This window comes from Acomys russatus, chromosome 4 (genome assembly GCF_903995435.1).
Source record: "Acomys russatus chromosome 4, mAcoRus1.1, whole genome shotgun sequence".
Taxonomy (NCBI): domain Eukaryota; kingdom Metazoa; phylum Chordata; class Mammalia; order Rodentia; family Muridae; genus Acomys; species Acomys russatus.
This window is the reverse complement of record NC_067140.1, coordinates 53,287,341-53,431,519: the sequence shown is the minus strand read 5'-3', so window position 1 is coordinate 53,431,519 and position 144,179 is coordinate 53,287,341. Positions and strand designations below refer to the sequence as shown.

Here is a 144,179-nt window from a genome sequence, read left to right as displayed (position 1 = left end):
GTATGCGAGGGAGCAAAGTGCCAATCAGCAGTGTGTGTGTGTGTGTGTGTGTGTGTGTGAGAGAGAGAGAGAGAGAGAGAGAGAGAGAGAGAGAGAGACATTAAACATCGAACTTCAAAGTAGTGGGAGCAAATCTACTCAAGTAGTCCTCTCCTGTGTTTGTGGTTTTGTTCCTAAATATTTAACCCTTAATCTATTTTACTACTAAATTTTCATTTTCTAATACCGTGATGAATGGGAAACTGCTGGAGTTTCACCCACCAAGAACAAAATAATTTGCATGAGCCTTACATTAATGTTTATATTCTCAGAAAAATTTTGAGGCCCAGGTTCATCAACTTGTTTTAGATTAGGGACAATGGTGCTTTTTAAAAATAAAATAATTAAATAAAACTGATTAAGGAAATAATTAAATAAATCAGAGAGGTAGCAAAATGGAGTGTCCCACCAACTCCAAAGACCTGAGTTTGATCCCTGGAGTCCACATAGTAGGAGAGAATCAACTCCTGAAAGCTGTCCTCTGACCCCAGCGAGTGCCCTGGCACATGTGTGCAACACACACACACACACACACACACACACACACACACACCACAAACAAACACATACACACACACAAATAACAAGGTTTTTAAAAATAAAAAAAAGGTAGAATTAGAAAAAACCAAAGGCCCCATCAGTTCCAAAATGCCATGTGTTCTATCTTCCAGGCAACCAGTGTCTCAAAGCTAGTGTGCCTTTGGTGGGATATCTGCAAGCATATCCGTGTAGGTATACCTTTCATGGAGGGCACTATGAGGTCCATCAAAGGGCCCGAGAGGCTGCTGTGGGTGGATGACAGTCAAGGTCAGCAGCAGGCTCCCACCCCCCATCTCTAACCCAACCCAGGCATATTAGACTTCTGAGTGTGAGTTTACTTGCAGGCAAACATTGCTGCTAAAATATATGAACGCGAGGATCTAGAAGGGGCGGAAAAATTATCTCTTCGCATTGCTCATTTTGGAGGTTATCAGCAGTTATTTTCCTATTTTGTCTGTATTTTCCAAATTTCTAGCAATGAGAAAGTATCGCTTGTGTAATTAAAGCACTTACAGAGTTACATCAGAATAAGAAAAAAAATAGGCTTTGCTTACTCCTCTAAAAACACAAAGTGCTGAGAAGGCATTCTGCCGGGATCCGGGCATTTTACATGCGAGCTGCAGTTTTCAAACAGTAACACAGCTGTTTTGTGTCTTAGCCGGAAGCTGTGAAAAAGGGGAAAGAGTTTCAAAGTGGGAATTGGGAAAGAGACTAAGAAAAGTAGCTGCTATTTCCAGGCTGCAGTCTCCCTGGCAACGCTGTTCTCAGAAGCTATGCCTTCCTCCCAGGACCTAATGGGATGGATGAGTGGAGGGGGCTCAAGAGCAGTAGAGAACAGGGGAGCGTTGAGACAGGCAGAAGCAGTCAGAGAAGTGCAGATGCCCTGCTGCAGACAGGGCTGCCTCACAGCCAGCATCACAAAGTGGTCCATATGGACCTGCAGACCTGCAGGAAGATAGGACCACAGAGTGTCTGTGCAAAGAGTAAGAAGGAGACTCCTGCAATCTAAGCAGGCCCAAGGTCTCAGGGACTGGACCATAGCTGAGGAAGAAAAAAATAAAACTCTACAAAACTATTAAATGTGAGTAAAGAATCTAAATTAATTATTAAACTAATATTAATAATATTAAGAGAATAGAAACTTGGTCCAACTATTATGTTTAGAGACGGGTCCTTTGGGACTGAGTGGGTTTATATAGGATCTAAGGGTGGAGTCTCAAGACTGAATCTTCATGGCTTTGTAAGAAGGAGGTGCCATGGCTACTTTAGGACACAGGGTAGAGTCATTTGGGAAGAAGGACTCTTAATTTAGAAGATCCCTTCATAAGACTTACCTGTAAGCTTATCTGGGGTGCGTTTTCTACCTAGCGATCAACATAGGAGAGTCTAGCCCACTGTGGGTGGCCATAAAAGAAAGCATATAAGATCATATAAGAAAGCAGGCTGAGCAAGCCGTGGAGATCAAGGCTGTAAACAGCACTCCTCCATGGCCTCTGCCTCAGCTCCTGCCTCCAGGCTCCTACCCTGAGTCCCTGCCCTGACTCCTTTCAAGGATGGCCTGTAATATTGAAGTGGAAGTGACACGCACCCCATGTTGCTTTTTGTCATGCTATTTTATCAGAGCAATAAAAGACCCTAACTAAGGCAAGAGGATGGAGACCAGTCAAAGACAGAGAGGCACACGTCTATTTATAAGGACACCGCACACTCACCAAGACCTTCAGCTGAGCCTGGACCAAGTGCTTTGGACTTCCATCCTCCACAACGGTGAACTAAATGAACATCTTTTTCTTTTAAGGTCTCCCCCTTCCTTAGTTGCTTGATTATAGTAAGGAATAGCTAAATAATAGCGAGGGATTAAAAAATATCTCTAAATAAGATGCTCCCAGGAACCACCACAAAAACCATCAGAGAAATAATACCAGCATCACTTAAGGAGAGTTGCACCAAATAAGGGAAGTCATCACACACATTCCTGCATAGATCACTACGAAGAGTCCTCTAAAAACTTCCTTGCCCGCCCACTTCCTGCATCCCTTTGGCCAGGGTCATGGCTGGCTGGAACTAGAAAAGATCATACTGAATAAGGTAAACCAGACCCAGAAAGACAAACATGGTCCATCTCATCTGGAGTTCCTAGCTCCAAATTTTGAGGTGTGAGTACCTACTCTGGAGAAACTACAGAAACCAGGAGAGTAAAAAGGGGCCATGGCACAGATGAGGGGAATAGGGATTTATAGGGGGAAACATGTGAGGTCCCTGAACTGAGGAGGAGGAAGGAGATAAATACAGAAGTAGGGAGGGTGGTAAAATAATAGTAACAATGTCTGAAAAACTCATAAGCAATCATATTTTTATCTACCTTCTTAAAATTACATTTAAGGCGTATAAGTCTGTGTATACAAATACATATATAGTCTAAATGAAAATTTCCCAGCTGGGCTGACAATGATTCTCATAAGATCCATAGACTATCTAACAGTGTCCTAACACCTGGCAGGAGATGATCCCTCTAGATTTTGTTGGTTGGGGCTGTTCAAGAGACTACTAAATCATAGCCAGTAGCCAGCAATGGCCAGTAAGCTGTTGCTATTGCTTTCCAGAGGTTGAAGGGAAGCCCCTGTGGATGAAGACACCATGTGCTTTGCACACAGGACTTGAAGGACATGAGCTGGATATGACCTGAAAGCCTCCTCCCTGGGAACTAGATTCCTGGTATCAGAAGATGCTGTGAAAGCTTCAAAGGGACGAAAGGGACTAATAGTTATACTCAGCTGTGACATGTATGCATCACGTCAATGGCCACCATGACATGAGAACCCTAAGGGTGCAATAAAGCACGCATGCCTTGGCAGTGACCAATAACTTTCTAGTTGGACTTAAGGCCCACTTGACAAGAGAGAAACCATGCCTTGGACTAGAAACACTGCCAACTGCCCAAGGCTAGGGAGCCATACATGGATCTTGAAGGAGAACCTACAAGTGTCAGTTTCCCGCGCTAGCGTAATTCCTAACTACATCCTAAACATTTGTCCTTATATGTACAGATAAGTATAGGCCGCACTCCACATCAAAGACGTGTCTCCTTGAAACAGACAGAGACCATTACAGAAAGCCACAGCTGATGAAAATTGTGTGGTAACCAGCTCCAACTCAAACAAGTACCACACAACTCCTGCACATAAGGTTCGAGGACTGCCCGGGAAGCAAATGTGGGAAGACCGTAAGATCCAGAGGAACAGGAAGTTTGCTGTGAGCGTAGATCTCCTAGAAATGTCAGAGAAGCCACACTCCTGACATTTCATCACCATGGCTACCTAAATAAGACCTCAACAAAGGTAACAACAATATACAAGCTAACTTGGGGGTGGGGGGAAGGAATCTCACAGTGCCTCAACCCTAGTCAAAGAACCACAAGCAACTAAAGAATGCTGGGAGTGAGAGAAAGTATCTTCCGCAAGACAGAGCCTCTGAATTGGTTATCCAATGCCAAGTGACCAGCTCTGAAGTCATGTACGTACAAGTGACTTTATATAGTCTGAGCAGGTTTTATTTAACATGTATATACAAGTACCTTTATATGGACTGAGGGGGTTGTATATAACAATTAATGGAAACAGAGGCCATGAACTTGAAAAGGAGAAGTGGGGTTGGGTGTGTGTGTGGGGGGAGGAATACATGGGAAGGTTTGGGGGGAGGAAAGAGAAGGGAGAAATACTGTAATTATGACCTAAAAAAAACAAAAGAGAGAAGTTTTTAAAAGAGAGGTTGATTTACGTCTATGCTTTGAAATGTTTTGTCTGTATGTGAGTTTATTTATAAATAAAAACACTGGAAGGATTTTTTGGCCACTACCACCTCTTTAAAAACAAGCACAAAAGTGGTCTCTATTTTTGTAATTGTTTTAATTACCACAGTCCATCCTTTCCTTCCACCATATGGGTTTATTGGGGAGGAAAGTGAACTTGGACTCTCAGGTATGGCAGCAGGCAAACTTCCCTTTGGAGCCATCTCACCAGCCCACTCTGTATATTTGAAGATCCCAAGTTTGTGCTGTGTATCTCGACTTCAGTTTTTACCACATTCGCTCTGTGCTTGACACGAATAGGCACTTGGTAATGTTTCCTGAGTAAATACCAAGTTACTGGTTTCTTTAGAACTTTTGTGTTTATTTAGGTTTTCTGCTGTCTTTTCTCCCCTGAGTTTCTTTTGTTGTTTTGGTTTGGTTTTTCACATTAGTGACTGGGCTCAGGCACTCCCTCTTACAAGGCAAGGATTCGACCACTGAACTTTATCCCAGCTCATTTTTACATTTATTTTTAGGCACGGTTTCACTAAGTTGCCCAGGCTGGCTTTGAATTTGAGATCTCTCTGGCTCTACTCATGAGTGGCTGGGATGTGTCGGGCCAGCTCCAACAGGTCTGGCTTCCCATGCTTCTTTCATTCAATGATCTTGTTTCTTCATTTCAGACACATTTGTATTTGTTTTTACCAAATTTTTTAAATTGTTTCTTTTGATTGCTTGCTTGCTTGATTGATTGATACATACAGGGTTTTTTCTGTGTAGCCCTGGTGGTCCTGGAACTCACTCTGTAGACCAGGCTAGTCTTGAACTCAGAGATCCACCTGCCTCTGCCTCCCAAGTGCTAGAATTAAAGGTGTGCACCATCACTGGCCAGAGAGTTGTTTCTTTCTTACATCTTAGAATCACACTATTTTTATTCTGGTTCTTTCTTGTTTGTTAATTCATTGAGAATTTCACACATTGTATTTTAATCATATTCACCCCACTCCTGTGCCCAAATTTCTCCCAGATCCTCCCACATTTCCTACCCACAAAACTTGGTGTTCTTGTTGTTTTTGTTTTTGTTTTGTTTTGTTTGGGGCCTTTGGTTTTCTTGTTCTATTCGTTGAATCCAACTAGTGCTACCTATACACGCATGGCCAAGGCCATACTCTTAAAGAAAACTAACTTTCCCTTTCCTGGCCCCTACTGATTACCAAGAGTTCCTCAGCTAGTGGAAAGACATAGACCACCTGCATAGTCTATGCTTTGATTCTGTCTGGTTTGAACTTGCACAGGTCTTGTGCATGCTGTCATAACCATTTTGTGTTTATACGTGCAACTATTGTATCCTGAAAGCATTGTTTTGTTGTCATCCACTGGTTCAGATCCTTGAGCCTTGAGAAAAAAGCTGTGTTATGGACATCCCCTTGGGGGTTGAACATTCCATGGTCTCTTTCAGTTTCCCTGTCTCTATCCTTGCTTTTGTTTGTTTATTGGTGTGTGAGTGTGGGGAGGGTTGGTTGGTTGGTTGGTTGGTTGGTTGGTTTGGTGAAACAGGGCATCACTTTGTAGGCCTGGCTGGCCTGGAACTTCTATGTAGACCATTCGGGCCTCAAACTCACAAAGATCCAATCCACCTGCCTCTGCTTCTAGAGTGAGTGTTGGGAGTAAAGATACGGATCACCTGGAACAGGTTTATTCTAGTTCCTAAACCCTGTTCTTAACTCTTGGTGCCTGGTCTTGAAAACGTTGGGTTCTCCCTCCTTTCCAACCCCCAACTCCCCTATCCGCCACCACCCTACCCCACCCCGCCTATTTTCTTGGCTGTACCTTAGCCTCACATTTCACCTTGCTTTATCCTAGACTGAAGTGAACTCCACACAGACTCTGAGTTAGGGAAATCATGCTTTGTCCTTGGCCCCAGTCCAAGCACGGTGCACGGAACCACCTCCACAGGTCTACACTTGATTTCGGTAGCTGGCTCCCAGTTTGCAGCAGGATCTCATGTAGCTGCAGTGTGCTGAAATGAAAAAGAATCTTTCCCTACCCCACTTCACGGCTTTTGGATGCTCAAACAGACGGAGTTCATAACGTGCAACAACGCGAGGTGCCGCCAAAGCTTCCCGAAGGCATTCACCACAGCTCCTTGCTTGTGGGAATCAAACCTCCCAGGAGGAAATTCAGCCCGCCCTCACTTCCTGCCCAGTTGTTTCTCGAAAGTGTTCTATTTTGCTGAGCACAGGAAAAGGGTACAGATGAGAAATGGGGGCCACGCTGGCTGCTTGCACACAAAGCTCCAACCCAGCGGAGTCCGCTCCAAAGATGACCCATGGGTCTTTGGGGCACAGGCCTTCCATTTCTGAATCACAGGCTGAGGACCCTCTTTGTTCCTGCACAGAAGAGATGACCGATTTTGTTTTCAAATTTAGTCAGTGTTTTAGGCTTTACGATTATAAAATTCTTCCAGATGCTGGCTCCGGATGGGCCAGTGTCCAGCCAATGCTTTTTTAATGATACTTTTCAAAACATAGGCTCCGTTTATCAGCCTGAAAAATACACATTTTCCCCCCAGACACCTTTACTATTGCTTATTGTGTTCCTACCCCAGTGATATATCTTTGCTTTTTCTCCATTTGCTAGAGTTTGTTTGTCTTTTAACAACTACAAATTTTGCATTCTCAAAAAGCTGTTGAAACCCGACTCAGTGCTGTATTGACATGCTAGCCTTTTGCTTACTAATATTTTGTCTATGTCTTCTTTGTCTTTTTACAAGAGGACTTAGCCTACAATGGCCTTTTCTGTAATATCTTTTTCTGGCCTCAGCATGGAGACCCTGCTGGCCTCTCAAGACAATTGAAAAGCCTTGTATTCATCATCTGCTAAGGCTCACTGTTATGTTGCTCTTGGATGATTGGGTTTCTCTTTCTCTTTATTAAATGTTTGCTATATTTAATTGGGCCAATAACAGTGGCCTTCTCTTTTCTCTTAAATGAAGGCTGCAGCTTCTTTGTAGATAGAGAATTTTCCCTAACTCTTCTTAGATCCAGAGTTGATAAATTATGGGTTTGGTGAGGGAAAGGGTGGGCTAAGGGGTTGTTCATGCATCCCATCTGAATTTTTTAAATTAGTTGTCAGGGGGGAAAGGTATAATATCTTCTTGCCTTTTAAACTTAGTTGTCCCCATTTCTCTACTTATTGCAATTGGCACCTATCCTTTTCCTCTTGTTCATCTTGCTAAGGAACTGTCTTTTTTTTTTTTTAAGTTATGTTGCTTATTTTTTACATGTATTTGCTTATAGTCATAGTATTTTCATCTATCAAAGAATCTCATTCTTATATAAATCTATCCCTTTCTTCTTGAATTTATTTTCTTTGAATGTTTCTCCCGCTCAAATCCAAAAAATATTTATCTCTGTTTTCTTTTAGTGCCTCCCATTTGTTTTTCATTGTTAATAGATTTACATTTCCAAAATAAAATGGTATGCATGTATTTAAAAGAAAATACACCAGACAATTCAGAAAAGTATTGAGATGTAAAATTCTCCACTCACCCACTTTCCCCTTTTCTTCTCAGTAATCCTAGAATCAGATCCTTTGCTGAAGTTCCTAAATTTATTTTTGTGTGGACTAGCATGTCTCTGAATGTCTGCTACATAAAATATATTTTACCATCCCTTGGGACATATGGTTCTAAACCTTATACATGCATCCACATGTTACTCATTAGACAGTCGGTTGCAAGCATGATTTTGTTCTTCTACGTTAGATCTTATCAGACCAGAACATACCTCTAAGTCACTGCGAGGTTCATAAACACAGATGCTGTTGCCCTCATTCTGCCCTCAGATTTCCTAACCCAGGGGGTCAGCAGAGGGGCAGCTCTGAGAATTTGCCCTGGTGACAACAACTCCCTTACTTGTTGCTGGTCCTTGACCACAGTTTGAGGATCATAGTCACAGATGATTACTTCGAAGTCTCAAAGTGATGTCTCATTCCTGCGTGTTTAACAAAGAGAAGTAGAAGTGAGGCCATCCGCTGATGTGTCATGAAGACACAGGAACTCCCTTCACTCTGTAGCCTTGCCAGCTCCCTCCCAGCACTGACACCACTTTCAAACATCACCGTAGCAGAGTATTCTTCATATATCTTCTGATAGGGCAACCTTGATGTATAATTAAGTGGTGATATTTTAGTGGGAAGCTATGAATTTGGGGCATTATTATCTGCAGCCACATGGCCACATTTCACAGGCCCGGCAGTTCCTCGTGTTTGCAGGGAAGCAGGTGTGGAGAATTATTCTTTGTGAAGTTTGAGCCTGTGGGCTAGGGATGTTACTCAGCGATGAAGCAAGAACCAGCTCCAGGTTGGATCTCCAGTGTCACAAGGTTAACAAAACAAACCAAACAAACAAGCAAACAAACAAAAACACAAGAGGAACAAACTGCAGGCTTTATCCAGCATCCCTGCTGCCAGAAACAGCATCAGTCCTGCAGGTCCCCACGTCATCACCCTAAGACTCGGAAGACAGGAAGTGCAGGGCGTGGGCCTAGGGACTATTTTAAAAAGCTATCCAGAGTAATCTTGATGTCCCTTTGCATCGTGAAAACAGAGTCAGCAGATTACTGCTCTTATGGGAATATCCCAACACAGGGAATGGTCGGGGGAAAAAAAAAAAAAAGAAGGAAGAAAGAAAGAAATTGAAATGAGGGTCTGTTCACCATTATGAACTCTAACACATAAGCAGCTCCTGGGTAGCTAGCTCTCTTAGAGGTACTTCTCATGATATAATGAGGGGTTTTGGCTTTGTTTTTTGTTTGTTTGTTTGTTTTTTAAGGAGAGATGGGGAGTTGCCTGGGAAGTTACAGCACTTGATACATAAGGCAAGAGGCCTGGTATTTGGATCTCCAGAAAGTAAGCACTGGGTGGGGGTGGGAACTGCCTGTAATCCCATCCTTTTCGGTGAGCTCTGAGTTTGGTTGAGAGAGTCAGCCTCCAAGAATAAGGTGGAAGAGCTATGGAGGAAGATTCCAGATACCAGCGCCGAGCCTCCTCACACGTGAACACATGTGTGCACCTACATGCATGCAAACGCAATCACCCACCCACCATACAGCACGTTCACATCAAAACACAAAAAGGGAAAAAGAGCAACAGTAAAACTTAGAGGAGACAACTCAGTGAGAAAAGTGGTGAGATTTGAACCCGCATCTGACCGTAGAACCTCTGAGCCCACCTGTGCGGGGGAGTGATGACAGGGGTAGAGCGATTGGTGTCGGGGTGATGATGTTCCAACTGACAGGGGAGCCGGAAGAGTTAAGTCTGTGGTAAACGTGTGATAAGAAGACCCAGCCTGAATAACTAACACTCAAATGGTGTTGTTAAGCGTGAGAAGGCCACCTCGGCTCCTGAGAAAGCCACATTCCTCAGAGAACTGTTCGTTCAGTCAGTCATCCCTTGAGTCACCTTTACAAAAAAAAAAAAAAAAAATTGAGTCTGATTCTGGAACAGAAAGGCATGTGGCGTCTCCGAAAGCCCAAAACTAACATTGCCGAGATCTTCCTTCTGATTTTTAAATCCATGTGTGTGCTTCTTGGAAAATTTAATCCACATGCTTTAAGATCATTTATACTTAACCCATCAAACTGCAGTTTGATGGAGCCATTTAATGTGTAAGAAGCCTGATGTGATTTTAAAACAAAACAAAAAAAGCACACGCTCCAGTTTCTACGGCTGGAAGTTGTATTTGTCCACAAGACTCAAACGTAGAACCTGAAAGCAGGACCCACGTGGGTCCTAACCTACACGCTTGTGAAAAGCGACGAGGGTTTGAAGTCTGGACAAATAAATTCTCTCATTTCCCAGAAAAGTCAGCTCACAGCTGTGGGAAGCAAGCCCACCACGCCGCAGATCCCGCCTCCTCCACAGACAGCCTTCTCTGCCTTGTGAAGGGACATGAGATATATTCCAGATCTTTCTGGTTTGTGTTTTAATTCAAAGAGAGCTCTGCCCACTTTTCTCAGGGTAAAATTCTAGAAGCCCAACATAATGATTCACTCTAGAGAAATCTACAGAGCATCCGACTCCCAACTGTGTCAGCCTCAGTCCTGGAAAAGCTCTCCGGAGACAGCACCGGGGCTCTGCCAATCACCGGGAGCCTCTTCAGGGACTGTTGAATACCAGGGCCTTGGGAGGATGCACGTAACTTGTGCCCAATCAGGGAAAGAGAACTTAGGTTTCAGTCTTGCGTGGATTATTTATTTGTGAGTTCTAGTCACCCTCCGCCGCCCCCGATATTTCAGGCTGCTTTTACTTGCCACAGTTGATTCCCCCTCCCAAAAGAAAGTAGCGAGATGGCTCAGTAGGTAGAGGCACTTGCTTCCAAACTTTTGACAACCTAAGTTTAATTTCTGGAACCCAAATGGTAGGAGGAGAGAAGCGACTCGCACAGGTTGTCCTCTGACCTCCACTGGTTCACCCACCCACCCACATGCACAATAAATAGAGGTAATTAAATACAAGCGGTGTGAGAAGCCTTCAATGAGTTGGCACGATGGTGATCTAACAGTTCCACGTCTGGACATACACTGTAAAGAGCAGAAAGCTGGGCCTCAAAAAGACATTCGTACACCAGCATCCAAAACCACTTTACTCACAGTAGCCAGGAGACGGGAGCAACCCACATGCCTGTTAATAAGATAAAGTCATAGATGTGGTGTTCACACACAGTGTGATGTGTGGGCAACAGTGTAAGGCTGAGCGGGAGGAGCTAGTCACAAAAGGATAAATGCTGGGTGGCTCCTTTTACGTAGCCCATCTAGAGGCATCAGCTTCATAAAGACAAAAAGTAGGCTGATGGTCACTGACGTGTGCGACAGGGGAGCCGGGAGTCACTGTGTAATGGGTACGAAATCAGCTCGCATAGTAAAAACTGTTCTGGAGACGGTGGAGGAGTAATGCTTGTCCAGCACTTTAACATTAAAAATAGTTAAAACGTAGAGAAAAAATAAGGAAGATGATACATTGCATGTAACTGTATTTTACAATTAAAAAAAATAACAAAAGAAATAAAAGGAGTAAGCCAAATTCAAGTGGGCTAAATGCAGGTAGGATTAAGTCACTTTGAAAATTAGTATCCAGGATGGGGAGACAGCTCAGCAGCTAACAGTACTGGTTGCTCTTCCAGGGGACCTAGGATTGGTTCCTAACACCCAAATGGTGGCTTACAAGCACCCTGACTCTAGTTTCAGGGGATTGGACATCTTCTTCTGGCCTCTTCAGGCACTGTATGTATGCACATGGTGCACAGACAGACAGGTGAAACACTCATATACATAAAATAAAAACAATTTTAAAAAGAGAACATTAGCAGCCTACTTAGAAAATGTATTTTTGTTTCATCTTATATTCTGGGAAAGTCTTGAGAGGGTAAGATCTCTAAGTTGTCCATGGGCTTTTATTGCATATTCATTGTTATGTCCTTAGCTGCCATGACATTGCAGAATTGGTAAAGTGTTCTGGAAAGGTGTGTAAGAAGTAACCAGTTATCTAGTTCATATTACACACACACACACACACACACACACACACACACACACACACACACACACCAAAGCTTAAAGGATTGAAGGAAGAAAGCTGGAGGAAGGGGACCTGACTCACTCTCTTACTTTACTGTTCCACCAAGAGCCTCCAACACAGCGAGGATTAAAAAAAAAAATCCCTTAAATCAAAGAATTGAGGGTAAGTTTTTACTTTGTGTGATTTATAACAATGAATGGTAATCGATCTTTGATCCTTTGGGCTTGGGTGTCAACCTTCATCTAGAATGAGGCAAAGATGTGACTGGCTCTTGTCAAAATGGGAACGTCATACATGTGGCTGGTAGAGAGAGCATCCAGTCATCCCAGAACAGAGTACAGGGGAAGAAGAACCACCATTCAAAGCTGAAGTGGCGGATACTCAAATAAAAAATGGTAACAGAAAAAGGTGGAGGAAGGAAGTAGCAAGCATGTGTGAAGGAAGCCAAGAACTGCTGAAGAGGAGGGGAGCATGCGAGGAAAGTGTAGGGAGACGTTGTTTTTGTTTTAAGACTTTTTTTTTAATAGGTGCAAATGTGTGCATTGTATGTGGTCATGAGTGCAGGTGTCCAAGGCGACCAGAAGAGGGGTCAGATCCCACGGAGCTGGGGTTAGAGGCAATTATGAGCTGTCCAATAGGGTTCCTGGGACTGAGCTCTGTCCTCTGGATGGCCACTACAAGCCACTGCTCCAGTTTACAGAAGTTCCTGTTGTTGTTGCTGCTGCTCTTTTGTTTTGTTTTTTTATCAGAAACTAAATGTGAGAGGAAAATTGTGCAAAATTGCTGTACTTACCTTGTCTATGTGTTTGGAGCACTAAGGCAAAAAGCAGAGCTGGACTGCAAGGCTGACCAGGGGAAAGCTGGGGAGCAGAGAACTTGGCTGTCCACAGTGGGTGGGGGGGAGGGCAGAGGAGGGGGGAGGCCCATGGGAGCAAGGTGGGGTGGAGGCCCAGGGGATGACTGCAGGGATTCCTGAGTCCTTGCCTGTCACCCACACAGAGAGCATCTAGACTCTCCCACAGTGAGATCCACGCTGCATACCATACCCAGAGAGAGGTAAACCACATTTTTCATTTGATTCTCAGCCACAGGCTGACCAAACAGGAAGCTTGTCCTAATGTCTCCAGAATTCCAACTGTTTGTGGAAGGTGGAAGACTTGCCAATGCTCAGTGAGTCAGCCGCTGTTAGCCAGAGGGGAGAGCTGGGGTGACCACTGTGTACAATATGTTGTTTTGAAAGTGGGGATTTCTTCTACCAAATTTGAGCTTGGGAACATAGTGTGCTTCATATAAATCAGAAAGTAAATAAATGATTTCAAGGCATTCCTCTCCCACATGACCAATTCAAAAACCAAAGCCATCAAACCCAAGTACTGAATGCATTCAATGAGCACTCATTTATTCCGACCTTAAAAATATAATACGCATGAAACTATTTTAGAACTTTTTTCTTCCTAAAAATGGAACTCACTGAAGTCGAGACACACTGGCCACAACCATTTAGTTTTCATCGAGTGTGGATTTTCGAATTGCACCAAAAGGGCCCCAGAAAAAAAAAAAATATCTTTTTGGTAGAAGAAGCAAGGCATGGCCGTTTGATGTAAAGCTGGGAAGTCAGGTCAGCTCTATCTAAAATAATTTTTAATAGTTTAGCATAAGTTAATGTACCAGAAAAAGCTGCCTTTGTGTTTTCTTTCTGTTTGCAATGCTGGGGACGGAGCCTAGGGCCTTGTACATGCTAGGGAAGGACTCTACCATGAAGGACATTCTCAAACGAAGTGTCTTTTTTCAACTTGAGAACTGAATGTCCATGGTTTCTTGCTTGCTGTTCTTATATTTATTTGTAGTTGATATTATTAGTTGGATTATTATCTGATTCGTTGTCTTCTGACGCCTACATTTTCTCCTTCCATAGTAATACATCATCATTTTTAACTGACCTTTTCTAGTTGCATGAGTTAGAGATATTTCTCACTCTCCTTTCCAGCTGAGCGGTGTATCTGACTACTTCTGGCAAATGCAAAGGGGAAACGGTATATGAAACTTTTAAGCGTACTTTCAAAAAGAGGAGACAGGCCGGGTGTGACGCCTTTAATCCTAGCACTTGGGTAGCAGAGGTAGTTGGTCCAGGATCTCCGAGATCAAGGCCAGCTTGGTCTACAGAGTGAGTTCTGGGACAGCCTGGGCTACACAGAGATAGCTAGTCTCAAAATAAATAAATAACGTCAAGGAAGAAATGATAACTTTCTAGAATTCAATGAAGATGATTGCCCAATATACCCACACTTATGGGACATAATGAAAGCAGTGCTAAGAGAAAAATTTATAGCACTAAGTGCCTTCATTAAAAAATTAGTGAGATCTCCTACTCATGACTTAACTGCATACCTGAAAGCCCAAGGGGGGGGGGGGCGGAAAGCAAGCCCAGGGCCAGAGGGTTTGAGTGCAGAATTCTATCAGACTTTCAAAGAACTAATACCAATACTCTTCAAGTTATTCCACAAAATAGAAACAGATGGAACACTGCCAAATTCATTTTAACGAGGCAACAGTCAGCCTGATACCTAAACCACACAAAGACTCAACCAAGAAAGAAAATTTCAGACCAATCTCCCTTATGAACATTGATGCAAAAATATTCAATGAAATACTTGCAAACTAGATCCAGAGCACATCAAATACATCATCCACCATGGTCAATTAGGCTTCATCCCAGGGATGCAGGGTAGTTCAATATATGAAAATCCATCACTGTAATCCACAATATTAAAAAAATGAAAGAAAAGAACCCCACAATCATCTCAGTAGATGCTGAAAAAAAGCCTTTGAAAAAATCCAACACCCTTCATAATAACACCCTTCATAATTACACCCTTCATAATAAAAGTCTTGGAGAAATCAGGTATGCAAGGCACATACCTAAACAAAATAAAGGCAATATACAGCAAGCCAGCATCCAACAACAAAATACATGGAGAGTGATTTAAAAGCAATTCCACTAAAATCAGGGACAGGATGAGGCTGTCCACACTCCATATCTACTCTATAGTACTTGAAGTTCTAACCAGAGCAATAAGATAACTAAAGGAGTTCAGGGGAATACAAATTGGAAAGGAAGAGGTCAAAGTATCACTATTCCCAGATGATATGATAGTATACATAAGTGACCCCAAAAAATCTACCAGGGAACTCCTACAGTCTTTAAACACTTTCAGCAAAGTGGCTGGATACAAGATTAACTAAAAAAAAAATCAGTAGCTCTCCTTTATACTAATGATATATGGACTGAGAAAGAAATTAGGGAAACAACATCCTTCACAATAGCCACAAATAATATAAAATATCTTGGTGGAACTCTAACCAGGAAAGTGAAATACCTGTGTGACAAGAACTTCAAATGTCTGAAGAAAGAAACTGAGGAAAATACGAGAAGATTGAAAGATGTCCCATGCTCGTGGGTCAGGAGGATTAACTTAGTAAAAATCCCATCTTATAAAAAGCAATCTCCAGAGTCAGTGCAATTCCCATCAAAATCCCAGCACGATTATTTACAGATGCTGAAAGAACAATACTCAACTTCATATGGAAAAACAAAAATGCAGGATAGCTAAAACAATCCTTTACAATAAAAGAACGTCTGGAAGTATCTCCATCCCTGATTTCAAGCTGTATTACAGGACAATAGTAATAAAAACTGCATGATACTGGCATAAAAACAGATAGGTTAATCAATGGAATTGGAGAATCAGAAGTAAATCCACATACCTGTAAACACTTGACTTTTGGCAAAGAAGCCAAAACTATATAATGAAGAAAGATAGCATCTTCAACAAATAGTGGTGGTCTAACTAGATGTCTACATGTAGAATAATGCAAATAGTTCCATATCTATCACCCTACGAAAAAACTTAAGTGTAAGTGGATCAAAGACCTCAACATAAAACTGGATACACTAAGTCTCATAGAAGAGAAAGTGGGGAATAGCTTTGAACTCATTGGCACAGAGAGACAATTTCCTGAGCACAACAACAACAGCCCAGGCACTAAGATAAACAATTAATAAGTGGGACCTCCTAAAACTGAAAAGCTTCTGTAAGGCAAAGGACACTCCCAAAAGGACAAAATGGCAACATACATAATGGGAGGTGATTTCCATCAACTCTACATCTGACAAAGGGCTGATATTCAAAATATATAAAGAACTCAAGAAACTAAACACCAACAGACCAAATAACCCAATTTAAAAATGGGGTACAGATCTGAACAGAGAATTCTCAAGAGAGGGATCCCTAAAGGCTGAGAAACATTTATGGAAATGTTCAACATCATTAGTCATTAGGGAAATGCAAATCAAAATGACTCTGAGATTCTATCCTACCCGCATCAAAAAGCCCATGTGACAGTTCATGCTGGTGAGGATGTGGAGCAAGGGGAACATGCCTCCATTCTGGTGGGAGTGCAAACTTGTACAACCATTTTGGAAATCAATTTGGCAGTTTCTCAGAAAATTGGGAATAGATCTACTTTAAGACCCAGCTATACCACTCCTCAAGATGCTCCACCATATCACAAGGACACTTGCTCATATCAGATTTATGCATAATAGTCAGAATCTGGAAACAACCTAGATGTCCCTCAACCAAAGAATGGATAAAGAAAACATGGTACATTTACACAACAGAGTATTACTCAGCTGTTAAACACGTAACATCATGGCATTTGCCGACAAATGGACGGAACTAGAAAATATCATCTTGAGTGAGCTAACCTAGATGTAGAAAGACAAACATGGTATGTACTCACTTATAAGTGGATATTAGTCATAAAGTACAGGTCAACCATGCTACAAACCACAGACCCAACGAAGCTAAGTAACAAGGAGAGTCCAGGGAGGTGGGGGGGGGGGGGAGGCAGCGATGCTTGAATCTCACTGAAAATGGGAAATAGATTAGACATGAGGTGTATGTAGAGAAAGGGGACTGGGTGGGGAAGGGGGGGGATGGGAACAGGAGGGATGAGGTAGGAGATGAAGGAGGCAGAGTACTGGGAAAGACAACTGGAGGCGGGGCAATCTCTGGGGCAGGCTAAAAACCTAGGACAATGGAAACACCAATGATAGGTGACCCTAGCTAAGATTCCTAGCAATGGAGAACATAGAGCCTGAATTGGTCATCTTCTGTAATCAAGCAATGCTTCCAATGGAGAAATTGGGACGCCAACCCAGCCACAAAACCTTCAACCCACAATTTGCCCTGCCTACAGAATATGCAGAGGTAATAGATGGAACAGAATTTGAGGGGCAGGCTAACCAACGACTGGCCTGTCTGGCCAATGGCTTCAGAACCATGCCCTGAGAGACCCCACCCCTGACACTATTAATGATATTCTGCTGTACTTGCAGACAAGAGACTAGCATATCTGTCATTTGAGAGGCTTTACCTAGCAACTGATAGAAACTGATGCCGAGACCCACAGACAAACATTAGTTAGGTGGAGCTCGGGAAGAATCCTGTGGAAGATGGGGAGGATGGTTTGGAAGAGCCAGAGGGCCAAGGGCACCACAAGCAAACCTACAGAGTCAACTATCCTGGGTTTATAGGGGCTCATAAAGACTAAACTGCCAGCAGATGGCATGCATGGGGTGGACCTAGGCCCTCTGTTCATATGTGACAGATGTGCTGCTGGGTCTTCATGTGGGACTCCTAGTCTTTGACTGAATTGCCTGCATTTGGATCTCTTTCCACTGACTGGGCTGCCTTGCCTAGCCTCAGTAGAAGACGACTGTGCCTAGTCTTACTGCAACTTGATATACTAAGGCTTGATATCCATGACAGCCCTCCTCTTTTCTCAGTAGAAGAGGAGGAGGGGCCAGTGGGGAGGAGGGCAGGAGAGAGGAAGGGATTGGAAGAAGAGGAGGGAGGGGAAGCTGCAAATAGGAGGTAAAATAAACAAATAACTTAATTTAAAAAGAAAGATACATATTTAGAAAATAAAAGAGGGGCATGTTCTTTTTTTTTTTCTCTCCCTTCACTCTTCCTTGGTTGGTTGGAATTCAGATGTAAAGAATAACAGTTCTCTTAACAAATCAGGGCCATGAGATCACTAGGAATGGAAGCCACACAGGGTGGAGCAATAACATGGAAGGTACCTGTGTGGCCCTCGATTGTTCTGCTTTGACAAACTCTAGCGCCCCAGAACACAGTTCCTTTATACCGCTGAAACGACATGTGGTACTTTGAATGAGAAACATCCCCCAAAGGCTCCCATGTCTGAATGTTTGGTCCTCGGCTGGCAGCGATGTTTGGGAGTGTTTAGGAGGCACAGTGTTATTGGAGAAGGTACATCACTGGGGATGATGGGCTATGAGATTCCATAGTCTCACTCTGCTTCCAGTGCGTTATCTTTTGTATGATGTCCTCCTGCGCTGGGTAAAGCATCACATGCTGATTTCTGTGCCCTCGTATCCAGTTGAAATCTTTGTTCTGAGAATCTCCTGTCCCATTGTCGTATAAATGTAAGATGCACACATTGGCATATGTTCCCTGTGTGTCAATTTAAAAAAAAAAAAAAAAAAGCTTAACAGCCAGTGACTGGGTAGGGGAGAGAATAGGGCTTTCTCTTGGTTTTCTGTTCCAGCTTCCATGCCTGCTGCTTACTGCCATGCCTCCCCACATGATAGACCCTTATCCCTCTGGCCGTCACCTTGGTTGCGGGGTTTTATCACATGAGCAGGAAAGTAACTAATGTACTACCCTTTGAAGTCTCTTTGTGCTTTTAGATAATACTAATTAGCTAATGAGCTACTTTAAAGTGCTGTGCTACTGAGAGAGTGCTAAAGAAGTGTCAGTTCTAGCATGCCCACAAGCCTAGACATGAAGAGGGCATAGACGTGTACTGGAGGAGTATGAGTATATGTTGCCCCATTAGGTTGTACGTAAGTTGGACTAGAGCGACGGCTCGGTGGTTAAGGACACTGGTTGCTCTTCCAGGAGACCTAGGTCCAAGTCCCATCACACACATGGCAGCTCACAATGTCTGTAACTCCGCTTCCAGAGTATCTGACGCCCTCACCCAGACATCCATGCAGGCAAAACACCAGTGCTCATGTATCCCGTGATACATGAAAAGATGTCCATACATTAAACGTCATAAAGCATCTCCGTCGTGTGGAGCCTGCAGCCATGTCTTCAGTGTGCACTCTCCTTCCTCTGAGCGTCTCCCTGTCTCCCGTGTAATACATCCACTTCATTCTGTGTTCAAGTCTTTCTTACTAAACTTTAACTTTGCTTCATGAAAAAAGCAAATAAACTTAAATTCAGTGAATGCACATGGCGTGGTAGTCAGGGTCCTGCACCCTGCCTGTGTCTATCTCTCAACCACCCTAGGCTATAGCATAAAAGAAAGTTTTGTGGGGGACATCTGAGCAGTGGGCCTCCCACCCAAGAATAGCCACATAGGTGTAGGTTAGACTCCATGTTTTGAAGGTCAGGAAGGATCTGAAATTAATTATCCTTTCCAAGGAAAAGTATGGCTTTACAACATCTGCAGGAGCCAGGCTTTGTGGTACACATCTTTAATCCCAGCACTCAGGAGGCAGAGGCAGGCAGATCTCTGTGGACTCTAGCAGATCTGGCCTACATAATGAGGTCCAGGTCACCCAGAGCCAGAGCTACATAGTGAGGTTCCATCTTTTTAAAATATTTAGGGACTCATTTCTTAGGTTAAGAAAGTCCTGTGAGCTTTCCTATTCATGCTCACACTCACAAGAGTAAGTTTGTGCACTTAGTGAAAAGCCTACTACTGTATTTCATTCTGATTCTAGAACAGTTTCCATGAAAGACATATATATTGGGAGAGAGTAAAAAAAAAAAAAAAAATACAAAGGAAAGAAAAAAAATCTGAAGCAGGAGAGGAAAACTGAGATGTAAAAGGCCAGACCTTCAGTGTAAATAATGCCAGAAGAGTACTTGTTCTTGGTAGAACTGGCCTAGATTGCAGAAAACAGGAAGCCAATTCCATAGATATGAACCCATTGGTCTAAGCATCAACTTAAATTTAAAAATTGTAAAGAGCCTATAAACAAGAGCATAAAGGACAGGTCGAAACACAACACAGACTGAACACCTCCTCCAGGATTTGTCCAAACTCCCACCGGGAAGTCTGAATAAAGATCAGACTGATCGCCTACTTTTTACAACCCCCAATGTAAACTGCGGGTAATGGTCTACATGACTTGTCTAATCCGCTACTTAAACACCAGACCAGTATGGGACAGTGTAATGGATGGGGGCAGCTAACAACATATGAATTCACAGGTCAATCTTGGCATCACTCCAGAAGAGACATCCAGCCAGTGTAGCCCCCTGATAGGGCATAGCAGGAAGTCCATAGCACCGTGACCCAGGAAACAATCTTACAAATATGGAACCAGAGTTTGCTCTAGCTTTAAGGATTTGCATACTGGAACACCCCAGAAAGAGAGAGAGACATGCCGGATGCTATTTTGGGAGGTAATCAGCAATATTGAGATTTAATGAGTCAGTCAGAGCAACCTCACATAAAGGAAACTTACTGACAAATGCCTCTGAGGACCTAGTTTGGATTCTTTTACCAAACTTACAAACAAAAAGCCAATTACAAATAGGATTCAATGAGACCAAAATGGACATTTCAACATTAAAATAATAGTCTTATGACTTTAGATTAAGCAATAACTTAAAATATGATGCCGAAACACAACAGAAGGAAAATACAATGCTAGGGAGATGGCTCACCTGGTAAAGTGCTTGCTAGAGACATGAGGTAAGTCACCAGAACCCACAGAAAGGTGAAAGGAGAAGACCACCATCACAAAGTTGCCTTCTGACCTCTACATATAGGCTGTCACACACACACACACACACACACACACACACACACACACACACACACACACGCACACATGGAGTTCTCATCTCTTGAAGATATATATATGTAGTGTTTGTGATAACATAATGGTGAGATCTGAGTCAGGTGGCAATACGTAGTAGCGCTTGGAAATTGGGACAGTGTGGATGAAACTTAACTGTCCTTGAGTTCATATGTGCTGAATTTATGTGTGAGGACCCCGGGGGTTCGTTAGGCTCTTCTCTCGACTTCATCATATGTGTTTGTAATTTTCCGTAGTGAAAGGTTAACAGTCAACAAGTTGGTTGCTGTCAGGGCACGGGTGAGCTGCACTGTGACAGGAGTGGCAGTCAGAGCATGGTACCCAGAGGCAGACCCTGACAGACTATCTACAACCTTCTTTTTTACAAAACTGACAGAGGGGGAGAGAGAGAGAGAGAGAGAGAGAGAGAGAGAGAGAGAGAGAGAGAGAGAGAGAGAGAGAGAGAGAGAGAGAGAGAGAGAGAACAATGGGGGGCAGAGGAAAGGAGGGAGGGAGGGAGGGAGAGAGAGAGGAAGGGAGAGAGGAAGATCTAAAACAGAAATCTGAAATTTTAAAAAAGTTGTTTTTAGTGCAGCACAGGGGAAGAAGAAATGATTTTTCCCTGTCCTTCTATGCTCTTTAGCTGAGCTGTGAACTCAAGTGACAAGAGAAAGATTAGTAGAAAACCTATCCTGAAATATGCATATATGCATGAGAGTCCCGCAAAGTATGCAGCTAGAAGGTTGATGCTCATTTAGTACTTTGAATTGAAGGGAGGGATAAGGGTTGTAGGCGCTGAAGTGTGAGGTAGACACAAGTTATGGGAGGGTGAAAAGAGAAACTATGTGGTGAATAAAAGCGCTCTTGATCCCCATCCTCATTTCTCTCTCTGCTCCCTCTCCCATCTTGTTCTCTCTCTTCAACCACTCCTCCTATTTATTTTTTTACAATATATTTTATGAATGTATTCATATTACATCTCAATTGTTATCCCATCCCTTGTATCTTCCCATTGCTCCCTCCCTCCCCTTTTCCCCTTACTCCCCTCCCCTATGACTGTGACTGAGGGGGACCTCCTCCCCCTGTATATGCTCATAGGGTGTCAAGTCTCCTCTTGGTAGCCTGCTATCCTACCTCTGAGTGCCACCAGGCCTCCCCATCCAGGGGATGTGGTCAAATATGGGGCTCCAGAGTTCGTGTGAAAGTCAGTCCCCACTCTCCATAAAAGTCTTCACTTACCAGGAAAGCGAGACAGAGGGGAGGACATCCTATTGAGATTCTAGGTGTGAGAAGCACTGGAGAATGGGGAAATACAAGGATCCAGAGGATCCTAGAAACCTACAAGAAGAACATTATGATGGGCAGATCTGGGCCCAGGGGTCCTGCTCAAACCGGCACCAGCCAAGGACAATACGTGCAGTAAACTTCGAACCCCTACCCAGATCTAGCCAATGGACAGGACATTCTCCACTCCTTTTATTTCTGTTTCCCCTTCTGAGTGAGAGTCAAGCATCCTCCCTTGGATCCTCCTTGTTGCTTATCTTCTCCAGTCTGCACACGGTAGTAGGTTTATCCTGTATTATGTGACTAAAAGCCACATATGAGTGAGTACATACTATGTGTGTCCTTCTAGATCTGGATCCATTTGCCTGCAAATTTCATGTTCTCCTTGTTTTTAATAGTTGACTAGTATTACATTGTGTAAATGCACCACAGTTTCTTTATCCAGTCTTCGGTTGAGGGACAGTTGTTTCCAGATTCTGGCTATTATGAATAAAGCTGCTATGAATATAGTTGAGCAAATGTCCTTGTTGTATGGTGGAGCATCTTTCAGGTATATGCCCAGGAGTGCTAAAGCTTGGTCTTGAGGTAGAGCTATTCCCAATTTTCTGAGAAAGTGCCAGATTGATTTCCAAAGGGGTTGTACAGGTTTGCACACCCACCACACCCAGACGGGAGAGAGGATTGGAGGACTAAGAGCCAGCAGAGAGAAGAGAAACCATGGGGGGCAGGGAGCCCCTCTCTGACAAGATGGAGACCTAAGACAGGGTCAGCTTCTGGGAGGATATGGGGGTGACTCTAGCAAAGACTCCAATAGGAGGGATCATGGAGAATGAAGAGAACACCTTTTAACTAGACAGGACTCCTAGCGGAGGCAGGGGAATACCAACCCACCCACCAAAACTTGGACCTAAAATTTACCCTGCCAACAAGATGTGCTGGGATAAAGATAGATCAGAGATTGAGGAGATGTCCTACCAATGCCTGACCCAATCTGATTCCCACCCCCATGGGAAAGAGCCAGCCCATGACACTATTAAGGATATTCTGCTATACTTGCAAACAGGAGCCTAGGATAGCTGTCCTCTGAGACGCTCCACTCAGCAGCAGATCCAAACAGATCCTGAGACCCACAGCCAAACATTGGGTGAAGCATAGGCACTCCCATGGAAAAATGGAGGGAAGGCTAGAAGGACCCAGAGGGGACAGGAGCTCCACAAGAAGATCAACAGAGCCAACTAACCTGGGCCCAGAGGAGCTTCCAGAGACTGAATCACCAACCAAGAACAATGCATGGACTGGACATAGCCCCCCCCACCCAGATGTAGCCATTGGGCAGCTTGGTCTTCATGTGGGTCTTCTAGTAAGGGGAGCGGGGGCTGCCTCTGATATGGACTCCATTGCCTGATTTTTGATCACTTCCCCCTGGTGGGGCTGCCTCGCCAGATCACTAGGGAAGAGGACCTGCTCAGTCCTGATGCGACTTGATGAGCTGGGGTGGCTTCAGTGTGTGTGGAGGGCTGGCGGGGGGCGGGGAGTGGTGTTCCTCTATTCTGTGGAATAGGGGAGAGGGGATGGGGAAAGGGGAAAGGAGGGTAAGATCAGGAGGAGAGGAGGGAGGGGGGGCGTACAATCCAGATGTAAAGTGGATAAATAAATAAAATTTTAAAACAGTGCTCTTGATGAAGTCGTGTAGGTGATTCAAGGTGCCTTGGGGCATCCCTGGAAGAGCAGGTGACTGTGTAGTTAAGGCACTTTTTCTCTCAACATCTCCCTGGTCAATATTCCAGCTGTATAACAATAGGATTCCTTTTGGAGGAGCCGTATTTAAGCAGATGATAGGAGCTCAGAGAAAGCCCCATCCTGTGTCTGTTGCTCCCCAGGTGTGTTCAGTGGAAAGTATTCATCACGATCTCAGAATAGCACTTCCTGAACTCCTCAGGCAGTTTTAGCTTAACAGCAGAGCTGTGAGGAAGGTGCCAAGGTGCCTCAGATTCACTTCCTGACACCTGCGTAGCCTCTCCCATTATCAGCATCCGGCAGAGGGGTTCATTTTATATAACCGATGAACTGAGTCTACACTGGGGTCTCTTTCAGGGGCTGTGCCTTCCATGTGTCTGGATAAGTATGGAACAACACACACTTGCCACACCAGTGCCATTCAGGGGATTTTCTCTGCTCCAGGCTCAGTAGATATGCACGTGTGAGAGTAGGGAATATATATGTGGGATTTCTTCCTCTCAAGTTTGCTGTCAATTTAAAGCACTCATTTTAAACTTCACAAATATCCTCTGCGCTCTGCCTCTCTGCCTCTGCCTTCCCCTTCGCTCGGCCATTTTATATTCTCATTGCCTTTTCAGAGCTGCACAGTTTCCGGGAGTGTTGTGCAGCCAGGGCCAAAGGGATTGTGCTCTTCGTCATCTGCCTTCTTCCATTCGGTAGCACGCTTGCAAAGCTCTGCATCTTTCTGTGATCTCATAGATCATCTATTTCTAGCTTTGATTAATATGCCACTGTGTGAGTGCATCACAGTTAACTCCTCTACTCCATCTATTTGAAGACTTCTATGCTGCAACGAGAAAAGGCACAGCTAAAACAACAGCCATGTGCAAGAGTTGTGTGGTTATTTGCTACCTCCTTTGGATTGGAGATACATGTGTGTGTGTGTGTGTGTGTGTGTGTGTGTGTGCAATATATATGAGCAATGTATATATATCTATAATATTTGCTAAATATTTTTATATATAATTTTGTGAGGCACCATATTGGAGTTGGGAATTGAACTCAGAACCTCTGGAAGAGCAGCCAGTGCTCTTTAACTGCTGAACCATCTCTCTAGCCCTTTATATTGAATTTTGTAATAAACCATCAAACTGTCTTTCAAAGTGGTTAATCTATTTTGCATCCCACTAGCAATGAATAAGATTTCAGTTGTCCAGGTCCTCACAGCATCTAGTGTCATCAGTGTTCCGGATTTTGCCATTCTAATATGTTTATAGTGAATCTCATTTCTCTAATAACAGGCGATGAACCTTATTGCCGAGTTTCAAGACTTCTGGTTGTTTTTGTTTGTTTGTTTGTTTGTTTTTTGTTTTTGTTTTTGTTTTTGTTTTTACTTTGTTACTTATGCAGCCCCTACACCCAAGATACTGAACTTCAGGGTAAGAAAAGGCTGCAAAGCATTCATTTATGCCTTTTTTGACACCACATTCACTAGTGACCAATGGTGAACGGGCAACACAAAGGCTATGCGAATAGATCGTCTGGCCGGCTCTATCCATACTCAAAACTAGGGAAGGGATCACCAATCCCACCTTTCGACTTTGATGTCCACTCCATTTTCGCACACTTGTCCGCGTGGGCCTACAGTGAAGCTCTACATCACAAACGGCGCCCAGCTTCCACACCGACCCACTTCACGCCGGGTCCGGCGGGCCACGCTCCTCACTCGGCCACCACCGAGTCCGCCCCATCTCCACATTCTCCGGGAAGGGAACGAAGGGCAAAGGTTGCCCGGGACACTCGACCCACCCACCGAGCCCCTGCTGCCAGCACCGCCAGTCAATTCCACTAGGGCTGGTAGGTTTGGCCTCCCAGGGCAGGGGGTGTTGCTGGGTGTTTGGATTTCCACAGGGACGTAAAAAAACAAAACAAAACAAACAAAAAACAAACCAGAGAGGTTCTGTTGTCGCAATCAAAAGCTAAGTAAAATACGGCCATCACCCACTCCTGCAGATGAGAAAATCAAGAGTATAAATGCCCTATAACTTGTCTCTGCAGCTGCCAAAGAATGCAAAGAATGGCCGGAAGAGGCTCTGGCCTCCAGGGAGCTTTGTGCAAACCATGATGCCCTCCTGAAAACAAACAGAAGTCTTTTGGAGCAGAGGCTCCGATTTGTGCCTGGCTTTGCAGTTCAAATGAATGCTAAGCCACTTTTTTTTTTTCTTTTAACAGTTTAGGATTTTATTTTGTCTTGGAAATATAAACACTGATTTTCTTCAGTATACACTGTCTCTGATACGTCCCTGGAGAAGCAGTACTTGGGGAGTTTGATCACATACCTATCAGCAAGTACTTTTGAGGATCGAACCTTATGTATCAGTATACTTTTTGTTTTTGTGAAGTATGTCTACTACAGTACTCACACAGTAGTGTGTGGCCTCAGTAACATGTTAGAAAGAAAGTGTTCAAAAACATTCACACAGGACAAAATCACTGTTTACGTCCTTCGTAAACTGTTAATGACTAAGTTGCTGAACGTGTTTCAAATATCTGGTCCTACATTCAGTTTGTTTTTATATTTGATCTTAGTAGCTGCTATAATTAGAAAAAAATAATAAAAAAGATACGTGAGCCCAAATGCAAAAGCTTCACCTTTGGCTATGTTCATTAAACTACAATTGTGGGTCTTATTTTTGTAATTCTCAGCTATGCAAATGCCAAGGTTCTCAGGGATGGGACTATAGTGGAGAACTGACTGAATTTCCATTTATTTCTGTTGCTGTCAGGCAATGGATGAGGAGATGTTGCATTATTTTATTTTTAGCAAATGACTTCAAGACTCCCATAATTCAGGTTTTTTTTTTTTTTCAGCTAGAAATCTCAAATAGATTAGAAAGTTACACGTCCTACTGTTTAAAAGAGTTCATGGAAGCGAGGCTGTATGGGAGAGTTCATAATAGTTTGCCTAGTATAAGAGGACCTCTACAAACTAGTCTGGTACGGGGGTCCATAGGATCTAGCCTGGCATAGGAGGGCTCATAAGAGCTAGCTCAGGATAGGAGAGGAAGAGCCAGCCCATTCTGGAAGGGTTCTCTGAAGCTAGCCTAGCATCCTCTGCAACAGTGAAACCATGAACGGATAGTTGAGATGTCTCTACAGGGAAGGTGCTGGCTGCGCAAGCAGGAGGACCCAAGCTAGAATTCTCAGGATCCACTTAAAAGCTAGGCATGGTTGTGCCCGCATCTGTACCCCAGCACAGGAGAGGTACAGACAGGAACGTCTAGGGTGTATTGGCCAGGCAATCCAGCCAGTAGGTGAGCTTCAGGTTTGGTGAGAAACCTTATCTCAAAAAAACAAAAACAAAAACAAAAACAAAACACAAAACAGAGTGTGCTAGGGTTAGTTTCATAAAACTGTGTTTCTCTGTTTCTCCCTTAACCTAGCTATCATACAAATAATTGAGACTCTTTTATTATTTTGTTTAATAACAAGCTTCACAGCACAAGAGCTGAGCAGTGATTATTTAGCTTAACCCTCTAAGCTAATTTGACTTCCTCCCAGCTTACATCCCAGAGATACTTGCACTTTGAAACTTTCCTTGCTGAACTCTCTCATTTTTATATCTCCTGGACATCTGCCTATGGCCGAATCTCCTACTTCCTCTTCTAACTCCTCTTTCTCTCGATGGCAGGAAGTTCAGCTTATTTTCTCCCCCTGATCAGTGATTGGCTGTAAGCTGCTTTATTGGCATATCAGGGGACAACTAGGGAGCAGTGTTTATACAACACTGAGACAGGAGATTCTTAGAACAAGGATGACAACCAGATATGTGTGTACAGAAATCAGCATTTGAATTACACAATAACTATATGCCTACAGGAGTGGAGAAGAAATTCAGGGGAAAAAACATCTTTAACTCTTGGCCTTTATGTAGATGCAATGTACATCTACATGGACACATGAATACATACAAACAACACATGCACACATGTGCACATATGCTCACCCACAGGTGTGCACGAAACACACACACACACACAGCTCCTTTGCAAGTTTTTCTCTCGATAGCACTTATAAAAAGTGGCTCCTACCTCTGTTAGACTTCACCTTCACCTTAAAATAGTAGATCAGGAATGTTCTGTAACAATATGCAAGGGAGCATGCCATCCACAAGTATATGGCAGAGAAAATGGCAACAGTAGTAAGTTTATTTGATATTAAATAAAAAACATTCACATTTCATCCTCTCAGTGAAGCTTTCCTCTCAGCTTTGTTGGACTAGGTTGTATCAAAAGTATTTCCCTACGTAACTGTTCAAAGAAAAGCGAAATAAGTTTCAATCTGAAGGTATTGAGTGTGGGGATGGCGGAGCAAGAAATGCAGTTAGACCTGCTTCTCTCCACACAAAGAACGGGCAGAAAGGGTCAAACAAGCCCTCAGCTCTGCTGGCCATCATATTTGCAGTAGTAGAGCCCAGGGGTAAGCCAGTGGCTTAGTTACTGTGATGGCTTTTCATGGTTGTTAACTTGACTCCATCTGGCATTAACTAAAAACCCAAGAGATTGGGTACACCTGTGAGGGATTGTTTCTCAATCAAATCATCTGAAGCGGGAAGACCCACTTTTAATGCAGACATTTTGAGCTAGAAAGATACACCTCTGATCCAGAACATCTGATGTGGGATGATCCACCTTTAATCTGGGCCACACCTTCTGCTGAGAGCCTGTATAGAGGACATGGAAGAAGGAAGCACTCTCCCTTAGCCAGCTTGCTCTCGCTCTTGCCCTCACTCTTATTGGCAAGTCTATTCCTCCACGGTCATTGGAGCCTACTTCAGGATTCCAATATGTACTGAAGAGCGGTTGAGACATCCAGTTTATTTATATACAGAATATATATACATATATATACAGAATATATATATATACAGAATATATATAGAATATACGTGCATATATATAGAATATATATACAGAATATATATATGAATATATATATATATATATTCATTCTATAAGTTTAGTTACTTTTCTGTTGCTGTGATAACATACCTGACAAAAGCAACTTAAGGAAAGAGGTTTATTCTGCCTCACGTTGTGGTAGGGCAGGCACTGGAAAGTGGGATCGCAAAGCAGCCGTCACACCACAGTCAGGAATCAGAGACAGGTGAATGTGAGCTGCTGTTTGCCTCCCTTTCTCCATGTGTACTGTCCAGGACCACAGTAGGTTTGTCTGACCACATCAGTGACAGTACTGCCCCACAGCCATGTTCAGAGGCTCATCTGAACACGACTCTCCAGTCTGTCCCATGGACAACGACAGTCATCAGAAGCTGAGTTAGCCTTCTTAATAACTAAAGTGCAGCTCCCAATAGTTTTCAATCCCCACTTGAATCCAGGTGATCTCTAACTACCCCCCCCTCATTGCTTGCACCCCTACTTAAGCAAAGGCTACCTTGCTGGAAGAGGAGAGCCTAAGCCAGAGATGGAGATGTGTTCAATGCCAGAGTTTCATGAAAGAATCCCTAAGCCCTCGAGAACAGAATGGAAGGTGTAAATGCACAAGCACTACAGATAATGTGGTTGTTAGCTATGAACTTAAAATGTGCACGATTAACGTGATCAAGTAATTAAATGAAAACTCCGAGAACATTGGCAGAGAATCAGGAAGCATAAAATAATTGGGGTAAAACACAAGTAAGACTTCTTTGAATGGACCGAACATCAAATTAGGCACGGCTTCAAAAACTGTGTAAGCTGAACGTAGATCAGAGGGAAATGTTTAGGCTGAAGCTTAAAGAGGTAGACAGAGACAGCGTGTGCTGTGGAGAAGATGAGGAGGGAGGAAGAAGCAGAAAGAAGACGGTAGAAGAAGAAACACTGGCGAAAGGCGTGGCCATTCTCCATACTGGTACCAACCATGAAGCTTCACGTTCAAGTGCCTTGTCACTGGCTGCTTCAGATATCCTGTGAAGCATAATACGTGTCCAGACAGGCTTCACTTGTACAGAATTCACCTCACTGATGACAGCTGGTGGCCCTGTGTAGCTGTCTGCCTCGCCCAACCTTAGAGGGGTGGCCTGTGAGTGCTGTATGGATGTGTTTACACACAGCCCTGAGCTGGCAGTTCCAGCTGCACTTCTCTCATTGCCCGGGTCACAGCATCGAACTCCTTTCTGAGGCTGCCTAGATAGAGACTGTCTATTCACACAGGCTCCTTTCAACTGTAAAATACCCACTGTTGAATGGTTATACCCTCTAAGCAATTATGCACAAAGATTCACACAAGTAGATTTTGTACATTTCCTTACTGAAAGGTTCCAGAACGAACAATGAACATACTTGCATCTACTAACTTAGAGCGAGCGCAGCAAATCTTTCTATCAAGTGACAGAGAGTAAATACTTAAGCCTTCTAGGGTGCTTAGTTCTGTCATTACCTATAAAGCGACACTATCATGGCACAAGGTCACCTCAGCAGCCCATAAGCCAACAGGCATGCATGGCTGTCTCCTCACTAAACTTTATTAGAGAAACAAGTAGAGAGACAGTTTTACAAATGCCCCTAATTTAGCTGAATAGCAACTTCCTATTCACCATAATCTGTTACGTTAAGTCCTCACTGTAAGGGCTCATTTGGACGGCCAACTGGATGCCTGCAGAATCACCCAGGGACGGAGTCTCAGTGATAAGTTGTCTCGGTTGTGCATGTGAGCAGGTCTGTGAGGGCTTGTTCTTAATTAGGTTAACTGAAGTGGGAGACCCACCCTGAGTGGTACCGCTTTATGGGCTGCACTCTGTGGGAGTGCTGGAAGAGGACAGACCCAGCTAAGGACAGGCAGGCAGGCACTAGTCCATTCCGCATTTGCCTCGACTGTGGATGTGATGTGACCGGCTGCTTCAAGTTCCCACGGTCTTGACTTCCCTGGTGGATCATACCCTGGAACTGTGAGCTCTTCCTCCTTTAAGCTGTTTTTGTTGGGAGGCATTTTATCACAGCGACAGAAAGGAAGAGAAAGCCGTTCATATTGCCACAGTGCCTTCTAACATCCCAACCCAGGCTAGGTCATTGCCACGCTCGAGCCTACGAATGATTTCAGACATTAACATAGCAAAGGTTTGCCAGTGCTGATTCTTAAAATGTCCTATTAATAACAAAGCATCTTCTATGCACTCTTGGGGTTTAGAAAAATTGGATGTGCTGCTGAACTGACTGCTTCAGAATAGAAATTTAAACACAGCTGGGAAGAGTGTAAAGGTTTGTCCTTACATGTAGATTGCTGGTAATTATACCTTAATCATTTGGCAGTATTTGAAATAGCAATGCAGGGTGGAGTCCTTACCGAGGATGGAGGACACACAGTGACACATGAAATGAGTTTTGAGTCTTTAGTTCTTTGGGTTGACTTTAAGGCACTGCCATAACATTTCTTAACTGAAAACATGTACTGACATCCAGTACAGTCTTCTATCTTAAACTGCTTTACAGGAGTCTGCAAACTTCTTTTGTGCATTTCATCAAGGCTTAGGTTTTGTTGTTGTTGTTGTTGTTTTGGTTTTGGTTTTTTTTTTAAAGCTGAATAATACTGTCTGTTAGCTTGGTTCATATATGGGTAATGCAGCCAACTCTCCTGCAGATCTCTCTGTTCAGTAAATATTCCAGGCACATAATTTCTCTGATTTTGCCATTAAAAATAAAGGTACATAAGTGTTGCATTAGTTCCTTCTCCTCTCCTAGCCAGTCACCATTTGTAGTGTGGATGGTCAGTCCTCCGTGTTATCCACAGTCCCTAGGAGCAACAGTACCCTGCTCTTTACAGACCGTCCCTAACTCACATAGTCATGAAGGCAAAGCACATGCATAGAAAGCGTACATCACACACCTATACCACCGCACTAGTTTCTTCTGCTGTGGTAAAATATATAGTGAAGCAAGTTAAGAGAGAAAGGATTTGTTTCCACTCATCAAACTGCTTCCCCACTGTTAGCAAGCAGAGAGGAATGAAGGTTCACACACTGGCGCTCGGTTACCATTTTCTCCATTGTACACAACCCAGGATCCCTTGCCCAGGGAATGATCCTGTGCATAATTGAAACAGTTCTTCCTATTTCAATGACTATGAGTATCAATGGCTATAATCAAGATACACTCCCCCTGCCCCGCATGGTGGCGCATGCCTTTAATCCCAGGAGGGAGGCAGAGGCAGGTGGATCACTGTGAGTTTGAGGACAGCCTAGCCTATAAAGCGAGTCCAGAACAGCTAGGGCTACACAGAGAAACCCTGTCTTGAAAAACAAAACAAAACAAAACAAAAAAACCCTGTCTCAGAAAACAAAAAGATATCGGCCCCTCCCCCATACACACACACACAGGCAAGGCCAGAGGTCCATCTGCTTTGTTATTTTAAGTCTGTCAAGCTAACAACACTAACTATGGAAATAATCATACTGTTTTTTAAAAATAATTTGTTTATTTTATTTGCATTGGTGTTTTGCCTTGGGGTATCTTTGTGAGAGGATGTCAGATCCTCTGGAACTGGAGTTACAGACAATTGTGAGCTGCTATGTGGGTGCTGGGAATTGAACTCAGGACCTTTGAAAGAGCAGCCAATGTTTTTAGCCTCTGAGTCATCTCTCCATCCCCAACGATACTGGTTTTTAATCTCAACACACATACCTCATGAGATATCCAACATTTTCTTCTGAAGCATGTTTTATGTGGCTTGCCAGATCTAGGCTAGTGGAAATGTTCTGAGTCAGCCCAGGCAGGCTGGTTAGATGATGGTGTTTATAGGCTGAGTGTATTTTCAACAGCACAGTTTCAGTGTATAGTGGCTCCATCGGCACCTAATTCCATCAAAAGTCAAAGAGCATTTGTAGTTTTTGCAACTGAGAATTAAAGGCATTTGAATACATCCTTACAATCTACTAAAGTGATAGGTGAAAGCCCTTTCCATGCCTGGGTTATTGGAGAATAATTATTTCTGTAGAACTCTTTTTTTTTTTAAATGAATTTAAACCCCCTTTCTCTTTTCTGTTTTTTTCCCTCTCATCCCCTCTCTGACTCCCCCTCTTCTGCCTTTTTTCCAGACCTTTCCTAGTTCACTCCAAAGAGTTTCGGAGGCTAGGGAGAGAGAAAAATAAGATGCCCCTGGATCCTTGAGGGTGTCAGGGGACCATGTCTGAAAACGACGCCCTGAGAGAAGCATGATAGCAGGTAGAGGGCCAAAGGGAGCTGAGTGAATGGAGCAAGACTGAGCACAGGACAGTGGGATATACATCGTTCACTGCAAAGGAACAGCCATAAACACGGGAGAGGGGAGGCTAGTGGCAGACTGGAGCAGAGCTATCAGGATGAGTTTGTTTCAGGCTGGTGGATGGCTCAGCAGGTGGAGGCACCTGTTGTGCAAGCCTGATGGCCTGAGTGCAGTTACCAGATCTCATGTTGGAGAGAGAACGGACTCTGGAAAGCTGTCCTCTGATCTCCACTTGTTCTCCGTGTCATTCGCACATCTGTACACACACACACACACACACACACACACATGCACACACACACACAGACACACACATGCACAGACACAAACACAGATGCACACATACACCCACACCCACAATTCATAATAATAATAATAATAATAATAATAATAATAATAATAATAATAATAAAGAGAGTGAGCTTGTGCTTTTCTGTGTGTGTTTTAAAAATGAGTAGACAAATGAGTCTTAAGATAGTAGACAGCCAAAGTGACTGATAGACGAACAAGATGGATGTGAATGTACAAGCATGTGTGCACTGATAAAGCAGAGAGCTGCAATGCCTCAGTAGCTGGCCACATCTATCACCTTTTCCTACTGGCATCCTCCATTGGAGCAAAGTGGAGACTTGGGTGGGAAGTGCTGTAACCAAGCCTGGGATGTCTATGGTAAGAAAGTACTCAGAGAATGAAGGGCATATGGCCACTGATGGGCCAGTGACGGCAGCTATTGGAATGGGCACATGGGGCCAAATTTGGGCTAAAAGAACAAATTATAATGGTAGTGATAGCAAAAAGTGTGTTAAAACCCTGGGAGAAATGATAAGTCTACACACTTACATCATGAAATGAATAATAAGCAAATACAGAAAGAGGAAGCATCCGGCTCACAGAATGACAACAAATACATGTAGACACAGCAGGGGCAACAAGCAGGGGAAGACTGGATGACCAAATAGAGAACTGAAAGCACAGAGGCAGCAATATGGGCAGAGACATCTGCGCAAGCCAAACTGTACTTACTAGCCAAAGGCAGGGCAAGGCAAGCATCAGCGAAGCCAACGTCTGTAGTGGATTTAAATGCATCAAGTGTGGTGCAAGCCATGCACTCACTTACCTGCTTCAAGCTTTGCTGGTGGCTTTGGGAAACCTGTGAAAAGTCACCTCACCCTGTCAGCACCTGGAGAAGAGTCAAACACTTCGTACATAGAGATTTGAACTTTCCCATAGAAGAACATGTTCCTGGAGACTAGGAAATAGCTCAGGCTGCAGAGTGCCTGCTACCCACACATCAGGCCCTGGGTTGGATCTTCAGTGTTGCATAAAAATTGGCCTTCATGGTGCACTTCTGTAATTCTAGCACTCAGAAAGCGGAGGCAGGATGAACAGAACTTCAGACTCACCCTCAGCTACATGGTGAACTAAAGGTCAGCCTGGACTGAGACTTTGTCTTAAAATGGAAACAAAACAAACACAAACCTAGCATCTGGCTGCAGTTATCATGGGGCAAACACATACAGTGTTAAAGAGGCACCAGCCAAGGGAAGAGGCTAAGCAGAGCCAGAAGCAGCCTTGACCTCTCTTGCCAAGCAGTTTGCCTTGGTGGGCAGTGGTATCATCAGGAGAGAAAGGATGTAGTTTCCTAAAAGCCCTACAATGAATAGTCATGCCATTCAGTGTTTGCGATGGGGTGGCCTCTACAGCTTTGCACGAGGTTGTTTGCAGTGGCTCTAGGCAAGAGTGCCACTGGAGAACTAGTCTTCCTGATGACAACCTCTGTGCTGTGGGGAGTTGTAGAAAGGGTGTTTGGATGACAGGGACACCAGCAGGGAAGCCTGTGACAGCCCAAGAGAGAATGCATGAGGTGGTCCCTCCAGGGACAGTGGCACAATAGCAAAAGGAAAGGACCCTGGCAGTAGAAGTTACAGCCACTAGGAGGGGCATTAGACTCACCACGGCCGCACAGTAATGAGTGGGTGGAAAGTCCAGTTTCCAGTAAGTGCTTTCAATGTGGCTCAGTGTCTGCCTTAGAATTGTATTTAAGCTTGTCCCCAAAGCAGGAATGGCCTGAGACATAGTAACCGCACAGCATCCTGCCCCCAGGAATTCACAAATTCTACACACCCTCAGGATGCTGACTAACATCCTGCAGTGACCATTCATTGGCTTTTAGCTAGCCATGGGATCCTGAGCATTCACAAGCTAAGTGAATGCTTAGCAGCAAATATGCTTCAGGAGCCGCATTTCTCTGTCGATGAATTTCAAAATGGTGATTGATGTTTTCTCAAGTAGGTGCAACATATATAAGTTGCTGCTAAGATGTGCTGGGCAGACAGTTGGTTGACTGGAAGGCAGGCCTGTCACTCCCAGTACTGTTCGTGAAGCCCTGGCTCCTTCACATAAGCACAGATGCATGGCCTCCCACACGTTCCCACGCTGTGGTATACAGACGTAGAAGAAGCTGTTCTCAGACACTGCATGGGGAGTCTGACTTCTCGGCTTCCTCCCTGGTGACTTCCCAGCTTGGCTTCTGTAGGAAGAAGATCTGTTTTTCTCCCAAAGGAGGCCAAATGTCATGGAAGAAAAAAAGAAAAAAAAGGCAGGGGGCTGGTTTGCTGCTAGCAACAAGGGGCCCCAATGAAAGAGCAGAAGAGCAAGGGGTAGGTTGGACCCAAGACCCTGAATAGATCTTTTTACTGGAATGGAGAGGAAGGGAAAAACAAAGGGCTTGACGAGACTGATTCGCTCACCCAAGACACTTCTCATTCCAGTACCTCTGCCTGTCTTCCTGGGTTCCGTCTCCGCTCCTATACACCCCCCTTGCTGCTAGTTCTGAAAGTCAGTGATAGGTTAGCATGGTGTTCATCCCATGGTGTCACCTAGCAACGTGCTGTTCATAAATAGCCACAATCATCTCTTTTCCAAAAATGGCCAAAACTTCTTTTAAAGGCATCAGGAAAAATGCTTAGCTCTTTGGAGCTGGTGTGAAATATTCCCCCGTCTCAGCCCCATTCCCAGCCTTCTTCTTCCTCTGCTCAAATTGACCTCCCAGTATGTTCACTGTTTATACTTTGCCTTCAAAAAAAAGTGCCTATTTCCTTCTAGGGGTCACATAACAGCTGTTCATGTAAGTCTTTTGCAAAGTTCTTTTGCAAACTTCATTGAGCTCAAAAACAACTCAAAAGCCAAAACAGTTGTTTTCTAATCTTCACCTTTTGCACTTTAGAAGAGATCACACTGGAAGTTGTAGAATTAGACTACTGAGAAAGAGTTGTTTCTAGGAAAGTTAAAAGTGCACAGCACTACCAGGTGAGAGCTTTAATCCTTCCATTAAAAGTTTTAATTCATAAGAACACAAATGGTTCACTGCCAATTATGGTGGCACATGCCTGTAGCCTCAGGACTTGGGAGGCTGAGGAAAAAGAACTGCACCACTGAGTTCAACCTGGGCTATATAGTAAGACTGTTAAAAAAAAATAGTGATGGTGGGATTGTTTCCATTAATATTTAACAGATTCTAATTAATTCATAAACCTAATATACCTTTTGGGGTTGCCTGCTATGTTCCAAATACTAACCTACAAAAACACATGAATCTATGCCATTGAGAACTTAAAATTATATGGAGAAATGTGGGGGACTTCTCATTGCAGATGTAAGAGACAGTACTTGAGATATATTTCATTCTTACCAGTACACATTGTCATTATTTCAGCTGGAAAATTGCAGATGAACTAACTGTATAAAACTCAAGGACCCAGAAAAAACAATATAAAGAAATTGGGTCTTATGTTTCTGGCTTGAACAGAGTGGTACACATGGCCACCACATTTTACAATAAGGACGACTAGGAGATGGAAGGATAGGAGTCTCATTTATGTCACACTGAACCTGAGGGTTCCTGGTGATGTCTGTATAAGTCAGGATCAGACAGGAAACAGATGCACAGCAAACTAGGTAACCGAGCAAAGTGGGCAAGGAAACCAACATGGGGTAGCCCCAGGACAAGCCAGAGCAGAGACAGTCCCTACTTCCAGCCTATAGGGACAATGCACAGGAGGAAGAGTGGGTTGACCTCCTCGTAGTCTGAATAAGTAACTGACAATGTTGACCTCAGTAGAGAAACCACTTCACCCAACAAAGGGATGCAAGCCAGAGGCCTTGTTCCTCAGCTTCCCATCTCTTGCCTAGGCATTCCAGCAGGCAGGGTTGAGGGTGAGGAGGCTGGGACCAGGGTGGTAGAATGAGCATCATAACAGACAGAAAGGAGACGTGCTGGGAATGATCTGGAGGAGACAATGGTAAAGATCAGGACACAGACAGTGTAGACGCGAGAAGGGAGCTTTGCTTAGGCATGCCTGAGAGTCAGGAGCGAGGTTTAAGCTGGAGCTAGAGACCTCGGAATGCTTCAGTGAAGGACTGGTAAATAAAGCCATGTTTCCAGATGAACTCACTCTGAGAGGAGAGGGCTAAGCCTAAGGACACATGGTAGCACCTTGGGAGCATCGCTAGCGAAGGGTGCACAGAAATATCCGCCAGTGTGTGTGCAACACCACAGCTCCATCTTTTGCATTAAGAGACTTCCAGAAAGAACAGATTTGGTCTGTTGCCCTGATGGTGGAGTAGGAGCATGCTGGCTCATTTCCTACCAGCTTGAAACAAGACAGGTTTATCTGAGAAGAGGAAACCACAATTCGGAAAACACCTCCATCACAACGGCCCATGAGCAAGTCTGTGGGAGCATTTTTTTCTCTTTTCTTTTCTTTCTTTCTTTCTTTCTTTCTTTCTTTCTTTTGGGGGGGGGGATTGTAGATAGCCTGGAGTTTGGATGCTCAGAACCCATGTAGAAGACCCACAGCCATGTGGCTCACTTATAGTCCCAAGACATGGGAGGGAAAAAACAGTTGATCCAGGGTAAAGCTGGATACCTAGACTATCCAGGATAGGTGAGCTCCACGCACAGTCAGAGGCGCTGTCTAAGTAAATAAAATGGAGAGCCATGTAATGGGAATAACATTAATTTTGGGCCTTTGCATGCAGGTGCACACATTTGTATGCACATAGGTGCAAGTGCGTGCGTGCACGCACACGCGCGCGCACACACACACACACACACACACACACGACCATAAAAAACAACACCCCACATACCTTTAATCAGAACTCGAAAGTGCAGTAAAAAATATATATACATATATATTTATACACATACATACATACATATTAGTTATTAATCCTTTCTCAGTTGAGGTGAGCTAATTTGGCCCATGCTCATGAGTTTTCTAGCCATTGTCAGGTAATTGTTCCAGAACTACTTGGTTTTCTCTCTTTTGTTTTTTTTTTTGTATGGGACTTCACTCCAGCCCGAGGACTACTGTTTCCAAACAAGTTTCCAAATAGGTAATGAGCATGCAGTACCAACGCTAGGCCTGGAGAAGCAGTTGGGTCCTACAGTCTGAAGGTGTCTCATTTCCTCAGATCTGTCACCCACAACACCAGGTATTCTGGTGCTGATACTGTCCTCTAAGTGGGTGGTGATGGCATTGCCCTCTAAGTGGGTGGCGATGATATTGCCCTTTTAGTGGGTGGCATGGTATTGTCCTCTAAGTGGGTGGTGATGGCATTGCCCTCCAAGTGGGTGGCGATGGTATTGCCCTCTCAGTGGATGGTGATGGCATTGCCCTCCAAGTGGGTGGCGATGATATTGCCCTCTGAGTGGGTGGCATGGTATTTCCCTCTAAGTGGGTGGTGATGATATTGCCCTCTTAGTGGGTGGCGATGGCATTGCCCTCTAAGTGGGTGGAGATGGTATTACCCTCTGAGTGGGTGGCAATGGCATGGCCCTCTAAGTGGGTGGAGATGGTATTGCCCACTAAGTGGGTGGCGATGGCATTGCCCTCTTAAGTGGGTGGCGATGGCATTGCCCACTAAGTGGCTGGCGATGATATTGCCCTCTAAGTGGGTGGCGATGGTATTGCCTTCCAAGTGGGTGGTTATGGCATTGCCCTCTAAGTGGGTGGCGATGATATTGCCCTCTAAGTGGGTGGCTATGGCATTGCCCTCTAAGTGGGTGGCGATATTGCCCACTAAGTGGGTGGCGATATTGCCCATTAAGTGGGTGGCAGTGGCATTGTTCTCTAAGTTGGTAGCATGGCATTGCCCTCTAAGCCTATGAAAGCACAGGCTGAGTGACCTGCATATTGGAGAGACTGCCAGAGTCCAGAAGTTTCAGCCATTTCCTGCATGTCAGGATGTATGTCAGTGGCGTCCTGATCCAGGCCTGAGACCTCAGGAACACAATTCTTTCTCCTTCTTCTGCATCTTGAGACAAATACTTCCCACAGGTACTTCATCAGATGTGTAGCATTGCCTGCTGTCTTACGTGGGAGCTTCTTGCCACCCATAATGGCAGCCTCCTCACCTAGAGCTTGTTTGTGTGAAAGATGCTAGTTGGGTGCAGATGATGACCCAGGGCACCCTCATAGTGTTGGTGCAAATTTGGCCCATGATGGCAGGTCCTGGTAATAGCCATTTCTTTAAAAATATTTATTGGGCTCATCTCCTAGGGACCAGGGAAATAAACCTGAAGTTGGTCTCAGAGATCTTAATTTATGAGTACTAAGTAGTCACACTCTTTAGTAAGAGTCAAGGGCACACACAGAGCTGGGAGCAGGCATGAGTGCTAGCGGGAGCATCCTGGGAAGGCTTTCCTGAGGTGACCTGGCAACTTCCTGAAGTGCTGATGCAGGTGGTTAGGAGCAGCCAGTAGCAGCAGCAGCTGTCAGGCATGGCAGTCTCAAGAGCAAAGGCCCCGTGGTGAGAGGAAGCATGGGCTGAGAGACTGAACAGAAGGCCAGACGGACAGGGTGTGGGACTGAAGGCCAAGATGGGCACTGTGCAGCAGATTTAAAGGTGCAGGGAACAGATTGGGGGCATAGACCAGGCACCCAGGATGCATGTGGAAGTCTGTCCTGGGCTGAAGTCTCAGCCTAATGGGTGGGGCTGATCCTTCTATTCTTATGCACTCTCTAGAAAGAATGTTCTTTTTCCCAGGACATGTCCTCCTCTATGAGATAGCATGATTACAAAATACTCATTTTTGTTTAGGAACTGAAGAGCTCAGAAAATGGTGTTTCACTCTTCTGTACAGGCAGGAAGACTTAATCGTCAAAGCACGTTCACGTCCGGCGTTTCCTTCCGTCCTCAACAGGGTTTTCATCACTTCTAGTCATCCCTTCTTTAAAGATTCTCGCATTCACAATCTTGCTACGTGTATTTCTGGGCACATCGTCAAAAGCCTGCAGCTGCTAAGCCCATTATGAAATCCTAGACTCTCTGAGGTCTGAGGGAACACTGGTTCTCCGTTTCTACCAAGCCACTTGTTTTGCTGAGGCCCGAAGGGCTAGCTGGAGGAAGAGCCAGGGCTCCAGTCAAGTAAAACAAGCACCAATCCAATCGATACTCAGGTGCCCTTGTAATTACTATATTAATGTCACACGTTTGCTTTCATCTCAGTGCTAGAGATCAAAAGCAGGGCCCTGTATGTTCTAGAAAGTTCTCTTCCACTAACTTTATGTGAAGCCTCTCAGAGGACTATTTGTTTCTTATTACTGTGTATGTGCATGCCATGTACATGCAGACACTGGTACCACACATACATATTTGGAGGTCAACCAACTTCCATCTTTGCATGTCAAGCATTTTGACCCAGTAAGCCATCTTGCCAGCCCTCATTAGAAAAACATCAAAGTATGCAAGGTGTCCTCCTCTATTGCTCTTGAGACAGTTTCTCACTGAACCCGCAGCTCAATGGTTTGGATTTTTTGGCTAGGCTGTTCCACTGCTGCCCTCACACTGGGGCTAGAGTTGCACATGAGTATACCTGGCTTTTTATATCGTATCCAGGACCCATTCTCAGGTCCTTAGGCTTACAGCAAATGCTCTCACCCACTGAGCTAGATCCTCAGTTCCTGAATGGCAATGTGAAGACTCACCAAATGTTGCTCAGTGTGTCCCCATTGTGCTAACATGACAACCCAGTTCTGCTGACAAGCAGATTATCTCAACCATCAAATGATGTGTGGCTCAAGGCAATAAATATGTTAAGTATACTTCAAGATGAAAAAGACCCAGTCCCTTCATCCTGCCTCTCCAAGTGGGAACAGAGCCACACCGAGCACTCTCCTCAAGCCGTCCTCCCTCCATACTCAATTGTGGGGGATAAAAACATCAAAAAAGGGGTTGAGTGAGCACGTGAGTTAGAAATGCCTGCTCTGGCAGGGACCCAGGACAGCTCTTCAGAGAGGGACTAGAAAGTTGCACATTGACCTAATGCCTGGAATTTCATAAATATCCAAAGTTCAACAGAGGAGATGGTGGGCCATGCTACTTGGATGAACAGGCCAAACTTCCTGTATCTAAAATCAGCCTCAAACCTCCCACGATGAGCTGGGGCCATAGCACAATTGCTAGAATACTTCTTAAGCATGCACCCCTAAGCCCTTTCATGTTTCTTAAATATTTAAGTTCACGGATAGGTGGAATTTTATTGCCCAATATAGTCATTTTAACAAATTTTCCAAGTAGGTGTATAAATGTTTTGCATTTTTAAAGATTTTTATCTTATGTGTTTTGCCTGCATGTGCACATATGCACCATGTGTGCGTGTGCATGTGTGCATGTGCGCACACACTCGCAAAGGCCAATAGTGGGTGTCAGATCCTCCTAACACTGGAGTTACAGGCAGTTGTCAGCTGTCATGCGGGTGGTGGGAACTGAACCCAGGTCCTTTGCAAGAGCAGCAAGCACCTTCAACCATCTCTCCAGTGCCATGTTTTGTAATTTCGGGATAGTGTCTTTTCATTAATGACAGGTTTATTTTGGCTCAAGAGTTCAAGGATACAGTTCACCTCGGTGGGGCAGTCACAGCAGCAGGAGCTTGTGTGGTGGATCAAACTCTCTGCTCACCAGGAAGTAAAGGGAGATGAATAAATGCTAGAGTTTAGTTTTTCCCATTTTACGCAGTCTGGGATCCCTGACCATGGAATGGTGCTACGCCGGTAGGGCAGGCCTTCCCACCCACCTCAGTTATGCTAATATAGGTAAATAGTCATCAGGGCTTTATTTTATTTATGTGTAAGTGCCTATATGAATTTACATGTACCCTGTGTGTACAGGTGCCCACGAAAGTCAGAAGAGGGTGCCAGACCTTTCGGAACTGGAGTTACTCAGCTGTGTGCTGCCTGATGTGGATGCTGGGAAACAAACCTAGACTCCATTATGAGCACTAGCCCCTGAAATCAATGGCAACGGTGCACACCAGAGGCTGTCCTGATGGGAGCTGTGCACACCCAAGCCTTGTTCTGAGATGATGGGAGCTGTGCATACCTGGCCTTACATCGCTCCCATCTCAATGCACGGCTCAGGGGGATAACTAGGCCAATTGGATGGGTAGTGTTGCATCGTTCCATCGAGGCAGAAAAAGCAAGGGCAAAGATGTGAGAGGTGAAGAGAACTGGAGCACCCTGAACTTTCTGGAAGAGATACACTTGGGCAGTTGAGCATCTGGTTGAAGACAGGTTGGTACACATCTCAACGGCCTTGCACAAAAGGGAGCCTCATAGCCCTGTAATCACAGCGAACACAATGACTTCCTCGGCATCTCATGAAATAACTACTCTTAAACTCCCATTTTCTTTTTGCAAGAACACCACACCATTTTTAAGTATGTGGTTTTCATACTTTAACAGGAACTAGCAGGGAGCTCCATGCATCCAGTGTTCTTTTAAATTTTAAGGCAGAGTAAAATCCCTGGCTTCCCACAAAAAGCCTTCTTGGTATGACCTGACATTCCTTGAAAAATCCACATCTTCTGTTACAGAGTCTACAGACTAGAACTTTTGTCATTACGGACACTTGCAATGGTGCAAACCAGGAACCAAGACCTCAGGAGATCTTGAATCCCTCTAGTAATTCTCATGCCTCCTCCCTCATGTCTGACATCCTTCTGCCTATTAGGTAAAACCTTTGCATTGTACTAACTCAGCAGATCAGATCATTATTCTACCCTTAAGCTAAAAAACCAAAATCATCAAGTAGTACCTGATTTAGCAATAGCTTCCTCCCACCATAGCCCATCTGCCTAAGGTCCCCACCAGGTTACGTGGGGGCTGCATTGATGACTGACCTGTTCTGTGACCACAAAAAGTAATGCAATAACTTCCACAGCAGGATATGTCATTCAGGGTAACACAAATCCATGTTCCCAGGCCACATTCACTCAGATTTGGCTAAGAATAAATTTCTCATCTTTCTTTTGGTGCAAGAGCTGTGTTTTGTGTTAGCATGGCCTTTCTCAGAAGAACAGGGCTGTGTGTAAAATATACTACTAAAACTCCATTTTATGAATTCTTCCTCCATGGAGTAAGTATGGAGGACACAAAGATCTGTGATACAACAAACCCCTAAAACAACAAAAATCTAGTTGCTGGCTCCAACCTGACAATATAAATTAACAAGTGACACAAAGTTAGGCAAAACCTTCACTTCGTCTGTCCTCCCTTCTGACTCATACACAGCCTCTTAGCTGTTAAAAAGTATTTCCTTAGTATAACCAGTAACTCTGGGCAAAGAGGGACAGTAATTTTGCCATGTGTAAGGAGCCCCCACTGTAAGCTCAACTCTTGGTCCCAAGGACAGGCTTGTGGGAGAGCTGACATAGGGGACGGGTGGCCCACCATTCTTTGAGAAATAACAAGTGACTCACTTGAGATCATTGTTTTTCTCCTGCCTCCAAGGGAAGTATCTGCCATTGCTATGGTGAAAAGAATCCCTCTAGGGAAATGTCACCAGTGAGTAACTCCACACTAGACTACATTTAGCATTTTACAGTGAGGGTTCAGCCAAGTGGCCAGGCCTCAAGGATCCCCCCAAATCTCCAGTGCAACTCAATGCTTCCACTTTTAAGGGGCTCTCCATGCCTCAGTACGATGGCTGAACTGGGGAATAAAGAAATGGTTGCTTTATGATCTAACTGTAGGGTAAAGTACGGATCTGGTTTCACATGACTGCTCTGACCCTGTGACGCACACCTGAAACCATTCCTCACAGGCAAAACTGCACCCTAACTGTAGCGTCAGACGAAATGTGGGGCAGACCAGGGTTTTTGCTTGTGGGATCTCATGAGCACTTCTCAACATCCCAACTCTAAACCACCTTCTTAGGAAAGCGAGGATCCACACATTCCAGCTAAGTCAGATATTAATATTACAAATAGACTTTTGAGTCATCATTTATTTCAAAGATCTAAAAATTCAGGTCTCAGAGCAGTTACTTTTAAAGGAACCCGCATCGACTATCGTATATTCAGATTTGTTATTTATGTGCACGCATGTGTCTGTATGAATGTATGCTGTCTGTGTGTGCAGGTGTATATGTATATCTCCTCCATAATCAGAGAGTATATAAGATCCTCTGAATCTGAAATTAAATGTCCCTGTGAGCAGCCTGATATGGGTACTGGGAACCAGTCAGGTCACCTAAAAGGGTTATTAGCAAGCACCCCTAACCACTGAGCCATCTCTCCTGTCAGGTCTCCTTAAGGAGAGTTGTTGCATGTCACTATATTGACAGCACCGCAGGAACCCAATTCAACTCCCTTGCTATAAAACTCCTTTTTCTTTTGTTTTTAGAGCCTTGGCTTGCTTTGTAGACCAGGCTAGCCCTTAACTCAGAGATCCTCCCAGGGTGCTGGGATTATAGGTGTGTGCCACTGTGCCCGGCTTAATAAAACTATTCTTAAGCTTGGTATTAACCTGATATGAACAACATAACTTTTTGAAAGCCTATAAATAAGCACAATTATGTGCTATACATAATCAGGGCACAGCTCTTCCTTCCAATGACTACAACTGTAACACAATAACTTAAAAGCATTATTTTGGTGTCAACGTGTATCACAATTGATTCTGCCCTAACAGTTCCCCCTTGTTTTCACTGCATTACAAAGGCAAGTGGCTAGTGAATGCGCACGCACGCGCGCACACGCACACACACACACACAGTCTGTAGTTTGTTAAACATTTGCCACACGTCTCTAAGGCGGCTAATGCTAGCACCTGCAGCATGGGTGCAAACTAGTCATTATGTAAATTAACAACTAACAGTTATCTGGAATCAAGGGTGAGGTCATGAAGAACTGTAGGTGAACTTTCAGTTAGAGAATACGGTTCTGAAGAACGAAACCACCTTTCAGATGAAAGTGCCCTGTCTCCCCCCCCCCCACTTTCTTCTCCAGTGATTACTGTCTTACAAAGCATATGCTCTGAAGAAGCAAGAAAAGGCCCTTTTAAATTTCATGATTGGTTTAATCAGGTAATTCCAGGGGAGGGAAAAATCACCGAAACAAATTGTCTACCATCTGATACGTCCAATTACATGGCATGATGGAACAAAAGCAGTTACAAACTCATATTGTGCATATTTACACTGTATACTCACAACTCTCGAGTTAGTTGATTCTATGTGGGGAGATGCATTACAAGAGGAGTTGAGCAGGCTGCCACTGCTCATCAGAAAGAATGCAGTCAGGCTCCTAGTGGGGGTAATATACAAGTGAGGCACTTCTGAGGTCAAGAAACAGAAAGCAAAACGTACTACACACTGGAAATGTTCACACAAAAACTTGTGCATCTTTAATACAAAGGCTTTCAACTAGATTATTCTTGAAATGTTTAAAAACTAACAACTTTTGCAATTTCAGCTTCTGGGAACAATGGTTAACATTAGTGTACCAAAGCAACTGAAAGGTTTCTAACTGCCTGGCTGCTGGGCAACCGGCCCTTTAAAGCCCCCTTTAATTCTTCTTCCCTCCCTGCCCAGCGTTTGGTGTGTATAAATCACCTCTGCTTGTCTGTGTGTACACATTTTAAACATTTTTAGTCTGACTCACCATCAAACACCCATGGCCCCATTTACAACAGCTTTCTAGTGTTTCTGAAGTCGAATCAAGAGTAAGAACAACAGGCAGTGATGGGTTTGTTTTATCAGTTAACTAAAGTTCTCCCAAGTTATTTTTCAGAAAAAAGTTACCCTTGCTCAATGTACCAATTAAAATTACTTTAAAACACATTAACCTAAGTTACATATTCCAAATGATCAGACATTCAATTTCAACAGAGGAAAGGTCCGTAAAACTCTCTACACTGCCCGTTTAGGGGAAAGTATAGGTTTTCTGCACTCTGAAGACTGACATGAGCATTAAGAAACACCCGTGGGCCACTTAATTAAGGGAGGGGAGAGGGAAAGGAAGAGGAAAAGCAAGACTCACCCAAAGATGGCACTATACACATGAAAGTGCATTTGTATTATTTCAGAAGCTCATTTTAGGCACTGCTGAATCACCAATGAAAATAGGTAGTTTCAAGTTTTTCCCTTTAAATTTAAAGCCCTGCCTCATCATCACCATCTACTCAGAGATATACACACTCTCTGTAGTTGTCATGATAAAATACAGGCAATTATGTTTTTGTTTTTTTAAATTCTCCCTGACTGGCACTGGGAAGAAAACAGGAATACCATTTTGGTAATGGCTTCTGAGTTAAAGGAGCTGGCTGTATAAATGTTTCAGCACATACATAAGTTTGACTGCCAGTTCCAAGTTTCAATAAATATTTTAAAACAGGATATGTAAGAAAAAAGTGCTTAAAATCTTTCAGCAACCAAAAAAACATGTTTGAGGAAAGAGTTATTTACATTCCTCTGAGCTGTTCCTTACCCCTGGTTTCTCTGGTGGGCGTGGCCACTCCCTGAACAGCCCTTCTTTACTAGATGCCATCTCTACCTCTCAGCATTGGCTAAAATCATCCAGCAGGTGGCACTGCACCTCTACAAGCATTCTTGCTCAAAAAAAAAAAAAAAAAAAAAAAAAAAAAAAAAAAGAAAAGAAAAGAAAAGAGGCTTCTTCCCCTTAAGCCACAGCATCGCTTGAGACCTAGATTCTAAGCAAACAAGTCCACCAGGCAGAGAACTCCTTCTGTCATGTCATTCAAATGGTTTCCTTTTCAATATTTACTTTTACTTTACCAGTTTCATTGAGCCATCTGCTTAAACTTTAGACAAAAAGTGAAGTTAAAACAAAAAACAAAAACCAAGCCAATACAACAACAACAAAAAACCACCAAACCCATTGGCAGTGCCAAATCCGTACAGTGAACAAGAAACTATTCCTGAGTCCACCTGCACATGTCCATCTGGTTCGGAAAGGGACTTGATCATCAGTTACTTTTCTGGACTGGTTTAAATTCATGAATGCTAATTACAAAGATCCAAGGTTTTAAAAAATTTTTCATTACCATAGTTTTTAATTAAGAGAAATGTTTAAAATTGTAAAAGAAAAAAAAATGGGAGCAGGATGGCAAAATCTTAGCAGCAAAGTGGTTAAACAAACTGAAAATATTAATGCACAAACATTAAAATATTAAAGCATGTATGCTGCGTATAAAATACAGTACAGAACCAGGAGATGCACTGTAGTGACTAGTGCGTAACAGAAGAAGAAAAAAAGATTAATCTTGTTCTTCCCAGAAGTATATACACAGTTCATTTCTATGGCATTTCCTATGTAGCCAGCAAGTTATTTTCTTCAGTTATTCACACCTTGCTCCAACCTGAATTATAAACCCAGAATTTCCAAATATGAATAATCACTCAAAAGGAAACCAGTATCTCTATTTCAGCAATAAAAAGGAATTTTGAAAGTTAACAGTCTGCTCTAGGAAACCAAGTTTATCTGAAAATGTCAGGGATGAAGGTCATCTGTGCAGCAGCCTCCAAATATAGAAACAGTAAAAATAAGACTTAAAATTGCTGCTACAGTGTCCGGTTTTGGATTTAGTTCATCCAATTGATTTTTAGTACAAAACTAGAAATAGCCTCTTCTTCATAACATCTATAGTTATCAATATATTTTTCTTCTTTTCAATGTGAAATAATACTTCAAGATGATCTATATACATAATGTTGTCAGTTCAAGCTGTCATATAAATATAAATGCTTTCTTAAAAAAAGTATTTTACAGACAGATAGTGTTATATATACATTGTTCAGTTTGATCTGGGGCAAAAGAAGAAAGCTAACACAAGCTTAAGTGTGACACATAGAATGGACGGTACGGAAATGACACTGAAAACCTGTAGAATGAACTGCAAATGGTAGTGTGGGTCTCATTTTCTATCACCAGAAATTTAAAGCCATTAAAAGAACAAACAACAACAACAAAAATGGGCACACTGCTTAACTTTCCTCCCTAAGGGAATTATTTTGAAAGAATCCCTCACATGGTTAGAGTTTTAATGTAACACTTAAAAAAACAACAAAAAAAAGACAATTTGACCCCAAAGTACTTTAAAACAGCTGGAAAGTATCATACCACTTTGTAACTCACACATCCCATAATACAAATGCTCTGCAACAGGAATGTGATGTACAAGACCTTCCATTCACAATGGCAGATTAAATTCTTTCCTGGAAGAGTTCTGCATACATTTTAATGCAGAGTACGTTGCTCCTGGCTAGTTGAAATAAAATAAAATGCAACAGAAAGTTCTACTATTGTGTGAGTAATAAGCAGAGGATCGAGCTCAGAACAACCAGTGAAGCAGCTGTGCACATTCTGGCTTAGCAGAGTGATAAACAGAGATCTCAAGAGGAAACTGTCTCACACCAACTACCCAGTTAGCGCTTCTGCCTTGTAAAACACTTAGAAATGCAGTTAAGTTTTTGAAGGAGGAAACTCTGGAAGAAGACAACTTGCTGGTTGAATACCACAAAAACAAAACAACTAAAACCCCCTCACTTTCTTCTATGTTTACTCAGTCTCTTTATATAAAAATAAGTGTTATGTTTCCATCAGAACATTAGACAATTACATCTGTGCTTTAAAAAAAAATGTTGGTCACTCAAGGCTATTAGAGTATTTTAAAGATTTTAGATTTCCAGAATGTACAGATAAAACTCAATATAAACTGCAGCCAAAGAGAAATGATGAACTTACCAAATCTTTCACATGGATACAAATGTTATTAACTAGATGAGTTAAATACTCAAAATATATGGAATGTGGTGGTAGATATGGGCACATCTACCTCAGAACTAAGAAGGGCAAGAAAAGTTTAATATGCCATAGTTCGTACCTTACATTTAGTTAAATATAAACATTTGTTATTTATACATAAAACTGCTTTCAAAAAACAACTAACGATTTAGTTGCACTTGTTTTACCTCTTTAATTTCCCAAGTATTAACTTTTCTGAACTGAAATCACTGTCCCTTAGTGCACTTTTTAGTTAATGTCCTAAAGAATTCATATCCTTAAAAAGTCCCATCACCTAGTGCATAAATATAAAAATGCCAAAATTAATCCCTTTTAGTTGGATCATTTTCTAAGTTGACCTTTTGTAGTCAATAACCAGAAATGGCTTCCTTCTGTAAATGCTCTATGATCTGTCCCAGCACATGCCACACACTCAGGAAAACATCAGGCATGGCTGGCATCTGTAATTCACAGGAACTGATGAGTTCTGCTTCCTCCACGCATGGCCCCAATGATACCAGGCAAGATTCCATACTGCTTGCCAACAGCTTCCACAAATCCAAGTTAGCTAATTCCTGGAGATGGAGATTTTAAGCTCATGCTGGCCCTGGACTGCTTCACCCAGCAGCCTTATGTTTCCCACCACAGCACCCACAGGCCTCACCACAGCGATGGCACATTCTCAAAGGGACGTAGCAGCACATACATGGTACAATGAAGGACAGAGCTACCAGGGCTAACCACCTTAGGCAGAACTTGTCATCGCTAGTGTCACACGAACAAGGATCAGAAAAGTCTCCCTCTGAGTCGGACATACAATGATACAGCATGCTCTCAGCACAGAGCATGCAACTGACTTGATATATGCATCTTCTGACGGGATCTGGGGCGTCCTGGCATTTCCCCCTGCCATTTTCTTCATGATTAAACCTTTCCTGGCAGTACACGCAGCGAGAACGTTCCCCATCCTCTTTTCTTCGTTTTGATTTAAATTTTAATGAGGGAGGCTGTGTCTTAAATACCACAGAGTCTTTCAGAGAACTTAACTTAGTCTCATCCCCACAGTGGTAGAGATAGTCTAATTTTTTACAGTCTTGTTTAGAAAATGGAAGGTTGGAGTCAGTTTCATCTCTCTCCAAGTCATTTTTCCACATGTCCGGATGTCTGTAGTCTGCATACCGACGTATTAAGATATCTCGAGGATTTATTCTGACAATCTCATCCTCATCTTGAAAGCTGACATGTCTGATTGACTTCAAGGGGACCTAGACAAGATAAAAACTGCAGTAAGGACCATGGCGGTTAATCTTATGTCAATCTAGTGGAGTGACCCTGCCTAGGGACTCCTTCAAGGACCCCGGTGACAAAGTTCTGAATGAGACCAACCCTTCAGCTAATGTACCATGTGCAATCAGATGACACCTAAAACAAAGACTATCTCCCTGCATTACAAGATCAAGCTCTGCCAGCAAGGTGCCTTTGGAGTCAGGCTCCAGTTTTTCCCTTATTTCCACCCTAATGTCTTACCCTGTATACTTCAAACTTTTTACTTTTCTCCAGTACTGGAGATTAAACCTAGAACTTTGTGCCTGCTAGGCGAGCAGTCTACCACTGAGGTACTCCAGCTAGCTCTCTTTACACTTCGTGGTTTCAAACACAGTCTCACCGGGCTATCTAGGCTGGTCTTGCACTCTCTTCCCTCTTGCCTCAACCTCTTCAGTAGCCTGTGCCACAAGGCCTGGACTAGATTTTGGACTTGGACCCCATCACTGTAAAGCTAATTCCTTAAAACAGAAGCTCTACTTATCCCACTGTTCTGTTTCATAGGTGTTAGTGCCAAGAAGCTATATCCATATCTACCTACCTACTTTTCTCTCTCTCTCTCTCTCTCTCTCTCTCTCTCTCTCTCTCTCACATCTTTAAAAACATAGAAATGGGATTTCTGATGAAAAGTGTTTTATGATACACGTCAGGGTCTCAGAGAAACTGTTGGTAAAAATATGGTCTGTAAGGTCCTCCTGGTAAGACTCCATTGAAATAAGAACGAGCTACTGGACACTGGGAGAAAGAAAATGTAAGTTACAAGATCAGTCATGTTTGGTACACTTGGATGGAATGATGTTCACAGTAGAAGTGCTGAAAGTGTGGCACAGCTTTCATGTTGCTCATAATACTGTGTATGTGTACACATGCACACACATGCACAAGCCATGACAAGCTGAAGGATTTCTTTGAGCAAAGTGACACTAGAAGATTCACATAATTCCCAGTGTAATTTAATGCCAACATTGGGGAAGTGGAGAGGATACCAGGCACAGGGCTGGATAAAACAAAGTGCTGGCAACGCGTACTAAAGCAGGCAGGGCAGGATGGGAACAGGAGGTGGGTCTCTGGGTCTCTTCAAAATATATCAAGAGCACTATGTGGCTACAGACACACCTCATCCTTCCAGTAGCGGAGTCTGACTCTGAATGTAGGGCTGAGAGTCTCTCTGTAGCAGTTTAAGAGGGAAGGCTACTCTGTTTCCCCAGACCATGTGATGCGAGTCTAAGACCTTGATGTCAGTGACAGGACGTAGGGATGAAGTGGAAACATGGAGGACCACTGACTCCAGAGAGCCAAAAAGGACAAACACAAAACCAAAGACGATAATTTCAAGTCCTAACATTGAATGAGATGCTTCTTACTAGGGTTTGGCCTTCCTTAGGACAAACTATGACATCTCCATTTTAGTCTTTCACTGCAATGGGTCTGTCTGTCTCCACTCCATGCTTTTCTAACTAACATGGTATTCTAGAATCTATCTTTTGTTTGGTTCTACAGGTTCACAGCTGAAGAGGAATTTTGTCTCAAGAGAATCATTCTCTAGGAGGTCACCCACATTTTGGGACTCCTGACTGCAGGTACATGTTGTGCTGTGTGTGAGAAGGGCATGTGAGGGCCAGGTGGTAGGGAAAAGGATGCATGCACTAAATTACCAACGTGCAGTTGCTGTGTGCCCTGATGATGAAGATTCAAAAGCCATCAAAATGAACGGAGCTTAGGCACACAGATGCAGCAGATACACACTGAGTTAAGTCTAACCAACATTTCATTCAAATGGACGCTGAACTGCTGTACTTCAGACCAGAAGATAAATGAATATTACTTACCCTATTTTGAGACTTTAGGCTCCCACATTCCTTAGATATTTGCCGCTGTACATATTCCATACTTCGGCTTGGAATGTCTAGGCCTTGCTGACTGAATGGTATCTAAAATTCCAATAATTTCTACATTAAGTGACAGCAGTATGAATTTCTTACTTTCAACAAAACCAAGTACAATATATATTTCAAATCTTTATACCTTATAGGTCATAAAGTTATGTGTAACACCCCCCCCCCCAACACACACACATACATACACACCAAACAGCCTTCTTTTAATAAAAAGCAGGACAGGCTGGAGAGATGGCTCAGTGGTTAACAGCATTTGCTACTCTTGTAGAGGACATGGGTTTGGTTCCCAACACATACACGATGGCGCGCAGCCATTTGCACCTCAGTTCCAGGGGAAAAATAGTCATTTCTGGCCTCCACAGCCACTGAACATGCATGTGATGTACAACAAAAATGTAGGCAAAACATTTACACGCAAAAAATAAAACAAAGAAATTGTAAAACAAAGAAAAGCAGAATCATATCCTCCCCATTTTACTTTTGGAAAAAGGAAATTTGTTGTTGTTGTAAAAATGCATTTAAAATCCTAAATTTAGCAAGTAACATCTTGCAACAAACAAGGTAGAAGCTGGGTATGGTGGCCCTGCCTGTAACCTCAACATTTTGGAGGCTACAGAAGGAGGACCCCCGGGACTTAAGGACAACCTGGCCTACAAAATGAGAGTTCTAGTCTAGTCTGGGCTAACACATAAGAAGTCTGTCAACAACAAAAGGGGGTGTGGGCTGTAACCCTAACCCAAGTATCTGGCAGCTGCTGGCTGGACACACACAACATAGCCATCCAGGAGCAGACTGTCTGTGTGGGGAGTGTTCCTCAGCAACAAGTGTCACAACAGCGGCTGCGAGGGGTAGGAGTGGAGAATAAGACTGTAAACCTGACAGGCTATCTGGAGTGACGACGGAAAATGCTCTGGAACTGAGTGGTGGTGACCGCACAATCTTGGAAATATATAAAAACACCAAAAGTTAAATATCTTGAAAAGAGTTATTATGTGGTATGTGAATTATATTTTTTTTAGATCATGAGGGTGATCTATGTCCTGATCTATTTCTTAGCTTGAGCTGTAAAGAACATTAAAAATGGAAATAGATTACAGCTAAAATTTTTTCAGATTACTTTTTAGAACTTTACAGTAAAAATTAAATATACAGATAAAGTAAAGAACACAATGAACCCCCTGTTGATATTTCAGTCATCCCGTTTTCTTTTTATTGTTTTCACTGAAACAGTTTGATCCAAACCCTGCTACACTTAATCAAAGTGTCCGTTGAAAACTAAAACAAAACCAATAATAAACAGAGCAGCATTATATAGAAGAAGTAAGAGGGGAACGTTTTGGTAACTAGTAAGTATACACTCTTAATGGCTGTGGACACAGTTCTGGAGCAAAGCATTTGCCTAGCTCACACAATCCACAGTGCTAGAAGAAAACAAAACTCCAAACTCCCTGCAATATTTATTTTTATCCTAGGAATAGACTTTTAAAAGTAAAAATGTCCATTTTCTCTTATTATCCCTATTTTACTATCTCAAAAGTCACACATACACACCCCATATAAACACACTTTGCAACTATCAAGTTAGTGGATCGATAAAACAGATATTGCTCTCATGTGACCTGTAAATGAAAAGACAAATGGACAATTTTGGCTTTATAGTCCTCTGCCAACAATATTACAAGACGTACCGCAATTAAGTGCTGCTTCTGAAAACACTGGGAATTACATGCTATTTCTACAATATTTACAATAATTCATCAACTCAAAAACCAGAGCTTCTAAGTTAGGACACTCACTGTACATCAACATTTCTTAAAGAGACGGGATTCTAAAGTAAAGATGACAATGGTACAGGTGCAGGGATAGACAAAGGGCCAACAGGCCACATCTGAAACACTAGAAACAGACCCAGACCCAGGGGAACTTGGCATGTGACACACAGAGCACTATACACTAATAGGAGAGGCTGTAATAAGTCAGCTCTACATATGGAACAGACAACTGGAGCCCACTAACAAAAGAGCATGGCAGGCTGTGCTAAGGACAAAGACCACGGAAGTTTCACAATGAGGTATTGCATGTTGAGATACGCACAGAAAGAAATTTCTTATTAACGCCAGCAAAAAATGACTCAGATAGGACATTAACACTTAACGTTCTCATTCATTAAAACACCATACCACAGCCATGGAAACTTCAAAAAGGATCAGCATTCAGAGCACACAGCAAAATGACATTTAAGTTTATTACTCAGTGATGAAGTCTGACATGATAGCACGTACTTAAATAATTTACCAACAGAACAGCTATTTCCAATTACTGGTAGTTGTACTGACCAACATTCACTCCCTGCGCATAAGGAACACATTATATAGCCTAACTCCTACATCTTCTTTCAACTGAAGTGACTTCATGAGGTCACACAGCTGAACTGTGACATCTGCAAAATAAATAAATAAATAAATAAAAAAGGTGACCGCTGGAGGTACCCGAGGACACAACCAGTCTGGCAGCACTCGCCCACATTATCACCTCACCACTGCCTTGGGTCTAGACACACTCAGGCCAACTTTGCATGGTACATGCCTTCACTTCACACAATGCCAAGGAACACTGCCTGAAACACCCTAGCTTAGACCCAACACTACTGTGTGTTATGAATGGCAGTCATTTTACTGCATATAAAAGGCTTTCTGCATTTACAGAGTCATGATGGTTTAATTATAAAATAAGCTTTATTGTTTTCTTACTGTCCTCCCTCAGCATGTACCAGCAGTCTATCTTTAGACCGCTGTCACAATATGCTATTTCAAAAGTTTTTGACTCAAGAGTTTCAAAAAGAAAGTTAAAATTTTGTTGAAGGATTAGGAGATTTACCTGCAAATTTCTGAAATGGTTCTGAACATATACCTGTTACTTTGTATTTTTGAGAAGTAGCATTGCCAGCATTGACAGTTATGAAACTAAATATTGGGCAGTTCAGAAAAAAATTTTAAAAGATACTTAAGCCCCTGAAGTACTAAATATTCAGAATTTGTATGTTTATAGATCATGCATGTGCCTGATGGCTGAAGAGGCTAGAATAGGACACTGGATTCCCTGGGACTGTAGTTAAAAGTTGTGAGTCCCCATATGGATTCTGAGAACAGAACCAGGGTTTTCTGGAAGAGCAGCCAGTTCTCTTAAGCACAGATCATTGGTTTACTTATGTAAAACTAAACCAGCACATCATCTTACTAGTTCATAAATTGCATTTGTGTCTAGTAAATGGTAAACTTAAATGTTGCCAAAGAGCTATTTTAAATAAATTTATAAATTATCACGTCTATGCCTATTTTATATCCACATATGCTCATGGTCACACAAAAATTTCTCGTGCAAAGAGAGGCTGCTAGGGGAAGTTTAAGAGGACTGGCCCAACTTGTCACTGGGTCTTTTGTTGTTGTTGTTTGTTTTTGTTTTATGAGAGAGGGTTTCTCTGTGTAGCCTTGGGTGTCCTGGACTCACTTTGTAGACCAGGCTGGCCTCGAACTCACAGAGATCCGCCTGCCTCGGCTTCCCTGAGTGCTGGGAATACATGTGAGTGCCACTTGGCCTGGTAGTCACTGAGTCTTTACAGCACCTCAATGTTAAACATCCACCCATGCACTCTGTAAGAGACTCACGCATACAAATAGCCGGAGAAAAGAACTATCAGCAGTAACAAACACCTAGCAGAAGAAACAGAGCAGGGCAGACATCAAGAAAAGCAGAATGCTAAGAGCATAAAAAGCAAAGCAACAGAGGGTAAAGGCAAAGGACAGGCTGAGATGCTCTCAACTTGTGCGGTTGTTTCTTGGGTGCTCAGTAATAAACACTTCACAAACCTTTGATCATGACCTTAACTCACAGACACTCTATTGTTCTTAGTGAAACAACTCCCATGAACTTCAAAGTGAGAAAATCAGCTATAATGACTTTCATGCCAGTAGGTTGAAATAAGCTTTATTAATATTTTGAAATAATGTACTCATCTATACAAGCCATTTAAAAAGACTAAGGAGTCAAAGAAAAAACCAAAGAGAATGTCTGTAAGCATTTCTGGAGGGAAGACTTTACGCTAGCACTGGGGACAATTTTCCACAGATCTCATTTTCTGCAAATGTACCGAGTATATACAATGTCCTCCTTACTTGAGACCTTTTCAAGGATAAATACAGTGAATGTCCTGAAAGACATAATGTTCTCTCTCTGATCGCAGGCTTGTTTAGCGCCCAGAGAAAGGAAGACATAAGTAATAGTTAGGCCTGTTACAGTCTTGACTTCCTGAAGCTCAGGGCTCTGTTTTAATTTTTAGAATTTCATATACATTCCTATACATATTTAGGTTACTTTATCCTCCTTTCTCCTTCCAAATCCTTCTGTGTCCTCTGCTACTCCCTCTAAATTCATGGCCTCTTAATTATTATTTTTATATATACACATATAAATTTATGAATACAGCCTGCTGAGTCCCTTTGATATTTCTCATGTGTTTAGAGCTGATTCTTAGGATTAGATAACCCACCAGGGGCTCATTTTTAAATTTTCCTTCTTTTAGATATTTGACTGCCCACAGCTCTTCATCTAGGAGTGAGTCCTTGTGAGAATTCCCCTATGCATACTGGCATGCCAATGGTGTTCAGATTTCAGGTCTTGCCTAGGCGACCACATTGCTGACATTTCACAGGTGCAGGTTCCCTCTCATATGTAGAAGATAGTTTCTCTCATAGTAGGTGCCATGGTTCTCTGGCTCTTTAATCTTTCTTCAATGTTTCCTGAGCCCCAATTATGTAGGTTTTGTTTGTACTGTAGACATTATCAATTGGAGCTAGGCACCCTATGGTCCAACTGTTCTCGCCTTCTGACCACTTACAGTTTTCTGTGATGGTCTCTACTGCACAAAGAAGCTTTTTTGATAAGAGCTGAGAGCTACTCTTATCTGTGGGTGTAAGAATAAGTATTCAGAATAGTTAGAAATTAAACTGGTTTAGGAAAGTGGCAGTGGTGGGTTCTCCTCCAGCATCTGATCTTACCAGGCACTGGTAGTGGCTAGCTTTAAAGTACTGGGCATGAACTCCCTCCTATCAGTGGGCTCCATGTCCAACTAGAAAGCCGTTGGTTACCTGCTGAACATAAGTGCCATTACTGCATCTTTCAGAATATTCTAGTCATTATGGGGATGTTATAACTGGACAGATCTACTGATTACTTTTCTCCCTTGGCGGCTTGCGTAGCTCCTTTAAATACTGAGAGCTAGTACTCAGGGAAGAGGGAGCTCTATGTCTCTTATGGAAGCCCTCTTTTGTACATCTTCCTGAGCAAACACCAACCTGGCCTAAGAATGAGAGAACCAACATGAAAATGAAGCTCATGCTATTCTACTGTACTGAGAACTAAGGCTCTTTGTGTCTGACCAAACAATCTTGCATCATTTGGAAGAATCTATAAACATGGAAGCTAAATTTAAGAACTATAAGTAAGGTAACATTTCAGACTTTATATAGCTCAGCAAGGCAATTGTCCAATCCTTTTGAAAACGTAGCTTCCCTGTGTAGAAAAGGACCTATTAACCTAACTCTGCTGCAGGTAACTAAATATTCAGAGCATATTAATTCCCCTGTTGAACATTTATACTCACACCAAGAGGTTTTTAGTGCGGGCCCAGATCATGAGTTATTGTATGCAGAGTGTGTGCTAAGATGAGCACCACCACTGGCTCTATGATTCTCTTGGTTTACATTTTGCATTCTGATTTTTATGTATTATCTCTTTTCACTCAAGTATTTGAATCTTGGAAAAGGGACTTTGGCTTCAGTTATTTTGAAAAACAAAACATGCTCTGCAAACTAAGGGTCAGATATGTGGGAAATTCTCCATGATGTCTTTCAAATTATAGTCAAATACAATGGCATGGAATCCTAACAGCATTGTGCTGGATACAAGAGTGTTTTATGTGCATGAACACATCATATCAAACTCATAATTGTGTATATTAAACCTTTACCCTTAACAAATAAGTATTTAGTTTTAAAGGAAACAAACCCATCAAATGTAATTCTTCTTAACTGAGACAGTTACTTGTCTTGTTCTGTCTACAATCTTGGTGATCAGGAAACACTGCAATTCTAAGAGATTAGGAATAATACCATTTTCTTTATTTAATAAAGTAACTTTCTCTAAAAGTCTTGTATCTCATATTTAATCACCGTAGTTTCATAACTTCTGGAGGTAAATTCAGGTATTACCCAATTTACAGACCAGAACATTAAACTATGCAGAGTTGTAAGGCATTTACCTAGCAAAGGACTTGGTTCCAAAATAATGCAAAGAATATGCCTGCGAATCAGTAGGATAAGGCCAAACCACTCAGTATGAGACGTTCTAGGTTCTTTAGAAGAGAGTTCCTAAATGGTCACTAGACACAGTAAACAGTTTGCTCAACGCACTAGCAATCAGAGAAATAAAACTTAAAATTACAATAAAATACTGTTTATCTCCACCTCCTGACTACTTCAGGATAAAAGAAAAGAGGCAGAGTAATAGCAAGTGTTCCAGGAAGTGTCAACTACATATGGGAATGCAAACAGGAAGATTACTTCAAATTGTTGTTTTTGAGTAAAATTGAAAATCCATAAAAATGTTCTATGCTTTACCCCTAGTTTCTTGCACAATTCAGTACACAACTGTGTACTCAAGTTTGTAAAAAACATGCTAGATAAAACTCCAAGGTGTTTCCTACAGTGCGAACGTTCAGTGATCTGTTGCCAGTTCTCTAGGTGTTTCCCCTTGTTTTTAACATGTGTGACTTCCTACCAGATCACAGACACCTGTGCTCGTGATACTCTCTGTAACGGAACTGCATGTCTCTTCCTGACGCCAACTGGGGAAATTCTAGCCCCTCTCTCTGTAATGGCTATTTGGAAATAGGCCTTTGGCTGCTATGAGAGCAGAGCTCCTAATCTGGGGGAGCTAGAGTCCTTGTTAGACCCACCAGAAGCCTGTATTTCTCTTGTTCCCCAAGCAAGCGAGAACATGGCAAGCAAGCAGCGCTTGGCCAGGTAGGAAAAAGGTGTAACAACAGTCCGACTCCCTGCAATCTTGGCTCCTAACTGCTGGAGATGTAGACAAAACACACAGCGACAACCCCGCTCCCCACTTTAAGCTACCAGCTAATGGTGTTTTATCACAGCAGCCCGAACTAAGACAATCCTCTGTCTGTAGCATCCATCTTCCACATTCCCCGGGTCCTTTTACAAAGCATTACATTAACTGGTCTGTGGCCATACCACCCTAAACACACCAAATCTCAACTGATTCACATAAACAGCAAATCACATTTTCTTGGCTTAATTCCCTTTCTGGGTTTGGCTGTTTGTTTTTAACACAGTAAAGAGCAAGGGGTCTTGGTGTTCTTCTGTAGCACACCAGTTTTTCTATACATGTTACGCATACGAACAGGATTCACTTTCTCACCTGGCTAACTTGGCTTTGCAAGTAGACTCTTCTGGCATTCAGATCTTCAAAGGGTAATGGTCTCATGTCAGAGCTTTTGTAAGGCTCACTAGTAACAACTGTCTCTTGCTGGAAAAGGTGATCTTTCACTAGGGAACGGGAAGTGTCCTCTTCGGTTGTCTGGTGGGAACAGCATCAACAAAGAAAGACATTTTAGCACAATTCAGAATCTATGCCATTACCATCATTATGAAAGGCAATTCCCTGAACTCAAAGTACACGATAAGTAGATATTTGTAACACAAACTTCATAAACAAAATGGACCTTCTTATTAAAGAAATGAAAGGCTGCTGTTCTATAGAAATCTAATGATGAAACCTTTAATTATATGGAGAGTAAAACAAATACATGGAAGATGAAGAAATTAGGAGGAAAATATAGATAAATATAACAACTTGTAAGTTAAAAATAAAAAGCACCACAGTAGTCTATGATCATACTGAATGAAGCATGAGCCTGAACTTCCTGATGGCTTTCAGATATTTAAAGAATCTATCACCACACACTCAGGTGGGGGAATATACCCCCCTAGTCATTTGAGATAGCATTTCGAAATGTCACAAACAAAAATATCTATAAAATGAATGTTACATAAGTGAAATGCAGCACACTATAAAACAAATCCTAGGTTTTTCCATTTCTTTGCAGTGTAGACTATAGTATTTCCTATTATTTCCATTAATGTGCAATTATTTGAGAAGAGAATTTGACAATCAAGTAGAAATAGGTGAGTACTTTCACTGGCTCAAGTTATTACCCAAATTATTCTAAAATAATTTGGAATAATCATTACGGTTTTTTCTAAAGGTTTATTTATTAATTATTATGTATAAAGGCATGTACACCTGCAGGCCAGAAGAGGGCATCAGACCACATTATAGATGGTTGTGAGCCACCAAGTAGTTGCTGGGAATTAAACTCAGGACCTTTGGAAGAGCAGTCAGTGCTCTTACCTCTGAACCACCTCTCCAGTCCTTAAGTTTAAAAGAGATTGCTAATGCTACTTCGAAAATAAACAAGTAAATTACAAAAACTAATATTTTTTAAATTTATAAATAAAATTCTTATTTTTGCTCTGTGACCGCATAGTCTCCAGCTATTAATTTCTCGAGAACTCACTTTTCTAAATTACACACTATTGTAACATCTAGTGAAGCCACTTAAGAGTGAAAAGCAGTCATTACAAAAGAAATCAAGCAATTAAAGTCTAAAATATACATGAGGACCTACTGCCAAGAAAAGCCAGCCACGTCAAAGCCAGTTAACTCATACTGTGACCCAATTTTTTAAAAATTTGTCCCAAAATATTGTGACAATTAATGCTAAATTATCGAAAGGAAGTTGGCTAAACACTGTTACTCAGTAAACATTTTAAAAATTAGAAAGAACAAAAAGGAAGAAAACAGAAAAAGGAGACCTGTTTATCTGTTGGAGATCAAAAACAAACCACCCAAATCCCCACAAACTGAATCCAAGACGACGTAAAAAGCAAAAGGTTAAGAGAAAGGACCTTGGAGGTTTTGACTCACTCCTTAAGATAGTATATAAAATCTAAATGGTCAACATTTTATTATAAATTGGTTATAGTATCAGCCTTAGACCTAGCTGGGATACTTAAAAAGATAAAAACTGAAATAAGCATGAGTTGTAGCAGCAATAGCAATGATAAGGTAACTATAGGGTTAACAGCACTTTGATTAGGTTGTCTTACTAAAGTATAACCTAATTTAGGAATTCTAAATTAAAGCCGGGCAGGTAGCTCAGGGTACTAGAGCTTGCATAGCATGGGCAACACCCTGGGTTCCATCCCCAACATAAGAAAGCAACAAAATTTTCATCCCAAACAAGAAGCTTTATTTAAAATATATATCTGATCAAACACAAAATGGTTATATAAGTCCAGTATTACTGTGATGACTTGGGTAGAATTCTGTATTTCTGTTCTGTGAGTTGAGCAACAATTTTAAGTATACACTTAAATGGTTCCCAGCCAGTTAAAAAAAAAAAAAAAATGAAGTATCACTTCATGAGAAATGACCAAGCAAGTGTCTGAAAAGTACTATGCACATAAGGTATGATAAAGTATGTATTACTTATATATTATGAAAATCAAGCTAACATTTGAGACAACGCTGAACCAGAAGAAAAGCTTTTTTATGTTGTTAATTCTCTTTAAAAAAAAAAACAGGGTTATGCTTTCCTCCTTGGTTTTGACATATAATCACGTCAAATAAAAAATAAAAAATATACTCTACCAGTGAACCAGTCACTTTTTAAAGGCATAATATATCTTTTGCTTTTCACTTGACATAACATAATGCAATAATCTACACCGTGGTCAGAGTGAGTTTTCCCAATTGAGGCAGAGTAGCTCTCTATGTCTGTAAAACAGTTTTCTAAACAGGTAAGCTTACCCAGCCACCTTCCACTCTACTTCTTCTTCTCAATACCCACGGGGGGGACCAGACGTCCCCAATATCTTTCCTGCCTATCTCACGTTAGTGTGACTCAAACTCATCTTCATTTAGACTTTGTCCCATAATTTCTCATGATGATTTGGTTTTTATCTCATAGTCCTACGTATAGTCAACTAACAAGGCTGTAAGAGATAGACACACAATAGCAAGGAGAGGATGAGAATCCCCAAACCCTGCTCAGGTAAGTAATGGCTAGCCCAAAGGTATGCACTGGGAAAGAGGCAGCTGTTCAACAAGGTTCAACTTTATCTTACAATCAAAAGAAATGTACTGCACTGCACTTGCTCAGGAAATTTCATCCTTTAAGTTATCACAAATCAGGTGTTTTGTTTTGTTTTGTTTTTTGAGACAGGGTTTCTCTGTGTAGCCTTGGCCATCCTGGACTCACTTTGTAGACCAGGCTGGCCTCGAACTCACAGCAATCCGCCTGCCTCTGCCTCCCGAGTGCTGGGATTAAAGGCATGTGCCACCACGCCTGGCTCTCACAAATCAGTTTTAAACGTATGGCTAGACGATATCCAAAAGTAAAAATTATATGCTCAGATTTGGTCACCTTATAAAGTACAAAAAAAATTTCCACAATTCTTTCACCCTAACATAATCACAAACATTCTTACATAGTGTTTCTAATTCCAGTTCATTTTAGATTTGGCCACAATCAACTATTCTGTTCAACAGATCTCCTCAGGTGTTTTTTATGATTAAGAATAATCTAATACCTTCACACTCTCCCCCCATTCCTTTTCTTTTCTTTTGGTAACAGGGTCTCACTAAATATGTAGCCCTGGCTGTTCTGGAACTCACTATGTCATGTAGGCCGGCCTTAAACTCATGAAGATCTGTCAGCCTAGTATACTATATTCTGCTTAAGCCAACTCAACAAGGTAATTATGATCAAACAGCATAAAAAGGTCAAGACATAGTATCTGGCAAAACAAAACAAAAAAAATAATAGTACAGAAAAATCAGACTATGTCCAGGCTTACATAACCGAACAGTTGAATGAAAAGTAAATTTGGTTTAAAGGTGCTTCTAAGTTTGTAGAGATTATTTACTGTTTGTAGATTTTATTTTGGAGACAAAAAAAAAAAAACAAAAAAACAAAAAAAACAGCGACACAGTTCTTGCTAACTACACAAATCTTCATATAACCCTTTCCAGTAAACCTATTTCTAGGATTCTACCCCAAGATTATACTTTACTTGAACTTGAACAAAGGGCTGCAGACTGTTGTTTCAGAGGACCTGAGTTCAATTCCCAGCACTTACATGGCAGCTCAAAATTGTCTGTAACTCCAGTTGTAGGGGATCTAACATCCTCACACAGACATACACATAAGCAAAACACTAATTAAAAGAAAATAAATAGATAAATAAATCTGGAAAAACAAAAACTTGAACAAAAAAATGTATGTGAAGTATGAGTGATAAAATGCCACCTAACAAGCTTCAGGAACTTTTAGAGCTGTGTGGTGGCAGGTCTACAGGACGGTGGTGGCTGTGTGCAGAACATGGGAACACTTGCCTAGCTCCTGGAAATAGAGCCTTATTAAAAGTAAAAGCTTTCTACATCTTCACATCAATAATTCATCTCCCACAGTCTGAAGATTATCTTAGACAATAAATGAAAGCCTTCTCGAGTGCTTCTCAACAGTGAAGAGAACACATGAGACTTTTAACTTCTAACCAGTTGGTCTTCTTTCTGCCCAGAAGCTTGCCACCTACGATCTTCTCTTTGTGTACTCTCAAGCCTGTTGCGAGGCACAATTTGTGGTTATGTCAACTAACACTAGCAATGTTGTATTATCTGGATGGAAAACATTACAAATGACACTGAAATAAACACAAACTAGAATTAAGAAAACAAAAAAACAAAAGCAACTCCCTGGCCCCCGAAAAATCTTAAGTGCTTTATCTGAATAGCTGAAGAAAAGAAACCAAATAAAAGGACATGGTGGGGGTTTTTTGTTTTGTTTTGTTTTAATGTCTCAACTCTAAATTTAGCATTTTTCTTTAAAAATCTTTTCTGTTTAACAACTGCTGGTGATCAGGACTATCATAGACACCAGAAGTAAAACTTAAGCAAAATAGGATTTTAAACCCAAATGATGGCCTGTTCTGAAGCCACTCAAAGACAGTTGAAAAAGAAAGGTAAGTGCTTCCCAGCAACTGAAAGACAGTCAACTGCTGAGAAGGGGGAGATTCTCCACCACCACACAACCCTGCAATCATGGCAGAGCACTTAGTGTCTGCTGAATAAAATCAGTGAATGATCAGGATGGAGATTTCTGCTCTCACATTTAATCCTTTGAAGATATTAATTTAAGTTGCCAAGTTTTACTTCTACTAGGCTGAAAGAATTAAATAATGGGCTATAGTTTTATGCTTCTGAACTGTATCCTAGTTGTCTTTACAAATGACTTGTAAAAAAGTGCAGGGACCAGTAAGAGAGCTGGGTGGGTAAAAGCACTTGCTGCCACGCCCGATGACAAGAGTTCAACCCATTGAACGCACATGGCGGAATAACTGACTGACTCCTGCATGTCCACTGTGGCACAGGTTCCCTATTACACACACGCACCCCACCCCCTCCAGATCATTCACTCTCTAAAACTCCGGCACATCACCAGATAAGCTGTTCATTGTTAGCATAAATTTAAGAATGTTCTCTTTTGCAGTTTCCATATTGGACACTGACACTTAAAACAGTGTGCTATCTCAGGGCTGGAAAGACAGCTCAGTGGTTCAGAGCTCTGGTACTGTCTGTCACTCGTCCAGAGGACCTGGTGTGAGGGTATCTATTCTAAGCACCTACACAGAGGCTCACAACCATCTGTGACTTCAGTTCTAAGGGATCTGACTCCCTCTTCTGGCCTCCTCATGTACTGCATGCATGCAGTGCAGACACATAAAATACAAATAAGGATTCATTTCCTTTCAACTCATCTTAAAGAAGCTAGCTTCATTGCTCGCTATATACCAAAAGTCAGCAGCTTAGAACAACTTCCATGTCATAAACTGAGTCAGAAATTTGGGGACAACATAGATATATAAAAGTAAATAATCTCTGCAAACTTAAAAATATTGTTAAGCCAAATGAATTCTTCATTGGAATGTTCTTTTGCTGTACAAGCCAGGGCTGTAACTTTTTGGTACGTCGATATATGGTTGCCGTCCTACTGTCTATATGCTACTAACAATTTCTAATTCCTTTTTCTGTAAACATTCTTACCTGGTAAGTAGTGAATGTGTGTGTGATGTTAATTCTGTCAGTTTGCCAAGTTATATATGTTGAGTAGTTTTTTTGGATTTATGTTTTGTTTTGTTTTTTAACACCATCTAAACTTTGCTTTGGACATGACTGCATTTAAATCACTATCTGGTAAGTTAAGATTTCCCTCAGTGTGAAAGGCCTCAATAACAAAAACAATGTCCTGAGTGAGAAAGGGTCTGGAAATCCAGCTCAAAACCATAGCACAGATTTGTTCTAGCTCACAGCGTCCCAGCCTGCCCACTGTACGGAAGGATATCAGAACTGCAACTTCTAAAACTATGAGCAAACTCCATACAAAATCAGTAGTTCCGTAGAGGACCGAGGTAAATACAGAATCTTTGAAATTTGTGAATTACTTACATATAAATTCTAATGGTTTCTATAGATATAAACTCCTTTCAAGCCTAACTACTTACCTGTAAATCATCTTCTCCCTCAGCCTCACTTTTTGACGTTGGGCACCCTAAGAAAAGAAGTCAAAGTTAATTAAGTATTTCACTTACACATTTTTGCCTTATATTTTAGTATTAGAGACTGACTTCTGGATTGCCAAGCAACAGAGTCAAATACCAGACACTTGTACTTGTTCCTCTATTAGAATAAAAAAGTGACTGTCTCCATCGTCTCTTTGCAAATTTCTGCTTTCTTTTCTTTTATAGCTAAGCAGAGTGGATGTATTACATGTCTCTGGTTGTTTAAATGATGTAAAAATATGATTAATTCAATTTTTCTAAATTGTCTGACCCAAAAAACACAAGTGTTCAGAAGAATATTTCAGTCACTCACGTTTAAAAAGAAGTCAGTCTTAATTTACTATGGTTAGTCAAGATCCAACTGATTGACTTGTGCATATACATGTCTGCCTAAGCTTTTATGGGTTTGAAGAGTGTCTTTAGTTACAGTAAGTTAATGCAAAATATGGGTGATAGTACAATGTACTGTTATGCTCTAGACATAGCTAGCATGAAACAGACATGAGATGAAAAGAAATGAGAGTTTTGTAAAAAGTAGTTTAGTTTATTCTTTGGGATAAAAAACAAAAAACTTAGTGACAGAAAATTAGTAAGTCCAGGGCTGGAGAGATGGCTCAGTGGTTAAGAGCACTGACTGCTCTTCCAGAGGTCATGAGTTCAATTCCAGCAACAACATGGTGGCTCACAACCATCTATGATGTGATCTGATGCTCTCTTCTGGCCTGCAAGTGTACATGCAGGCAGAGCATTGTATATACAATAATAAATAAATAAATCTTTAAAAAAAAAATTTAGTAAGTCCGCTAAAAGAGCACTGAAGATGATGATAGCCAATATTATACTGCAAATAGTAACCTGGTGAGGCACATGTACATTTCCTCCATAAACACAAACTGGCATAACATTGTGGACCCAGTTTACTCCATCCTAAAAAAAGAAGTATTCTCTTACAAGGGCATAAATATGGGCTGAAAAATCCATTCAAAATTTGAGATATATCACTTTAATCTTCGTAGCTATGAATAATATTTTTCTCTTTAAAATACTTGTTTTAGGCTGTGTGTGGTGGTGTACATCTTTAATCCCAGCACTCCAGAGGCAAAGGCAGGTGGAACTCTGAGTTCAAGGTCAGCCTGGTCTACAAAGCAAGTTCAGGATAGCCAAGGTCACACAGAAAAACCCTGTCTCAAAAAACAAAATGAAATTTGTTTTATAGAATTTACCTAAAAATTAGAATCAACTGGGGAGCTTTAGAAAATATGCCAAAATTAATCAGCCTCAGACACTATTAAAACATACTTAGCAGGCTAGGCGGTGGTGGCACATGCCTTTAGTCCCAGCATTTGAGAGGCAGAGGCAGGTGGATCGCTGTAAGTTCAAGGCCAGCCTGGTCTACAAAGTGAGTCCAGGACAGTCAAGGCTACACAGAGAATCCCAGTCTCAAAACACAAACAAACAAAAAACAAAAAAACAAATAAAACAAAACAAAACACAACCAAAAAACATAATTAGCACTAAATATTTTCATGCTCATAACTGGTTTTCTCATAAATAGTTTATTTCTTCAAGTTTTCTAAAAATGCCACCTTGTATTCCCCTACTCTCTCTGTCTGTGCGCATTTTTAGATTCAGTGTCACTAAATAGTCCAACCTAAGAAGATCTCGAGCTCTCAATGCCCTGCCTGCCTTACTCTTAGAAAGTGGTTTCCATTATTTAAAACCTTTCGAAGGACAGCAACTACTTTAGGTCAAAGTTTAAGAAAGAGGCTATCTACTGTACCTATATAATATATAAATATTCAGAAAATGATCAAACAAAGCAACAAGCAACCTACCTTGAGAAATATCCTCTATAGCTCTTCGAATGCCTCGGTCAAAAGCCCTGGCGTCAGCAGGACTCTGAAAGGTAAGGCCGAACTTCTTGTCATCAATCTTCCAGTGGTGAAACGTGGGAGTGACCTTATTATAGATGAGGTCTTTCTTAAGCATGCATTCCAAAACCACCTGTGAAAAGTCAGAGTGCCAAAGTTAATGAACATACAGAATGAATCTATGTAGCTCTTACACACTGAGAACTAAAAAATAACAAATAGTTTTAAATAAATTAAGGTCTTAATTATAATCTTCACAAAGTCAACTTGAAAAAAGGACTAAGAGAGAATCAAGAAAACCACACATGCCGTAAAGAGAATGTGCATGTACTAAATTTTAATGTACTATAATTTAGAAGGATAAACACAGGGCTGCATACAAAATTCCCAAGGAATATACTTAAAATTATTTTTGGAAAAGCCTCGGGAATAGACCTAAGAGAAGTGGTATTAACAATTTAACTTTCAAAGCTCCCCCACCCGCGGCCCTCATCCTTGTGGCTGGCCTTGCACATGCTAGACAAGTACTCTCCGTTAATCACATGGCCAAGCCACTCCTTCCTAAATTTCTTAAGAGACCCAATATCTACTTGGCATTTTAGTAGTTGGGCTATAATTTTTTTTTTTCACCTTTGGGACGAGGTCTCACTGAGTAGGATCTGCCTGGCCTCACAAACTCTGCCTCTTAAGTGCTGGGATTAAAGGTGCGCACCAACATTCCTGGCTCTGGTTATACAACTTTTCAAAGCTCTGGCTTCCTCATTTTGAGAATACAATACCCTATAATGAGTGAATAATAATTTCATGTAATTTGTGGGACAATGCAACTTTGTTTCTTTATCTCCCCTTACCCCAGAAGTGGTTTTAGGGAAGTAAAAAATAATAGGTAAAATTCCTTTTCCCTTTTTACTTGGGGTTATCTATTTTTAACATCTTCTCTATACATTCTAATGTATAGAGCTTTTGTTTTATTTCACTTGTCTGTCTGTTTTTGCAGTGCTGGGAATTGCATTTACGGCCTCACATGCTGTGCAAGAAGTCTACCACTGAGCTACATCCCTAGCCCAACAGTTTTGTTTATCTTATTCTGACCTGTACCAAGGAGGTTTTTATTTGATGTCCCCTGGTTCTTTAATACTTGGGAGCCTTTCTAAAGACAATGCTGCTCTTCGTATGTAACACAGTAATCAAATTTAGCATGGAAACAACATTTTATCTCAGTTTTAGTGCATATTCTAATTGTGTCCGATAATAACATTTTAATAATTTCTAGTATAGAGTCCATTCTAGGATCACACATTATAGTAAGTCTTTCATATGGGAGCTACTCTCAGCCTTTGTCTTTCATGACAACCCACATTATACTTTTTATTACTACTAAACAAAAGAAAATCAACTAGCAATTGATCTAATTAATATAAAAAGTAAAATTACACATCTTAGTTATTTTAAGATTACTCAATAAGGCCAGAAGAAAGGAATTAAGAACCCCCGAAGTTAACACTCACAGCATACCCTACTGTACTGCTTCACACTAGCATAATGAGCTCAACCCACTTTGCTTCCTAGTGTTTATTACTACTACCTATGAAATACAACTCTCACAGGGACTAGGAATTCATCTTTTCCCCAAATTTCTGACCCAGAGCAATATGTGATAACATTACATTTGCAAAGGCAACGGTGAGCGCTGAGCATCTTCTCACCACTGCCCTCTACTCCAGCCTCAGATAGGGCAACTATTCTGCACGTGAAAGGTTTTCTCATTTTAAAAAATAAAAAGTATAAACCTTGCTTCAATGTTTACAGTCTTCCGAAGCTGGGATCAAGACCAAAGTCCTTAACTCAACTCCATCTTCCTGAGAACAATTCTCACGTCCTACTCTCTTCTTTGTTCCTTTTAACAGATCTGACAATGACTCTGGAAAGACTGTGCAGTACAGGTCACTTTCTTTGCTTATATTTTATTAATACTTTAAGATCTCAGTTCATAATACATTCCGAAGAAAAGCCCTTCCTGACTCCTAGGCAAGATACAATCTGATAGTCTCTGACACTGTGATTTCAAATTGGTTATTTTATTAATGTCTCCTGCCACTAAGTCTATAAAATGGGTGCTGTATTTGGCCATCATTGAATCCTCAATCCTTACAACAGAGGACCTTACATATCTAACACATGTGCACAGTTTCTTCACAGAAATCAGAGGTGTCTTATGTTTTCCAGATCTCTATCCACCAGCCAGAAACTAGAAATTCTGACTGACACTGGAGGGTTGACTTAGGTTACTCACAGGCACTACCAGGCTACAGTCAACTTTTACAGGGTCTGGAAAGTCCAGGGAATAAACTTTTAGGAATTTTGGAAGTCATTATTAAAAATACAGTAATCGAATCTTACAGTAAAAAAATAAATCACACTTAAACACACTCAGAACTGGACCTTTTCTGATTATGGCTTCACTTCATGTCCTGTGTGTTCTCAGGGCAGTCTCTGTCCTGCATGTCTAAATAACGGCAACTGCGCAAGACGTACTGCTCCTCACTTTTCAAATATTATATTCTAAGATGTTGTTTTGACTGTACTCAGGTGAGGGCAGAAGTACGCAAATGTCATAAACCATTGCCCTTGTCCCATTATGAAGAGGAATTTCTGTATCATCAAGCGAGGTATAAGTTAGCTCTAGGATTCTGTATGAAAAATAATGAACATCTTTCCAGAGATATTTTAATTTAGTATTTTGCTAAAGGTACTGCATGCTGATTTACTTTTTGTTATACAACATTTTTTTCCAAAATAGAAAAGAACCAAATTAAATTTTAGAGCTCAAGACGATACTATCGGTGATAATCACTGCAATAGTTGTACTGTAACTTATTCATAAACTGAGGAAATACTGTATTTTAGAAAAATGTTTAAGTGGATTGCTTGCAAATAGGAAGAACAAAAATTCAGTTTGTTTCCAATTATCTAACATGTTGCTATAACTTAATTTTAATGTCTGAAAATATTACTGAAACAGCTTTTCTGTTATGTTTCCAAAAATTAGTACTTTAACTATTTCCTCTTAGGTAAGATTCCAATGTGATCTACATTTCTGTCCACCACTAGTTTTCAAATGGTATCTTTTCAGAGATTCACAAAAAAGGAAGACGCTTTAGTGATGCACTTGAAAGTGTTCTGAAGAACGGAAAGGATAGTAACAATGCAGTTTTGGACGCACATAAAAGCTTGCAGAGGAGAGTCTAGCCAGGACCACGTAGACAGAGTTCATGCAATACACCAACAGGTGTAAGAGCAACATATCAACCAAGTATGAACCAGAACTCAGCTTGCTTTTTTTCTTAAATTTTACCTACACATTAGAAATTAACTTGGTGATATTACACAGAAAGCTACTCTTTAGAAAAGGGTTATTATGGTGGTAGCTAATGGGAGTGTAAGAGCAGTCAGTGAAACAGAAAGACAAGCTACCTATTTATTACCACTACCAACCACCCAAAATCTTTGTAGATAATCTTCAGTGTATGTCCACAAGGACATTTTGTATCAAACAATAGTTACATAATTCTCAGACTCTATGTCCTAATTACAACAATTTATATCCCATTTAAATCACATAATAAATTACAAAGATGCTTCACATTTGACTCAAAGTAGCATTAACCAAGGAAGAGAGTATGTGAGGGAAGGGAAGAGCAGGGGAGAACATATAATTATTGAAGCTTCTTTGTAAGAGAAGATGCTGTTAAAAAATATCCTAGATGCAATTGCCACACTTCACAAAAGTAATTTTAAACCATAAATAGTTCTATTTGCTTATCAATTTGCTAATCACAAATGTAGTTATAGCTTAAAAGGCAGGGCCAGGAGATGGGTAAGTGGGTAAAAGTATTTATGGCACAAGTGGGGGACCTGCACACTAGTGCATACCTACAATCCTAAGGCACCTATTGTGGGCTAAGATGCAGAGGCAAGAGAATCCCTGGAAGCTCTCAGGCCTGCAGTATTTAAAGCTAAAACTATTAAGACAATCTGTCTTAAATAAGGTAGACGTCAAAGAGAGTGTTGTCTGACCCCTAGAAATAGGTCTTAAGATGTGTGTGCCTGTACATACGTGTACACACACACACACACACACACACACACACACACACACACACACACACACACACTGGGGGGGGGGAGTGAGGGGCGGGAGGACTGACAAGGATAGAGAGAAATTGTACATTTCAAATGTATCTCTGTCTACTTTTAATTAAAAACTCAATTTTTTTTCTATGATTAAGTAGTTTGGAAAAATGGGTGAATTTCAACAGGTCCCCACAGTAACCTCGAAAACATTAATGAGTTAGTGAGACACCACATATACAGTCTCATCATCACTTTCACCCAAAAAACTTAAGTTAATAAAGTATAAAAAGCTATTGTATATATTAACATGATATTAAACCAATGAAAATAACTATAAAGAATACTTTGCCAAAATGTTGTCAAGGACAACCCCTAACTGATGGCACTGACTCACTTAGAATGTGGCTGATTAACAGAGAACAAATCAAAATGCCTTGTTTTGAAATCACGTTACTATTTTTTTTGGACTCTTGATCATTAGCAAAAGCACTTATGTTAGAAAGTAAAAATCTACTATTCCTATTCTTCTGTTAAGGTTAAATAGATGCTAATTATAAAAACTATTATTGGGAGCTGGACAGATGGCTCAGCGGTTAAGCGCACCATCTGTTCTTCCAGAGGTCCTGAGTTCAACTCTCAGCAACCACATGGTGGCTAATAGTCATCTATCATGAGATCCGGTGCCCTCTTCTGGTGTGCAGGTGTACATGCAGGCAGAACACTGTGTATGTAATAAATAAATAAATCTTTAAAAAAAACTATTATTGAACTCTGGAATAAAAACTATTCTACTACCATTCATTTATTAAAATTCAACATTAAAGGAAAAGAAGAAAAACAAGATCTCTGTGCTATTGGGCAGAGTTAAAAGAAAGTGGGGAAGGAGGGTACATTAGCTACTTTTCTTGTTGTGACAAAATGCCTGAGAAAGGTAACTGAAAAAAGAAAGGGTTGTTTTTTACTCAGTCTGAGGGGTAAGGGCACAGCATGGATGGCAGGAATAGCATGGTGACAGCAGCATGAGGCAGCTGGTCATACAAACTGAATCCATAGTCAGGAAGAAAGTAAAGATGAATACTGGAGTTATGTGGTTCCTCTGTATTCAGTGTAGGTCCCTAGCACACAGGATGGGGTGGTACATAGTCTGGATTTATTTTTCCTACTCCTCAATTAAACCTCTGTGGAAACATCCTCAAAAGGACCAGAAGTGTGTTTTCTCGGTGGTTCCAAATCCAGTCAGGTTGACAAAGATGACTACTCAACACATAAAGTTAGTGAGTATGAATGCTTTTAGCAAAGTGTCCAAAATAACAATACCGAGTTATCAGAGACAGAACAAATAGCAATACAACACCCACACTTCCCAAAGCATGAGGAAAGATGTCGGAAAAGAGTTTTAGTACAGTAGCTTGTTAGGTCGGTGGGCCTTGCACTCAAAAGAGTTGGGTCCTGTTCCATCTCTACCACTTACTCTTCAGCTTACTTTGAAGACGTAACTGAGATCACATACAGAGGACTGAGAGCAGTACTGAGTTTACATTAACTGTCAATTGTATAGAATCTAGATTCACATGGGAGATATGCCCTGAGCATGCTTGTGGCAAATTATCTTGATTACGTTAATTGAGAAGATCTATTCCAATTGTGGATGGGGGCTGTGCCCTAGGCAGGGATCTTGGACCATATAAAATGGAGAAAGTGAGCAAAGAACTGCTTCTTGAACTGTGAGAAAACAGGTTCAAAGTAGGAAAGTCAAATTTGGACAAGGCCATTAACATTTCATCTGCTACCCACAACTGGAAATGAATGCATGAAAGATGTTCTTTAAGATGTATAACATTTAAATGGATTTACTCACAACATAAAATATATCTTGACGAAGAATCATACAGACTGCACTCTCTAGAAAATAACCCAATTCTTTAGTGAACTAAACAGCCATTTCTAAATGCCTAAGGAATAAGGAAATCAGCATGAGGACCAGACAACTGGAAGAATCAAAGGGAAACAACTACAAAGAAGAGTGTAGGGAAGGCACAAAGGCCCAGGGTCAGGAGGACAGGAGCAGGGGAGGGGAGCCAATGTGCGGCAACCAAGGCAGAGTTTTTAAAATGAATTTGTAACATAAAATTTTAGCACACAAGAAAATCAGAAATCCAAAGAACTCAATGCCAAATGCACAAAATAAACATACCCCCCCCCTTTTTTTTTTTAAACAAAAAGAATTTAGAGATCTAAAAAGATAAGAGATTAGATGATCCTTCATAAATACAATCCCTGTCAAGGTCCCTGTGAGGCTTCCTGGAGACAGGTGAGATCAGCACTTAGGATTCACACAGAAGGAAAGGGCTGTAGGACCTGCGACAATCTTGAGAAGAGAAGGCAACATGGGGAGCACGCTCTCCTGGGTGTGCTGGGGCGCAGTGCAGTAAGCAGTGTGGGATTCAGACATCATCTGCAGGAAGACTGGAAAAGAGCAAGAGAGAACCTATACAAACGTACTGACTCATCTTAAAGGAAGACAGAAAGGAGGAAGGCCAACCTTTCCAACAAATGCTGCAGCGGAAAAACAATTATAGACTTAACATCCTTCTGTAAACCAGAGGATCTTGATTTAAGTATCATATTAACTAAAAATTAGTCTGAAATGGATCATGGGTTTAAAACATAAACCACAAAACTAACATTAGCAGAAAAAAAGATAGGATATAGCCTCCGAATCCACAGCCAGAAGAATTCATGGATTTCACACTAAAATAGTAAGTCTATTAAAAGAAAGAAAAAAAGAAAGAAAATTGATCTATCAAAATTTAAAGCGCTATCTAAGCTGTTAAAAAACGTGTGCATAGCACATGCTCCCACAAAGAACTAGTATGTAGAATATTGAATCAACACTGAAGGTTCTATAGGGGAGACAAGCAATCTAGTGAGGAAATGGGCGAAACACAAGATACCTCCCCAAGAAAGGACATGATTAGCTACTACAAAAATGCAAATTAAACCCACAATGACTTTTCTCTAGATACCTAATTACCTAAACTAACAAGTGCTGACAAGAATGTTGAGAGCATTTAGGTACCTCTTGAACAAAGCTAATACAGCATGGCCACTTGCAGCATGAGTTTGGCAGCTTCTTATACCATTAAACAGATGACTACCACATAACCTAGCAAGTGCATTTTTGATCGTTTGTCCTAGAAAAAGTAACATGTTCACAAATGCAATGTACACAAATAATCATAGTAGCCTTATCTATGAAATGGCCCAAGCTAGAAACAACCCAGTCAATAATTAAGGGACAACAAAACACAAATGACCAAACAAAACACCCTATTACTTACAAAATACAAAATACTAAAAGTAGAAAGGACAAACTCTTTTTTGTTCTTCTTTTTGAAACAGGGTTTCTTTGTGTATCCTTGGCTGTCCTGGAACTCACTCTGTAGACCAGGCTGGCCTCGAACTCAGAGAGATCTGCCTGCCTCTCCCTAGCTGAGTGCTAAGAGAAAGTATAAAACTCTTAAGACAAGTTATGCTGAATCAAAAACAGGTAATTCTGAAAGGCTGCATATTCTACTTTCATAACACCGTGGAAATTACAGAAATCATAGAAGATCCAGAGAACAAACTGGTGTTTGTCAGGATAAGAGGGCTATGTATATGGCTATAAAATATCAGCAGAAAGGAGGAGTCAATGAACTATTTTGTGTCTCACCTGTGAATGTTAATGTATGCAACTAGACTCTATAGATCCAAATATAATAAAAAATGACTAAAGATAAAACAGAAATTGGAAGGTAGTTGTCTTATGAATACTCTACTACAACATAATAATACAGTTTTATAAAATGTTATATATCATTGGGGAAAACTGGGAAGAGGATACACACATAGGATCTCTTTGCATTAATTTTATAGCATTAATAATCTAAATTTATTTCAATAAAATCAAAATATCTATGGAACACATTCTAAATCAGATTCCATAAAAATGAGTTATCAAATTTTGCTGGCAGGTAAGAACAAAAAGCTATGTCCACAATAAAGGGTAGTTATCTCCAGGTAACAGCCAACACCATACTTCTATGTGCAACCAGAAAGTCTAGACATTCACAAAGAAAACAAGGACCCACAACCATCAGTAGCACTTCATATTGTTCAAAAAGTACATAAGGGAAAAAATTGCAGGAATAACTTTAAAAGATTACAGGAATGATAAAAAATATGGTAATTTTTATGGCTGTATAAAAAATTGAATATACATACCCCTATGATTTAAAAATAAACCATTTACAGTTCTCAAAGACTGAGCAAAAACACATCTTACAAGAAAGTAATAATTAATGAGGCCAACTAGTGTCAGCAAATTCTAAATTTTCTATATAGTTATAATAATAGAAGAAAGTATGTTTGCCTAAAAACAAACAAATAAACAACAACCAAAAAAAACCCCATAAAACTACCAAGAGTTAAGCCAGAAGCTGCAAGAAAATGAACTTAGTTCCTGCAAATTGCTATGCTGCAGCTCTAACCTCCAATGTAGCTTTCTTTGAAGAGAGAGCCTGTGAGGAAGTGACAAATGCCAAGTGAGGTCTTAGAGACAGAGCCTAAATTATTACGAAGCAAGTGCTCATGTACTGAGATAGATCCCAGTACTCTTCTCTCTATGTAAGAGGACTTGGTGAAGAGAGTCTGCCAATCAGGAAATGGCCTCATCACAAACCTAAGCAGGCCCTTGACCTCTGACTCTGGGATATTCATAACTGCGAAGACATGCGTTTTTGTTGTTGAAGCCATCCAATCAATATTGTATTATGGCAGCCTGAGAAGGAAGCCCAGGATACAGAAAAGCTCTAACGGTAAATGGTTAAATACAGATAAGAGTGATATTAGTTAACCAGTCAACTGAATGTATGGGTAGTCAGGTTATAATTTAACGTCTAATAAAAGTAATGGAGAAAGCTAGGATGCAGCACCAATAATTTCAGTTGAAGATTTGTAGTTAGGAAGGTTACAGAAGTTTAGTAGCCCAGGCAGAAGTATACGTCAATGTTAAAATTCTTGCCCAATAAATATAAGGTGATGAATTCAATGCCCAACACCACAACAAGTGAAACAAGAAACAGTCAAAGGAGAGTAGAACATAACAGATTAAGAGACCTTGTATCAAACACCAGCACTAGGCACTAAAGAGAAAGATGACGACAACATAACTGTGAGGGTAACACACCATATCAGTATAAATCAGTACAAAACAGTAGAATCCATTTAGTAACTAATGAACAGATTGGTAGTGGGTCATCATTTAAAAGACAATTGAATCCTAAGAAATATGATGTGTTGGCTAAAGGAAGGTAAACATATGAAAGGTGAAGTTGTCTAAAAGAGGAAAGAAATAAAGGCAGCCAGAAGGGTAACTGGTAATTCCCAATTTTAACTTTAAAGAACCAGGTACCACAGGGCTCCAAAAGACAGCAAACAGTAATGGGTATCAGGCAGGATTTTTTTTTTTTCCTCCTCAAGGAATATTGGCTGTGCTAAAGAATTAACTGCTGTAAAATTACTGCTGAAAGGAAAGGCATACACTTATGAGTTTTGTCCAGAAAGATAATAAAGGTATAATTTATTCTTTATCTATGGACCAACCCTGAATATACAAGTAAGCATGCACTGGTTGAACACTGCTGGCATTTGTCCCAATTCCAATTATTCACAGGAAAGTATTCACGCAATTCTGATTTTGGCTTATGGCAACAGAATGGAAATCTGCTCTCTACCATTACTGGGGGACAAGCATCTATGTACTTGGTGCATGCCTGGTGCACAAGGTCAGAAAGAGGGCACTAGATCTCCTGGAACTATAGATGGCTGAGAGCTGCCATGTGGGTTCTAGCAATCAAACCTGAGTCCTCTGAAAGGGCAGCCAGTGCTCAACCCCATAGGCGTTAGTTTCACACTGGTAAGAGAAGGCATCTTCTGACGTTTAATATATATTGCTTTAGCTGATCCGTAAGTACTCAGGCAACAACATGAAAATAACTGATGGTCTATCCTTGAAAAAAGGCAGTTAGATAGATGAAGACAAAGGTGGTAAAGGCCAAGTTATTTTCCGTATTGACATTAAGAAAGTAAGATTCTTCTGTAGGAAAATTATTGGTCAATACTGAAAAAATTAGTCCTAAACCTTAGAAGTTTATAATGGTAAACAATAAAGATGCTATAAATAACGAAGTAAAACTGGGCAATGAAAAAGATTAGAAGGTGGTGGTAACATAAAAAAGATACAGAATAAAAGGACAAAGATGAAATAAGAATAAAAGCCTGGCTGAACAAGTAGAGACCAAAGCTAATCCCAAGGTTAATGACTACTGTTAACAAATAATTTTGATTCTACTTGCCAAATCTAAAAAAGTCCAAGATTTTCAGTAATATACTACCAAAAACTAATAACATAAATGCACCCTACTTTAAGAATACTCAAGCTATGGGAACCTAAATAGACAAACTAAAATACAAACTATCTTCACAACTTTTACCAGATCTTCTCAGTCAGGCTGTCACTGGCTACCCTGAGTATTTTATTTCCCAACTTCCTAAAAAAAAAAAAAACCAACAACAAAAAACCCAAAAAACTCCCTACACCATTTCTACCAGCACCACCTAACATGTTGCTTAGTTTAATATTTACTTGTATCTCGTCAGACTGTATATGGCCTGAGACCAAGATTTCTTAGTTCATTTACATAATCTGAGTTCATCTAACTGGATGAACAAGCAGCTGCTGACAACTATGCGTTTACATGATTGAAAGGAAGACTCACCTTTAAAATTTAGCATTAAAACAAGTAACACTATATGGATTCAGCAGGTTATAGCTGGGAATATGTATGTACATACAAATACATACATGTGTGTGATAGCAACTGATGAAAAAATGAGGCTACGAATTAGGAGAGTGGGGAGAGGCACATGGGAGGGTTTGGAGGGAGGAAATGGAAGAAGAAAGATAATTCAATAAAATCTAAAAGTAAGCAAAAATATTCTAAGCTAAAAAGAATGCAGTTATTAAAAGGGCATGCTGTAGGAAGTTGCTTTTACCATGAGGTAAAAGTTCAAATTATTGCCTAGTACAAAATGGATGAGAAAATAATTTACAAGCTAGAAAAATTGTAAAGTAACCAATGCTAATACATATTAATAAAAATACTGAAGACAGAGGAATTTAGTGAGCTTAGGAGAAAATTAGAGGCAAAGTATTTGAACAGGCATGAAATTTAAGTGCAAAGAGGAATGACAGAATAACTGGTTCTGACAAACAACTGCATCTAGAAAGAGAATCAGTTGGAAAGAAGACAATCAAGACAACAAAGAGCCCCCAGCAAGAATGAAAAGGTCCAGAAGTAAAAGAGCTGCTATGGGGATCAACTGTGAAGGTCAGAGTGAAAGTGAAAGCCAGAAGCAAGGTATAGCATTAGCAGAGGGACTCGTGTACGTGGGCAGTGCACAGAAATAGCGACACTACCTCTGCTCCCACTCAACCCCCCGCCCCCGCTTCCTAACTGTGATACACAGCTCACACAACAGTGTCTTTCAGAGACAGGACTGCCAAGAAGGACAAATCCTAAGTAAAAGCTAGTGAGGTCACTTGGACTGACATCTGACAGTGGGATAATTCAGAGGTATCATGGGAAAGCTCAGCAGGAAATTCCTGTTTTGTACCTACTGTAGAAAGACACTAGCCTTGGCGTTTTAAGATTTCCCTAACACAGAAAGGGTTTGGGTATCATCTTTTTAAAACTGACTGGTATTATTAATTATTTTATCTTCTTCCCAAGAAACGTCCTTATAAACAAAATGACTATTTTAATGAAAGTTTAGTTTTTATAAACTGTTTATCCACAATGTAATTACTTATTAATTCTAAAAAAAGAACTCCTTGATGTCCTCAGCAACTTCCTACACAGGAAACAATTATCTTTCTTTTTTTCATTTCAAAATTACCTTTGCCAATCAATGTTCACATTGGTAGCCATTTTATACCCTTCCCTGTTCTTGTTTTCAAAGCACCTTAAGCAACTCCCTTTCTAGGGAGCCCTCTGTTATCTTCCTCTTGCCACTGTGTAATCTTTGAGAGGCGGAACAAGTAATTACAATCAAAGGCTGGATAAGTCTGCTCTCAAAGCAATGTTCTGTCCATCACTGGGAACAAACAACAAACCCCTTTCTTCAAGGGTCCTGTCAGCCTCCTTTAATCTCACCTAGCATGTCTCAGTCAGCAGTGGCCATGTGCACTCTTCCTAATATTTACTTTCTTAAAGGGCACAAGTTCATTCAGGAGTCTGAAGAGCAAGAGCTTTCTCTTACATAATCCGTCTAAGGAACTGAACTCTAAGATGCAGCCCACAAACAAACAGTTTCCAGAAACTACATAATTATCACATGGAAAACTATTACAATTGTATTAAAATACAATGTTTGTTTAGCAGGAAAATCTTTAAAAGAAAGCAATTATTAATTTGGAAAGAACTTCAGGGATTTCCAGATTTGTAGGCTAAGAAACTCTGAGGAAACAAAAACCAGAACCCAGGAAGAAAAAAAAAAAGAATAAAACCCATCACCAAGGGGCTGGAGAGATGGCTCAGAGGTTAAGAGCACTGGCTGCTCTTCTGAAGGTCCTGAGTTCAATTCCCAGCAATCACATGGTGGCTCACATCCACTTAGAGTGAGATCTGGTGCCCTCTTCTGTCAGGCCGGCCCACATGCAGGCAGGACGTTGTATACATAATTTTAAAAAATGTTAAAAGAAAAAAAACCAATCAACAAAATAAGTCACAGCAAAAGACAGCACTATCCTAGAAGGCCTACTGCCTCTTGATTTCACTGTTCTGGTCTCCGTTGCCTTGAGACTGCACACTTGCTATTTTCAAGTTGTACCCATGAGTTACTACCTATATTTTTGTGCTAAAGCCCCCATAACTGAAAATGGTTCGTTACAGCTAATTTCTGAAACAAACACAGCAACCTTCCAACTGGAAGCAATGTCTCCTCAAGGTCTACATTTGATCTCCTTACCCCGGCAATGCATGCAGCCAATGGTTAGGTGAAACAATATATGCTTTGATTCCTGGTCAGTACTCCTAGCACACAAATCTATCTTATCACTAACCATATGGATGGCCCTCCGTCTGCGAGTAGGCTCAGTACTTGCATGTGTGTGTTCCCCTCTCTTTCCCTCTCTCCTCATTCCCTCTCATTTCCTATTGTTGAAAATAAGATTGTTCTTTTGAATCCAAGTTCATTTTTTTTTTTTTTGTAGTTGTAGAGAAGAGCTGCCTATTGAATACCCACTGTCTCCATCAATATGAGCTACCTTACACTTCGGCTCGTTAACTAACATTAAGTAAATAATCTCCATTAATATATTCAATTTTTTATCTTATACCTAGGACATCTCTTCCTATTAAAACGCTTATACTAGCAAGCATGTCTCCTCCAATTTTATTCCATATTTGACTTATTTTTAAAAAAACACTTATAGCACAGTGGTGGCGCACGCCTGTGATCCCAGCACTCGGGAGGCAGAGGCAGGCGGATCTCTGTAAGTTCGAGGCCAGCCTGGTCTACAAAGCGAGTCCAGGACAGCCAAGGCTACACAGAGAAACCCTGTCTCGAAAAAAAATAAAAAATAAAAAAACACTTATGACTAAAAGTTTCACAAGAAACATCTACACTTTATTTTTCAACATACTCAGCCATCAAATTAGAAACATTACGCTCTAGGTCAGACCACTCGAGCAGCGTCACAGCTGCTAGCTGGTGTTGCCAAGCTTCGAAAAGCAGAAGCGCACGCAGACACGGTTCCTCGTGGGTACAGAACCAGCTTTTATTCTTTAAGGTGACACATTAAGTTTATTCTATTTTCCTCTGATTTTAACTGGAGTCTTCTAAAAAACTGAACATATTCTACTTGACTGTGATTCGTTATCCTATGTGTACTGTTATGAACAATTATAAGCCCACAAAACAGTGGATTTAGAAGGATTTCAAGATGCTTTAGAATAATTCTAACCATAGGAGACATTTGGTCAAAGGTAGTTTAGCAACCTTCTAAGCTATTGAAATGATCCACCAGGTAAAAAACATTATGAAATCCAAATCCCAAACTAAAAGTTACATTCCAAATGTTCATGCATAAAAGAATTATTTACATCTGAAATGTTTATGATAAAACTAACAGAGACTAAGCTGGGCATGGTAGCCCACACCTTTAATCCCAGCACTTGGGAGGCAGAGGCAGGTGGATCACTGTGAGTTCGAGGCCAGCCTGGTCTACCAAGCAAGTCCAGGACAGCCAAGGCTACACAGAGAAACCCTGTCTCAAAACAAAACAAAACAAAACAAAACAAAGCCAACTAACAGAGACTAAATAAATTGGCTTATGAACTCACCTACAAATATATTTAAAAGGATATCTAGTTACTTTAAAGGATCTTAGGAATTTCCAACACTATTTCTATGTTGCTTCTATGTGTATGCTCTTTCCTTGATACAGAAATGACACTAATGTTACTCAAGTTCTCATACGAAGTAGTTTTTGGCTCTCCGTTCCACTGCAAGGGGCCATACACATAAGGCCTCTGTTGGTGCTGCTGAACTGTCTTTACAGCGTGAAAACAGTAACAAACTTCAAGTAAACTCTTCCAAGGAACCAAACACCTTCTCTTCTGGCTTCCAAGAGCACCAGATATGCATGTAGTCAACAGACAAATAAGCAAGCAAAATATCCATATACATAAATACTAACAAACTGATTTTTAATTAAAAACTGTATTTATGGACACTAAAATTTGATTTCACATAATTTTATGAGTCACAAAATTATGACTCTTTGACTTTATCAACCCTTGTTTTTCTGGATAGGGATTCACTCACTGTGTAGCTAAAGGGTAGCCCAGAACTATGTATTTCAAGCTGACCTGAACTCATCATAAACCTCCTGCCTCACCATCCCAACAATTGAGGGTACAGGCATGAGCCACTACGACCAGCTTTTATCAACTCATTGAAAATAAAGTATCATTAGCTCATGGTCTGAATTAAAAAACAAATAAAAAGAACAGGTGGCGTGCCTGAATCTGCCCTTCTGACCAGGGCTTGCTGAACTCTGGCCTAAGGAACAAGGAGAAAGTGAGGGAGGGTGGAGCTAGCTACTCATGACCGCTCCTGAGTTAAACAATACAGTAAAGCACCAGCCCCATGCAATCATACTCTGTTAGAAACGGCCACATACTGCTGTCTTTAACATAAACATTAAAAAATTCCCAAGAAATAATCACTGAGTCACAGGCAAAATTAACTCACATAAATGATATACCAGTTAGAATTTTAAACAGATAATTCATTTTTCAGAAAGTTTCCTAAAATTAAGGTGATACCCCTATCAGTCATTACCATTTTGTCCCTGAGTCTCTCTCCACGGATAAAAAAGTCTGCACAGCCATTCTCTTCCTGATGAGGGACTCTGAAGACAGTGACGCTGCTCAGTCCGCTCCCTCCGAGTGGTAGCCATCCACCGCTTGAGTCATCTCTGGTCATCACCACAGCTCGCACTCGTGCATAACTATTACTAAAACAGATGCAAAGATCAGGAATTAGCTCTTTCATAAACAACAAGAAAGCCAGTCTGTTGGTCTTGTTTGAGAAGCCAAAGACAACACTAATTACTACGTAATAACTGGTGACTTTATACTTACTTCCATAATAACCCACAGGGTAAAGGTCTAACTGAAAGGGAGGAACACACAAACTGAGGGTCGTTCTTCTGAACGTTGAGCTCAAAATGAGACTATAGCACTCATTTTTCAATACATTTTGGTTGGCAGAGCATATCTGGATCACCCTACACATGTCATCATGGATCTTGTAAGGAACTTGCCACCTTGCTTATGTGTAGTCATTTGCCGCGACATTACAAGGACAAATTATTGCTGCATTAACTCATTGTTTCTAAATTCCCAGCTGTTCTGGACTATATTATAAACAAAATGCGGAAACAAACATGCTTAGGCTTAGAAGCTCATGTTTAAAATTTTCTCCTAGCAATGGGGAGCCTACACCATTTTTATAAATAATAGAGCGATAAATGTCCTGTTTATTCATCAATCAAATGTATCTGTGGAAACTTTTTGTGTAGTCCAAAGAGACTAATTCCATTTCATAATACTCTCACCAAATTAACAATGGCTCTTTACATAAAATCTAGGATATTTATTTAATGCATTAAGTGCCCTATACAGCTGAAATGTGAGCCTTCATTTGTGAAACTTTATTGATTTTTAATAAATCCTTTCTAAATCTGCATAATGAGTCTCACAGACTCAGAAAAGCATACTGGGGAAATAAAGTATACTGGGTACAACTTAAGACCTAAGGTTAATTTCTGAAAAAACAGTTGTATGTTTCTTAGTGCATCTCTGCATGTTCTAAGCTGCTTGTCATTCATGCTGTATTGCACTTGTCCAAAAGCTCTTTCTTGCTTTTGTTAATGTTCCCATTGTTTTTAATTTTTTTAAATTATAAAATATAATTTCTCCTTCTCTTTAATCCCTTTAACCTCTACCATGTAAATCTTTATTTTACTGAGGTGAGTTCATGCATATTAGTATACATCCATTTTAAATACGGAGGCATCACAAAAGTCTACAGATGTGTATATATGCAGCTTGTTATAGGTGTTTATGTCCCGCAAAAATGTGTTGCTGTCTAAACCCAAATGTGGAATATTTGAGTCATGAAGCCAAAGCCCTCATGATTGTTGTGAGCAGCCTTAGAAGACAAACTCTAAAAAGCTACCTCACTTTTTCTTCCATGTAATGACAAAGCCAGAAGGGTGTCAGTCACCTATCGCCCTGGAAGTGGACCCTCAACAGATAAGCTTCTCATCCTCCTAAAGTGTGAGAAAGAAATGTTTGTGGATGACACTGCATCCCATTTATGCTTTATCTTATCGGAGACCACACAGACTAAGGTATGTAGGACTACCATGGAAATTAAGTTATACCATTTCTGCCATACCAGAGAATCCCCCCTTTCCTTCTTTCTGTTTTTATTTATAACATCCACACAGTTTGGCCCATGCTAAGCCTTCATATAAATTGAAGAAAGAAGTATTATTATACTTTTCTTTTACTTGTTCTGCTACATGTATCAGAAGTTCATTTTGCGGATTTTGTTAAATAGTCCCCTAGTTGAATCATTATTAATTTTCTCTTACACTAAGAGGAACTTAGATATTCCAGTTTGGAAGCTATGATCAAGCTCTTATACAGATCTTTTTAAATTTAATGAGAGGGTCTTACATAACTCAGGCTAGCCTAGAACTCACTATGTAGCTGACAAGGACCTATGAAAGTCTTGTATTAGTAATGCTTTCATTTCTCTTAATTACCTAGAAATGCAATTATTAGGTCACAAGGCAGCTGCATGTTTAACCATGTAGGAAGTTAACAAATTGTTTCCAAAGTAGTTTTAACTGTAATTATACACTTCATCAAAACTGATAGCTTCATGGGTTCCACATCCTACTAATGCCTGGTATTTTTAGTATTTTAAATCTTACTGGACTGTATACATTATAGTCCCATTTGTCAACTTTTCTTGTTTTAATTGTTTCTTTGAAGATGAATGATAGTTAACATCATTTCGTTTGGCCATTTGCTTATCTTCTTTTTAAATCCCCCCTCCCCAAAAGAAGTCTCATTGTGTGGCCCTGGCTATCCCAGACTGACCTATGTAGAGCAGATTGACCTCAAACGCTCACAGAGATCCACCAGCCTCTGCCTGAGTACCGGGATTAAAAGTATGTGCCAACATGCCCAGCTTGCCCATTAAATTATACACATAGATACACACACACACACACACACACACACACACACACACACACACACACACACATTTAGAAGCTCTTTATATATTCTGGACACAAGTCTTCTGGCAGAGACTATTATACTGCCCTGTACTGTGGTTAAGAGAATTTGGTTGACCATGATGGCACACACCTTTAACCCTAGTACTCAGGAAGCAGAGGCATTTGGAACTTTGTAGGACTGAACCTAGCCTAATGTAGTCAACATATCAAGTTCCATTCCAACCAAGGCTACACAATGAGACCCTATTTAAAAAAGAAAAAAACAGTGAGAATTCTAGTTAAATGTCCTTAATTTGGATCTAGGTTTGGCCATGTACTAAGCTCTGAGATCTTTGAAAAGACACCAAAGCTTCTATGCCTCGTGTTCAAAATAATAGCACCCATCTTCATTACAAGCAAACAGCGCCTCACACATAGTAAACACTATTATTTAGGTAGATGACAACAAAACATTTAAAACTGAAGTTACATTCTGGTTATCCTAAGCCACGCAGTGGTGACTTTCTATTGCTTTAGTCAGCATGAGTTGATGGGACTGGCTTTGCAGGGAACTACTACATCTATACCTTTTACTATTTAGCTCTTTAGTCTCTTGCCAATCCTCCCCTTAGAACTGCTCAAAGACAGGGGCACAAAGGTTGCATTATGAACAGCTTCTCAAGGCTAGCTTCTTTAAGGCAAATGAAGGAGCTCTTAAAGGATTTTCTTGCTTTCTTTTTTGGTTTTAAATTATACTAGTATGGCATTTAAACTCCTAATCTCTGCTCATTTGAACACCTATAGGACAGTAGTAGAATTAGCAACTACAGTATAACACAAGACTGAGTGATCTAATGAATAGATTTATCTTCTGTAGTTCTGGATGAGATTTCTCTTCAATAGTTCTGAAAACTAGACAAGAAACAGAAAAACTTCTTGTCTCAGCTGAGTCCAATTCTCTGTCTCTAAGATGCTGCCTTAACCCCTGTCATCTCCAGAAAAGGAACACTGCCCCCTGGAGGCTTATGTGTTAAAGGCTTGGTACTCAGCTGATATCTTAGGAGCTGAAAGTTTATAAGTAAGACTAGCCTGAGGAAGTGAGGAGCAGGCCCTAGAGGACATAGTAACACCCCTGCTCCTTTCCCCTCTTTGCCTCCTTGCCCACTAAGAGTTAAGAAGCTCTGTTAGAGAGGATGAACTCCCCACCACAGACCCAAAGTGCCTCAGTCAAATGATCACCTACTGAGACCTCTGACATTCTAAGCCAAAGTACAACTTCTTCCTTGAGAGTTTTTAAATGTATTTTCACAGCCATGGGAAAATGCCTAGCACAGAAGTTAACTGTTCGTGCTAAATGAGTTCTGTGTCCGATCTTATTGTTATAAGTTAATACTCTGTTAATTAAGCAACTGGAAAAAGAAGTTACCAAGCACCCTGGCACAACACTGACTCGTACAGGACTGTAACTGATTGGCATTGGTTTCATTTTCGTTTTTGAAATATTACTGTAGTTTTGCTTCCCTAAAAGTGTACTTAAGACTATGTTTACTTATATATCCTATGGGAGGCGAAGAGATGACTCCATTGTTTAACACTGCTCTTACAGGACTCACGTTTGAGTCCCTCTACCTCCCACTTCTTGGGGCTGGAGAGACGGTTCAATGGGTAAAGATGATTGCCATTAAACTGTGTGACCTGAGTTTCACCTCCAGGATCCATGTAATAGAAGATGAAAACAGATTTGCCCGAGGTTTCCTGTGATCTCCACTCCTGTGCCACACAATTCCTTTTTTCAACTTTTCAAAGGATGCTGTAAAGCTTATTTAATACGAAAGATTTATTATCCTAGTAATAGGGCTTGAATATTTATTATCTATTGAGAATTTTGCTGTTTAGATCAGAAATTCTTAATGTCCCATTTGTATAACTTGGAATGTACTATGAATTCCCCAAACTGTGTTTCTTTGAACTTTGGGGTTTTTTTCTTCAAATTATGTATATGTGCACATTAATGAGGGAGTGTGTGTGTGTGTGTGTGTGTGTGTGTGTGTGTGTGCGCGCACGCGCGTGGATGTGCGTGCATAGATGCAGTGTCTGCAGAGGTCAGAAGAGGAAATCAGAAGCCCCGGAGCTGTTGCAAGCCACCTAATATGGGTGACTGGGACCTTTGAAATATTAAGAGCTCTCAGTCACTGAGAAATCTCATCAGCCCAGCTACGCCCTTCCCCAGAAACACACATATATACTTGTATTGAAACGTAAAGCTCTTTAACCATATGTATATTTTCTTTTATAGGGGTAGCACATAACTTTTTCAATTAATTTAAGAACCACGGCTACACAAAACAGAATCTCTTGTACTGCTCTGGCTTCTCTCAGATCTAATTCCTAAGTATTTCTAATTGCCTGTTTGTAGTTTTCCTAGTTTTTCTCTCCTCTGCCTCTGACTCTATCCTCTTCTTTAATTTATCAACTGACACAAATCTTGATGTGAGCTTACTAAAAGCTTATTTCAATTTTTGGCTTCCAAGCAACAATATAACAAATTTCTACTGTCTTAAAGGCGCTGGGCCTGTGGAAATTTGTCCCAGCAGCAACGGGAAATAAATACAAGAGCATGAGAGAAAATCTTGAAGATGTGAAAGCCATCTATACACAGGACAGGAAAACTACCATTTTCCAATAGTAAAAGATAATTACCTACCCCTTTTCCCCACAAATTAAAAACTCCTAGACTGGACTCCTAAGAGGTATGTTCAGTATAAGAACTAGCTGTCTGTCTCCCCTACCCAACCCATGTGTGCTTACAATGGGATATTATTTAAATGCTTTCATTATGGCATATTTCAGGCACACATTTACCATTTAAATACTAAGGCAGATACTGAAAAACCTACCACATTAAAATTCACTCATCTATTCACTTAACTGGTGTGCACTATTTAAGTCATACACATAATAGGAAAACTATATTTCCTTTCCTGTAGAGGCTTCATGCCTCTCAGGCAAAGATGTAACAGAGATCACTAATACCCCCTTTCTTGGGGGAGGGAAGGGCAGGATCTCACTAGGTAGCCTGGGTTTATGTCAAACTTGGGACCTTCTGCCTCAGTTCCTGAGTGCTGGGATTATAGACACACGCCACATTTGGCTTAATAGTCAATAATTAAGCCTTGTACACTATACTGAAGATTATTACTCATTACTGAGATAAAAGAATGCAAAATATGGTAAGCATGGGAGGAGATTAATTTGGGTTTAAAAAAAAAATCTTTCACAGATCTTTGCCATACTCATCCTCAGGGCAGTTATTTTTACACTTGAGTAAGAAAATTAAGGGCTGAGTATGACTAGAAAGTTCTAAGTCCAAATTATTCTTCTATATTAAAGCTAAAAAGTAGAATAAACGTTTCCCGGGTACTAAGCATCAATCCAAAGTCAGATGGCATTCTATCCAATACTAAGTCTTGGCTTCCAAAGTCTATTAATTTTTTAGGCCTGTGAGGGAATCTTCTGTTGTTCTGCCCTACGAACTCATAGCTAAACGGTCTTCTAAATATTTATGTTTCTGTGCATATACTAATGTAGCTCTTAGCCTTGGTCAGAGAAGCCTTTCTGAAGTGGGTGATATTTAAAGCAGGGACCCATGACTGCTGAGTACGTCCAAATGATACATGTATGCCATGCCCACTGAAGCCCATGAAACACTGGCTGCCAAAGGGCTGTGGGAAGGGAAGAATGGAGAGAAATGTGGTGAGGGACTGTGTGATGCACACAAAGCAGCACTATCTTCTGTCTCAGGGAAAGGGAATCACTCTGAGTAAGGAAAAACAAGGATAGGAAGGGAAAGGAAGTCAAGGGAGGAGAGGAAAAGAAGGAAGGGAAGGGGAGACATGAGTGTAGGAGGAGCCAGAGGAGTGTTTTCCTGCAAGAGTAAGAGGAGGGAGATTGGGGTGGTGGGAGTAAATAAATGTAATCAGAGTGTAGTGTAAATAAGCATAAAATGGCCAATTTTCTCAAAAAGTAGAACAAATAGTATATATTGGCGAGAACTCATAACACAGGATGTTTATATGTATGCATCTCTATGTTCTTTACATCTGTGTGTCCTAGCATGTTTTCGTCTGCTTTTACAAAAATGACCAAAACCAACTTGGGGTAGGAAAAGGTTTATTTGGCTTATACTTACAATCTGTCATCAAAGGAAGTCAAGACAAAAGCTCAAGGCAGGAATGTGAAGGCAGGAACAAAGCAGAGACCATGGAAGAAAGCTGCTTCTTAATGCAGCTCAGGACTAACCCATGAAGACCACGCATGGAGAGACTGGCCTTCCCATCTCAACTATGAATCAAGAAAACTCCCCACAGCCATGTGTACCGGCTAATTTTATGGGCAACTGAGGTAACCTCTTCCCAGGTAACTCTACTTCATTCCCCGTTTTTCTTCTATCAGATGCAGGGCATCTGGCGTTATATTGAGGTCCTTGATGCACCTAAAGCTGAGTTTTGTGCAGAGTGATGAACATGAATGTGTTCACGCTCTTCACACAGCCATCCAGTCTGACCAGCACTCTTCACACACGCTCTTCACACAGCCATCCAGTCCGACCAGCACTCTTTGCTGAAGATGCTGTCTTTATTCCAATGTGTATTTCTGGCTTCTTTGTTGACCAATGGAATCGAAGTATAGACCCAGACACCTGATTTTTAAAAACTGTTTCTACATTTTAATTTTTTGTTTTGTTTTGTCAAGACAGGGTTTCTCTGTGTTAGCCTTGGCTGTCCTGGATTCGCTTTGTAGACCAGGTTGGCTTCGAACTCAAAGTGATCCGCCTGCCTCTGCTTCCCGAGTGCTGGAATTAAAGGTGTGGGCCATCACGCACGGCTCTATATTCTAATTTTTAAAACTGCATTTTGCAATATAAATATCTAAAGTTTTAAAGCAATGCCACCAGTTAAAAGCTATAACCTTAGGCTCTCCCTGTCCCATTTTCCTGGCCTGCAAAGTAGAATAATGCCTATTATCACAGCATTGTGAGAAGTAAGATATGGTGTGAAATGCACTTGTGTCTACTCAAAGTCAGGTGGCTAATATGCATATTCTGGAAATGTCTCAATTTGTATTTACAATGGTTTTGTAGAAGAAACCCAGGAGGCATTGGCCTTCTTAAAACTTTGAGTAAAGATTAATAATCATAGCTAAGAAGCAATGATCACGTTTCTAGTCTGCCACAAATTATAACAGAATGGAAGCCCATGTAGCCAAGTCAGACATCTAGGAAGTCCTCAAGAGGAGCACTTTTCTTTTTTTAACCTAAAGGATAAATAGAGGTGTCGAATACCTTTTTAGAATGAACCATTCACGGTTCTGATTGACAATACCATCAACTTGCCAGAGTGAGTACATACTTAGAAACTGGCAACTGGCACATGACGCCAAAATTGCAAATCTGAAGAACACAGTAGAATAATGATAGTGATTTCAAGGCCAACCTGGGCTACACATAATGAGATCCTGTCTGCAAAATACATAGCAGAACGATGGGAGACAGCTGAGTCTTAGAGTACTTGCTGTACCAGCATGAGGACTTAAGTACCGGTAATCCTAGCACTGTGGAGATTGGACAGAGGGGAATCCCTGTGGCTTGCTAGCTAGCAAGGCTAGCAGATCAGTGAGCTTCAGACTCAGGAAGACACCATGCTCCAAAAAACAAGGTGGAGAGTAATTAAGGAAAACAACTGGCTTTGATCTCTTGCCTACATACCTAGAATTCTCAAGACCCTAGGTTGATCCAGCATGGAGAAATGATGAGAGAGCAAAGGAAAAAAGTGGGGTAAAGAGAAGTAAACATTGATACTAGAATTCCTCATGAAATAAAAATATTATAGAGCATTAAACAGAGATAAATTTGACTATATTATATACTCCTACATAGCGAACACCATAAACAATACAGAGCTTAAAAAAAAAAAAAGCAAGCAGCAAACTGATTCTCTCTCTCTCTCTCTCTCTCTCTCTCGCTCTCTCTCTCTCTCTCTCTCTCACACACACACACACACACACACACACACACACAGATGCATGTGCATGCTCACAATTCTCTTTTTTGTTTTTGTTTTTTGCAGACAGGGTTTCTCTGTGTAGCCCTGGCTGTCCTGGACACTTTGTAGACCAGACTGGCCTCGAACTCAGAGATTCCCCTGCCTCTGCCTCCCTGAGTACTGGGATTAAAGGCGTGTGCCACCATGCCTGACTACATACAGTTTTCTGTTGCTATTGATATTAAAAAAAAAAAAAAAAAATAACGATTGCTCTATGACTTGAAAGTTCGTAATTTTACTGGGCAAACCCCCAAGGTATTAGCAATGCTGCACTCAAGAGGCTCTAGGAAAGAAACAGCTCCTAGAAGCCATTAACACTCTTCAGTTTACAGCCCTCTCCCCCATCAAAACGAGGAATACTACTTTTGTATGAGTCTTCCATCACTACTCTCTGATCACAGTTCCACAGTTGGGGGAAATTTTGCCACTTTTAGAAATCTATGGGATCAGACTGGGCCCACTGAAGTCATCCAAGCTCTCTATAGTAATGCTAACTTCAGTCACACTTTCTTTTTTTCTTTTCTTTTTTTTTATTAATTTATTCTTGTTACATCTCCATGTTTATCCCTTCCCTTGTATCCTCCCCCCCCCCATTTTCCCATTATTCCCCTCCCCTATGACTGTTCCTGAGGGGGATTACCTCCCCCTATATATTCTCATAGGGTATCAAGTCTCTTCTTGGCTACCTGCTGTCCTTCCTCTGAGTGCCACCAGGTCTCCCCCTCCAGGGGACATGGTCAAATGTGAGGCACCCGAGTACGTGAGAAAGTCATATCACACTCTCCACTCAACTGTGGAGAATATTCTGACCATTGGCTAGATCTGGGAAGGGGTTTAAAGTTTACCTCCTGTATTGTCCTTGGCTGGTGCCTTAGTTTGAGCGGGACCCCTGGGCCCAAATCTGCCTATCATATTGTTCTACTTGTAGATTTCTAGGACCCTCTGTATCCTTTTATTTTGCTATTCTCCCATGCGTCTCTCATTTAGAGTCCCAATAGGATGCCTTTCCCTCTGTCCCAGTTTCCTGGTAAGTGAAGGCTTTCGTGGGACATGCCCCTTGGGCTAGTATGCAGATATAAGTGAGTATATACCATTTGATTCTTTCTGCTTCTGGGTTAACTCACTCATGATGATCATTTCTAGCTCAATCCATTTATCCACAAATTTCAGGAATTCCTTGTTTTTAATAGCTGAATAGTATTCCATAGTATATATGTACCACAGTTTCTTTATCCACTCTTCTACTGAGGGACACTTAGGCTGTTTCCATGTTCTGGCTATTATAATAAGGCTGCTATGAACATGGTTGAGCAAATTTTCTTGTTGTGTGCTGGAGCATCTTCTGGGTATATTCCAAGGAGTGGAATAGCTGGGTCTTGAGGAAGCCCTATTCCCATTTTTCTGAGATAGCACCAGATAGATTTCCAAAGTGGCTGTACTAGTTTGCACTCCCACCAGCAATGAAGGAGTGTTCCTCTCTCCCCACATCCTCACCAGCATGTGGTGTCGCTTGAGTTTTTGATCTTAGCCATTCTGATGGGTGTAAGATGGAATCTCAGAGTTGTTTTGATTTGCATTTCCCTGATGACTAAGGAGGTTGAGCATTTCTTTAAGTGTTTCTCACACACTTTCAAGGTTGCTAGCATAAGTATGCATTTCAGGGTTTAGGGTAAGAGCCTTTTGAAGGCAGGGGAGAAATGGAGAATACACTATTTATTCTCTTTGCCACAAATAATACATGCAAACAAACAAACAAAAGAAGGCATTCCTCTAAAAAACAAAAACTCCAAAACTATACATGTATGAAATGTTCAAGGAACAAACCTAAAAAAAAAAAAAAAAAAGACAAGAAAATGAGAAGGTAATTAACTCCAAGTATGGTAAACATGAAGAAGTTAGCTCAAAGGAAAAAATAAGATTATGAATAACATCCATAGGCCATCTAAAGATGATCACATGCCAACACATTTGCTAGCTCAGAAGACAGTGAGAATATTAAAATATAAATTAGTACAGTAGGTTTTAGATAATCTATAAATATGCAATAAAATTTGAAATGTGAACATGCTCCCCTCCATGATATCCAAACTCTCTACATAATGCATGCACCCTTTAACAACTTGGAAGTACAGGTGCCTCTGTTCCCAGCTAGTTACTGCCTATAATGCTCCATGCCCTACTAACTTGCTCCCGTGTAGCCTGGTACTGCAGTCGTTCCCATACTATTTTCTAGAGCACCCATCATATGCTCCTTCCAAAGGTCCTGGGCATATCTCACGAGATATGGTAGCTGTTCTGTGGAAACTACACAGGTAGCTCGAGCAAGGTCCTGTCTGAAGAAAAGCTGACACTTTCCCATGGGATGTATAAAAGGTAGACTTCTAAGAGGAGCTAGGAAGAAACAAACAGAAGGAATTATTCTGTAAATGTTTCCATCAAATAGGGTGTGAATCCAAGACTCAGATAACTTGATGGCTAGTATGCTTAATCATACTTAAAGCAAAAAACAGGTGCTGCTCCCTTTTCTAACTTAGATTAATATAGCTATCTGAGAAATTCTTTATTACAAAGCCACACACGTCTATTCTCATTTCTGTGTTGTTAGTAACATAATTATTGCTCAGTCATTATAATGTGTATTATCTATGTTACGAGAGAGGCCTTAAGGACAATTGTGGGCTTATAGGTAGGATGAAATAGTACTTTCCTGGCTACATGGGGTAGTAGCCACAGCATTTGGTGATAGATCACTGGTCAAGGAATTTTGAGGATCATCCTGAGAAGGGAAGTCCTTTTACTCTCAATTTTAGAAGATGGCTTTTGCTAAGAAAGCCAGAAAAACTTGCTACATTGAATTTCTATGATTCCTGAAAAACACTGTGATACTCTCCAAGGTTCATATACATTCATTTAGCAAAGATGAAAAGCACTTACTTTTCCAAATTCATGTAGGGACAAATATTTAGCTATATGCATGATAAAAGTCCATGTAACATCTTGTCATTTAATGCAGGTAGGCTGAGTAAGCTATAAGCTGCCAGCCTTAAGGGTATGCAATCAAACTAGGGATACAACAAAGATAGGGACTCAGTGGCAGGGACCCAGATTCCTCAACAGACTAACAAGGAAGAAACGGAGTAAGTTCTCGTGGAGTACTGAAAACCACCATCCGGGTGTTCTAAAACATGGTCAACACCTGAGTCTTACAGGTAACTGCAGACAGTCAATAAATACCTGAATAGGTGAAGATAAGAGTAACAGAAACAGATAAAGGAGACATAAAATGTGGCTAACATTCTTCTTCTAAAGACCTTTCAAGAGTGACTTTGGCATGTGGGCACTACAAGGTCACTTAAACAGGCAAATGAGAAGAATTCAGTCAGAACTTAGCACTCTTCAGTGGTGTTCGCACAGTTACATAATGCTGCTAACATTTCATCCACAGAAGGCAGTTTAGAAACTTCCTCTTAAGCGGCCACACTAATCTGGAAATAGAAACTGTGGGACTGTGGGACCTTTGAAATTTTAAACACTCCTTCCCCTTAAATGCAATATAAATTGATTTAATTTTTACTAAAAATTTAATGTCCTACAGTAGCACAGTCCAATAAAAAACAGAATTCAAGGAACATAACTAAAAAAGGCAGCACTGAAAATGGTGAGTATGTTATATCAAAAATAAACACCAAAAACTAAGTGAAATGTACACAGAATCAACTCTGTTAAAACTATACAGGTATAGTGACCAAGCAAATAGCAAGTCAATGGGGGGCAACTATTATCATCAAGGGTAACCTGGTCTACATTTGTTAGTTCAAACAGCTCATGTTAATTCTGACGACTGCTCTGTAATTACATGAAAGTAAATTAATAGATACGATACTGGAAGTTAGTTTTAAAATGCAAGGGGAGGGGCTCGAGAGCTGGCTGAGCAGTTCAGAACACTGGCTGTTCTTCCAGGGGACCTGGGTCTGAGTCCCAGCACCCAAATGGCAGCTCACAACCCTTTATAAATCTACTCTCAGGGAATCTGGCACCCCCTTCCGGCTTCTGTAGCACTATACACATATGGTACAGACATATATACATTAAAAATTTTTTTAAAAATCTTTAAATATAAAGGGATATTACAGAGAAAGAATGTGTTGTAATGTACTCAAAAATAAATGAATATTCTTACTTTTATATTTTCTCCTAGAGAACGCTCTTTTCTCCGATATAATAACTCAGAAGAATCTCACATCTTGGCTGAGGCTATGAAGGCTTCTCTTGTTTGTGAATTCTATGCATTTAACATCTATATGATACTATTTTTAAAATTTCTCTGATGTTATCTCTCCACTCTTAATGGATTGTTAGCAGGTAAACTAAACAATCAAAAACCATCAACCTGAACTAAAGTCTTCACATAAAAGAAATCCGGGAGAAGCAGCCCAAATGGAAAATGTGCAAGTATTGATGAGGGTTTTGGCTGGGAAGCAGACAAGATAGCTTAAAGGGTTGCTATGTGCCCAGCTGCAGTGCATTAAGCTTATTAAAAATCTAACAGGCTTCTGTGTCTATTTATTTATATAATAGCAGGTTAAGGAATAACTGCCAACTTAATAATTATATGAATCAATATTAAATATTAATAATCCTTTAACACTTGAGGATCAGGAATTCATGGTCTGGTTGAATTCCTAGCCAAGTCACCGCATAAGCTACATGTAATCTTGTTTCAAAAAACAAGTTACTAGAAGAGGCAAAAATAAGAGGAAGAAAAGGATATTGTGATAGTATACTCTGAAATATGAGCAAATAAGTGTCTTGAGTCTAAAAGCAGAGAGCGAGCTACAGTTTTGACAAATTTGGCCAGATCAGAGCTAGCACAGGATAGGCTTTGAGAATGGAAAGCCAGGATACACACTGCCCTGAATTGAACGAAGCCTTTAAAAGATGAAGTCTGGTGGCTGATTTGTTTTAAAGAAAAGAGATCCTTTGGGTAGGACAATACAATCTCTTCTGCAAGCATTCCCTGGTAGACTACAATAATGAAGTTCTTCTTGCAGTGAGGGATCCTTAAATTAACTCTTTTATTTCCACTGACCTAATTTCACACATAAGTGTTCCTAAGTCATAGGATAAAGACTAAAATACATTCAGTACCTCAGTGGTGGGGCATGTGCCCCTCAAGCTGGCAGCCCTGGGTTTCATTGCCCAGCACAGACAAAAAAGAAACATAGCATAAAGCTTTAAAGTACCTCTCAGATCCAATCAAAAACTGTATTTACATTTACATAAACACTAGCAAAGCACACAAAGAAATCATTTTATCTCATTCTTCAGAGTTTCAGACTACTGGATTTCTTTGGTGAAGGTACAGAGGACTCTCTTACACTCAGTAATATACATATTGCACATATGCATAGTACACAAACACACAACTACCCATGTGTAGGTACAGTATATAAATGCCAGTGAGAAATTTCACACATTCTCTGCAATGTAGGTTCTCAAGTATAGGGAAAAAAAAAAAAGCCTTCAAAACAAAGGGACTTATTTTTAAAATAGATTGAACCTCATTTAAAATTTGGCTCTAGGTAAGAGTTCTTCACTGACCACCACCTCATCAGTTCTAAGTTCATAAAATCCTTACAGCACCAAAAAAGTTTCTCTTATTGTTAAAAAATCCTCGAACTGAGTTCTACTGTCTAATTAACTTTTCTATCTATCTTAGTTTATTTGCTAATTCCTGAATCAAACACACTTTCATTTAATGAAGAAAACGTGAGAGTAAAGAGGGAATGAAGCGCTAAAGATAATAAAAGGAGGGGAGGTCGTCTCTACAGGTGAAAAGAGTCCAGGTGTGCCTGGCAGACTAAAATTAGAAATGGACACTGTGACAACATGGTGCAAGATATAAAATACAATATAAACTATCCAAGCATGAGCTGGAAGATCCTGAATAATAAGTAAAATGAGTTCAAATGAAGAACTTACTGGTAGACGGCCTAATATATTTTTTTAAAAAATGAAATTATTCTAGCCTTCTATGCTGGGGAATATGATTAAAATCTAAGAATAATTACACTAAAAAATAGAATCAAGAAAGCTTGGAATAACCAGAAAGCAAAGATAGAAAGGCAGCTAGGAAGATGCTATTTGAATCCTGATACTATTTTAATACTGCTTGTGAATATAGCAGTGTGTTCATGGACAAAGCTAGAAGGTAGAATTCTAGACCTATGCCTTTCAGCAAAGCTCAGGCAGAAAAAGCATTAAGAAACAAATGGGTGAGACAAAAACTGCAGGAATTAAATCATCTCCAAGACTACAAACCTGTCAGGACTTTGTGCAGAGCAACTGCTAACCTACACTAAGCTTTCAGCACGGTATATGGCTTGGTCACCAGCCTGGGGTGCTACTTGGAAAACAGAAACCCTCTCCTACCCTACACTCTTCCTCCCATAGGGGGAGCAGCTTTGTTCCATGACATGCCCTTCTCACCACAGGCCCAAAGCAACAAAGCACGCTCATGATGAGCGCTAAGATTATCCAAAGGTAGAAACAGAGAGCCCGAGTGACCACGCCTATCCATGTGACATGTTTGTCTGTTTGTTTGTGTTTACAATAGGGCAAGCAAAAATCACTGGATTTTTAAAAATAAACTAATATATTAAGGCTTAGTTGGTAAAGTGCTTGCTACGCAAATAATAAGGCCTGAGTTTGGATCCTCAGCAACCTCATCAATGGGTGGGCACAGTAATGTGCACCTGTGACCCCAGCACTGGGGAAGCAAAAATGGAAGGATCACTGTGTCAAGGTGGTCAGCCAATCTAGCTCAGTAACAGTGAGTTCCGAGTTCTGTAAGACACTGTGTCTCAAAAAATAAAGTGAAAATTGATCACTAGATATTGACCTCTAGCCTTTCCACACGTGTTTGCACATATGCACGCACACAAAACAATACATTAAAAGTATCAGGTACCCAAGATAATAATGCATAGCTCCTATCAAAGTACTCAAATACAACTAACTTTAATAATGAAATATTTGTAAATTACCATCAAATTTATGAGGTGCTTTACTCTGATGTTATTATACCATGTATTTAATGGAAGCTTTAGAAGTAAATCAAAAGCCTATGAGAAAGATTGTAAGCCAGGCTAACCTTTTTGGGAGAAATACTCCTTTTAAAATTAAAACTCAGTGATAGGAGTCATGATACTTAATATAGGAGGGTAACTTAAAAGATAAGTAAACTCAAGACAGTGGTTTTACTTAAACATCAGAAGTAAATCCTATGTTGAAACGTAATTTGAATGCAGATGCAATAAACTGGCACAATAAATGTGGGACACTCATTTCTTCAGTTGCAGGCAATAATGAATTATGTTTTAAAATGCAGATTCTGTCATCTTTTGTTAATCCAAATCGCTTTAGAATCTGCTTTGTAAAAACGAACTAGTAACTATAAATAAACATTTGCATTTTCTCAGTGGCCTACACACCGGTGTCACAAAAGCAAAGAAAGCAGCTTTGAGCTGGGTAGCACATCAGTGCGGGAGGCAACACTTCAGTACAGCTGCTGCCTTGTGGGAGTGGATGCTCAGTATTGGGAAGGTTTCACTCTAGTTAGAGAAGTTGGGCATCTTGCTTATGTGAAAGCTCCTGGTTCCTCACACATGGACCAGCTGCGCTCCACTTTCCACTTTACCTTAAGGTAAGTAGTAATGACTCTTCAGCACTGTAGAGATATACATGTTTTTGCCATCTTTTCCTTATGCATGAAGCTGACCTTAGGTTTGTTTTTGATACTAGGTCTGATACTGTCGCGCAGGCTGGTCTGGAACTCACTCCATAGCCTGGCTACCTCCAAACACAGCAACCTGACTCAGCCTCAAAAATACCAGGATTACAGGTATGAGACATCATGTCCACTCAGTTATCTTTTCTAAAACTATAGAGCAATAAAAACTATAAATCTAGCACACTTCAGAATCTGTAGACAATATAATTAAGAAACATCACTCTATCCTAGTGACTCAGCTAAACTTAGTTCCATTGTTTTTTTTTTTTTTCCTTTCATTTCAGTGGTTAATATATAACCTTTCAACATTAAAGCCAAAACGGAAAGGCCCCAGTAAACTCATGTGTAGGGCCTACGTTTTTACTACCCACAATGCTCCCTCACTGTATTTCAACCACACAGCATCTGCTATTCCTTAGACATCTTTCTTTTAACCCAGTGTCTCCACTTGATTACCCTGGAACTATGCAACTAACTGAATGCTTTATTCTTCAGTATCAGCTAATGATTTCTCCCCAAATACTGACATGTTGTCATCCTAATACATATGACTGAAATAGTCTAATTTAATAGCTGTGTCCGTCTCCTATTAACATGGTCAATGACCCATGTAAAGTGGGTCTTTTCTATTGTATCTTATACCGTATTATTTGAGATAGTAGATGTTCAATATACAATCACTGAGAAAATTAAAGAAAACTATGAAAAGCCCCAACTTTCATATTGGTTTGTTAACATGTCATATCAGTCTCTATTAAGACAGTAAAATATTTTATGAAAGTTCGGTTGTAAGCAAAGAAAAGTTTCAATATCCAACACTGATCAATACAGTGTTGTAGCATTACTCAACCTCCATTGCTAAGACACCAAAGTACAAATCAATTACTATTGGGATGACTTTTTCACCTACTGCACTAATTAAGTGTAATAACAGTATTAATACAATGCATTATTCTATACTGGCTACGGGTATGTGAGAACCTACAATGTGTTTATAGTACAGTTTGGCATCTCTCTCCAAAATTGAAAAACTACACACACATATAAACCCTCAGAGCCAGAAATTTTATATCCAGAAATTCCAGAAAAATAGACTTTATGCACAAAGTTTAATAAAGAAGAGAAGGAACTTACTAGAGGTTCATTAGCAAGGGACTAAAAGTAAATCTTCTACAACTAAATAGTAATATGAAGCAAACTCTATACAAGCTGACACAGTTAAGTACAAGGAAGTAAGACTTCAAAACAGCAGGAAACACCATGATCTCAGTCTGAGATAATTTCTACAAGCGTATTTGTTCAGAAGACACAGAGGTAACACTCATTTTCTTCTTTCAGAATATAAAAAACAATGAACAAAATAATCTGAGCTCTAAAAGTATTAAACTGTTGGTCCATTTGGCAATGGAGATGCCTGAGAAACTGAGTTCAGGACATGTTTAATTCTGACAACAACGTCCACTGACAAGACTGCATCTTGGAAGAGCCTGGGCAAGGACTCAATTCCCAGCCACCCTGGTCTGTTCTGTGCTTTGAGTTAGGATGTGCCTAGAAAAGAGGCTTCATTTACATCAAAGTAACCTTTGGCTAGAGTGGACATTCTCCATTAGTTGCAATTTTATCGGTGTTAAGTGTAAACCAGTAGCACCCAAGGAAAAAATTCAATCCCATAATCATGGCCCAACTTCAAAACATGTGACTCAGAGTGACTACCATTCAGTTGCCCTGAGCTCATTAACCACTTAAGTAAGGTTCAGCTACCCACAACCTCAGGGAATACACAAGATGCTACAAGCAGCTTTGTAACTAGGATCAATTCTGGCTTCAAATCAACCTCATGACTCCCATACAAGGCATCAAGAGAAGTGTGGCTTTAGAGCAAAAAGGCATACCTCCAAACCATGGTCTTTACTCAGAGGGGAAAGGAGTGTCACAACACAGAAATAAAAACAGCCAGAACTTTAAAAAAAAATTTAAGACTATCATTTCTGAAGTTTTAACGATCACACTGAAGACATAGAGAACACATTTACCCATGGCTACAAATCAACACAGATAACAATTTTCAACTATTTCAAGACCCACAAACTCAAACCATTCTATTATTGCTTACCCATTTAGGTCAACAGCTTTTATATCAAACAAAACTAGAATGAACCAAAATACTAAGCATGGTTCTACATCTGAAGAAGTAACTTTTAACATACTCCTTAGTTGTATTTACTGTATTTATAGATTGTGTAGATTACATTGTGGAATATTATGAATGCAGCAATGTCATTCAGAAAATGTCAAGTTGATCTTTAAAATGTTTGCATAAGAAAACTATGCAAACAGGGAAAAAATTGCAGTGGGGATTGAACCCAGGGATTATGTATGCTAAGCACAGGCTCTCTTTCTCCAGCCACTGAGTTATACAAAAAACTGATACTTGCTGCCTTATCAATGAATAAATGTTTGCTGCACAAGCCTGCAAACAAGAGGAATGGAATTTGAATCCCAGGCAACCATGTAAATGCCAGGTGGATGTCAGGGCACATCTGTAATCACAACATTTCTGAGGTGATGACAAGATCCCTGAAACAAACTGGCGAGCTAGGTTAACCTGACTAGCTGGTTGGTGAATTCAGGGTTCAGTAAAAGACCCTGCCTCACAAGACAGAGGAGAGTGATCAAGAAAGACACTGGACACTTACTTTCCAGGGTGAATGAAAACGAATGCCAGGAAGGAGGGAGAGAGGGAGGACCGAGAGAACGAGGGAGGGAAATCATGAGCAATTTCTGTGGCACAAATGAAACCTGCACTCTGCTTTCTTTGTCAAAAACAACTAGTGAAGGTCAATAACTTTTTCTGCATTTATAAATCTCAAGCTGTAGCGTATTTCTCTAAAACTAAGCACTGTTTCATTTTTATACAAATATAAATTTTGTGAGGGTGGAAATCTGAAGAAACAGGGCAGCACATAGAGAGTTAAAAGCAGGGGCCCTGGTGGGCAGTGGTGGTGCATATCTTTAATCTCAGCATTTGAGAAGCAGAGGCAGGTGAATGGATCTTACGAGTTCAAGGCTAGCCTGGTCTACAGAGCGAATTCCACGACAGCCAGCGACATACAGAGAAACCCTGTCTCGAAAAACCAAAAAGCATGGACCCTACACAATTACAAGGAACCTCAGAAGATCTAGACCCACCTGACACAAAACCCAGCACTTGTTTCTGTAAAAAAAAAAAAAAAAAAAAAAAAAAAATCACAATCAATCTCTCTCCCTTGGAAACTAAGATGATTTCCAACTCCCCAATACAACCTATTCCCATCAGACAAACCATATTAGGAACTTAGTTTCTGTCTGTATATGTAGAACAAGTCTGCTGACTTTCCTTCAACTTCCATCTGTTCATTCTACTTTTACTCTCAGGAACAGAGTGAGATTTATTCTTTTTTTTTTTTGGTTTTTCGAGACAGGGTTTCTCTGTGTAGCCTTGGCCATCCTGGACTCACTTTGTAGACCAGGCTGGCCTCGAACTCACAGCGATCCGCCTGCCTCTGCCTCCCGAGTGCTGGGATTAAAGGCGTGCGCCACCACGCCTGGCTGCGTGAGATTTATTCTTACCATGTGAAAAAAAAATCATGAAGCTCCTATTATTTGGAGCTAGTTCACTGTGCTCAGTGCTCCACTTGACCAATTTCTACAATCTGTCTTCACCTATTCTACTCTCTTGACTATTACACAGACAGATTAGATTCATCACAACAGTTGTGTCTCAAGAACGAATAACTAATAACATTTGAGACAAAGATGTTAGGTGGTAGGGTAGGCACACTTACTTCCAAAACAATTCACAAGATTCCCTTTGAGACACCATCCTTTCTGTGACTGTTAAACTCCCTAAGTTAATACAAAGTCATGGCCAGTGCTTTCAAAAACAACCATTTAACCTTGCAGGAAAAACAGCTTCAGATCGGTAGATGTCCTGTAAACCCACTTCAAAGGGGTCTGTTTGCTTGCTTCTTTCACTAGACAGATCCCTGCCAAGATAATTTCTACACTCCACCCTTTAGGTAAGTGGCCTGGAGGTGAACTTTGCCCTTTGTACAACTACATTATCTTTCCAAGGGTGTTCTCATCCTAGACCTGAGTATGCAATGCATGAAAGAGGAGTAACATCAAACTAGCATCTAACAAGTCTCTCCTGTAAGCACCCAGGAGCATCTCAAACCCGAGGCTGTGCTGTGTCCAGAGTCCCAGTGGTTTCCTGGTGGCCAGAGGTGGAGTTTCATTACCAGGGGAACCACTGCTTCTGTTACACACGCACAATCCACTAAGTTACTAGCACTGGGTCACTCTCAATCATTTGGGCTGGCTAGTATCATTTTGGATTATCTAAGTTCACCCACAGACTTACTAACTTGGTGGCACACTGCTAATACCCAATCTTAAATAACCCCAAGTGGAAATCACAGTTTCATCACTTCTATGTCTCTAGAAGAAGGTAAATTTCACAGCCCAATTCTGTTGTGATCACTACCACAAAAACAGTAAGAGATTTAGATAGAAAGCTGGGACAAAGATGGTGACAGTGATTCACTGGGTAATAAGGATATAGATATTTTATTATCTTTGCCCTTTTGTCTTTAAAAAAATTCTATAAAACACAAAAGCACCTCACACAGTGCTTGAGTACTCAACTTCTTGCCAAGATCCTGCCTGGCTACCAGGAGTGCTTCTGCAGAAGATTTTTTGGGTTTTGATTTTTTTGTTTTTTGTTGTTTGGAGTTTTTGTTATTGTTGTTGTTTTGTTTTGTTTTTTGAGACAGGATTTCTCTGTAGCCTTGGCTGTCCTGGACTCACTTTGTAGACAGGGCTGACCTCGAACTCACAGAGATCTACCTGCCTCTGCCTCCCAGAGTGCTGGAATCACAGAAGTGTGTAGCACCATGCCCAGCTTGAAAAAGTTTTTATCAAGGACCTACGGCAAAGATTAGCAGAGATTCTGACTAGAGGCTATATACCTTTAAGAAAAGGTAACATCTTTTCCAGAGCTGATGACTGGTATCTATGATGATAATTTCCCCTAAATAAATTATTTTCCAGTATAGGGTCATCAAGGTTGATATATTCATAAGAACGTAAGATAGAAATTGGCTAGGTAGTTTAGGGCAAAATGTCCCCCAAAGAAAAGCGACCAGGTTTTTTTGGGGGGGCGGGGGGAGGCAGGTAACGTTTTTCAGTGGCAGCAACACTGAGCTGACAATAATAAAACTTTCCATCAAGGTAGACACAATACAACCATAATAGTTGAGCTAAGTATCTTATAATCCCTGGCTTTAGTATTGTTTTTTAAAGATTTATTTTATTTATTGCATATGAGTGCTTTATCTGCAGAAGAGGGTATCAGATTACATTATAGATGGTTGTGAGCCACCATGTGGTTGTTGGGAATTGAATTCAGGGCCTCTGGAAGAGCAAGTGGCGCTCTTAACCACTGAGCCATCTCTCCAGCCCCTAGTATTATTTATTCAAATCAGGTCCTTGAACTGGCTAGTTTTAAAAAATAATTTATTTTTATGCTATGTGCACTGGTGTTCTGACTGCATGTATGTCTGTGTGAGGGTGTCAGATTCCCTGGAACAGGAGTTACAGACAGTTGTGAGCTGCCATGTGAGTGCTAGGAATTGAACCTGGGTCCTCTGGAAGAGCAGCCAGTACTCTTAACCACTGAGCCATCTCTCCAGCCCCAAACTAGCTAGTTTTTAATGTCAACTGGACACTAGCCAGGGTCATCTGTGAAGAAGGAATCTAAATTCAGAAAATGTCTCCATAGGATTGACCTTAGGCAAGTCTTCAGGAAGTTTCTTGATTGATGACTGATTTGTGAGGATCCAGCTCATTGTGTGTGATGCCACCTCTTCATAGGGTTTTGTCCTATCAATAAAGCAAGATGAGCAAGCCATGAGAGCAAGCCATTTAAGCAATACTCATCCATGATCTCTGAATCAGTTCCTGCCTCCAGGTTCCTTGCTCTGCTTTGAGTTCCTGCTTAGACTTCTTTTAATGATGGACTGTGAAATGGAAGTATAATCAAAATGAAAATAAACCTCCTTCTCCCTAAGTTGTTTATGGTCGAGGTTGTTTCATCACAGCAATAGAAACCCTAAACATGGCAGTCCTAGTTAATAAAAATACTTTCCCATTCCAAATTTCTTCCAAGACCTGTAAGTTGCCCTCCATGGTTCCCATGGATGTTTAGCATGTGTTGCTTAGAGGTTACTCTACAATAGAAACTTGCTAGCATTTATTTTGATGAATTACTCCCACCAGTATTAATTTCAACAGACGGCTAACATTTCCGTGCTTACTCTGTGAAGACACATGCTGTGTGACTAGTTCCTTTGAGCTGGACTCCATTATTGCAGTTCTGAGTCAAAACAGCCATGACCACCCACAGGAAGACCACAGGAGGTTAGGCTTATTAACATTCACAAGACAGTGGAAAACAAACGAATGGTGCATGTATTTACATGCTAATCTAACTGTGAACAAGTTGTCTAATAACAAAGATGGACTTTTGTCTTCAGATCTGTTTTCACTATTCCTAGTGATTAACCCTAACCACACAACTCTACTTTATCACATTTCATACAGGCTTTCAACTTAAAACTAGTATCAAGTATTTTTCTGTCTGATTTACCTCAAGAAGCATAAAGGCATTTCCTTCTTTTAATATAGAAACACAAATGAAACTTTATGCATACTTTGTATTTGTGTGTAATAGACTACAAAATACCACAGCAACTATCCTCAGAAACCTTCATCAAGCAGGCATCAGCCTACTGCTACAAAAAGTAACAAGAGGTTGGCCAGAGAAACACCTCATAAAAGTAAAATTATGAGTTTATTTAATGGAAAAAAAAAAAAAAAACAGTTCTATGAATCAAGTAAAATCTGAGAAAGTATAAAATCAAAAGTACAAGCCAACATTCAACCTAAGAAGGGATAGTTAGAAAGTCTGACAACAGAATCAGACTTTCACAGTAGATAGTGTAAAAATAGATTTAAATGCATCTTCATTTATTGAACTGTCCTATCCTTGACAAACCACTGAAATCTATGCACTAAACAAGGTATTGAATACACAGTGAGGCTTTAGCAACAAACATAACATGTTTACAAATGTTTAGCAAGGTTAAAACACCTATGAAATGACAGGACACTAGATGGAGACACAGGTAAATGCAAAAATGAAAGAAAATCTAGCATTGTATGTTTGTGTATCGTATTCAGTATGTTTGTATATCACATTCACATATTGCATGCAGAACCTAAGCCACCTAAGTGCATAGAAAATGAAATAATCATCATATCACCTACCTTCACTTAACTAAAGCACATGTTAAGAGGAAAATGAGTTGGAGACCACCCTAGTCTGCACAGTTGAGTTCCAGGACAGCCAGGGCTATATAAAGAGACCCTATTAAAACAAAAAAAGATAGTAAAGTAGGTAGATTCAAGGAAGGACTATCCTAAGCTAAGTGAAGAAGTACTTTAGACAGAGGAAGTCTAAGTTCATATTCTAACTTTTACCACAACTTTATCTGGATGTTATGAGTAACACCTACAACTTCAGGTTAGTTTTCTCCAGCTGTAGTGTAAGCTAAATACTAGTATGGACCTCACTACAAAACTAATGAGCACAGCTAGAAGTTTTTTAAATACAAACCTCCAATGAAAAGAACGAGCACTCCTTAAAGAAATGATGACTCCAAAGCTAGGACAAGCAAAGTATGCACTGAGCAGGGTAAGGTTTGTGATACCAGGAAGGAAGCACTCAAATCCAAGGGACATACGTAGAAAACCAGTACGTTGGTGCTTCCAATGGCCAAGTCCAGGGAAACTAAGCATTAAAACACTGACATTGGGCTGGAAGGCAAACTACTATAAAAATGTATATAAATATGACAAGAGAGAGCCCTTTTACCATATGCCAAATTATTAATAAGAGTGAGAGAAACTATGGTAACAGGAAAACCATTTGGCAAACATCATAGTAATTGTTGTAGATAAGAGTCGGCAACAAGTGGGGAAAATGGTGAATATATTTCAGAAAACAGCAGTATTTTTGAGGCCTCAGAAACCTCCCCCAGAAACCCGGCAAAACATGTTAGCCACACGTTCAGTTCGTCTCACCAACCTCCTGACTGAACGCACAACTTCTATAAAACAAAAATCAGCCCTGAAAATATGCAGGTTGACAAGTGATGTCAGGGGAGCGTATCTGCCTCATCTCTTCACCGTTTCCACCTTCGCCTTTCCCCACAAAGCCTTCAGTTTTCAGCAAAACTGAATGGGAAGAGAGAAGTAACTACAGCTCAGTTTATCCATGGCCAATGCAATTCTAACCGGTTCTTCACCCCAAATAGCCCTTTGTCTTCCAACCAGAAAATGCAGCTCTTTGGAGCAGCACATCTCATGCTCTTACATTAATGCTGGCCCAATTGGGCTAGTTGCCATGTATTAACAATTAACAATTATACATTATACATTATTCACTTCAAAGCTCTTCCTAGTGAAAGAGCACCAGGTATACCTAAGGTAGACTCATACAAAATTTCATCCACAACATAAAATGTAAAGATATGAAAAGGGTACTTCCGAGCAGCTGGCTGCGCGAGCACGCCTGGAAGGACCAATCTGGACCTTCCTAGGAGGGAAGCTGCGTCCCGACCCGGCAGAACGTGCAGAGGCCCTGGATTGTGCTCTGCTATCCTCTCCACTTTTAAATTTGCTGAAATGATAAGGGAGCATAAATAAATTTGATTCAAATAAATAAATACTCTGGTCAAAAAAAGAAAAGAAAAGAAAAGGGTACTTCCTTTTGTTTTAAGCTTTAAGAGACACCAACCTTTAAGAATTGAGAGATAAAGTTTACCCTGCCACGTGAACTTCAAGATATATCAGTCAGCAAAGACTGTAGCTACATACACCATGAGACTTCAGAACTGTAACGGTGAGTACACATGAAAAAAGTGTCTCTTATAAATGAAGTTTCTCTGGGCTGGAGAAATGGCTCAGCGGTTAAGAGCAGTTTTGCTCTTCCAGAGGTCCTGAGTTCAATTCCTAGCACCCACATGGTGGCTCATAACCATCTATAATGAGGTCTAGTGTCCTCCTCTGGTGTGAGGGCATACATGCAAGCAGAACATTGTGTAGGTAATAAATAAATCTTTAAAAAATAAATAAATAAATGAAGTTTCCTCCCCCCCCCCCCGGTAGGGGGGGGGGGGAGGAGAATTGTGTTCCTCACAATTAAATCATTATCACCAAGCCATGCATTACAAAGAGCTAGCAATTATTTCTAAAAACTGAGGAGAACTGCTTGAGAATGACCTAGGTTCTATTCATCTTTATCTTTAGTGCTTACCATGTTAACACCTCACAGTACACCTCACAAAACTTAGCTCCTTTCCTTCCTCTGGTACTTCATAAATGCTCAACAAATGCTTACGCGTTACTTCATTCAGTGTCAATGCTAACGACTGTGGCAACCGTAGAAGCAGTGCAAAATGTGGGAGATGAACTATATTTGACTAATAAATGCTACAGCATCCTCACTTCCATCTGTCTGGCTGCTACTACCAGCCTGCCATTCCAATGCCGGGAATGATTAAGCTCTTTGGATCTACTGCACTGAAACATTTATTTAGTGAACTCTAAGATACAGAGAACTTAAATAATGGCTTTTAATTAAAGGATATTTCCTTACTGAAGCAGACATAAACTTTTTTTAACATGACCTGAATAATGGTCTATCATTTATTACTGGGTTCTAGCATTTTGCCATCCAGTAATAGTTAATTCTTCTAACATTACCATTATCATTTTAAAATTACAGTAAAAAACAAATAAACAAGAATCTGGTCCTTGAAGTGCTCAGTGATTCAGAGCACTTGCTGCTCTTGGAGAAGATTGGTGTTTGTCCCCATGTCAACAGGCAGTTCACAATCCTGTTACTCAATCTTCTGGCCTCAATGGGCACCCATACACAAGCATACAAATAAAGACAGAATTAAATTAGAGAGTGAGAGAAAAAACAACAATAAAGCACAATTTAAATTATCAACCGGGCACCCAGAAGACTATACTGATGACTGGCTTCATAAAGGACCACCTCAAACAAGCAAGCAAGAATTATTTGGAGATTAAAACATTTCAAGTCCACTCCAGGTTGGTTTTTGTAAATTGTTTTGTTTTGGTTTTTTCCAGACAGGGTTTCTCTGTATAGACTTGGCTATACTACATTTGCTTTGTAGAGCAGGCTGGTCTTGAACTCAGAGACTTGCCTGCCTCTGTATCCCAGAGTGCTGAGATTACACATGTATGCCACCATACTTGGTGGGTTTTGTAATTTTTAACTAATACAGGACAATTTGTATGTGCAGATCATTGCAGATTTTTAAATTACCTAAATGGTTAGTGCATAAAAGTAATTAACTGCAAATAGAATTATATAATAGAATAAGTCTTACTCAACTGTTTCACATTTTTATCATTTAAAAAAAAAAAAAAAGGTAAAATTGGAGGTTGGAGATATGACTCAGGGGTTAAGGGCACTGGCTGCTCTTCCAGAGGTTCTGAACTCAATTCCCAGCAACTAAATGGTAGCTCACAACCACCTGTAATGGAATGTATATGGAATGTATATGAAAACAGAGCATTCATATACATAAAATAAATAAATCTTTTTGCTTAAAAGGTAAAGTAAAACAATTAAGATCATCTTGAAATTAATGATGTAATGAATAGAATAAGTCAAATTACAAAATACAAAGTGGTAGAAATCATCACAGCCACCTTCTCATTCTATCATTGAGGAAACTGAAATTCTAAAAACACATTTCAAAAGAAGACTATATGCATCAGACAAAGCTTAAGACTGTAAGAACTGAATGACCATCCAGCTCTCACTATTATGAACACAGACGGGCCAAGAGATAAATAGAAGCAGGTAAAAAGACAAAGAGATCAGAAAATAGAAATGTCAGTAACTTGGAGAAAGGTAAACTATTACAGGAAGGAAGCCAGAGTCTCCTGTCTGATCTAACCAAGTGTAAATCCCAATTATCATTCACCAGGCTTCCGTTTCTCCATCTATAAAATGAGCTAACTATACCTACAGCATAGGGCTGTTGTATTAATAAGTTCACTGATTACATGAATTAATTCACTAATTCAGTTCAGTACCTGGCACATGTAAAAATACTCTAGAACATTTAATCAAAATTCATTATCTGATATTCAAGATACCAGTTAAAACTATAGCAATGTCCAGTTTAAGCACCACTCTCTGAAACTAATGAGTGGAAGGACAGATTGGAACCACAAAAGACACAATTTGTTTCTGTTGTTGTTTTGGGAGGCGGGGGTGGGGGGTGGGGCGGCGATACTGCTTCATAGACTTCAATACTCACACTCTACCTTAACAACCTAATTATCCCATGAGAACAGTTAGCACATATGTACCAGGAACACAAACAAGAACAACCATGACAGCAAATACTTGGAAACATCTCAAATAACCTCAGGAAGAAAAGAAAATATAGTGTGGTAACAAAAGGAGTATTACATAGCAATGCTAATAAATCTTTAAAGTGCATGGTTTTTTTTAATGGTTATATGCAACTGCAGGGGTGGCTCAGTAGTTAAGTGTATGTAGTACTCTATAGAGTTTAGCTCCAGCACCCGCATCAGGCAGCTCACAACTGCCTATGACTCTTAGCTCTGGAAAACCCAATACCGTATTCTAGTGTATGTGTGCCCTGCACTCCATGTACAACCCCCTACACACATATATAATTAAAAAGATAAAATGTTTATAAAGTAGATATCATGTATGTACTGTAATATATTATAATATTGGGTTTTTTTTTTAAACCAAGGCCTGTGATGAACATTTTAAGTAAATATATTCTTCTAATAGAGATCAAAAAGCAACAAAGCACTATTTCTGCATACCATGGGATGTTAAAATGTTTGAGCATTTACTCTGCAGGTATACATATGTGCTGGCACCTGTGGACATTAATAGCTGGCACTGTTTCTCATGGAGTTAGGGATTGTGTGGTTCTGGAAACAGAACCTGGGTCCTCTGCAAAAGCAACAAGTGCATTCAGCTGCTGAGGCATCTTTCCTGTACCCATAAAAGATATTTACTTACTTAGGGACAGAGCAGAGAGCAAGCTAGCATCAAATTTGTGATCCTCCTAGCCAGGGTCCTAACTGGCTAGGATTACTCGGCGACACTACCTCACCCTGCTCATTTTCCTTATTTTTAAAGGAGAACTGATGGTAAAACACCACGTAAAGAATTATTTATGATAACTTGCTATCCTTCCTCTGAGTGCCACCAGGTCTCCCCATCCAGGGGACATGGTCAGAAAAGGGGCACCAGAGTTCGTGTGAGAGTCAGATCTCACTCTCCACTCAACGGTGGAGAATATCCTGTTCGTCAGCTAGGTCTTGGTAGGGGTTCGAAGCTTACTGCCTATATTCTCCTTGATATTCTAAGAGCATATATAGGGGGAGGAGGTCTCCCTCAGTCACAGACATAGGGGAGGGGAGAAGGGGAGAAATGGGAGGGAGGGAAGAATGGGAGGAAACAGGGGAAGGGCTAACAATCGAGATGTAATATGAATAAATTAATAAAATTTTTAAAAAAAAGAAAGAAAAAAAAGAATTATTTATGAGATGATTTTTTTTCTCAGAAGAGCCAGGCACTGGTAGTAGACGCCTTTCATCCCAGCTCTCAGGGAGACAGAGGCAGGCAGAGCTCACACAACATTCCAGAGTCTCCTACTTCTGTACTAAGGCCATCAGCTTTGCAGCACGGAAACCTTTCCTCACCAGCAATGGGAACTTTCCTAAGTCTCAGTTTTCTTATCTTTATATAAGGGCAAAGTCTACTTAAAAAGTAGTTGCTATGAAGCCTAAATCTCCATCTCCTCAGGAGGGCACTATTGGACACCAACCCTAAGCCACCAGGGATAAGAGGCAAGCCTTCTACAACTGAGCTACAGCCTCAGCTCTTTTGTAAACTAATAATAACAATCCCTCAAATATTAGCTGTAATTTAATTTTGTATTTGGAATCACTAAAAATACAAAATGAATCTAAGATATTTGGAGACTGATTTCAGTTTAAAAAAAAAATATGAAGTACCATTAAGAAAGTTATTTCTGAGTTCACAACTTAATTATCTCAGAATAGCAGGCTAAATATCAGGAACTAATGTTAATATATATTAACTTTTTGCTAGAGTTGTTCATGACCAAAATGCCTACATATAAACTGACTGACTTTTGGTAGGCCCAATTAAGATTCCAACAGATTAAACCAAGAATAGTTGAACAGTGAAATTCTGCCTAGCAAATCTTTTTCACTAGTAAGAGATCTTAGCTAGATCACAGCTTAAAAAAACACAAACTGTTTACCTCTTGAAATAACTGAAACTGAAAAGGATCACTTCTCCCACAAAAGTAAACTTTTGACCCCTATACAGTGATACTTAAACCCTCTTGAGTTGAAACTTTAAGAAAGATGGCCTTTCCCCCTTAAACTGAGGGAACATCATCAAACCTACCAGTACTTCCACAATGTGCTCAGAGAGATATTAAGACCATTCATTTTAACAAGCCCTAGATGAGCAGTGGTGGTACAGCCTTTAATCCATGGGAGAAGGCGGAGTTCAAACCCAGCCTGGTCTACAGAATGAGTTCCAGGACAGCCAGGGCTACACAGAGAAACCCTATCTCAAGCCCCACCTCAAAAAACCAAAAACAACCAAATCAAAACAAAAAACTAGAAAGAAAATGAAAAGAAATCAGTTTCAAATCAAAATCCAAAACTAGGCATGACATGCACATCTTTAACAGGCCCCAGAAAAATACCTTTTACAGAGTGGTGGTCTTTTTGTTTATTTGGTTATGTTTGGTTTTTGGAGGCAAGGTTTCTCTGTGTAGTCCTAGCTGTCCCGGAACTTGCTCTGTAAACCAGGCTGTCCTCAAACTCAGAGATCCGCCTGCCTCTGCTTCTTGAGTGCTCAGGTTAAAGGTGTGCACCACCAAGGCAGCCACCGCCGCCAGCCGCCACCACCACCGCTGCTGCCCTGCTTGGTTTATCTCACTGGCTTCCCAATACCAGTTTTGTATCTGCCTATTCTTCTCTTAGTCTCTGCCCAGAACATGGATGAAAATGTTCACAACATGTTAGTATCATTTTGTTTGTTAAAGGCGACAGAGGCAGGAGGATCTTTTGTGTCTGTGATATACTCACACACTCTCTCAAAAAAAAAAAAAAAAAAAATTTCTTTTTCTTCATTCCAAGTATCACAGACACAAATTTCACAGATCTAATAATACCAAACTTGTCATAGAACAGTATCCAAATGCTGCAGAGTAGTGGAACACTTTACCTGTGTTAACTTCTGAAACTAAATGAATGTGTGTTATACCACAGTGCACAAAACAGTTAAGTTAGTTATGCAAATGACTTATGAATGATCACTTTAATCTATTTATAATGCAGCATTTCAAAATAGTATAGATATCCTAAAACTTTTTTTAAACAAGCATTTCTACTTTATAACCCAGCACATTTTAAAGACAGTCAATAGAATTTCATTCTCTGTAAAACTAGTATTATAATTCTCAAAGACTACTAGACAAATATTTCAAAATCTAAGTATCTCATATACTAAGTTTTTCTTCCACATGTGGTAATATAATAAGAAAAATTAAGGTGTGGCCTTACTAGATTATCTCAAGGAAAAAGCAACAGATACAGAAGAAGAAAAATTCAACATTAATCTTAAAATACTGTTAAAAACAACAACAACAACAAATTTCAACAATATTAGACTGGTAAATATTAACCTATATCATACATTAGACATACAGTAGTAGCCACTAGAAAGTCACACTCTAGAAAGATTAACTAAAACATAGCAAAATAGTCACATATGTTAATCTACTATAACATCTGCTATAGAACTCCATGACACTCAGAGAGGGTGAGGGAGGGAGGGAGGGAGGGTGTGTGTGTGTGTGTGTGTGTGTGTGTGTGTGTAACATTAGTTATATAATTCTTAAGTACAGCATTTTTCACAGTGCTTGGCACAACATGAAAAATCCAATATATGAATGGCATCATTAAAATCACAGGTAATGGAGTATACAGTTACCGTTAGTCTTTGTTATCTCATGGTAGCACAGCAAATAAATTATTTGTCTATGAACTAACTCTTGTTCTTGCATAGGTGGACAAACTATTTCTCAAATTGGCAGTTTCAATCCAAATACAAGTGTTCCCGAAAGTCAGAGAGGAAAATGCAGAGCTCTCTCTATCACTCTTCCACCACTTACTGAGACGTTCTCAGTCAAGGCACCCTAGTCGGAGCTGGGTTGTCAGTCTTTCCCTCTTGGATACTTCTGTCACTAGCAACAGCACACAGTCAAGGAGCCTCTAAGTTTTACTCTTTCCTCATCAATGGTAAACACTATGGAGGGGCTGTAAAAGGAAACTTCGGAATCTTTGAAATTGATAGACAAATTACTACCTTTTGTTGATACAGTGTATACAGCTCAGAGGCCAACACAACATTTACTCCAGGAGTATCCAGGATAGCTTTAGCTCTCAACTATTATTTCTGGAACTTGAGAAAATATAACATGTTAAGAATGAAGCGTGCAGTGCATAATGAGCATTATGAAATAAGGGGCAATAAGAGACATAAAAATGACTAAATGACTATTATGATTTTAAAACTGGCTATAATTATGGACCAAGTACACAATAATACAGGAGGACAGACTATTGGAGAGCATGGCACCCCTGAGTCTTCTGGGAAAAGAATATCTCCACTAGTTTTTCATTTAATTCTGATCATGCTAACATGTGTCTTAAAACCATACGATTCAGGGTCACAAAGCTTCATGTCAAAAAGGAGAAATGAAGTTGAAGGTGGGCAAGCAATGAAAGCTCAGTTCAATTCTAAGCAATGTTTACATAAACATATATTATAACTGTTACACAGCTCCCCAATGCTTCTTTCTATTCAGTTCTAGAATACTTTCTAACCACATGTGTATAGTTTATGCATAGACATACATGAAACAAATGGAAGAAAATGCATATGGTCATGTACTCCCACTGTGAGGTACATTTTTAATGAAGCACTAAATGATATAACCACAAAATTTGCTGTTGACAGGAGAAATGGTTCTAACCCATGTTATACAGCAAACTTATCTCAAGTGATCCAATTTTAATTAACCTAGTTTAAAATTACTATAATCCCAACTTGCTATTAAAATGCCTAGTACTGATATAGCAGGTAGTTCTGGCTTATTTAAGCACGATAAACAAATGCTTGTTTTTTCAGCTATTTCACTCAAGTGCTTTGGTCAAACTAGCAAAGGACATTTAGTATGATATTCAGTCAACAAATTACAAAGGCCCTTGTATATTATATAACATATATCTAAGTGTTCAAAATCCTATTTACCAAGTTTAATTCATTATACATAACACAGTACATCTTTATCTACTGGAAACATCTGAAGTATCAGTTTCTGTAAAATCAATAGCTTTCAAAAATAAAATCTTATCACTAGTTCCTTTATTTGTGGCATAAAGCAGTTTACTATAGAGTACATTTACTGTCTTTTGAAAAGTCAGATTAAAAATTGTTTTATTTCATTTATTTGTGTGACTGTACTGAATGCACAGGTATGTGTATTTGGAGGTCAGAGAACAACTTGTGGGAGCAGGTCCCACCATTTAAGTACCAGAAATAGAACTCAGGTCATCAGGTTAGTCGGTGTAAGTGCCTTTACCAGTTGAGCCATCTTACTTGCTGAAAAATCTTATTTTTAAACATGAAATTGAAACAATCTAATGCTTAATCCTATTCTCATTCTTTTTTTTTCATTTGACATATCACTGTTAACATGCGTTTTACACTTTTACATAATACACTTTCCACTAATTCTTGATTAAGTATGTAACAACCTCAGTTACTTATCTCTACACACACACACACACACACACACACACACACACACACACAAAACGCTTTTTCAGAATGAGGACTCTAAAAAGGCCTTACTAAATTTTAGCACAATGGCTATCAATTTTTAAAATTTAACACACTCTTTCAAGAAATTGATGATTTTCAACTTCTTTAAATGGCTAGAAACAAAAAATAAAGCAACAAAATGTTAAGAGCAATTTCTACTGTAATCAAATCCCTATGAGCGATTTAAAAAAGAAAAATAAGAAAGAAAAAGAATGAATGAATGAATTCAGGGCCATTTTAAATCAAAGCTACAACCGTGAAGGCTCTGCTCTATCTCTTTTGCTTCTTAATGAATTTCCATTTCAAAACTTGACCTATGTTAAAGATGAGATATACAAATGACCAGATTAAAAGGGATATTCCAATAAATTCACTTTGTGGCTGAGCTATTACGGCACAAGAAAACAATGTCAGCTCTGGCAACAATGATGGTACCAGATGAACACAATCATTTCCTAACGTTAATTTAAAAAACAAACAAGCAAACAAACAAAAAAAAAACACCTCTCCAGTTTTACCCTATGAAGAACCTCTCAGAGGACAATGTTTGCTAAAATAGATTACTCTTTTCCTATCCAAACTAACAATATTACAAGGCTCCAAAGGAACAATGTATTTAATAAGACAGGCTATATTTGTAAAAACAATGTTTAAAATCTGAATGAATAATTTCCAAATTGCCCATAAGTACATTTAAGACTGGGGGGGGGGGGGGAGGCGCTGCCAGTTCCGTTTCAAAGCATCAGTATCTTGAGGATTAAAACCATCGGAAATATTTTTTTCATTTTAATGCAACAACGGTTCCATCCACTGAGCTCTCTCTCACACACCGATTTACACTTTCAATTTAGTATAGTACCAAAAAGAAGGCCCGTTCTGAAACAATCTAATCTACGCCTGCATTAATCCACATTCCATCATTTGTTTCTCGGCCCGCAGCAAGGCAATACTGCTTTCTAACCTACTGAACTGGTAAGATGTCGTTCCATCTCTAAAATAGATTTTAAGGTTTTTATCCCAGCTGCTTTCTTGCAAGATACTAATAAAAGTTCCCGTCATTCCTTTCAGCATTTCTGCAGTTTCCCTCCTGGCCCAGCACTCTTTCAGACAGGCTTCTTGATCTCGCTCAAAATAGGTCTAGTCTGCGGAAGGCAGTGACAGTGTACTGCACTGTGAATGGACAGCCAGGTATTTTATGAATGGAGGCGATCACGTGATCCCAGCACCTCCCCGAACTGATATTTCCCACATAACTGTGTCAACATTCTGAGAACTGGGGTAGTTGTTTGTGTGTGCGCGCGTATGTTCTCAAATTTAATCTAAAACTTCAAATTCTCCTCACTTTCTGAACTCAAAAATCTACACAAAGACAAGCAAGGTTCGAATGTTTTTCTTAGGAAAGCCTTTCAACTTGTCCAAGGTGATGGATGTTTAATTATTTTTTTTTTATGAATGAAGAGTGCTATGCAAATGAGGGCGATTCACAAAAAGAGAGAACATGGCGGCCACTTCTGCTTTTAGACTGCACCGACTGCAGCAATCCACCTCCTTCCACACCCGCTCCTCAGTGTGTTCTTTTATGAAGAAGGGGACGTTGCTCGGCATTTTTCTAGCTATCCTATGGTAAACGGGCTTCGGCACTGACCTTTAAAGCCCTCTCGAGAAGACCTGAGTTGAGGAATGCGCTTTATTTAAAGGAGTTGCCTTCCGAGGACTAGTCTTCACTTAACTCTTCACAGCCCTCCAAAAACAAACAAGACTTGAACTCAGTTACAAAACACGAACGCCAATATTCGGCCCCAAATTAACTCTCTTCTCGATAGCAAACTCTTATAGCACCATTATTCCTCCAAGAAGCTGCTTTGTTAAAGCAAAATATTTAAAAGACACAGTGCTTCGTCTGGAAAACCTAAGGACTGCCCCAAATAAGCAGAAACTTAAAATCACGGATGAGGCTCTGATGAAGTCACCAACGCGTTCGGCAACGTAAACTGTGCTTTATCACAGACCAAAGCCAAACACTAGCATTCAAAATTCTTAATCGCTCTGTTCTTGATGAAGTCCGGTTCAATATTCTCAAAGGTAAAACACACACACACACACACACACACACACACACACACACACACACACACAATAGCTCAACATCGCCTTACACTCCAGGTGTCCTTAATCCAATTTAATTCTTAAAATGTTTCTCTAACCCTATTTTTTTCCTCTCCCTAGAATAGTATAGGTCATAAGTTTAAAAAGTGGGGCGGGGGGCGAAGGCTTAATCGGTATTTAAGAGTCACTGAGTCATCGAATTAGGATTCGAGAGCCGTTTGCGGCAGGAGGTGCTCCCACACGTTAGTTTCCGAGCGAAATAGCTATAAAGGCAGGACGACTGGATGTTCAAGGTGTTGGGGGGGGGGGGTGCGCCGGAGTGAAGGGCAGGCAAAGGGTAGTTTCTACTCCACTTTGAGCCACCCACAGTACTCCGTCTCGGAGACGTCCGAGTGCTTCGCCGCCTCTGCACTGCACTCGATACCCTTCCCCAAACAGAGAGGCGAATGCAAGAATGGAAAGGGGTGCTGCCATTAAAGAAAATGGCCCGACACATCGGGCATCTATCACCTCCCGGGCGGGACGGGCTGGGGGAGGGGGCTGCCCACGGGGGCTCCACCAGGCCAGGGCTCGCTTACTCGTTGTCAGAAGTTGCCGTCTCCTCGCTCATCTTTCCCTCACCGTGATCCGCTCAGGAGATGGAGGAGCAACAGCAGGCGGGGAAGCAGCGGCGGCGGCACCGAGGGGCGGCGGGCGGCGGCGGCAGCCGGCGGGGCGCGCGGGCAGCGGCTCGGGGGCCTCACCATGGTGGACGCCTCACCCGCAGCGGCGCCCCGCGAGCCGGGAAGCCCGGCCACCCCCGCAGGGGGGCGGCGGCAGCGAGCGCGGCCGTGGCGACCCCAGCGGTTCGCCGCGCCGAGGCCGGGTGCGATGCCGAGACGGCGCGGGCGGCTGCGGGGCGCTGAGGGGACGCGGCCGGTGGCTGAGGCTGTTCTGCTCTCTCAGGGGCGCGGCGACGACCCGGCGGCGGCGGCGGGAGCCGGCGGGGGGCAGCCGAGCGCTGGCTGCGGGCGGCGGCGCGGTCCCGCCGAGGTGCCGCGCACCATCTCCCGCCTGGCCGCCGGCTGCCCGCGCTGCGCGCCTGGTCGGCCCTCCGGGGGGCTCCCTCAGACGCGCTCCAGCTGGGGGTGGGAGGGCCGCAGACAGGGCGCGAGGCGAGCGTCCGAGCCCGAGGGCACAGTGCCGAGCGGCGGCGAGGAGGGCCGAGACCAGCGCAAGCTCCGCGGCGGCCGGCTCCTCGCGCCCGGGAGAGGGGAGCCGCGAGGGGGGCGGCGGAAGCGCTCACGCCGCCCGCTCCTTCCGCCGCGCGAACCGGGGGCGCCCGCGGGAGAGGCAGGCGAAGTAGTCCCTGGCGACTTCTAGGGCGGCGGGGCTCGCGCGGCAGCGGGCGGACGGACGTGGGGCGCGGCTGCCAGCGGGCGGCGCGGGGCCTCTGAGGGGTTGCGGGGAGCCCCAAAGGCCACGGCCGGCAGACGAATCACTGCAGCTCGAGATCGTGGGCAGCATAACAAGTTTCGGAAAAGTAGTTCCCTCCTCCCCCTCGCTTCCCAAATCGTCGGGCAGCGAGAGCGGGGCGAGGAGGGTGGCGGAGGGATATACCGCTGCACCGCGCGCGTGTGCGTGCGCGCGCTCCAAACTCTTGGCACGCCGCGAAAGGGGGCGGGGGTGGGAGCTGTGAGCCGAACTGCTCCGGGACTGGCATTGTTGCGACGTGCAACTCCCCGTTACTCGGCCTGGAATATCCGGGTCGCCAGGACGAACCGCCTGCAATACACCGTGTGCTCGGGATTCTCCGAGCCGCTCTGGTCTGCTCAGTGCGCGTGCACGCGCTCGCGTGTGTTGTGTTTTCCTTGCAAAGAATGGAACTGGCATGAGTTCATCTCTAGTTAGTGGGGGTTACAGGGCAGGACTGCAAAGCGAGCTCCTCCTGCTGTCCCTCTGGTTGCATTGCTGCAGTCCCCTCACAAGGGGACTCGTGTGTGTGTGTGTGTGTGTGTGTGTGTGTGTGTGTGTGTGTGTGTGTGTGTGTGTGTGTGTGTGTGTGTGTGTATAGAAAGAGTTGGTTTCAATACCTCACTGCGCAAACAGCATGCAATGCAGGGCATTCATCTCGGAAAGCCTGAGTGCTTGTTAATGGAGAACGGCTTCCATTGAAGCCCAGGGTAGGCGGGTTACATGAATCTGGCGCAGCCAGCAGCACAGGAAATAACTCCCGCTGCGAGTGAGGTTGCATAACTATAGCGCAGGAGATGCCTGTGTGGCACGAACTTCGCTGAACGGAGGCGGAACAATTGTTGGATAGGCAGCTGTCACGTTTGCATTGTCAGAGGACCATGTATGCAGTCCTCCCTTAAAGGTCCTTTTTGCACAGGATCCTTCTAGGTTTGAGGGCAGGAGCCTGGGACCTTTGTGGCTGGAGGGCTAGGAACTCACAAGTCCAGAAATTCTATTATCTCCTCCTATATACACAAGATGGCCTAGGGGACGGAATCTCCACCGCTCCCGAGTTCCTGTGGCGTCTCCCCAGGCGATTCTGAGATAGGCTTTTTACTTTGTTCTCAAGTTTACTTGACCTCTAGGGAAGGAAGCTTGCTGCTCCAGCCACCTTGAGGGATAGTACAGGGGAAGAAGAAATTGAGAGGGCCTCTTAAGGAAACCGACACTCGGCTGCCAAGGGTTTCCAGGAAGCCTCAGAATCGCTGCTCTCCGAAGCAGTGCACACTAGTGTGCTAACACTGTTGGACACGGAGGAGAACCCTGCATTAGACTTGAGGAAGGAATGAGAGCGTTAACCCAGCCAGCCGTGCAGCAAGAACCCATACCATGGACCACTGGGGTTTCTTTATATAACTGCCTTCTGGCCACATCTACTGGATTGTTCATTTTCGGAGCAAGTGAGGATGGAAAAGAGGAGGAGTGGGTGGAGCCTGGAGTGATCTCTGTACCGTTGTGAACTTGATCTTAAGATGTAAAGAACCTGAGTCCAGGAGTGTTGATGCTAGTCTACTCTCCAAATACTGCCACTAACCGGCTTTGCCCACTCAAGTGTAACTCAATCTGGGCCTGGCTGGCACAGGCCTGTAATTCTAGCTACCTACCGTGGGGGGCTGAGGCAGGGGGACTGTGACAGAGAGACTGTAAGTTCAAGGTCTGCTTGTGTTACAGAACCAGTTTTAGGCCAGCCTGGTTAATTTAGCAAGGCCCTGTCGCAAAGTAAAAATGTTACATTAAAAAAGAGCCCAACGATCTAGCCCTGGAGTGGAATGCCTGGACAGTAGACATGCAGCCCTGGGCTAAATCCAGTACCTGGGTGGGAGGGGAGAGCTTGCTCGGATCAAGTGTGACACCCGTGAACAGTTCTTAAGCCAGTCACTTAAAGTCAGTCTCATTTTAAGCGGCCAATAGCACCTGTTTCACGGAGCTTTTATATGCACGAATAGGATAGCAACAGACATAAAGCTCTTAGAACAAACAGACTCAGAGGCCACAGTATGCCCACTTTCTAGCTGTAATTTGGTAAAGCAGAAGCTATAAAGTCCATGTCAAAGAGACGGCATGTGAAGGTTAATTGTAAAGCAGTCAGTGTTGCTCGGCCATTCAACAAATAGCCATCTGTCCTCTTCTGGGTACCCCAGAAGACACATGACCTGGCCCTTGGTAAGCCATCCACAGTGATAACCGTCATAGTTATGCATAAGGACAAAGGTGGCCATTTGCAAAAGCAGCTTTCTCTTTTGAGGAAGCACAGCTGTCTGAGGCTCCTGTGCAGCACAGAAGTCACCAGACTATGCTTTTTAGGGAAGATGAGAAAACTGTCTTTGTTTATCATATACCAAGCAATGTGCTGTCCACTCACACAGACAGAGCACTACTGAAAGGCTCAAAATATGGTCAACAGCCTAAATTAATGCCCCTCAGCTTATTCTGTGCCCTATGAACAAGACACAGTGGTTGGCCAAACCGTCAACTCTTTCTAGTTAGGATCTTTCTGTGTCCATTTTAAGAGAACATTTGTAGTTCCCACCACTTACCAGCACTTAATGATCTTACTTACTCTGTGTGTGTGTGTGTGTGTGTGTGTGTGTGTGTGTGTGAAAATATTTTTAAGTGTGGAACAGATATTTCTTTACGTGTGGAACAGAAATGATCTTAAAAGGATGCTCGGAGCCCAGTGTCTGGCTTTCTTGAAGCATTAGAGATATAGTCAGGGCCCTGCTGTGACGCGGGATTTGTTCCTATAAGGCTGAAAGAGGCAGGTGGCATGTCCAGGTGATATAGGACAGGAGGCCTCTGCTGCGGCAGGTTCTTTAAGCTTCAGCCATGAGCCCGTGCTCCAGGACACTGGATGTTCCAGGCAGAGCTTACTGCTCAGTGGGACTGGGAGAAGTTCCACCAGCCTCAGAATCTGCTCTTAGTCTAGGTGGGAGATGTGGCTGGGCTGGCAGAACTCTTTCAGTGGAAGTCTGATACCAAGTCTGGCCCTCAAGCCTGGCTGCCAAAGGCATGAACAGCCATTCAAGAGGAGCCTGGTGACACCCTCATCTATTGGGCAGCATTTGCAGCCCATTGTCATATGCCTTTCCATCAAGCAGTAGTCTCCAAAAATGGACACCAACTGACGGCATTACCCAGCCCATCTGTGTCTGCAAGTACACAGGCTTGCACCATAGGACCATCTCTGAAGACCAAGCTGTGGGGCCTGCAGACCCTGCCCCTGAGTTGAGCTGCCCCTGACAGTTACATTAAAATAAAAGACTGAAGAGATTGATGGTGGAAGATCAACTATAGGTAAGTGTATTTCCTTCACTATTTTTTATATTGAAATTTTCCATTATAAAGGTGTTTCCCCATCACCTTTTGTGAGTGCATTTGTTTGTTTGTTTGTTTGTTTGTTTGTACTTCTTTACCAAAGCACTGAGGATCAAGCCCAGAATCTTGAGGGAACTAAACAAGTGCATTACCTCTCACTCTATCATCAATCCTGTGAGTTATGAGGCTCTAACCTAGAGACTCTGATCAGCACGTTTATAATATGGCCAATGACCTTCCTCCTCCAGAAATACTCCAGGTCCGAGGCCTGTTTGAGTCCTTCAAAGTCTTCCTCGCACAGTCTTTGCAAGCGCCTCGACATGCTGTCTCCTAAGGCATCCCTCACTAAAACCGCTGCTCCAGCCAGCACCAAAAAGCAGCCTCTCATGTTCCTTGAGAAACTAAACACATCACAATTGGGCCTTGAGTTCCAGCTCTGTGCAGTTGCTACTGGTCAAGGAGGCTAAGTTGAGGTTTATCAAGGGAGGAGAAGTTTGTATATGCTTCATTGTTTTCCTCTGGGGCGGGGCCCAGGAAGGAGGATAGCCACAGATGCTGGTTGCCACAGGTGGTTAGCTCTCTGTACCTTGTCCTCAGCTTTGCAAAGTTAGTCACAACCACTTAGCACCAACCAGGGTAGTCTCACAGTTAGGGAGTAGCAACAAAATCATATTATGGTTTGGAGGGCGGGGTTGGGCTCACCACAACATGAGAAACTTGTGTGTATTAAAGGGTCACAGCATTCGGATAGTGGCTGTAACCTGAAAGTCAAATGAACCCTTTTCTCTCTAAATTGCTTTTGGTTATATTTGTCATAGCAACAGAAAGGAAACTGGAGTAATTATGGGTAGTGCCAAGGACCAAAAAGAGAGGACCAAAACCACAATTGTCAAGTGAGGCTGGGATGGGGTAATTTCAGAAAAGCTAAGTCACAGGTGGATTCTAAGTTTCAGGAAGGTAAAACAGTCCAGGTTTGGTTAATGCATTGCTTGTCAACTTGACAGGGTCTAGAACCACCGAAGGGTTTTCTAGTTGGTTACCTGAGGTAGAAAGGCCCACGTCAGCTCTGAGTAGCTGGGGTCCTGGACTGAATCAAAAGAGAAAGCACGTGACGCACCAATACCCACTGCTCTCTGCTGTTTCTTGCAGTTGCAATGTGACCAGTTGCCTCAAATATCCTCCACTGTGTCTTCCCCAGCATGGGTGACATGACCTGATTCTGTAAACGTTGCTTTCTTAAATTGTTTCTCTTGGGGTATGTTGTCACAACAGTGCAAAAGGCAGCTGATAGAACTGGCAAGGCTAGTGAATGGTGCCCTGCCCTCTGCCCTCAGCCCTCTCCAGCCTTCCTGCGCTGCACTCTATAGTAACCATCTTTCTATGAACTTAGAGCTTTTCCTTTTTGCCTTTACTCTTTATACATAATTACTAATGCATTAATGACCTTTTCTGCTAGTTATTGTTTTTTATGAATGGATGTTTGCCTCCCAGGTTAAACTTAACGGGACTTGGAAACAGAGGCTACTTTTCCTCTTTGGAGTGTTCTTTTTCACAGTGGTTTTCGATAACAGAGCCTCTGAGGCAGAACGCTGTGCCAGGAGCTTCTCTCCATTATAAAAGTGAAGCTGTGTAGCTTGACTCTGGGTTGAAACCAGAAGTTCCTCGCACTTCCTACTGTGCTCGACTATATGGTGGTTCAGCATTTCACACACACCCCATGGCTGGTACTCTGCCTTCAGCAGATGTTGTACACTTGGCAAGCCCAAGAGGAGAGAGCCATGCCAACATGTGAGGGTCTCTTAGTACTTAAAGGGCACATTCCCTTCTGTTGCCCAAATGCCCCTTAACATGGTGGTGCTCCTTTGTAGCTGTTAGTCATCAGAATTTACACTTTGAGACTAGTTCTCAAAGAGCTCTGTTTTCCTGGTGCAATATGCTTTGTATAATGTCCTCTCTCCCCGCACCTTCCCTTCTCTCTCCCCTTCCTCTCCCCTCCCTCCCTCATCCTCTCTCTTCCTCCCTCTTCTTCCCTCTCCCCTTCCTTCTTCCCTCTCCCTCCCTTCCTCCCCTCCCTCCCTCCTTCTTCCTCCCTCTCCTCCATCACCTCCCTCCCTTGTTTTGTCTTTCTCTCCCCTCTCTCCCTCCTTCTTCCTCTCCCTTTCGCTGGTATAATCAATCTGTTGGCTAATGAGCCCTACCCCTCAGTGGAATTACTAAACAGTAACCACATTTCTAAATAGTTCCCTTGCCTCTAGCATGGGTCTCTTCTTTACTGAGTTTCCCTGCTCTTCCAAACTCATGTAAAGTAGGAAAGGCAAGTGTGCTATTTTCTTTTTCTCCCTAAGGACTGCAATTGTTAGTCTGATTGTATCCGGTATGTGTGAAATCAGTTTACTTTTAATGCTATAACTGCCTTTTACAGGAAGTTTCCACCAGATTTGGATGAGTACAAGGGAAATGAGCAGTCTGCGATTTCCTTTATGTTCAGTGTAATCTTAGCAGGGAGGATGCTTAGCAGACCCTTGCTACTAAATAAAGCACTCCCTCTACCACCATCCCCCCAGATGGCTGCAGCATTTCTGTTCTGTGAAGGCTGTGTTCCTGTACAACAGACTCGAAGGTCTAATATGAATCACAAGAGATGTCTAAGGCTGTGTGTGTGCAATACAAATTTATTAACAGTATTAAGAAAAGATTCTAAGTACTCAGATTTTTCTTTTATAGCATCGACTTCCCATCTAGTGAGGGCTCATTAACCTTTGTGTAGCATTTTAGTGTCCTGTGGGACCTTAACTTCCTAATGTCTTTGCCCAGTAAGTATCCTTACCAGCTCCAGTTTACAGAAGCTTGGGAATTGGAAGTCAGGGAGGTTAAGCTACTTGTCAGGGGTTTGTAAAGTAGTAAACGTGCAGTTAGAGCTGCAAATGAAATCATGTACTTCAAAGCCACCTCTCTTCTCTTCCCACCGTTCCTCCCTCCCCCTCCCTCCCTCCACCCTCTCTCCCTCTCTCTCCTGTCTATATATTTCAGTATTTTATAGACTGTTTCAAACATGGGCTCCTAGGTAGGAATTGCTTCTATTTTGAGTCATTATTCTTTTGGATGATGCTTTGGCAAGAGAATGCCACCTTTAGATAAAAGGGAGATAAAATTCCCTGCTTGTTTTCAGTCGTCTTCTATGGGCCTCAAGTTACTTTATGCTCCATTAGCAATCAGGGTGGGACCCAGAGACTCCTGAGGCCTCTTTTTATAAATTAGTGGTTAAATTAGAGTCTTAGTAGCAAGAATACTTCATCAGAAGGCAAAAGCATCTTGGTATCTGGCGTCTTTGGGCGATGCCAGCAACATTAATGATCATGATGGCTGGTAGCCATGTGTGGCTATTTATTCCTGGGGTGTACCAGGGATATTTCAAGTGTTCAATAGATACATGTGCTTAGTAGACAGTCAGCTATCTAACATTTCTATTTTCACAGGAAGCTTTCTAGGACACTTTAGTGTGTAGATGTGTTGCTACAAATAATATAGGGACTTATCTTATTATTAAAATGGGTATGTAACAATGATTATTCTTTCAAATGTGTTCTTCCTAGCTGGATCCAGGACACTAGGTTCTGTCTTTTTGTGTACCTGTTCATTTTTATCCACTAAATGTGAAGAAAAGGATAGTTTCATAATTAAAGTCTTTGATAAGCCCTCAAGCAGTATCTTTGTTGGGGATCATAAATTCTCTGACTTATTTGTTTTATAAAAATACTTCAAGCATCCATCCTTGCTACTCAGAGCTGCAAAGCATCACCTGAAGTTGGTTAGAAATGTGGGCTTCTAGTCTCCACCCCACCCTTACTGAATTGAAGTTTTTACTTAACAATATTCCCCAGGTAACTCATCTGCACACTGTTTAAGAAGCCCTGGTACAAAAGATAACCCAAGGGTAAGAGTGTCCTTTGCTAACATTGGCTGGAAACACTGTGTCTCAGACTTGTTCAAACCCTGAGAATACGAAAATGTAAGGTCATCCTTTCACTTTATTCGTTCCTTTTCCAGTCCCTACAAACAGAGCCTTTACAGGTATTCCCTCTGCCCGCTGCTTAGTTCCAGCCTGTGCCTTAGAGCCCTGGGCGTCTAGTCTTACCTCACCTTTGCATGCAAACACTGCATTACCTAGTTCCCTGCAGTCCTAGAGCTCAGTGTGGCAACTGTGCCTCCCTGTGATGTTTAATATTGTCAGCTGGACAGAGTAGGCACCAGCCTGCCCTCTGGGAACAGCACTGAGGGTTTTCTAGATGTGTTCACTGATGTGGGAATGATTGCCATCAGGTGGACTCGGGGTCTGTGTTGCATAGAAAGGAGAGAGCTTGCTGAGCATTAGTGTTCATCACGTGACCGGCTGCTTCAAATGCCTGCTGCCACGCCCTCACCACCAGGATGGACTGTAGGAGCTGTGAGCTGAGATAAACGTTTCCTCCCTTCAGTGCCCACCCAGCAATATGTAATATAGCTGACACAGTCCCTTATTCCTCCTTTTCTCTAAAATCTACCTCTGCAATATTATGTTAGAATTTAATTTGAGCACTCCTTGCTGGAGTTGTGTAAAGCTCTGTAATGCTAGCACAACACATTTGGAGTTCCTTACAATTCTATATTTTATTGTAATTACCCAGTTGTCTATTAAACTTAAAAAAAAAAAAAAAGCTTAAAGACTATTCATTTATGTGCACCATTGCTATATGTAATAGCTCTTTACCTGGTAGACAAGGTATATGTGCATACATGTGAGATTGTAATTCAAATTCAGAATGTAGATATTTAATTGATAGAGGTGGAAGAAAAGCAAGAAAGGAAATACTAGTATTTGCAAGAAAACTGTTATTTCTTTTAAAGAGCATCTTGTACTATCTGTTTTAAATATTTATTTCTGTTTGTTGTGATGGCGGAGACACATGTGGAGGTTAGAAAACAACTCATGGGAGTTCACTCCTTCCATCATGAGGGGATCAGGGATGGAACTCAGCTCATAGGACTTAGAGGCAAGCTCCTTTACCCACTGAGCCATTTTGCCTACCCTGCCTTTTAGTTTCCTATGTTTCCATAGTTAATACTGTAAGACTGAAGACCAGGAAGAAAAAAAAAAAAAAACAAACTATTGTAATAGTCTCTATGAGGTAGCCAGATGTGACAGTACGTTTCTATAACCTCAGCACTGGAATACTGGAGCAAAAGTCTTGCCTTGTGTTTGAGGCCAGCCTGAGCTAACGCAGTGAATTCCAAGCCACCGTGGCCTATAGACTAAGATCTTGTCTCCCTGCCCCATCCCCCACCCCCAAGTAAAAAGAAAGAAAGAAAAAGAAAAGAAAGACTACGCAAAATTAAAAACTTTACTGTGATGGGTCTTGAAGCAGCTGCCGTGTGTGGCAGGATCCACAGGGCTGCTGTAAGCCCACACAGGGACTCCACAGTCTGCAAACACAAGGCAAACATTCAGTTAGTGTAAGATGTCACATGCCTAGCAGGTAAGAAGTTTACTGTTAGGGCTTTCTTCACTTGAAACAAATGTGACACCCCTAAATATGTCTGTCCATTTTGGAAATCTATTGTATTATTGTATGTACTTTTATATAATAAAAATACCCATACAAGCTGGGTGTGCTGATGCGCCCCTTTAATCCCAGCACTCAGGAGGCAGATGCATGTGGATGTCTGTGATTTCAAGGCCAGCCTGGTCTACATAAAAAGTTCTAGAACAGCCTGGACTACATAGTGTATCATACTCATGAAAACCTGAAAACAAATCAATAAAAGTCACCAGGTCTAGTGACAATCGGCCAATCACCATCTCACCATAAAGAACCATCTTTTTTCTTCTAAGGCTGAAAGTCCAAGCAGACACTGTCTTTCCTTTACACCAGAGTCACTCTCAGTTCCAAAGCTCTTTATCAAAGGCCCTACAACACTTCACACCCTATTTGCCTCCTGGGTTTTAGCCAATCTTTGTTTATTTCATGTTTCCTTCCTTTGTTGAGTTGTCCCAGACTTCCTTCTGCGTCCCTTGCCAAGCGATGCCACACCCTTTAAACAGCCTCTTCCTACCTGCCTCACTGTGCTTATGGTTTTAAGTCTCCTGCCTGCTTCTACAGAATGATTTACAATTAATTTGGGAAAATAAAATTGCTTTCTGCAAATATTTGGCCCAGCCCACATCGTAGTAGTGTGTAGCTATTCTTTTAGGCCATGCTACTATTCTTAACTCCATTTGCTTAGTGTCTATATTTCATTATCTATCCTTGTCATGCTTTTATAAAATTCCAATATTCAGATGTATCAATTTATTTCTAAGGGAACTTATGAAGTGAGATATCCGATAGGTATTTGTCAGAAGTTATTATGACTGCTGCCATTCATTACTCGTCATCGGACAACTTTTCATTTTGGAGTTCCTGTCCACTCAAATAGAAGGATGTCATTAGAAAGTCTGGCAGGTAGTTGGGTGGTGGTAAAACACACTGTTAATCCCAGCACTCGGGAAGCAGAGACGTGGATCTCTGAGTTCGTGGCCAACCTTCTCTGCAGAGCTAGTTTCAAGGCTACACAAAGAAGAAGTGCAGGAAGTCTGCCACTTCATCCAACGTTATAGCATCTGTACTATAATTGTATAAAAAATTCAGTATTATAGCATGACTTTGTGCTCGTGTATGAGCACATGCATGCCACAGAACATGTATGGAGATTGGAAGACAAGTTTAAGGAGCTGGTTCTGTCCTTCCAAGGATCAGATTCAGCTCATCCTCCTTGCGTGGCAAGTCTGCCTACACACTGAGCCATCTTGCTAGTCCCCGTTTTCCTTTACTTTTCATACATCTAAAATATCATTTGCTTGAAAATGACTTGCAATAACTCATTTAGTTGTAGCAACTACCATGCCTGGGCTCTGCATTTCTTAAAAATTATTTTTAACCACCCTCACTTTTAATACATATCTTATATTACAAGACTGGAGAATATGGAGACCCTTCTGAAAACATACCAGGCACCGAAAATTTTCCTAGAGCTGTATTCTGGGTTAACTCTCAAAGGATCGGTTTCTCATTATAAAACTCCCAGATCTACCTATCAGGACAGTTCATTTGTTGAGATATTCTTGTTGATACCAGGTTTGTGCTGGAAAAAAAACCGCAGTTCTTGCCTTCAAGCAACTTACAGTCTAGTGAAGACATCAACTGGTAAGGAGATGTCAGCTGGGAAGGACTGTAAGCAAAGAGCTATGAGTGAAGACGTTTCATGGGAGCAAGTGGCTTTGCTTCACAAAATAAAGCCAAGTAAGTCAGTTACCATGAAGCATTATTGTGAAACATAAATGAGAACAAGGAAGTGAAAAATCCATCCTTGAACTTGGCTACCTCCATGTGCTCACAGAGAATGTGTTCAGGAAAAAGTGCTGACTGCTGTTTGTGTAGACTCAGCTTCCCAAGGGCCAACGGGGGCCGAGAGAGCTGAGGAGCATGTGCTTCTCCTTTCTTCTGTGCTTTCAGACACCCAGGGCCACAACACTGAGGGTGAGCCCCTCCCAAAATAACACTACCGTGGTGCCTCTCCTCTCAGCCTGCCCTCAGGATGTAATGATCAATACTGGAGAATGTCAGGTACCACACGGTGACCTCTAAGTGTGGATGTAGCCAGCTTGTGTGTGTGTGTGTGTGTGTGTTTTTCTCAGTTGTATTTTCTGCCAGTTGTTTTTCATATCCATCCCTTTTGGCTTAGCCCAGCAATCCCTAATCTAGTACTCAAACATGCAGAGAAAGTAACCTCTTACATAATTAAATGCGGTTTTGCTTTGATTCCTAGATCCAGCTGCCAATAGTTGTCTTTTGTATTGCTTTTGAATGTTCAAGGCCACCTGCCTGGACTCTCCTGCATCCATCTTAGTGCTCTTTGCACTGGGCCTCCTGTTTCTCTTTTCTTCTATGTGCGTGTAAATTTTCTGCACTAGCTATATCTTTGTGAGATCTCTATTCATTAAAAAACAACATTCTTAAGTTTCCAGTGTATGTTCTCAATATCAAATTAAAGAGCCAGGAGCCTTAAGCTGGGTGTAGTGACCAGTACTTGAAGGTAGAGGCAGTAGGATTGCTGCCAGGGATTTTTGTTTGCTTTGGTTTGTTTTGTTTCTGAGACAGGGTTTCTCTGTGTAGCCTTGGCTGTTCTGGACTCACTTTGTAGGCCAGGCTGGCCTTGAACTCACAGAGTTCCACCTACCTCTGCCTACCCACATGCTGGGTTTACGGGCGTTGGCCACCATGCCTGGCTGCTGCTAGTTTTTAAACCAGCCTTGGTTCCATATTGAGATCCAGGTCCAGCCTCAGGTGTATACACATTTGAGGCCAGACTGAGACCCTGTTTTACCCATCCTTCCCCACAAAAAAAAAAAAAAAAAAAAAAAAAGAAGGAAAGAAAGAAAGACAGAAAACTTACATTCTAAAACATATTCTGTCCTCCCTAAATAACTATGCTGCTAAATATCTCAGCAATACTAGTAGAGGTAGAAATCACATGTTATGAACTAAAAATCTGACGGAAGATCATGTGAGCCTGAGACATCATATATAACTCTAAACAATAATTTTTTTTCTGGTTTTTTGAGACAGGGTTTCTTGGTGTAGCCTTGGCTATCCTGGACTCACTTTGTAGGCCAAGCTGGCCTCGAACTTACAGAGATCCACCTGCCTCCTGAGTGCTGGGATTAAAGGTGTGTGCCACCACCGCCTGGCTTAAACAATAATTAAAAAAAAAAAAAAAACCACAAAATAATATCAAGTGGAGAGATCACAATGACCTCAACTCAGATTTCAGGGACTTGAAAGTTTATATGAGTTTTCTATCCGCTGATGTTTAGTATTAATTGTCCACATAATAAGACTAGACTCACTTAGGGGGCTAAGCCATTGGCACATAGCGAGGCATTGTCTATGTTAGGGTAACCTCTGGGCATGGCTGTAGGGATTATCTTGATTAGGTTAATTGAAATGAGAAGGCCTGCTCACCATGCCCTGGGCTGGGATCCTGGACTACACAAAACAAGAAAATGAAGTGAGCACAAGTATTCACCATTCTCTGCTGGCAAACTACGTGTGTGATGGAACCAGATGCCTCATGCTCCAGCAACTAGCACTTCCTGCCCATGAGAACCTGGATCCTGGAACTGTGAGGGGAAAGAAGCCCTTTCTCCCTTAAGTTGCTTTTGTCAGAGTCATTTATTACAGAGACAGGAAAAGAAACAAGTTACACCTATCACTCCCAGGAGTCAAGAGAGCAAAGAAAATGATACTAAAACTTTTAAAGCTTTTAAAATTAAATCAAGTGCTCCATGTAAGCACTAGGAACTCTGTCAGAAATTACTGCAGTCAGCAGACACTGAGTCTTCATTTCTCCAAGCTAGCTGTTGAGACTTTATGAATTCAGAACTGTTCCTATATGTCCAAATGTGTATGCAACAAACATGCATTTGCTTAAACCACTATCATCCCATATCATGTGCATGCTTTATAAGCAGTGTTTACTCTTTTAACCAGTTACATGGTAGTTTATAGTGTGGTTATACAGTAAGGTACCTGCATCTGTGTATTCATCTGTTTCTACATCAGTCATTATTTATTAGTAGGTTTTAATTTTTCCTGTCAGAAACAGCACTTTCATAAACATCCTGTATGCTTATCTTAAACTTGAAGGCAAAGATTGCTCTCTAGAAAAATTTACACTAGTTGTTGCAGCTCATTCATCAGTATGGCTTAGTGGCATTCCTAAGTTAAAGAGCAAGAACTTTTGTTCCTTTTTCTTTTCTTTTAATTTTTGTGACAGGCTCTTGCTTGCCATGTAGCCCATGGCTTTGAACTTCAGAGTAGACCTGCCTCAGCTTCCTGCATGTAAACTACTGCAGTTGACTTGAGAATAAACATTTTAATTAAAAGTAGAACTACATGGCCCTCCCTCTAATGCATGTCTTTTTTAAGAAGCTAATTATTTTTTCATGAGTAACGGGGGGCAGTATTTTTTCTCTACATTCACACACATCAAGGACATTGATCTTTCTTCATTTTTATTAGTATAACTTGTACCAAAATACTCTATTGCTGATTTTCTTTTTGTACTTCCTTAATTACCAGTTTTAATGTCATTCATATTTCTTCTTCAATGAGCTTTATGATTTACCTGACTCTCATAGATTTCTTTGCCTCAGTTTCCTGAGCTGTGTCCTTGACTTATAAGGAAGTAGCCATAGTGTATTTGTTATAATGTTGCCCCAGCACAAAGTCATTAAGTTTGCTCCTAAAAGCAGGGACCGGACCCAGTGTCTTTCTTTCCCAGAGCAGAAATGAACAACAACTCCAGAGAGATACAGGTGGGTGGGTGGGCTCCAAAAATGTGACTCATAGTCTATGCTGGTGGAAAGGCAGGCAATACAAAATCTAATGTTGGACACTCACCACTAGCCCGGTTTGGTCCCACTTGTTTCATATACGGTCATGTTCATCTCACCACAGAGATATTCTTGTACTCATCCTCATCTCGGAGGGAAGGAAACGAAAGCAGATGGAGGTTAAGTAAGCTCAAGTGGGTTTCACAACAAGAAAGCAGCAAAGCTCTGATTCAATGCTAGGCCATCTGGTTTCATGACCACAATGCTGGGTCTTCATGACGAGAGCGTAACTAAAACAGTATCAGAGAGAGAAGAACCCACAAAAGGGCCATAGAGAGAAATGAAAAGTGATGGTCGAGGAGGAAAACAGAAGGGAGAAGAAAGCCAATGGTGAGTGTAGAGAAGGGAATGGTGACCTTCTCACCTCACCATGCTACAGTCCACAGAAGCTGAACCTGAACTCTTCAAAGAAAGACTTAGACTTAGCACCTCATGGCTGCTTGTGGGTCGAATGCAAACTTCCTAAGTAATTAGTAAGTGTATCCTCGAACCGTTCTGAAAGAGTCATAAAATTCAAATTTGAGTCTTCACTGGACCCACTTACTTTATTACAATAGAAAAGATAGTAGGAGACCATTTCTTCTGAGTGCCGGGAGCATTTCCTCCATGCATAGCTCCCACTCCCACCCCCCCCCCCCCATGCCCCGACCCCCCCCCCACCTCCACACCCCCTTCACCACCACACACACCCATAGAACATTTGGTGCATTTGGTGATGGCTGAGAAATATTTTTAGTTGTCACAGCTCAAGGAGTGGGTGGGAGGAAATGTCACTGGCATCTAATGAGAAAAAGCCAGAGACACTCCTAAGGGCATCCCCTCACTGCAGCAAATTATCTGGCTCACAGTGTCAGTAGCATCAAGGATGGAACCCCATTTTCTGAGTCAGTGGTATTTAGGCTCCCTCTGATAGTATGGGGATTTGTCTCAAAACAAAGATTAGGGCACAGATTCAGCTTTTCTTTCTACCCATTTTCTATTTTCTTTCCTTCCTATATGGCTTAAATTTAGACCATTCATTTAAAAAATTAATGCAGAATAAAAATAGTATAAAAGCTTAAACCAGTGTATTTGGGTGCAGTTTCTTGCCAGAGTTTTCTCCTTTTGGCCATGTAATTCTTTGGAGAGTATTTTGTGAATGATGTTATTTGGATGTCTCCTTATAAAGCCATGGATTAAAATGAAACAGAGCAGATGTTGAGATAACAATAGCAAAAAAGAGAAGCTTTCTTCTACTGAAACTATCTGAGGAATAATTATTACCCTCAAATTAGACTAGACTATTTCTTACCTTAACAAAACTTATTTTATAGATTTGAATATTTCCTTGTACATATCTATTAATGATAACCTAGAATATTTATATAGTGAATTTTAAAAAAGTGTTCAGTGGTAGAAACTGAAACTTATATACTATTTAAGATTTTGTGTGCCACATATTCAGTCCTGTGTGCATTAGATCACGAAGCTTCATAAATCTATTTAGTGAAGGTAAAAACTAAGAATCCAGATGAAGGATTTACCCAAGACTGCCTAAGTGAGTAAAAGCACCATAGGACTTGGATTAATATTTTCTGACTCTGACCAAATCTAACATTAGTAACACAATCTGACTTTGCCTATTCCAAGATCATTCAAAAATAAGTTATATACCCATTGATAACCTTAAAATAAGTAAATAAAATCAAGTACAAATCCTAAAAACATATTGTTCTAGTAATGTGCTATTTTAATTGTAGTAATATGTTATTTTAATTGTTTTTTTTAAACCTCTAAAGTAAGAGTTTTTAAAATGAGTGCAATGAAGAGCAAACAGAATATAGAGTTTTTATATTTCCCCTGCATTTCAGTGAATGTAGCTCTGTGTACCTCCAGAGACTCTTCTAGCCTCTTCCGAAAACCACTGGAGCCATGAGGTCACTTGGTCTTTGCTGCGTGTGTCAAATTAGGACTTCTGTGTTTCTTCAGAGGCCCCACTAAACATGTGCTCTTGTCAGATCAGTGACAGCTGCCAATCACAACGCAGACCCACACATGGAGACAAATGAGCCAGTTACTGGAGACTATGGTTCTCAGCCACCAGAGCAGTACAGGGTGCAGGCAAGTAGGCCTTCTGGCTCTCCATTGCCCACCAGGATGAAAATTCAGATCCGCAGCACATCGCAGGTTTCCCCACACTCCATTACAAAGGCCTTTATATCAGGGTCCCAGGGAAATGGACTCCTGATTCCATTCCAGCGCTGCTTCCCTACAGACCATTAAAATCTGCAGCAAGCTCACTCGCTGGAAGCGCAAAGCTCTTCTTCCACTACACAGTGAGAAAAATGTGGGGGCATGAATTGTGAGCATGAAGGTAAACTGTAAACATACTATACAGTTACTTGCCACTTATAATTTGGCTTAGGATATTTCTAACATGTCTATTCTTTGTGCCCCTTTCACTCTTTACCAAGACCTTTGCTCTGACTTTTTGTGGGTATGGAACCCTTTGTTTCCCGCCTGGGGAGAAGATACAGCGAGTGCAGTGTTCACATCAAGCTCAAGCTGAAGGAGGCAGCGGACAAATATTTTAATCCTTTTTTAAAAATTAAAAGTAAAGTTTAAAGAAAGCACATGCAGCCAAAACCCAGAAATTTAAGTAGTGGCAGGGAGTGTGCCTGCCCTCCAGCCTGCCTTCCAGGCCATCCAGCCTACCTTCCAACCTACCTTCCAGCCTGCCTTCCAGCCTGCCTTCCAGCCTGCCCTCCAGCCTGCCTTCCAGCCTGCCTTCCAGCCTGCCTTCCAGGCCATCCACCCTGTTTTCTGTCTATACTTTCACAGTCAGGTAGAATAATACTTCCTTGGACTTCCCGGTGTGCTAACATAAAATATAGTCCAGGTCTCCATTCTTGGACCTATCCTTTTGGCAGATATACTCTCTTTAAGTTGGTTTCAGTTAAATCATTTCCTGTGATGTGGAAGGCTCCTGGTGCCTCCCCTTAACCTGCCTTAACAATCCTTCAAATCTTGAACCTGATTGGGCATGAAGAAGACGTGTGAATGTATTGGACATAGATCTTTTTAGCACAATTAATAGATAATTTATTGGCCAAGTGGCTGACTTAATTTTCTGACTAAAGAGTTTAATAATAGCGTAAGGATTCTGTAGGATCATGTCACATAAAGACCAGAGATACACCACTTCCCAGATTTACCTGGAATCACAGATCTGAAAGAGAGCCTGCCTCACTATTTTATGCAATGACTGCATTCCTCTTCCCGCCTTCCTGGCTCTGTTTGCCACTCATATCAAATTGCCAAAGATGACTACCAACTAGCTGCAGGTCTGTATAGTCAGTCTCAGCTCCAGACACCAGAAAGAGGCCAGTTCTGAAACTCATTGGGAAAAAAAAGGAATCTCCTGTTGGCTCAGCTTAGGAATGCCTCTGCCTTGACTAATACCAGTCAGGGTCAGACTTGACCCATGTGGTGGTAAATCATGTGGTCACACTGTAATTACATGGATGATGGAGTTGGACAGGGGCAGTTCCTGTGCTAAGGCAGAGCTTGGCAAACTTAAGTATCCATACCTGCCAAAGACATAATTTAGCCCATGCCTTCCATGTACCAGTGATGAAAGAGGCTCAGGAAAGTGAGTTCCCCAAGGCCACTGTGAAATCCAGAACTGGATCCCAGGTGTCCCGAGGTCCAGGTACATGTGTTTTTATTCAGCAGCCACCGTGAACGTTCACTGAGGACCACACCTGGTTTCAGGTGGGCAAGGTGGCTGCAGCAGAAAACATATGCAGCAGAATTTCTTAGCCTGGTTATATTGCTTCTTAGCTCAACCCAGAGCTCTTTTGGTTCCCTTTATTGGGAACAGTGTCCTCCTCCACGCTGTGGCCACTCAAGCCAGCACCTCACCCATCTTAGTCTAGTGTGCCACCAGTGAGTGGCAGCCTCAATGCTAGCCAGCTTCATGTATATATCTTTGTCATGGTCCCTAACCTTCCTTATCGAAACCGTGAGGAAACGTCCTGTCCCCTTGCCTCTTCACTGTGCTCCCACATGCCAACTGACTCCAACACCAGCTTTGCTAAAACCCACATGAAGAGGGACAGCTGCAAAAAGCAGCACAACCATGAGAGCCACAGCAAAAACCTCCAACCAGTTCTTGGAAGGATGAGAGTATTTACACCATGTGAGAGGAGCACTGTAGACAGAGAGGAGAAAGACACACCTTTACTTAGTAGTTACTATATCCCATCTAGTTCTTTGCCTCAAAGTAAGAACACTTATATTTGGAGACTGCAAATTCTTAGAGTTGTTTAGAAGGGCTAAGAGGGAAAGAAAAGAAAGTGTAGTCAACTCCCGGTTTGCAGTCAGGTATTGCACCATCCATGTTCTAGCTTTTTGATGTCTTAGTTTTCCGATTTAAAAACTAATAAAAAATGGATAATACGTACTGAAATTGCTTATAGTCCTCACTCTATTGTGTTCTTTAAAGGTTTTCAGAAGCTTTGTAAGGAGAAATTTTATCCCAGTTTCAAAAGAATTCCTCTTTATAACAAGTTGTTACACATTGCTTCAAGTCCAGGTGAATCCAGCCCACACTTTACTTCCTGGATCAAATCCTCCATGATTTCTTTGAAAATGCAGTGCCTTGGTCTTAAAACATAAATAATATAAAGCTTTGCCCTTATCATATAAGCATGTCTCTTTAGGTGGCTAAAACTTACCTTCCACTGGCTTTACATAGGTAAATGCCACCCATCCAAGTGACTTCTCGCCCCATCTCATGGCTAAGGTATTATAAATACAGGATGAATATAAGCTGAAGCTCTCCACAAATGGCGCACAACAGAAATTTATGAAAAGGATAAAAAGATGTCTTAGTTACTTTTCAATTTCTATGAAACAAAACAAAGCAAAACAAAACAACATGACCAATAGAACTTATAAAAGAAAGTGTTTAATTTGGGCTCACAGCTCCAGAGAGTTAGTCTAGAGGCAATCTTGGTGGGGAGTATGCCAGCAGGCAGATGGGCATGGTGCTGGGGCAGTAGCTGAGAGCTTACGTCTTGAGCCAGAGCATGAGGCAGGGAGAGCTAACTGAGAATGCTAGGGAGGCCTGCCCCCAGTGATAAGGCCTTACCTCTTAATCCTTCCCAAACAGTTCCGCTAGCTGGGGGCCATTCTCACTCAAATATATGAGCCTATGGGGGGCTCATTCTCATTCAAACTACCACAGAAGAAAAGGCATCTCTCTCCCTCACCGGGTGACTCCCCTGTGCCTGCCTAATTATATTTTCTAGGCTTGCATTAACTACTTCAACACCTGGCCATTTATTTAGGTCATTACTTTTTCTTTTCTTTCTGATATCAGAGCATTTTTCTATCTTCTGTCAAATTTTATTTGAAAAAAAAAAAAATCTTGGGCCCAGGAATTCCACACTACTGTGTTCCCTTGACTACGGCTATGTGCCTTGATGGGTCCTGGAAGAGACAACATGTGAGATGTGCCAGTTCTCAGAGACAGCCAACCGTCTTTGCTGCTCAGTCTGGGTAGACATTCCTGGAAGCCACCACTCAGGAGTGCTACTTTTAGAAACAATAGCAGCTAAGATCCCAAGCGGGAGCCAGGACACGCTTTATCTTTTTTAAGTCTCTTGAATAAGCAGCTGTTTGAGAGTGCTTTCTGAGTCGCTAGCTGTGTGCTAGTCTCCATGCGACATAGCCACGAGTGCTCGTCTGTCCTAAAAACATGGAATGTCCACAGAGCTAATCTGTTGGCAGGGCATGTTAGAAATGAGCATCCAAACCCTTAAAATGCACAGAATTTATCGCAGTAATCTTACCTCTTAACAATTTGTCCTGACGCATAAACTTAGCATCCAGCTGGCATGTCGGAAACATTCAATGCATACTCATTATTATTACGAAGGTGAACCATGTACCGTGATTTATAATGGTGAAAACATAATTTAAACATTTCAGAAAGATATCTATCTATAAATATCAGTATATATTCTACAGAAAACATAATTTAAGTGTTTCAAAAAGATATATAACTATAAATATCAGTATATATTCTACACCGGTAGGTAGCCACCAGACAGTGTGCCAACAACAGTTGCTGGATTTAGGAGTGTATCAAAATTAACCATAGAACCCGTTGAAGGTAAAAAATTATTAAGCCCCACCCAAGATATTCTAATTATTGCTGGAAAGACCCATAATGTAAGAGACTAGCACTCATATGAATTCAGTAAAGAAAACAGTCATTCTGCTTAAAGTGTCATCCTTTAAAGTTAAGTAAGTGTTGGCTCTTCTTAATTGACCCTTGAAGAGCTGCTCTACATGTGTAGCTTAATAACGTGATGCTTGCTTAGCCAGTGAAGGTCCGAGGTTTGATTCTATGGACCACAAAAAGATAAAAAGGAGGGAAGGGAGGGAGGGAACTGCCACCCTTAAGTAGTTTCTTGTTCCGTCAACTTTTGTCTTCCTAAATGTCCTGTTTTAAAAGGACATCATGGATCCTTCAGGCTGTTGGAAGCAGACGTGACCATTATCTATATGTTATTCAGTGAGGTTGTGCCCCCAGCCCCACCGTTGGTATCATTATAAAAGTCTCCTTCATCTTCCAACCACATCATGCCCTCTCTTCTCTGGGTGGTTCTTGCTACTTACTTCTTATCTATCTCTTTATATCAATTGCTTTAATATATAAATAGTATTTCTTCCAAAGAAAGAGTCCATGCAGAACAAGATTTCACTCCTGGGACCAGTCTGCTTTCTCCAGGGCTGTTTTCACAGTGGACTCACTGGAGGCAGAGGACAGGCTGCCGGTGAGCACTGTGGAAGCATTTCACATCCATCTCTGGACAGTGCTCCCTGTTCCAGCCCCGAGGTAAAGCACTGCTTATCTGTAGCTCTGCTTGTTGGGTGCAATGTACAGGTCCAGAAGTGACGGGCACAGCACGGGCTTCTCACCAGATAACACGATGCTGTGCCTTGCCGTGCACTGACACGAGAGATCCCCTTTTTTCTTTTATGTTTCCACTGTTTACCATTGTTGCCTGAGCTCGCGGGGCCAATACAGATTGATTCAGTGGGCGTGGTCATATACTATGTTTTAGGAAGTGTGCTGAAGGCCCCGTTTCTTATGCTTCCTTAGGAAACAACTTCTCAGCAGCTGAAGCATACAAGAATGTAATGCTTATTTAGCATGGACGGCGTGATCATTTTCTCTTACTGTTGACTTATCTATAAATTAGTAGTCACCTAACCTTATTAATTTGTCTTTCCATTTTGTGTGAGAGTGTGTGTGTGTGTGTGTGTGTGTGTGTGTGTAAGCATGTGGAGGTCCAAGGTTGATGTCTGCATTTATCCTCCATTGCTCTTCCAACTTATTCACTGAGGCAACTTTAATCAAACGCAGAGAGCTGACTGATATGGCTAACCAGCTATCTCTACCTTCTGAAGCTGGAATTATAGGCAGGTTGCCACACCTACCTGGCATTTCCATGGCTTCTATTTGCAGGTGGGCAAGTGTGTGGAGGACAGAGGTTGGTCTCAGCTGCCTTCCTCAAGCCTCTCCGCTTATAGGGTGTCACTCTTGAATGTGGAGTTCACTGATTTGGCCAGCCTGGCTGGATAGTAGGCCTCAAAGATCCTCTTGCCTTCAGCTCCCCAGTGCCCGGATTACAGGCATACAGTGCCCAGCTCTTTCATTAGGGCTATAGATCAAACTCAGGTCCTCATAGTTGTGTGGCAAGCGTGGTGCTTACCGAGCCAAGCCCTGCCCCCAGCCTCTGTCCCCGTGTTTCTTAATAGAACTGCTTTTGAGAATTTGCAGCTTTGACTCAGACTAAGATGAAGACAGCAAGAAATCTATGGCGAGCAGGGTGGTGTGGGGAACATCCCAGCTACAAAACAAAAACAGAAATACTGACTGAGCAGGGAGAAGAATGTTCTAGAGGGAGGAAGTGCACAGATGACTAAAAGCGCAGACTCTCAAGCTTGACTGTGCTGGTGCAGCCGTTGTTGTCCTCACAGAAGCGGGGCTTCTGGCCTGGTCTGTCTTATTCTCCATTAGGACCATTCAGGTAGTTTCAGCCTCCAAAATCCCACTGACTATCCACATCGGTGATTCTGTCTGTGCGTTAACTAAGCCTTGAAGCCTAAGAGCTCTGGGTTGAACTTCAGCTCTCCTACGATTAGAGGGATAGCCTTGACACATCCCTTAGCCTCTGGAACATTCCTCATCTGTGCAGTGACACCACAGAGTTCTGCTGTGATGATCAAGTGAGCTAATACATGCACATCATTAGCATAAGAGTGGAGATAAAAAAATATTAATTACATTGCAGCTGCTATTGTTTACTTTTTTACTCCCATAATTACCTGTTTGTGTAATTTAATAAGAACTTATTGGGTAAGCTATTTAAATGAAACAAATATATTATTAATCAGGAAGGACGTATCAAATGAGGTGTATTTTTCCCAGGAGGTTGAATTATTTATTTAATTAATTTTTTTATTTAGAGACAGGGTTTCTCTGTGTAGAGCTGGCTGTCCTGGAACTTGCTTTGTAGACCAGGCTGGCCTTGAACTCACAAAGATCTATTTGCCTCTGCCTCCCCAGTGCTGGGTTTAAGATGTGCATCACCACCTTCCAGCTTATTTTAATGTCTTAACTTATGTTTTAGATCCAAACCAAAAAGGATAGTACAAAAACATGGAAATGAAGTGATGTACTGCGTAACTGCTACAGTAGCTAGCACAACCTTGTGACATGTACATGTTTATGTTTTTATATTAATAGAATATAATATTATTAGGATAAGATTTTGTTCTTTCTTTTACTTATTATTTATTTTTTTAGTCAGAGTCTCACTGTATGGCTCTGGCTGTCATGGATCTCTCTTTGTAAACCAGGCTAGCCTCAAACTCACAGAGATTTCACCTGTCTCTCTCCTGAGCGCTGAGACTAAAGGATCATGCTACTAGGCCTGGCTTTGTTCTTCCTTTGAAAGGCTTGGTTTCTACAGAGATAAAAACAATTTGTTGAAAATGGAATGATTTAGTTGAGTTGTAAAGACCAAAGGAGTGTGGAAATTCCCAGCGCCCTGTTCCCAACCATGAATGGCCTTGTGGTAAATAAAGCTAGGTGGTAGGTAACTGTCTCTAGATGACTTAATTATTTTTCAGCGAAATAAATACTGTTTGTATGTATGCCATGCACTAGACATCCGGGATTCAAACATCAGCAAATCATACTGTAACCTTGGAAAATAAAAACAAGAGTGTAAAGGTGGTAAGGACATGGACACCGTGCTTTTGTGGAGTGTGACTGCTCAGATCTGCTAGTTAGGGTCGAGGGTCTTGTCAGTCTGTCCTGGCTATAAAATTCTTTGCTTCCATGTATTTTTCATATTGCTGATTTGTTAAATTGGGCAGCTGCTATGTTTTATCTCATGAATGACAGCTAAACTTTATGTCCTAGAACCAGGAGCCTGGGCAAACCACTCGCTAGGGCCCTGAAAACTAACTTTCTCTGTCGCACAAGCAGTTGTTGTAATCAAATTGGCGTCGTGCCTAGAGCAGGCTGTGTGACTCAGTGACAGTTGCCATCAGAGCATGGCGTTGGAGACAAAGAGGTCATAGATCAGGAAATCACAGTGGAGACGGCCAGCAGG

The 144,179-nt window shown here is 41.3% G+C and overlaps 1 protein-coding gene and 1 non-coding gene across 2 annotated transcripts; both read right to left on the bottom strand.

The window, feature by feature from the left end:
- Window positions 1–25,248: 25,248 nt before the first annotated feature.
- On the bottom strand, window positions 25,249–25,381 carry LOC127188677 (small nucleolar RNA SNORA13). The gene has a single exon (XR_007830536.1). It is a non-coding gene; the product is annotated as a small nucleolar RNA SNORA13 (small nucleolar RNA).
- A 22,005-nt stretch (window positions 25,382–47,386) lies between these two features.
- Window positions 47,387–119,926, bottom strand: Spred1 (sprouty related EVH1 domain containing 1). The gene is made up of 7 exons (XM_051144363.1): window positions 119,798–119,926; window positions 83,635–83,809; window positions 68,014–68,182; window positions 66,122–66,168; window positions 59,916–60,074; window positions 52,353–52,454; window positions 47,387–50,465 (listed from the first exon to the last, which is right to left on the bottom strand). Exons 1-7 carry the CDS (start codon window positions 119,827–119,829, stop codon window positions 49,818–49,820), a joined length of 1,332 nt encoding a protein of 443 aa, XP_051000320.1. The 5' UTR covers window positions 119,830–119,926; the 3' UTR covers window positions 47,387–49,817.
- Between the last annotated feature and the right edge of the window lie 24,253 nt (window positions 119,927–144,179).

What these genes read in the sequence shown, in the direction of transcription:
- Spred1 (XM_051144363.1), bottom strand. Translation starts at nt 119,829, where the DNA reads ATGAGCGAGGAGACGGCAACTTCTGACAACGA. An exon ending in AGAGACTCAGGGACAAAATG is followed by an intron (nt 68,183 to 83,634) that starts GTAATGACTGAT and finishes GACTTTTCACAG; the next exon opens with GTGGTTTTGGAATGCATGCT. An exon ending in TGCAAAGCCAAGTTAGCCAG is followed by an intron (nt 52,455 to 59,915) that starts GTGAGAAAGTGA and finishes TTGGAATTTTAG; the next exon opens with ATACCATTCAGTCAGCAAGG.